Source organism: Panthera uncia, chromosome F1 (genome assembly GCF_023721935.1).
Source record: "Panthera uncia isolate 11264 chromosome F1, Puncia_PCG_1.0, whole genome shotgun sequence".
NCBI lineage: Eukaryota > Metazoa > Chordata > Mammalia > Carnivora > Felidae > Panthera > Panthera uncia.
In genome coordinates, this window is record NC_064813.1 from 18,427,068 (window position 1) to 18,557,977 (window position 130,910).

The following is a 130,910-nucleotide window of genomic DNA, read 5'->3' on the forward strand; positions in this document are numbered from 1 at the left end:
AACAGACAAAATCTCTGCCAGCAAGTTGCTCACCTTCCAGGGGGAAGATAGGGTAAGAATCGTAATAATGATTATTATTAAGATTGCTGATAATAGCTAACAGTTGAATAGCACTTATGTGTCAGGCATTGCTGAAAGCTTGACATACATTAACTCGTTTACTTCACCTAAGGATCCTATAATTCTCATTTTGATAAGTCCTACATTCCCATTTCATAGATGATGACTTGGAGGCCCAGCGAGGTTAAACATTTCGTCCAAGGTCACACAGTTAGTAAAGGGGGTATTTCGTGTTCTAACCCAGTTTCAATTCTGAACCTATATTGTTTCTTACTGTGGTATCCAGAAAAAATAGACATATAAACAAATAAATGAGATCATTTCATGTGTTGGTAATGAAGATTATTAAAATGGAGTATTATAAGAGTGAGTGAGGTGGTGGTCAGGGAGGGTCTCTTCAAGGAGGGAACATTTTTTATTATTTTTTTAATGTTTATTTTTGAGAGAGAGAGAGAGGGAGACAGAGCATGAGTGGGGGAGGGGCAGACAGAGAGGGGGACACAGAATCCCAAGCAGGCTCCGAGCTGTCAGCACAGAGCCCGACATGGGGCTCGAACTCACAAACCACGAGATCATGAACTGAGCCGAAGTCGGATGTTCAACCAACTGAGCCACCCAGAGCCCCAAGGAGGGAACACATTTAAATTGAAACCTGATTGTCAATTGAGGAAGGTAGAAATCCCAGGGTAGGGAAGGATCAGGAGAAAAGAAGTTGTATGCTGTTTGTAATCCAGGCTCTAGCTGCTGTGATGTCCACTGCTGGTGGTAGGCACTCAGTCCTGAGTGGTCTTGGGGAGTGACAAATTGTCCAACTGTTCCCCAAACCTCTGCCATCAGTCCACCTGTCCCTTCTGTTCTTTTGGTTTAAAACATATCTCACAAGGCGTCTGGTTTGCTGCTCCCCAGAAAGGTAGAAGGTGCAGGGACACACGCACACACACGCATCCCCGCTCTGCTGAACCACTTTATTTCACTTCTCTCCTGTGAATGACGTATCACTCAGAACCTTAGTGAAGTGACAGGCACAGGCACAGCGAAAAGGCTGGAGACAACCCAGAGGCATGAGCAAAAGGGGAAAAGAAAATTATTTTTTAACAAGACGAGAAGTGACTTGGACTGGCGGGAGAAAAGGGAATTGGATCAGGGAGGGGCGTGCAGGGTGGGGGGTGCTCTGTTTCCTCACCTGGGTGGTAGTTTGTGTTACAGTTTTTCATATGTGTTTTATGTATATCCACATGTATATGTATACACACATATATACACAAACACACATATATATTTATATACAACACACTACATATATATACATATATATCTTCTCTATGAATATTTCTCATAATAAGGCTAAAAAAAATTGGTGGGACAAGTTCATACCTATTTAATGTACATCCAAAGCCTACTTTATGACAAACATTGTACCAGGCTTGTTTTTACTTATATTGTTGTATTTAATTTTTTAAATTTATTTATTTTGAGAGAGCGAGTGGGGGAAGGGCAGAGAGAGAGGGAGAGAGAGAGAATCCCAAGCAGGCTCCTCACAGTGCAGAGCCTGATGCGGGGCTTGAACTCACAAACCTGAGCAGAAACCAAGAGACGCTTAGCTGACCGAGCCACCCAGGTGTCCCTAATTTTTATTACCGCCTTTATGAAGTAAATATCATTCCTGTTTACAGACTGAAAAATAAGGAGGACAAAGAACAGAGGAGTTGCCATTGAGACCCAGGGCTCTCGCCCCCTGCACCATGCCCTCTACCTTTTGCACAGGAAAACTCCAAGGGTCAGCAAGGTGGGGAGGAAAGGCCCCTGATTTCTGGGTCAGGCAAACTTGGGCTTCAGTGTAATCTTGGCCACTCACTAGCTGTTTGAGCTCAGATACATTTCATAACCCCTCTGAGCTTCAGTATCCCCATCTAGTGCAGTGGAGACAGTAACCCCTTATCTGCACAAGTATCGTGATGATTGAAGAGGATTGAAAAATATCAGCAAAGTGTCTGCTACACAATGGGCACTCAAAAAATGGCAGCTACTGTGTTCGTGTCCTGAAGTATTAAAGCTCATCAGACATTGACTTTCGTGGAGAGCAATGATGGCATTTATAGCTGCGGTCAGTGGGAGTCAGGTAGTATATGCTGTTAGATGCCAGTGAGTCAGGAACTTCCGGGCAATAGTACTGTATGCCAGGCAGCATGCTAAGTGCTTTCCAGGCATTGTCTCATTTAATCATCCTACACCCCTCTGAGAAGAGTTGTTCTCTTCTGTTTGTAGATGAGGACATTAAAGTTCAGAGAGATTAAAGAGCTAATCCAAGGTCACACCACTTGGAAGTGGCAGAGCCTAGTTTTGAACCCAGGTCTGTCAGGTCCCAGAGCTCATGCTCTTCCACATTGGGCTTTGCAAAGTGATCACGGTCTTAGGCCATGTCCGGGGGAAAGGGCACATTTGTGGTCAAGGTAAGGGTATCTGTTCCAAGGTCTGGGCTAAATCAGTCAGGAGTGGACTGGAAGCACTGTTAAACCCTTAGGGGATTTGTGGGGCAAGCCAAGAGAGTTACTACACATTCAAAAATGCTGTCAAGTTTCAAGTGCAATGCCTTACACATCGGGGGTATTTTGTATGTGCGGGCTGAATATTTCAAGTACCTGTGTTTCTGAATACAGGTGTCGTTCCATTTTCAAAAGAGCAGGCAATTTTAAAACAAATAAAATGAATCGAGTCCCTAGGCTTGGAGGAAAAGTTTTCCCTGAATTATGCAAGGACATATTAGCAGTGGTTTTTAACCTTTAAAGAAGGAGACGAGTCTAATCAAATAAACCCTTACCCAGAACCCCAATAGATGAAGCAGATAAGAGTAGAGTTCCCTGATTGGAGCAGGTCTGGGGACCTGGAGCTCCCCCACCTGTCACCTGTCACTTGTCTTTTCTCATCTGCATGTGGTCCTTGAGGAACATCCTTGGGACCTAAAGTCTGTTCATGGTACGCTGCAAACCACTGCACTACAGAATTCCTTTAAAAAGCAAGACTTGGCGATTCATGTAAAATAATGGGTGACATATTGAAATTGATTTTAAAATAGGAAACTCTCACCAGCCCCCAAACACCTGTGAATTGACTAATGACTGTTGTTCATTCTTGTTCTGGATTGAAGGTGCATGAAATTCGACGCATAGAAATAAAATGTCTGCTTTGAGTCAGGCACGGTGCTAGTCACAGTATCACTGGCCGTAAGTTCAGTTTAACAAATCCCTACAAAGTAGATATTATTCCCATTTGGCAGATGAGAAAAAATAAGTACAGAGAGGTTAAGTCAATTATCCAAGATCTCACAGCTAGTGAGTTGTGGAGTGGGGCTTCAAACTCAAGTCATAGGATGGATTAGAAAGCCAGAGTATAGCCACGAACCTGAAGCCTCTGCAAGAATGGATCAGGAGTGATACTGCCTCTCTCTGTCAACGTTTTTTTGGTTTTGTTTTGTTTTGTCGTCGTTATTGTTTGGTTTTTTGGTCTTTTGTTTGTGTTTTACTTTTCCCAATACTCCTCAGTGGTGAGATTTTAAGAAAAACTCTCTCTGGACCCTCTGACCTCCAATGACTCTGCTTTTTAGTGCACTGAGGTCTCCTGGGACCCAGGCCGAGGTCCTCCCTCACAGCCCCTTGCCCTCCTCATCCCTAACCTCGGGGAGGGACTGGCCATCAGGGTCCATCCAGTCTCAGTGGCAAGACCTTGGTGATCAGGAGGCAGAGTGTCCTGGGCACCAGGCTGCTGGGCTAAGGAAGTGTGGGGGATTCCTGCTCAGCTGAGGTCTGGTAGCCTGGAGATGGGGCTTACTGGGAGAGTGTGGGGTGGGGTTGTGGAAGGAAGTCCTTGGAATACCCTTAGAGGTATGGAAATGCTTAGGCACTCAGTAAAGGAATGCGGGGGCGGTTAATTTCTGCCTCCCCCTCACTGGTGTTCAGCCATTTAGCATGTGCTATAAATAAGCCATCAAGCAGGAGCAGGGGAGATGGGTGAGCAGCCTTCCGGCGGGGAATGGGGTCCTGGGGGGCTCCCTGCACGCGCCTCTTTCCCTTTCCGCGATCTTTGTCCTTTGGGATTTGAGCCCTGCGGGATAACGGAGCAAGGGCAACATCCTCCCGAAGCCTCGGGGCACTGGAGACCCCTAGAGGCAAAAGGCTGCATTACAAGCCCCCCGGTTGCAGAGGTGCAGGCAGGGAGCCTTGCCGGGAGCCTGCCGTGGCTAGTACCTTTCCCAAGACCCGTGCGTGGAAGTGCAAGCCCGTAATCTCCCAAGGGACAAGGGCGGGTCGGAGGGCGGTTGTGTGTGGGGTGGGGTGGGGGTGGTAGCAGCAGTACTGGCGACCCTCCCCCTCCCTGCCCCCACCCATTGTCCCTTCCAATGCCAGTGGCTGCTGCTGCCAGCTTCTTAGCCCCTGCAACAGCCCCGTCAGCCCTCCGGGCAACTCCCCACCGCCTCCATCCAAATGATGTCTTTCCCTGAGGGCCTCCACGCCTCTCAGTAACCTGATCAACTAATTTGTCCTGAAGTATTAATGACTAATAATGATGCAATGTGCTGCCCTCTCAATTAACACTCGAGCACTTCTGAAGACAAATTCACATATTTTAACCCAAGTAGGAGACTTGTGTCTTTTCCCTTTTGAGAGGAATTTGTAGGCCCCTCAGAGGGAGCCATACAGACAGCTGCCTGTTCAGGACCTATGCTGCATTACTCCTAATCTTCGCGATGTTGGGGGCGTTATGCCCAAAGAAGGCCTGCTCTCACCCACAGTCCTTAAAAGCAGGGCTTGGTGCTGGTGATGGGCACACACAGGAGACCCTGTCTCTCCTGCCTCCTCTCCCACAGCTAAGTGGGGACTGAGAGAAACCCGAGGCGGCAGAATCCACAATGACGCCCATGTAGCCTTCATTAGGAGAAGTCTGGAATGCAGGAGTTGCCATAGACGGCCTCCCGATGTCAGTATTACGTCTCTGGGAGTCTGATGGGCTTTCACTCACATGTGAGATGATCTAGGCGTCTAGAGATTCTGGCCCCGGGATGATTCACTTGGGTTCACATGTCTGGCAGGCTCTGCTATGTGTTAGCTATGCACTGTGCCAAGGTAACCACACAAGCCTCAGTTCCCACATCTGTAAAATGGATGCAGTAAAACTCGTGTCACAGGATTATTTTGAGTCTGAAATGAAATGATGGAGAATTAGCACTTCCTGTAATGTTCGGTGCATGCAGAGTACTCAGTAAATGACAGCTCTTTTTCCTAACCATCTTGTTTTTGTTTTTACCATTTTTGCCCTATCCCAAACTTTCAGTGCAGGGCAGCATACAAAGGTCCTATTTATTAGTTAAAAGCAGGTGAAGCAGTGCAGCCTCCTAGGTGTGGTCAGTTTGGTAATGAACTAGATTTCTTTCCAGGTGACAGCACTGCATGGAGTTTTTGGGTTTGTCTTGGTCTTTTTTTTTTTTTTTTTTTTTTTTTTGCCTCTGCTTGGTTTCTTTAAATGTATCTCACAAATGCAGTGAGCAAAATGGATTTGGCAGTGACTTAAAAAGACTTAATGCATTTTGAAAAGAAAAAAAAAGGCACAACAAAAACTGGTTTGTTTCTGTGATATATGGTTCATGTGATATGACAAAAATCCATTTTTATGCTTAGGAAAATTGGCTAATTTTAAAACAGTTGACACATGCCGTATGCATATAGAGTAATGATAGATTTTGCTCAGGCAAACAACCAAAGAACACAGGGCCGGTGATATCTCTGTTAGGGCTTTAGTCGGTTAAATCCCTATTTGGTGGCAGACCCGTTCCACACAGGAGAGGAGAGTGAAATGACAAATGGACTCCTTGTGGCCTCAGGTGCTAGAGTCAGATATTTTATCATAAAGATACCAACCACCAAGCTTGGAACACACACTGTGTTTTCATGAAGCGAGCAAGAGCAGACAGACTTAGGAACCTACCTGAAGAGCAAGCTGTATGTGCAAGAAGGTGAACAGTTTTTAAAGATATTGTCTGGACAAAACAGGGAGAATAGTGCAAGGGACACTGAATTGTTCAGCCACCCTGATCTGGTGAAATTTGCCTGGTCATTTCTCCTGCTGGACCCACGGATGCTTTTCAGACTCCTGATGGCAGCCTTTAGCATCCTCTGGTCACACTAAAAGGGGACGCCCACATATTCCCCGTTACTACCATTTAGGACAACGAGATTACATATGAAAATACGATACTACAGAAGTTGCGTGTGAACTAGAGAGTGATCATGAAAAGTTTAAGATGGAGACAAGCTCTCTATTAGCTTGATGTCCCTCCCGTAGATTCCTCCACTTTTGGCTCCTAGTGTAGGTCAGCCAGGGACCCATCTCCATCACAGGCTAATGACATGCTTTCTATTTGACTCAAAAAAAGCCTTTGGCTTTTTGTTTTTATTTTATTTTATTTTATTTTATTTTATTTTATTTTATTTTATTATTTATTTCAAGGCAATATTTAATTAGTGACTGCAGAGGAAAAAAAGCTGAACAGCTTAGAGAAGGTTTATGGTTCAGGTCTGCAACTCTCAGCAATTTGACATTCTAATCCTGTTATTTCTCACCTTAAACTGAACAGAGTCAGCAGGGTTGGGTTTTTTTTTTTTTTTCCTCTTCCCATAATTCATCTAGCTATTAGGTTCCCCTCCCCTACTTCCTACGCTCCTCCTTTGCTTTATCTGACTTCTTTGTCCTGTTTTTTACTGCATTTCTTTCTGGATATCAAAACCAAAACAAACAAAAAACCCAAAACAGTATCTTGGTGGTTGATTGGTGACTGAATCACTTAGAAGAGAAATTAATTCTTCTACTCCCTACTTTGATTCCCAGAATGAGCCCCCTGTATCCCACGTGAACTTGACCACTCAGGTGACTGCAGCTGAGAAACTGAGCAGTGTCCCTGGTTCTCTTCTTAGGTGTAGACTGTAAACATTTTGTAGCCAGGATCTGAGCCTTCTATCTAGCACAGGGAAAAATTTTTAATGTTTATTCAATTAAACAACCTCACCATCTACCCCCACAGCATCCACTTTTCATTAAATAAAATACAGGCTTCTGGGAGGTTAACAAGTATCCTTCCTGTTGCGAAAAATTTCGTATTCAGGATTTCAAATGTATAGAATTCCAAAATCAGGAAAGTGTTTTCTTTAATGCGGTGGTTCTCAAAATTTAATGTGCACCTGGGGAGCTTGTTAAAATGCAGAATCTTCAGTTCCTCCTTCGGAGAGTCTGATTCTATAGGTCTTGTATAAAATTCAGAAGACTGTGTTTTAATAAGCAGATGATCTAAAGACCACCCTTTGAGAAACACCATTTTAAGGCAAACCAAATAAAATGTCACCCAGTTCAGTTTGGCCGAACATTAGTGTCCCTTAAGCAGTTAATGGGTGTCATGAAGGAAATAAGGTCTGTGCTTGGAAGAGGTGGGGTCATGGTTCTCTCCTTCCCACCTGCCCTCTCCTATACCATTGGAGGTTTATAATTCACTTAGCAGGCTAGAGGTTCTGAAATGTTTTGCGATAAAGAAACATACACTTTCACTTTATTTAGACAAATATTTCCAATATGTCTTGACCTTGACATTTTTAATCATTTAACTTTATGGTGAAAAACCTATGCAGTTTGGGCGAATTCCATACGGAAACCATTGTCATGGGGGGATGGGCAGCATCTACTGGACAAGGGAGATACAGCCGCCCGGCTCCACTATTATCAGATTTCCCAAGGAGAGAATGCGTAACATTCGTGTGGCACCGTGTTAGTGGGGGAACCACTGACCGTGGGAAGATCTTATTGTCCGGAGAAGTGTTGGTTATGATAGCCGTCATTGGTTAAGCATTTAATATTCACCAGGTACTGTTCTGCATTTTTGAATATGTATTACCTTATTTACTTCTCAAAATAACCCTATGAGTCAGACACTTCATCCCCATTTCACTGAGGATGAAACTGAGACACTGAGAGGCTACTATTTGCTTAAGATCACAGAGTTTGAAAATAGTTGACTAGGATCTGAACCCAGGCAGTGAGCCTCAAGAGCCTGTCCTGTTATCTGCTCTATCAGACAGCCTCTCCTGCAGTATCGAAGGTTCTGGGAATTTCTGCCAGGGAGGAATGACAGCTCCAGCTACCTCTCAGTGCCTCAGGATTCTCTTCCTGCGTGAGGGCCTGGGATCATTGCCCCTTATTCATCAGAGAATTTATTATAATGACCGCTTGAACCTCTGAAAGATTTTGCTGTACTTAAACACAAAATATGCTTAGCAAAACAACCTGACAAGGATGATTCATGGAGAGCAATTAGGTGCAGAATCCTGTGCCTACCAAATAACGGACTGGGCTGAAGATCTGGCCATCCTGCTGACACCTTCATACGAAATGCAATCGCCTGGTCCTTGTCAGGATAACCTGGTCTCAACCCCTTCATGTACCTGACCATTGAAGGAGTCCCTGAAGGGGCAAGCTGGGCTGGGTGACACAGTTCCAATTTACTTCACCTCTTTGGCCCTCGGCTTTCTAGTCTTAATTCAAAAAGAGGGGGGAGACTAATGAGACCTGCATTGTGGCAAGGCATAAATCGGTATGTAAGTACATATATGTGTACGTATGTAGGACGAGTAGAGCTTTCCTGTCAGTTCCTTCAAAGGTGTTAATGAGGAGATAACAGGAGGTCAAAGTCATGGTCCTGGGGAGTGAGAGGGAATTGAGAAAGAAACATCTTGGCTCCCAGATCCTGGATCTCTTCCAAAATGCAGGTGGGATGTGGGTCACTGGAACTTACAATCCAGCCAGGAGTTTTTGGTTACTTTAATTTCCTTCTTTGTAAAAATGTGAATAATACTAGTTATAGACATATCCCACTGGGGAACTTGGATTCTCCTTTATTAATGAAAGCTGGAGAAGTGTCACAGGATAACGGCGGAGAATTTCCCAACCCGATTTCCAAAGAACTAACACTTGCCAAGCATCCTTTTAGACATTCTACAAATTGTAGACTATTCAGTTGCCCCCTTTAAGATCAGGAAGCCGAAATTCAGGCAGGTTTGTTATCAAGAGTCACATACTCAACCGACTGAGCCACCCAGGCTTTTTGTGCATCCAGGCTGCTGACCTGCCATCAGGCACCAGCCCCAGGAGCCCATCAAAAGAGCTGGTCTTCCAAGGTCTCTCCTTCTGAACTTATTCCTATGGATCCTGAAGCCCCTTGGCAGTTAATGAGCTTAGTGGAAAATCCCTCCCTCCCAAACTGAGCACATACACTCACCAAAATAAGTCTTCTCAAAATAATTTTCCTTTGGATCAGGTCTCAGACATGCCGAGCACAGGATCAGGACCAGAGCAGGGACTGAACATTTCAATCCTGCGGGCTTCACGTGAAGCCTGGATAATCAACCGTGAGGAGCAGGAGGAGGAGGAGGACGAGGAGTGTGGGGGTTAGTTTAACTAAAGCAGACCTTGTGAGGGCTTTTCTAAGCACTCCCATGTGGAGAGCCCCACTCTTCTCAGAGGAATACAAATTCTATTCCTTTTATTTGATCATATAGCAAGTGCTTAAGATCACAAACTCTGGGAAGGCTGGCTGCAGATTTATCATTATTGGTTGAAGCTGAGTGGCTGTGGGGGTACAGAGGGGTTCATAACATGATTCTTTCCACTTTCGTATACGTTTGGGAAAGTTCCATAATTAAAAGAATAAGATAAATCATGAATTTGGAGAGAGAGAGAGGGAGGGAGGGAGAGGGAGAGACTTGAACAGAAATTCCACACAAACACTTTCTTGCTGCGTTATCTGGGACCAATGATTTACATTTTCTGAGCCTTTGTTTTCTTACCAATACAATGGAGATAATATCTGTCTAAAAGGATTATTGTTGAAAAATAAATGAAATAGTGGAATAATGAACTTAGCACAGCGACAGTCCCATAAAAATTGCTCGATGAATAACTATCTTTGTGGCTGTATTATTTTTTATCTTTGTTGTTAGTATCATTTTGTGAGTTCCTTACAGCAGCTACTGTACCTTCTTGAGGTTCGTATTCATCCTATCTAGTTCAATTCCAAGCTCATATAACAAGAGCAACGAATATTTATTGAGCTTCTCCAAGGCGCCAGGCATTTTCTAGGAGCCAGAGATAGAGCAGTGAACAAAATAGACAGAAAATAATATCCCAGCCCTTATGGAGCTTATATTTTTGTGGGAGGAGACGAAATAAGCAAGAGTCATTATGAATAAGTGAGTGGTATTTTTTGCTAGAAGATAGTAAGTGCTATGAGAAAAAAAAAATAGAGCAGGGGAGATTGGAACAGTCGAGGAGGGTTGCACAATTACATGGGATAGTTAGGGCAAGACCCAATGACAAGGTAACATTTGCGCAAAGTCCACAAGAAGGTGGGAAAGTGGTTATGTGGTTATCGGGAGAATTTTCCCCACAGTGGGAAATTAATATATTTTGTTTAATAGCTCCTTGAGACCTATTTAACTCTTTTTTGAAAATATTTATTTATTTATGTTTGAGAGAGATTGAGAGAGCACGAATGGGGCAGGAACAGAGAGAGGGGGAGAGAATCCCAAGCAGGCTCTGTGCTATGTCAGCACAGAGCCCAACAGGGGGCTCGAACTCATGAACCATGAGATCATGACCTGAGCCGAAATCAAGAGTCAGATGCTCAACTGACGGAGCCACCCAGGTGCACTGAAACCTATTTAACTGTTATATCACCTCTTAACTTCCACGCTATGCATGCTTTATCCCATGGTAGGCTCCCTAAGAGCTTAGAGAATGTACCATAGTTTACATTTATGCTTAATCCCAGAGCTCTATAGGTTAAGAACTCAGTAATTGTTTATGGAAAATAAACTCACACCTATCTTTGCTGAGAGTTCTTTTTTGTAAAAGCAGAAACTGCAGTGTATACGTTTGCAATAAAACTCACCCTCTTTACACGTACCTTTATAAGACGTCCTCTTCTAAGTTTTATTAATGTGATGCTTTCAATTAAGCTAACTCAGGACACAGCACCAATTAATTATAGGGAAATCTGTAGCTCGGAAGAATTTGGGGGAGGTGAAAAAGGCGGACACAGGACACAGGACAGACACAACTGATGTCTTTAGTGCAGTCCTAGCTGGGACAAAACGTTTTAAGAGTCTTAATGCAAATTAAGAATTGCAGTTATACATTATGTGACCTTAATTGAAAGCAATAGGCCCCAGTTAGATTTGATTCCACAAATCCAAACAAATGACCAAAGGCTGCTATTAAGGAAGCTGAAACAAAGGTACCTGAAAAAAGTAATTTTCTTATGATGTAGTCAGCAAGATTTTCTGCCATGGAGTTCTCTCACAAGGTCCATTTGGTAATCATGTTCTTTAGTAACCACACCTCCCAGAACAGGATCCAAGACTGCTCCGCCTCTGGTCAAGCACCTGTCCACAGTGAATGGTATTGAGAGATGGCAGAATGATTCATTTGGTTGCTCCTGATGTCTTCCAGAGAAGAACCACAGCCAACAATGGTAAATTACCTTCTGGATGGTAAATTACCTGCAGGCTTGTTGAAGATCCAACAGACAAAGACACTGATCTCTCCTCCTTAACACAGACCTGCCCTGTCTGGTGCTGAAGAATCTGGACTTTTTTTCTTCAAGTAACTTTATCAATATAAATGCTTCTCAAATTGGGACCTACACAGCACAGATCATTATTTTCAACAGAGGCCTCTACATTGTGATGTTTTGTCCTCATAGAGCCTGACGGAGTAACAATACATTGTGTAACTGCCAATCTCCAGAGAGACCCTCACAAAAGCAGGTTGTCTGTCTCCTGTCTCCTAAGGCAATCTCATGAATAAACCATCTTAATGTTAAGTCATGTGCATAAATAACTTAAGCCAGGCTTGTGAGAGAAAACAAAAAGAGAGTATGTGGGACACTGATCACTCACCATCAGTGTTCCCTCAGCCAAGATTCGGGAGGGTTCCTTGAAGCTTGGTAACAGGTGGTTTACCCATAAGTTTCAACTGAACAGAAATTCCATTCCATTTTAATGTCCCCTTTCTGGAACTCAGCTGACAATGAATAGGACTGATACAATTCTAAGCTTCCTCAGAATGTTCCCATCTTCTCCTCTGTGAGGCTGACTCCAAGCTAGAATGACTAGGGAAAGTTTCCTTTGGACATGAATATGGATCTTTAACTGCTTGGCAGGTGGGGGAACAAGTCACAGGTCTTTTGAATCCATCCATTGAAAGACTACAGAAACACCATGGAGAGGAGTTTACTTCTCTCATTTCTGATTGTATCTCCTCACTCACTTTTTCTCACTAGACTGGAGTTATGTGGCATTTAAAATAATGTCCTTTTAAGTGTATTTACCCATCTGTCTCCTAGATCAGTCTCTATCCCTCAATCTTCTCTACCACATGTATTTCAAATTCAAGTTTAGCTCTTTCTGCTTATGTCACACTTCTCTCCAATCTTTTTCCCTTGTTCTTTGTCAGCCAGCAAAAATCTCTCTCTTCCCATCTCCAGAACAGCCTACACACCATCTGTCGAGGTTGGCAGGCTCCTGTTCTCTCCTCTTTCTTCCCCTAGTGGGAGTCAGTCAGGAAAAGCATGTGGATCCCCTTTGAAGCAGCTATAGGCAGACCAGACCATCTGATGGTTCCTCCTTCACTAATGAACTACAGTTTCATGGGATAGGAAGTGAGCTTTGGGGGACCAGTCTGTCTGCTTGGATCCAGGGTGTGGTTAGAACAGACTCTAGGGTCAGATGGCTTGGTTTCAGTTCTGGGCTCTACTAGTGATGTGATCATGAGTGAGTCACTTAACAGAGCCAAGCTTCTTCATATAGAAAATGTTGTCGACCACTGTGTCTCTCACAGGGCTGTGGTGAAGATTAAGTGAGGTGATTCAGAGTTTAACACAGTTGCTTGGCCCATGAATGTTATGATATGATATCATCCCAAGCCAATGAGCAAAAGCCCAACGTTTCACTCAGTCCAGAGAAGATCCAACATCTTAATATGGCAGAGGGTCCCGGTGGTGTTGTTATGTGTCCAGAGAGCATTATCCCTTTAGGAGAGTATAATATTTCCATTTGCTTGTTTGCCACAGAGCACTAGTTTACTAATCCAGAGTCTTATCGCTAAAGAGTCCTATCAGAACTTGTGTCCTAATTGAATGAGTAGTAATTTGCACATAGAGCATTTCTGGGCTGAATTTCTTTTTTTTAATTTAAAAAAAATTTTTTTTAACGTTTGTTTATTTTTGAGACAGAGAGAGACAGAGCATGAACAGGGGAGGGTCAGAGAGAGGGAGACACAGAATCTGAAACAGACTCCAGGCTCCGAGCCGTCAGCACAGAGCCCGATGCGGGGCTCGAACTCACAGACTGCGAGATCATGACCTGAGCTGAAGTCGGCCGCCCAACCGACTGAGCCACCCAGGCGCCCCTGGGCTGAATTTCAAAGAGCAGCCAAGGCTTATGTCAGGAAGGCTTTCTAACAGCAACCACTATTACCCCGACCTTTTTCTCCAGGAAATGCGTTGCTTAAGACATTTGAAGTGAAAGTGGATAAAACTCTGGAGAGTATGAGGATGGGAACAAAGTACAGTAGCCCTTGGGGATGTAGGACTTAATGGTCTGGCAGGTCCCTTTCCAAAGCTGGTTCACTTGATTCATGTGTCTTTCACCTATAATGTATACAGAAGAAACCTAGATTAGAAACACAAAACATTTTCAGTTGTCAAGCTGCATATTTTGTAACTAGAAATTTATAGTGAATAGCCCTTGTGAAGATCAGATCTATTTTCTATGTTACATAAAATATGCATTTCTTCTTATATGTTCTTTGATACATAGCTTGCTTTAATCTTACATTAAAAAATAAAAAATGATAATGAAAGACCATATTTCTTTGAAATAGGTTTTAAAGTGTCATCGATCAATTGGAATAATGAAAATAATGGAGAAACAAGTTTAAGTGTGGGATTCGTGATCACTAGTGGAACAATTATTCCAATAATTGCTCTGCTATGAGCAGAGATAATAGGGGTCTCATTTCCTGTCATTACTTCCCATCTTTGATGGAGGTTTCTCACCAATCTCATAAAGTTAAGAGTGTTTTGATTTGAACCTCCTTTAACATGGGAAGGATAAACCTTTAGCACTAAGATCAGAGACCTGAAGTCCTTCATTGACAGCCAACTGTACATGTTATCATGCCTCTGTACGTACTTGTGCATGCCCACTTGGGCTGTGGGTGGATGGGTCTGGTAATTAGCAAAGGATTAGTCTAAGAGGGAAATGAGTTGCAGAAATATAAGTGAGATTACAGAGACCCACTGTGAAAGCCGTCTCGTTCCAAACTCAGTCTTAACTTATTTTTTTCCCCTTGCTACACTGCCTCTGTGTGTGTGTGTGTGTGTGTGTGTGTGTGTGTGTGTGGATTTGTGGAGAGGAAATGAGCCCACCCAAGCTCTATTCTTATTAAGGACATCAGTCATCTCCCTGGTACAACTGATTTCCAAGTTTTATACTACACTGACCATGGGCTGACCCTATGTTCAACTTTGGATTATTTATAGTGGTGGGCTAGTGGAACATGAATAAATGTAATTCAGAGAACACTAAAACTTATTTTACCCAAGCCTTCCTATAAATATCTCATTGGAGCAATGAGCAAGGGCAAAAGAAATCAGGTTTTGCCCTGCGGAGCCAGCATGTAGAAATGAATGAGTAATCAGGTAGTCAAAAACAAGGTACAAAAGCAAAGACCCCGAATAACTTAAAAAAAGACCAGATTTAGGAATATTCAAGATCGAGGAGCCCAAGAATAACAGACTTGACGGTAAGAGACAGCCTACAGGGGCAGCCGGATGGGCCTGTTCCAGTGGAGGTAACTGCCCAGCAAATAGCAAACCACGGCCGATGTGGGCTAAAAGAACCTTGGAAGAGGAAACCCACTTGGGTTGTGAGGCATCAGCTCCTCATGAGACCAGGCCTGTGTTCCCAGGTGGTGTAGCGAGGTCTAGGACAGGCTCTGTGCACTTTTCTCCTTCCTCTCTATGGTTCCAGTGTAGGGATGTCAGTACAAATGTTCATTTCATCCTTTTGGAAGACAAGAGCATGTGGTGGGTGAAGGGAAGGAGCCACATCTCCTCAGTAACACTGTCATGTTTCCAAAGCTGTTTTGATCAGCAATAACAAATGCCTGGATTTGAGCAACTGCAAGTGATTTCCCAGGCTGTGAGGGGGAGGGATTAGGGAGACAATTAGACAAAATCATCTGTGTTATCGTATTGAAAGCAAATATCTGCCTTATGTTAATGGCCTTTATAGGATCCACAGAGGTAATACTAATGGAATTATAGGGGACATGGTCAGGAATGCCCAACAAGAGCCTATGGTAATTCAATTAGCAGAACCTTCAGGAACCATATAATTGCATGAAATTCTTAGTTTTCCCCTTGTTGGGCAACTTTACAAAATCTTTATTTCTGTCTCTCTTCATGGAGAAGGATTAAAAGTGTGTCCTTCTTGAACTTGAGCCTTGCCACTCAAGCATCCCTCAAGTAGGATTTAACTGTGAGAACCTTGCCATGTCCAGCATGTGCCCTCAACAGAGGCAAGGTCTTTTCAGCAGACATTGTTGGGTCCATTTATAGAATTGTGTTGTTCTAGGCTTGTCTTTCCCATCACATGGTGAAACTGTATTTAAAAAGTATTAGCCTGCCAGTGATGGAAGGAGACCCAGTCACCTCACCTGTGGTCATTCCAGTCACCCCATTTTATTCAGGAGGTAACCAAAGCTCAGGGCTAACTTGTTCAAGGTCACAGAGCTAGTTATTGGCGAAAGCCACACCTGTAACTGGGGTCCCATTCTTCCCAGTCCATTCTTCCCGTGGTCCTGGACTTTGGCATGCTCTTGTCACAATAGAAATGCTGGTGTTAGGACCAGACTGAGACCGGCAAGTGAAGAAGAAGCTAATGACACTTAGGAAATATTTCGCTGTGGATCTTATTGTTTGTATCATGTTAAAAGGGGTAACACTGGTGTTATTTATGTCCTGGCAGTATTCAATAGGAGAGGCATGGGCAGTTTTTTTATTTTGTTTTCTCCAATAACATTTTTTAATGTTTATTTATTTTTGAGAAAGAGAGAGACAGAGTGTGAGCAGGGGAGGGGCAGAGAGGGAAACAGAATCTGAAAAAGCACAGAGCCTGACACGGGGCTTGAATTCACAAATCATGAGGTTATATCCTGAGCCCAAATCGGCCACTTAACCCAACTGAGCCACTCAGGTGCCCCTCCTCAATAACATTTTTAAGGTAACTTATAGGAAAACAAATTTTCTGGTCCTCCCAATACCCTAAAAATCTTCCTCTGTAATATGATCTCAGTCTTACCTCTTTTCATTAACAGAATAGCTTGCTTCCCATTATTTTGACACCCACGACTTGAGGAGGATACGTAGTGGGGTTCTTTCCACCAATAATATGCTTCTGAGAAGCCAGGTCTGGACAGAGGTCCTGGACTCCACCTGGACTCCACCTGCCCACGATACCCAATGTGTGAATGGACAGGATCACAAAGATGAGAAATGCCCATTTTCCTGGTATCAGCAACTAGGGATGAGACACATTCTTTTTTTTTTCTTTTTTCTTTCTTTTTTTGGGGGAATGAGACACATTCTTAATTTGCAGGCAAAACCTTGTGTCTAACCATTTAGTGTATCAAATCTCTTTCTATCCCCTTTTGATTTTAATAAGCCTTCATTTCTCCCTCTCTCCTGAACAGCTACCCATGACTAAGAAGATTTAACTTTCTTTCCATACATATAGGGATGCCTTGCACATATTTGCATATGAATAGAAAAGGTAGGACTATAAAGCGGTGTGTGTGTGTGTGTGTGCGCGCGCGCGCGCGCGCACGCGCAGGTGCGTTCACGCCTACACCTGCGAGGGTATGAAGCATGTACGTCAAGACCCGCATTACCCAATAAGAGTTGACCCAGAATTGGCCTATAGTCTCCTTGACAGGCTTAACGCTTTCTCCAATGATGCCCTACTAATCAGAGTATTTTTGGATATTCTTCTTAAAATATTACTTTCTGGGTCTCATAGCAAAATATTTTCCACTCATCAAACGCCTGCTGGTCACTTATCCTACATCAAGCAGTATGGCAGGACCCGAATGTATAAAATAAAAGAAATGCTCCCCATTCTCGAGGAGGCTTACAGCCCAAGGTTTTCCCAACTCATCTTTACAGTCTTTGTTATTCATCATATTTGGTTCTGACTTTTAATCTAAACATAAATTATTCCCTCCAAGGACAAATATTTGCCACTGTTAATTATATTTACAAGAATGTGCTTCGGGTTTTGGAGGTACTTCCAAAAATATTTTTGGGTCGCCGCCACATCCCTGAAATAAAACAATGTACCGGAGGGACATCTTTGATGAGCAAACTACTTTTTTTGGAGATTTAAATTCCAGCCTATTTAGCAGACTATTGTGACTGTTTTATTTTTCTACACCCTTTTTCATGTCTTTAAATATCCCTTTACATCATTAGTTCTCATGCTTTTTTGTGTTGCCACCATATGGAATGAAATTCACTTGCTGACGGCGCCCTCACACGCATGCGAGACTGACTCCAACAGGTTGTAAGGAATAGCACTCACCCTTACAAAGGACGCTGGGCCTCTAATATTCCCCCCGCCCCCCTTTTTTTCACCCTAACAAAACGCAGTAACTCAGTTCATGGCCCGTGAAGGCCCTCTACGTGACACTGTCATTTTATTATTTTTCAAATTATGTGTGTTTGAACACTTCCCGAAACACAATGTAGGAGAACTATGGCATCCATCCCCCAAAGGAGCAATGTTCTGGAACCTCCTGCGGGTACCACATTCCACAACAGCTTTATCATGTGGTTTTATTTATTTTTATGTTTATGTTTTTGCTACTTACTCTGTTTTTACCCTGTTCTTGATTTTGTAGTGGAAAAGGTGTTGCCAGTACACCTTAACGGTTTTTTTCTTTCTGCTTTTCACCCGTCTCTGGACTATATTTACTTCTAGGCTGATGGTATTTTCTTATTTAAGGACTTACCAGCTCTATGAAAATAAGCATTCAGTAAAGTTAGCCTTATTGTGTAATTGTGATTCTTTTATTATGATGGGCATCAGACTAACTTGACTTTTTATTTTTTTACCCTTGGACTCCTTTCACCCATTTTATTTATTTTTTTAAATTTTTTTTAACGTTTTTATTTGAGACAGAGACAGAGCATGAACAGTGGAGGGGCAGAGAGAGAGGGAGACACAGAATCGGAAGCAGGCTCCAGGCTCTGAGCCATCAGCCCAGAGCCCGACATGGGGCTCGAACTCACGGACCGTGAGATCGTGACGTGAGCTGAAGTCGGACGCTTAACTGACTGAGCCACCCAGGCGCCCCTCCTTTCACCCATTTTAAAACAGTAGTGGTACTATTCTGTAGTCTAAGCTTCTGCTCACAAGCTCAGAAGTGGCCCTGGGCAGACTTGTGTTGGGCATAGCACATGCTCAGTGCCTTCTCTTTCCTCGTCGCGCCCTTCTCCCTCTTCCCTGTCCATTCTTACCTTAAAGCATTTAGCCCTCCTAAGTTCTTACTTCATCTGGGTTTGAATCCCAGCTCTGCCATTCTCTGACTGTGTGCATCTAGGCAAGCCACTGAGTTCCTCCGGACTGAAGTTTCCTTAACTATGGTTAAGATTGGGGAAATTGTGGGATGCTCTCAGTGGGCATAGTGGAGTCAAACCAACACCAGTGCCTGCGAGCAAGAGGGAGTCAGTTCTTGGAAAGCAGCTGGCAAAGAGCCGAGCCTACCTAGGGATGCCAAGGGGCAAAGCAGAAGTCATCGACCAGCCATAGAACCCGATATGCCGAAAGCCAAGTGGAGAAAAATGCTTGGAATCCAAGTCCTGGACGATGGTCTGTAGGTAGCATTGTAACAGATAGGCCAAGAGCAAAAAACCAGGCAGATGGCATTTTGCTGATTTGTTGCTTCTTTTAAGAGGGTTTGGTGTATATCCCCCTCCCTGGGCTGTTGCCTCAAAGCATTTGTAAAGAATAATGATACCTTCCTCACTGGGTTATTTTAAGATTTTGATGACGCGCTGAGTACGAAAGTGCTTTGAACACTGTAAAGTGCTCTACAAATGCTAATTTCTCTATTTACCCCTTTTCAAAACTGTTCAAAGCTGGCAATTTATATTGGGATAAGAGAAACAAATGTATGGTCCGGAGCAGAAGACTGCTAATGTTGCAGGAGATGCACATTTTAACAGATTGCATTCTCCTAGCCCAGTTGTTTTCCGCCCTAGATATGCATTAGAATCACCTGATGAACTTGGAAAACTTAGTGCCCAGGCCCTAGACCTGGAGACGCTGCACTGACTGGTCTGGGGAGGGGCCCAGGTGCTTGGTGTAGAAGGTGATCTAATTGAGAACCACTGCCAGAGGAGGAGACGGCATATGTTAGAGTTTAGGTGAGCATCTAGAGGACAATCCGAGTCCGTCCCACCCTGTGTGCACACTCACAGATGCGGGGCACTCTGCACTGGTTTCTTCAATTGGAGCATAGTCATTGGGCAGCTGCTCTCTGTCCCGCAAATCCTGGGAAATCAAAGGGAAATAATACAGAGTTCCCAACCTCAAGCAGTTCAGTCCATGGAAGACATGGGCTTTCGTGTAGGGCACAAGTAGTTACAATTTCATGTGGTAAGTTCTGTAATGGGGTAGGGAAAATAGAGGTGTGAGACTACAGATTCAACCAGGAAATATCAAGGAAGCTTTTCAGCAAATGTGAAATTTAATATGAGTGATGACAAACGTACCTTTTGCCAGGCAAAGGATAATAGTGACCGCAAACATTCATTGGACAATTAGCATAAAGAGGCGCTGCTCTGAACTCTTGGTAACCCATCTAGTCATCCCAATGACAAACTTAGGAGATAGGTGTTAATATTAGCACAAATTCCCTACCAGTTTGTGGTAGGGAAGTGGTTCTCCAAATGCGGTGCCTCCCAGGCAGTGGCGTCATCACTAGGGACCTTGTTAAAAATGCAGGTTCTTCAGGGCGCTTGTGTGGCTCTGTTGGTTTGACTTCAGCTCAGGTTGTGATCTTGCAATTCTTGAGTTCGAGCCTCCCGTCGGGCTACGCGTTGATGGAAGCTTGCATGGGATTCTGTCTCCTTCTCACTGCCCCTCCCTTGCTTGTTCTCTCTCTCTCTCTCTCTCTCTCTCAAACTAAATAAACTTAAAAAAAAAAAAGAAATGCAGGTTCTCAGTCCCCACCCCAGACCTACTGACTGAGAAACAGTTGGGTGGGCTTTGTAGCCTGTGTTTTAATAATCCCTTCAGTTGATTCTGATTCTGCTCTGTCTAAAACACCAATAGGTTAAGTATCCTGCTCAGTGTCACTCAGAGACTAAATGGTAGGAGGAGGATTCAGACCCAGGCAGCCTAGATCAAAGCACCCACTCTTAACTTCTGTGCTGAGAAGAAGGAAAATCTGGGGCATCTGGGTGGCTCAGTCAGTTAAGTGGCCGACTTCAGCTCAGGTCATGATCTCACAGTCCGTGAGTTCGAGCCCCATGTCGGGCTCTGTGCTGACGGCTCAGAGCCTGGAGCCTGCTTCAGCTTCTGTGTCTCCCTCTCTCTCTGCCCCTCCCCTGCTTGCTCTCTCTCTCAAAAATAATAAATATTTTTTAAAAAAATTAAAAAGGAGGAAAATCTTTTCCCAATTCATATGTTGAAGCCCTAAACACAATGTGACTACATCTGAAGATAGGATCCTTAGCAGGTAACTAAGATGAAATGAAGTCATAGGGTGGAGCCCCAATACCATAGAGCTGTGTCCTAAGAAAAGGAAGAGAGAAAAGATCTCCCTCTCCCTCTCCCTCTCCCTCTCCCTCTCCCTCTCCCTCTCCCTCTCCCTCTCCCTCTCCCTCTCCCTGGCACCATGGTCTCGGATTCCCAGCCTCCAGAACTGGGAGAAAATAAGTTTCTGTTGTTTAAGCCACCCAGTCTGTGATATTTTGTTATAACAGGCTTATCTGGCTAATGCATACCCCCACCCAAGAAGAGGGCCTGGCATATGCAAAGGAGCAGAGACAGGAGAAAGCATGGGCTTTGCCCGGGGCAGAGCTGAATAGGATGGGGAATAAGCTGTTGGATGAGGGGCAGTGATGGAGTGTAAGGTGTGACCAAAACAAGAGAGATTGAAGCCAGATCCTAAAGGCCCTTGCATACAAGGGAAAGGCACTCAGACCTTCTCATGTGAGCAGTGAGAAGCCAATGGAAGATGTTAAGCAGACCAGATTGGCATTTAGAACAGTCACTATTAGGGGAGAAAAGGATGGAAAGGAGTATGGTGATTTGGTGCGGGGCGGGGGGGGGGGGGCGTCGATTGATGAGTTGGGAAACTTGCTTGTTTTCAGTTCAAAGCAAACATGAAGTAAGGTCATAGAAAATTGGGTCTAACGTCTAAATCTAAGATGCACTGAAATTAAGATGTCTGTGGAAAATGTATATAGAGATATAGAAATGTGTACATATAGAAACAGACTTACATATAGATTTAGATGAGCATGGATTGGAGGACGTTAAGACCTGCACTAAGCTGTTAACGCTTCTTACTCCGAGCAGTGAAACTGGAGGGGGAAGCAGAATGAATGTTCCTCAGACTCTGTATTGTTTTCCTTGTTGTCGACAGCACGAGGTGCCGATTTCATCTTTTAATGAGCACAGTAATGACCACATCTGTGTGTGTCGTGTGTGCGCGCACACACGTGCAGGTCTGGAGCTCAGGTTTGTAAATGGGGGCCGCGTTGCTGGATGGGCAACAGGGAAAATGTGGGAGCTCGGGAAGCTTGGGAATGAGGAGGAAAGTCTTCCAAGAATGGCAGGGTGGGGCCTACTCGGTTCAAAGGATGGGCAAGAAGGGGCTCTTGGGTGGCTCATCCCGTTGAGCATGGGACTCTTGGCTTCTGCTCAGGTCATGATCTCACGGTTCATGGGTTCGAGCCCCCGGTAGGGCTCTGTGCTGCCAGCGAGGAACCTGCTTGGGATTCTCTCTCTCCTTCTCTCTCTGCCCCTCCCCTACTTGCACCCCCTCTCTCAAAATAAATAGAATAAACTTAAATAAATAAAGGGCGGTCAAGGAAAGTGTAGGAGCATAGACCAGTCCCAGAATGCTGGAAGAGAGTCCGTGATCCTGAGGAAGCTGTTTCTTCATCCCTCACTGTACCCCCAGTCCCTCCTGACACATACTAGGTGCTCGTGGTCCAACAATTGTGAAACGAAACTATACCTTTTAGCAAGGGGAGTGACCTCGGTGTCATGGGCTCAGGCTAGTCCTGCAAAATGGCAGTTGGGCAATTGGAGATTCTAAGAGTCAAAAGAAAGACGAATTGTATTTTCTTCTCTCTGTCCTCCCTCCTGTTGACATCTCCCGTGCTAATCCTGGAGAAGTGCACTCTTGTAGATACGGAGTCACACGCCATATGTACAAGCTTCACACAGACATGGATGTTGTGTTCTGTTTTCATCCCTGAGGTAATACTTTAGGGAAAAAAAAACAAACCACCCGTAGATATTTTGCTCATCGCAAGATGGGGGTGGAGGTGGGGTAAGCGAATGTAAAGGTCCCCCACCCTTATACCTTATTGCCCTTGTAGGGTCAACGTAACAAACTTTTAAACTTGGCAGCATGATAATTCTCTGACAGACAGCAGTTGTAGGCCAAACTTGAGGAAGATCAATGAATGATCTATTTGCAGCCGGGTGGTGGTTTGCATTTCCAACTCTGGCCACATGTACTGGAGCAGCTTTTGTTTGACTTTTTAAGGGCAACTTTGCACAGCATGAGCCCAGCTTGCTCTGGAGAAGAAGGAGGATTAGCTGATAATTTTGATCACCAGCTCCTTCTGAGGCCCACATCACAGAGAGGAGAGGACACTGGGGAACCGCCCAGCCCTCCCCCAGATGTCCCAGGCAGATCGGAATTGAGGGCTCTTTTAAGGACTCCTTCTCATTTTTCCTTACTGTTAGCTTCTGATCTGGATTTCCCTTGTCTCCATGTGGCCTCCGTCATGTTCCAGCTGAAGTGCTTTCTCTCATCTTTCCTCAGTGGAGATGCAAAAAAAAAAAAAAAAAAAAAAAAGACAGCATTTTCAGGGTAAAAAGGGCTTCTTAGCATTCTAACTCTGAAAATTGTATTTAGGCTGAGCAATTTGGGATTCAGGCATATCCCAAGATGACTCTGTTGATGATGACGTATGAAAGAAGGGCAGGAAAGAGATCGAAGGGTGTCTTCTTTAAAAATAAAATGTGCTGGGGCTCCTGGGTGGCTCAGTGGGTTAAGTGTCTGACTTCGGCTCAGGTCATGATTTTGCAGATCATGAGTTCAAGCCCCGTGTCGGGCTCTGTGCTGACAGCTCAGAGCCTGGAGCCTGCTTTGGATTCTGTGTCTCCCTCTCTCTCTGCCCCTCCCCTGCTCGTGCTCTCTCTGTCTCTCTCAAAAACAAATAAACATTAAAAAAAGTACTGAATTCTAGAGCATGGCCAACTCCTTTTTCCCTTATGCTCCCAGCCAAGGCCTCGGTAGACATTGACAGCTCCACCTATGATCTATGGTGAGATTTTGACGCTCGTTCACCATCTCCACAGTGACCTCCCTAGTCCAAGGCGGTGTCATCTTTTACTCAGTCCACTTTCTGACCTCTGACCTCTGACCTCATCTTTCCTCCACCCTTGGCATTCTAGATAGATTCTCTTCTCAACAGAGCAGCCTTAGCAAACCTACTCCAGCATAACGTTGTACTCAGGTCAAGCTCACGCCTTGTGGTTCTTACAGAATCTGGTTGTCCTCTATCTATCTGACCTCATGCTCTCCTGCACCCTCACTCCCTTGTGGCCGTGCTGCCACACCAGCCTCTATGCTGTTTCTCTCGCTGGCAAAGCAGGCTCATGCCTGCCCGCTCTTCTCCCTCAGCCTGATGTGCTTTATTGCTCCAAATGCCCTCTTGATCTCACTTGCATTGAGTCTTTGCTCAAATATACCTATTACTTGAGTACTTGATATAAAATAACAACCCCCCCCCCACACACACACTGTTGCTCTCTATCCTCTTGCCTTGCTGCACTCTTCTTCATGGAACTATTCCCACCTGATATGTTATATATTTAATTATTGATATGTTTGCCATCTGTACTCTATCCCACTAGAATGTAAATGTAAGAAGTAGTTGACTAGTGCTCAGCGTGTAGAAATTCGTCAATATTTTGTGGAATAAGTCTAAGATATAAAAATAGTATTTATCGTGACTCATAGTTTATAAAACAGGTGCTGAATAGAACCTGGACATTCAAGAGTTCTAGAAGCTTAAACTTAGGAGGGCACATCTGTGCAGATCATCCGTTTTCTCCTACCTTGCCTCTCGTTTGATTAGGATGAGCTTGAACGGGAGTCTTCTGGCAATTTTAACTTCACCAACTGTATCATAAAGGACTGTTTCTTGAATAAAAGAGAAGGTTTCTTAAGTTTTCTCTCGAGACCCTAAAATGGGTCCTTGCTTATTATAAGAAGCCAGAGATTTTGCCTTGTACTTCTTGGAAGCCCACATACACTTAACACATAGCCTTACATATAGTTGCTTGCCAACTTTTGTTGAAGAATTAACAATTGTTGGGTATTTTTCTGGTTGTAGTTTTTTTCCTCCTGAATCCTAGGCTTATAAACTTTCATCTAACCTGGATCCATTGAGGTGAGGTGAGATCCAGTGCTCTAATATGAATGCACGGGGATGAAGTGGGGTACAAAAGCCATATCCAATTCACTTTTCCTCCATCCATCCATCCATCCATCCATCCATCCATCCAAGGAACACTTTAAATGTTAGGTAATGTGTTAGATACTGGGGTTAAAATGACAAGCCAAAGCAAGTGATAATGCAGCCTTCATGGAACTCACAGACTAGCGAGGGAGACACGCTTTGATCAAATAATGATCCAAACAAATATGTAAAATTATATTGGCAAGTTTTATGAGTAAAAGAGAGACAATGTTAACAGGTGCTTGTAGTCAGGAATTTGACCCTGACAGGGACATTCAAAGAAGGCTTCCTTAAAGAAGTGGGTTGAGTGAAAAATAGATGAACAGAGCCCTCAAGAGCATTTGCTCATGCAGAGGCAATGTGAGGAGCAAATGCCCTGTGGTTGAAGGCTATTAGACTCATCCCAAGCCTTTAAAGAAGGTCTACATGGCTAGTGCACAGAGCAAGGTAGAACATATGGGTTTGGAGAGGTGGGAGGAGCCAGATCATTCATATTAAGAGTGATGGGAAGCTGTTGAATGATTGCTGTGTTTTGGGGTTGAGAATGAGCAGGTCTATTAGTTTTCTTTTCCCTTTATTTCTTTTGTTTGTTTGTTTTTAGAGACAGAACAGGTAGGGGAGAGGGGCTGAGGGAGAGAGAGAATCTTAAGCAGGCTCCACACTCATCACAGAGCCCAACGCAGGGCTCAATCCCACAACCCTGGGATCATGACCTGAGCTGAAATCAAGAGTTGGTAGCTCAACCCACTGAGCCACTCAGACACCCCAAAGGTCTATTTCCTATAGCTGCATAGCAGTTTAGCACAAATCTAGTGCTTTAAACCAACTCACATTAGTGATCTCCCAGTTCCCATGAGTCAGGAACGTGTGCATGGCTTAGCTAGATCCTTTCCTCAGGGCTTCATGTGGCAACATGTGTTGGCCAGGCTATATTGTCCCTGGAAGCTCAGCTAAGGAAAATCCACTTTTACGACCTTGCCGCTTGTTGGCAGAATTTACTTCCTTACAGTTTTAGGTCCGAGGGCCTCAGCTTCATACTGGCTGTCAGCTGGAGACTAACCTCAGGTCCTAGAGGCTATCCACAGGCCACTGCCACATGGCCGTCTGCATAGGCAGTTCACAGCCTGGCTGTTTGCTTCTTCAAGGCCAGCAGTAGAATCTCTGTCTCCAGTCTGCTAAAATGGGGTCTTCCCTAATATAATGTAATAGTGAGAGTGACATCCCATCACTGTTGCTGCATTCTGTTGATTAGAAGCAAGCTACAGGCCCTTCCTGTACTCAAGAGGAGGGAATTATACAAGGATCTGACTCACTGGGGGCCACGACAGGAAGTAAAAAGAGATGATATGTTTAGATCTGATGCATTATGCAAAAAGCATTGGAAGTCCAGATGAGAGAAGATCGTTTAGATTAAGGTGGTGGCAGTGAGAACAAAGACTTAGGGTTAACTTTGAGCAACATTTTAGAAGTCAAATTGGTAGGATTTAGGGATAGGTTATACTTAAGGGACAAGAAAGAGGAAGATACCAAAATTACTGTGAGGTTTCTATTGAATAAGTATATCAATGGCACTCAACACTGTCCATTCATTAAAATCCTTTGAGGGGGCTTTAAAAAATACTCGCTGCAGGGCGTGACCCCACACTTTTTAATCAGACCGTTAGGGGTTCAGGCATTGGTATTTTTAAAAAGGCTTTCCTGGTGATTCCAAAGTGCAACCAGGATTGAGAACCCCAAGAACATATTATTCTGCCCTTCACTTTGCTAAGATCATGAGCCACTTAAGATCATGAGGCTGATTTTGCACTTACTGACTTGAGAAAGTTTTGAGATGTCAGTTAAAGTACTCAGGTTGTACACAAATCCTATGAGCTCAGGAGGGAGGCCTGGGCTTGAGGCATGAATTTCTTATAATCTATGGGTAACTGCTTTCTGTGGCCACAAATGTGGGTTGACGCCTCCCAGGGTAGAGCATATAGGGAGAAGAGGGAAAGGCCTGGAACTGTACTTTGAGAAACTCTAATGTTTAATGACTTGGTCTAGGAGTATGGGCCTGTTAGAAAGCAGAAAGAAAACAAAGTATGGGGTCAAGGAAACCAAGAGGAGGGCGTGTTCATGAAAGAGGCATTAGTCAGTGGTGTCAAATGAACTTATGGAGGTGATGTGGGAGTCACTCTAATGCCTGACTCTCTCTCCAATAAAGGATGTCAGAAACCTCTAGTTACTTTTTTTTTTATTTAAAAAAAATTTTTTTAACGTTTTATTTATTTTTGAGACAGAGAGAGACAGAGCATGAACGGGGGAGGGGCAGAGAGAGAGGGAGACACAGAATCGGAAGCAGGCTCCAGGCTCTGAGCCATCAGCCCAGAGCCTGACGTGGGGCTTGAACTCACGGACCGCGAGATCGTGACCTGAGCTGAAGTCGGCCGCCCAACCGACTGAGCCACCCAGGCGCCCCATAGTTACTTTTAATTGAACCCCTGAACTATAGCATCTGCAAACTTTCTCTCTTTTTTTCCTCACTACAGAGGTAATGAATGTAAAATGTAGGCAATTTAGGAAAAACAAAAGGAAGGAAATTTTAACTACCCATAAGCCTACCAACCAATGATAACTACAGTTGGTATTTGGTATATATACACATATACATACATACATACATACCATGGCTCCAAAATGGTATCTGTGTGGTGTTCTTTTTTAAGCATATGTACATTATTTTTAATAGAGCAATAACTTGCATACCTGTATTCTTCACTTAATATATCTTAAGCAATTTTCTGTGTCACTAAATCTTCTTATATAGCATACTTTTAAATGATTGTATTATACTGAATTATATGGATATGCCATAATTTGCTCAATCTATTGTACAACATTTAGGTGTCTTGAATTTTCCACTATCATAAGGACCACATTTTAAAATATAAAACATAATCAGGAGTGTGAAGGGTCAATAAAAAGCACTTGGAACTTGGGAATCCATGGAAGAATAAGACACAGGTAGAGACGAGCTTCATTGCTGGAAGAGAGAAGTACAGAATGTGACCTAGATCTGGAACTAAATCAGGCTTAGATACACAAGCCCTCCCATCGCCACCCCTCCGAGCTGACTGCCGTGCCACAGAAGCAGAGCTCCTGCGCTTTTGTTGGATGACAGGGAGCAGGCAGCATGCACATCCACTGCATGCAGACAGCTGGCAAAGACAAAGAAGTCTAGAACTAACGGGCCCAGACCAGCTTCAATGTTCTCTCAAACTCACAGAATGAAGAATTCTTGGTGAGGAGAGAGACCGGGGCTGCTGCTCCTGGTTAAGTAGTCCCCATATGTGGTAGCCAGCCTTCAAGATGGCCTTCAACGAGTGTCCGTTCCTGGTATCTACACCCTTGGGTAGTCCCCTCCCCCAGAGTACCCGGTTAGATCTACATGAGCGGTACCTGCAGCAGACATTGTGGTGCGCAACTTGCATGGCTAGGTTGTAAACATCGTGGTGGCTTCTGCCTTGCTCTCTTGTGGAGCACCCACTCCGGAGAAAGCCAGCTTCCGTGTTGCGAGGATACTTGAGTTGTCCTTCGGAGAGGTCTGTGTGAATGAAGAGTAATGGAGAGCTCCTACCAAGAGCCAGCGCCAACCCGCTGGCCTTGAGAATGAACCAACTTAGACTTGGGTCTTCTACCCCCAAATATTCAGATGCCTGTAGCCCTAGGCAACATCATGAATGCAACCTGGTAAGAGACCCAGAGCCAGCCCGACTTCCTGACCCACAGAAATTGTGTGAGATAGTAAACATTTTTTTTTTAAATTTTCAGCTGCTAAGTTTTGTGTTCATGGCTACACAGTAATAGGTAAATAATATACTTCAGAAACATAAGTAGCTCAGTTTCTCTCTCTCCGCTGTTGTCAAGCAATAAACCATCCTTGTAGCTGAATCTCCGTGTGCATCTTCAGAACAATCGTCCAGAGATAGACTTGCTAGATCAAAGGAAATGCAGAATTGCAGTGTTATAGGGTCAAATCTTAAGTGTGTTGTTTCAGACACCATGACATTGGCCTTCACGTGTGTGCCCGTGCCATCACTTCTCTTGTCCCATTCATACCCATGCAGATCCATGACTGTTTTCTGCCCGTAGGCAGTGAGGCTGGAACAGGAGTAGGGGCAGAACAATGACAGGAGTCCTCAAAGATTGGTCCCATGGTACGTGCTGACCTTTGGAGGGTCATCTTTGTGAACATAGAGAGGTTGGTGCTTAAGATGCTTGACGTGGCTTCATTGACGAGACTGCCCTGGTGGAAGTGTTTGCTGCTTTGGACGGGAACACACTGATATGTGGAAATGCAAAGATTCCTAGAAAGAAGAAAAAGGACACGTGTGGAGACCAGGAGAGAGATGAATGGAGAGAAGGGGAAGGAGGCAGGAGTAAAACAAAGAGGTCTAAAGCAATAGACTGCACATATGGCATTAGAGTTAGAGGAAGCCATACCCACCACAGGAGAGGGAGGTTTCGGCTAATGATCCCACCCATGGCAAGCTGCTCCTGTTTATGGGCAGGAAGCTATCAAGTTCCAACAGCTGCAGCATCATGCTTTTCAAAGGCCTAATTTTAGAATGCTCCTGATAATGCCCCAGGAGTTGCTAGGTCTGAATTAAAAACTCCAGGTCCTTTCCCCCCCCCTTTTCTAAATAAAACGTTATTGATTTACTAATGGCCTTTGCATCCTGCTGAAAACAACCCTATAGAAGAAGAAAGATGTTAGTAGAGCCAGAGGGCTAACAGCTTGGAAAAACCCAGATCGCAGGTGGGCAGGTAGACAGAAGAGAAAGGGAGGGTGGAAATTCAGGGTACAAAGAGGCTTTGAAGGGGAAGAGTGGGCTGCGGAAAATAAATGTTGCCCTGGGATCGGGATCTGGATCCGTAAGCGTGGAAGTCCTGTGTGGATAATAGGCCCCTCGGGTCTTTGTTAAGACCATAGTTTTGTTGGAAGAGTGGGCTCCAGTGAAAGGTCTCTGGGTGGCAAACACCTACCTAGATTCTAATGCCCGCCCATTATTAACTGGCCACATAGACCTAAACCTTGTAATCACAGTCTGGACTCTGGTTCTTCCTCTATGAAACATGGGGCCCTTCTACAAGTCTAGAATTCCAGATGTCAATTGCCAATGTGGTCGCCATCTTGCTGGGAGTTTTCTCTATCATTATTACAGTTTTTTTCCTGGTTGCTTCCTTTCCCCGACCTGCAGGGCAGGAGAGGACAGAGCTGTGCTAATGGATAGAGGATGATATGAGTGAGCAGGAACCTGCTTTCGGAGCGGGGGGAGGCAGGCAAAGCAAGAGAAGTCGGAGATCAACAGAAGCAAAGGGAGAGAGAAGCCAGGTGGGAGAGGCCGGCAGTGCCTAAAGCTGCAAAGAAGCCAGGGTGATGAGGGAGAATTGGACTGAGGAGGGTAGAACCCAGTGGTTACAAGCCGGCTCTGGACCAGACAACCCGTCCCGGCCATAAAACGCCGGCACCTTGACAAATTACTCAATCTCTTTAGCTCTTCATTTCCTCGTCCATAAAGGTAAAATAACAGTAGAACGCAAGGCTGTTTATTGTTCTGCGGATCTAGTGAGACAGTGTATGTAAAGCAGAGAGAACATCGCCTAGCACCCAGTTACTACTCAGTGAGTAGGAGCTACAGGTACTGCAAGTACTAAAAGGTCCTGGTTTGGAGAGTGGAAAGTTGCTGTGGGTTTTGCCGAAGTCAAGCTCAGTGGTGTTTGTGGAACGAGGGGCGGCCGTGTGTGGGTCGGTTCAAGAACAATGTTGAGAGGCATTTTGTAGTTGGGGGCGGGGATAGCTTTGTGTCTGTGAATACACCAAAAACGAAAATGGGAATTTAAGTGTTTGAAGAAGTACGCTTACCATTCCCTCCATGCCCATGGTGGTGGCAGTTGTGACCCCCTAACTGCTGATAACTGCCCTTGAGAGAAATAGCTCCCAGCTGCTACATCTGTAAACCGTGCACATTACTCCCCCGGCGTCTCCTCCCCCGCATTCCCTGTTTGTGTCACTGCCTCGAATGTTTGAACCCTTTCAAGCCACGTCAGGGGACTCTACTCTGGGGGCGTGTGGATGGTATCCAGAGGTGTCCTACGTGGTCCGACAACTCTACCTTTGTTGTCCTTTGCCTTTTGGGTCTTTGCTTGCACGCGCTCTCTCTATCCCTTTACAGTCGTGGTGCATCAGCAGCGTGGTGGCTTAACTGTCATTCCGGAGGCGAAGAGAAAATGCAGGATGCGGCAGGCCCTCGGATACGACTGCACGGGATACAACTGTGTTTTGCTCAACAACACAGGGAACCATTTGCTTAGACTATGGAGTGAATGGTGTCTCTTGGCGTTTGCAACGACAGTCTGAACGCGGGTATTCAGTGGCCCTATAGGGGAGGGGAGTGTTCTAAGTCAGGATGAGAAAAACAAGACAGAAGAACTGAGAGCATCTTTAATTGAAACTTCAGGGGACAGTGAGCCCAGAAAGCATATGGGTAATTGCTCCCCGGGTCCTCCACACCAGCTGCGATGTCAGGAGGGCACTTTCAGCCTTTGGGCCGCTCATTAGGGCACAGAGCGAGGATGGATGGAGTGAGACAGAAAGCCCCATCCTGCTGAATCACCAGTGCCAGTTCCAGGATCTGCCCGGGCCATCCCCATGGGCAGCCTGGCCAAGGACTGAATAAGCACAAGGCTGTATGTAGATCTGGCAGGATATCAAGGATGGTGGGGCGGCAGGAGGGCTGAAGGAGCCGGAAGCAGCGACATTTGTGAATGAGTGTGATGAATTGTTTCTGTTTGTTTCCACTAAACCCCAGCTCCGCCTCGCACGAGGGGAACAACCAAGTGTGAGCGGCTGAGATGGTTGAAAATGGCAGGATTAGCTGACCGGCTGTTCGCATCAGTAGCTGAAGCTCTCTAGCCAGGGCAGCTGGCTCAGGTCTTGCTCAGTCATAGAGATGATGGGACAAATAGAGCAGCACTCCTAATATCTTACATTACTTTTTTTTTTAATTTTTTAATGTTTATTTTATTTTTGAGACAGAGAGAGACAGAGCGAGAGTGGGGGAGCGTCAGAGAGAGAGGGAGACACAGAATCTGAAGCAGGCTCCAGGCTCTGAGCTGTCAGCACAGAGCCCGATGTGGGGCTCGAACTCACAGACCGTGAGATCATGACCTGAGCCGAAGTCAGAAGCTCAATTGACTGAGCCACCCAGGCGCCCCTACATTACTTTTTTAATTAGAAAAAGGTTTTTTTTTTTCTGATTACAAAAATAACGCATTGTTTTGTAGAAAATTTGGACGTACCTAAAATCTAACAAAGGGAGTGGAGGGTATCCATGATTGCAGCACTTGGCAACAACTACCAGTATAAATTGACTTGTAACACTTTTCTCTGGGGAGAGCACAGCTTTGCAATATTTGCTCCTTTCATTCGGTACTGGAGGTGTGTGACGGTTGGTCTGAAGAGGGTAGAGCGTCTTCTTTATTGTTACCATGGAGAAGCCAAAATAGCAAATGTAGGGACTTGCTCAAAATCTTTGTGATGGCAACGTCCGCCACTTTTGGCCTCTAATAATAAAAATAAACTGAACTATCAATGCCTGTGCTTTTCATCGTAAAGAACTTGCCTCTGTGGTACCATTCTGCCATGGATTTCCCCTATTTATTTACCCAAGTGCTAGTCCGGAGGCAGCCATGATTTAAGGGCGATTAATTTAGTAGGCGGAGGCAGAAAACGAGGAGCCAGGACCTCTGGTCCCTTCACGTCTATGGAACCGTGCTTCACTCAAAGTCTTTATGCTTAAGGGCAACAGGATGGAAAGAGTATCCTGCTCCGGATGGTATAAAGTTACAGAGTCTCTGTGTAGGGGAATGGTGTGAGCAATGTATCCCTAATGTACAGGGATACATAGGAGCAGATGAATTGTGGACCTATCCCACCCCGTGTTGTCCGATATGGTACCTATGAGCCATATGGGGCTGTTGAGCACTTGATGTATGGCTCGTGTGACGAAGAAACTAAGTTTTGAAATTTTACCTCATTTTCATTAATTTAAATTTCAAAACTTCTGCTCAATTCAGTTATCAGAAAAAATTTAAGTGTGCTTGGAATACGTTGGGTATGTGATTTCTTTTTTCAACTGTAAATTATTTCAAATCTAAACAAAGAATCAAGTATTCTTTTTTAAAAAATTAAAAATAATGTTTTTAATGTTTGTTTATTTTTGAGAGAGAGAGGCACAGAGTGCGGGCAGGGGAGGGGCAGAGAGAGAGAGGGAGAGGGAGACACAGAATCTGAAGCAGGCTCCAGGCTCTGAGCTGACAGCATAGAACCCGACATGGGGCTTGACCTCACGAACCGTGAGATCATGACCTGAGCTGAAGTCGGACGCTTAACCAACTGAACCACCAGGCACCCCTTAAATTGTTTTTTTGATGTTTATTATTTATTTTTGAGAGAGAGAGAGAGACAGACAGACAGAGTGCAAGCAGGGGAGGGGCAGAGGGAGAGGCAGACACAGAATCTGAAACAGGCTTCAGGCTCTGAGCTATCAGCACAGAACCCGATGCAGGCCTCGAACTCACAAACCGCAAGATCATGACCTGAGCGGAAGTTGGCCGCTTAACTAACTGAGCCACCCAGGCGCCCCAAGAATTAAGTATTTCTGATGAAAACTTAGCATCTCCACTGACATGAGCTGTAAGTGTAAAATACACCCTAGATTTCAGACTCAGTGTGAAAAAATACAAAATATATTGGTAATAATTTTCTCATATTACATATTCAAATGACAAAAATTTGTGTTTTTATTTTTCTAATTGAGATATAGGTGACATACAACATTAAATTAGTTTCAGGTGTATCATGTAATGATTTGACAATTACACTCATTATGAAAAGCTCACCATGATAAGATTAGTTACTATCTGTCACCATACAGAGTTATTTCAAATGACAATATATTGGATTCACTAGGTTAAATAAAATATATCACTAAAATTGATTGCATCTGCTTTTTAATGTAGCTGATAATAAATTTAAGATATCTGTGTAGTTTGCATTATATTTTTATTGGACAATGCTGGATACAGCCACGTGTATCAAGTCTCTAGCTGTATCTCCTAAGATGTAAATAATGAGGGTCTGTCTGTCCTAAATAAGAAAGATCCGTCTGTATCTTAGATATCCCTCTACAATTCAATAGACAAACATATTTTTGAATTATGGATCGGTAATTCGCCCACGTGTCAGAGTTAGAACAACTATGGTTTCAGTGTTGGTTGCATGAGCTCTGTAATCATGTATGAATTTCTTTTTTTTCCTTTTTCCTTTGTACAAGGAAATAATTTCAATCTCATAAAAAAAGTCATACGGGAGTACAAAGAACTCGCCAGATGCCCTTTATCCAGAGACCCTATTGAAGTTTTGCAACTGACCCAATAATGTCTTTTATAACAAAGAAGCCAACCCAGGACTGTACATTTCTTGTAGTTGGCGTGTCTTTTTTAAAGTGCCCTTCGATCTGGAACAATTAGTTCCTCGGTCATTCTCTGATCTTCGTGACCTTAACATTTTTGAAGATTATGGGCTTGCTATTTTATAGGATATCTCTCAATTTAGGTTGTGTAATGTTTCTTCATGCTGAATTCAAGTTGGGATTTTTTGCCTGGACTGTGCTAGAAGCGATGTGATCTCACTGGATCCTGTCAGGTGGCACATGATTTCTCTTTGTCTAAATTCTAGTGATGTTAGGGGCACCCGGGTGGCTCAGTCAGTTAAGCATCAGACTCCGTTTTGGTTCAGGTCATGATCTCATGGTTCATGAGTTCAAGCCCCACATTGGCTCTGCACAAGACAGTACGGAGTCTGCTTGGGATTCTCTCCTTGCTCTCTGCCCCTCTCCCATTCTCTCTCTCTCTCTCTCTCTCTCTCTCTCTCTCTCTCTCTCTAAATGAATAAATAAACTTTAAAAAGAAGTTTAAAAGGTTATAAATCCTGGTGATGTTAACTTGGATCACTAGAGTAAGATGGCAGCTATCAGTTTGTCCACTGTAAAGTTTTTTTTTCTTTGTATAACTAGTACGTATTTTGAGGAAGATCTTCTGAGACTGTGAAATATTCTTTGATGAAGAATGGGGGTATTGCACAGTTTAGCACTGATTTATGTTTCTCTTCTGAATGGGTTATCACCGTGAGAATTCCTAAATGATGGTTTTCTAATTCTATCCTTTTTTTTTTACATTTACTAGTTGTCATTCTTTTATAAGAATTATAAGAAAGCTCCCCCCTCCCTGGGTATTGCTGTATGTGTGTGTAAATAATGTGGCCTCATAGATTCTTATTTTGCTCAAAGGAATATAATCCATTACTATCAATATTTATTTTGATGTTCAAATTGTCCCAGAATTCATGACGGGAACCTTTTCAAGCTGGCTCTGTGTCCTTTTGACATGTATCCATCCTTCTTTAGAGATACATATACACATATGAACCCAGTAGTTTGCTAGAGCTTACAATGGCTTATGGGAGCCCACTGCAAAATTTTCAGGAAACGTGTGAGTCATTAACATTAAGTGGGTAGCTTGGAATCAGGCATGTTGGGAAGTATTTGCACCACGGAAACTGGCAAATGCTACGATCAGAACTTTTTCCTCCAGAGAGCTGGATGTTAAAAATTTGCCAGGACACCGATGTTTCTGTCATAAAAAGATGTTCCAAGTTCATGTTACACCTTAACTGCCACAGGCCTGTAATCATTCATTTCTCCAACAATCCCTGATTCCTTTTGGTGGAAAGAATAGGACTTAGAAACCAAGATCTTAAAGTGAGGTGAGTCCTACTGGACATACTTGGGGTGGACAGAATTGGGAGAGATAGCTTGTATGTGTGTGTATGTGTATGTATCGCATATAAATATGTATACATTATTGTGTAGACATATATACACATATGTACTTTATTGCATATACATACATATGTACATTTAATACATATATAATTTAATACAATAATATGTTATTGTATATATATGCATATATACACTTTAATTTTAAATAAACATTTTACTTTGGAATAATTTTATATTTACAGAAGAGTTTGAAAGAGCACAGAGGTCTTGTGTGTCCTTCATCCAGCTTCTCCTTTCATATCTTGTAACCGTGGTCCATTTGTCAAAAATAAGAAATTAACATAGGTGCAATACTATTAAGTAAACTATAAAATTTATTTAGATTACATCCATTTTCTACTAATATCCTTTTTTCTATTCCAGAATCAACCCAGAATATCATATTATATTTAATGTGCAAACACACGCACACACACGCACACACTTCTGTCTATCTATCTGACATCTATTTATCTCCCCATCTGTTCATCTGTCAACCTCTCTCTCTCTCTATCCTTCTATTTCTCTATCTAGATTTAGAAATATGAATTCATACTTCTAATCAGGCCAAACCAGAGTGTTTATTCTAGCTTTTTTTCTTTCCATATTTCCAACTCCTCTCTTTGACCATAAGAAATTTAGCTCCTGTTATCCTTAATATACTTACTTATTGGCTAACCACCCCCCCGCCCCGTATGAAACCAATTTCCTGACTTCACTGGGCTACTGCTCCACTCAACTACCTGTGTTACATGGATCCAGATCCTTGCTAGTTCCCCTGCCCCCCCCTCCCCACCGCTGCACAGGCCTGCCTATTGGCTTTCTGACTGAACGGGAAGGAAGGAAAAAAGGAAGGAAAAAAGGAAGGAAGGGAAAGAGGTGCACAAGTTTCTAAGTCTCTTAGAATCTCATTTTCCTTATATTAACTGCTTGTGGATTAGTACTATCTACTTTGTTGATAGTAAAGTGCTTAGCACAGTGCCCAGTAGAAAATAATAACTCAATAAATAGGTCTTTTAACTGTTGTTGTTGTTATCAAGGACCAATTAAACAGGAAACAGGAAGCCTAGAAGGAGGGATTGTGGGGATGAGAAGTTTTGGTCTTCACCGCTATGACATATGTTGGCAAACTAGGTGTGCATGAAAAACTTTTCTAAAAACTTGGCCTTCCAGTATTCAGAAATACTGTATGAGTCTGAGATCATTAGAATTTGTTGGCCTAAGCCAGAGCTGAGCACTACTGACATTTGGAGTCAGGGAATTATTAGAACTGTCCTGTGGATTATAGGATGCTTAACAGCTACCTGGCCTTACCCACGAGAAATAGCACCCCTCTCCAGGTTGTTGCAACCAAATATTTCTCTGGAAATTGATAAAGGTCTCATGGGGCAAATCTCTCTCTCTCTCTCTCTCTCTCTCTCTCTCTCTCTCACACACACACACACACACACACACACACACACACACACACTGGAGACCCATCAGAATAAATACTTGGATCTGTCTTAACTGTATTCTCTGTTACCAAGTTTGAGGAATGGGATATTTGATTTAATTTTCCAAGTTCTTAGGAGTTACTCTCTACTGTTTTTCCAAAGATTTGGACTGAAAATCAATGATACAATTCAAAATTAGGCTGAGAATGATCTTCGCTTTGAATCAGAAGCTGCAGAGTCAAGCCTCAGTTGTCACTCAGTTGTGGACATCTGTAAATCCCGGTCAGCACAGTCATTCTAGTGTGGCTTTGGCTAATCAGGCTTGCCGCGAGAGAATTATTGTAAGGATTTGCCCTCACCTTTCTTTGAAAGAAATCCCAGCGTTACCTTCCAGCCTCCCTTCCACTGTCCCCTTCGTGCATTTTACATTCTAGCTAAATGTTTGTTGTCCGATAAACATTAGTCGGATGAACGAATAGCTATTTATTAGCTTTCCTAAAAGGAAGGAAGTGGGGAAACTTATCGCCACATCTTCCAAAGGGTTTAATTGATCAGAAGCAGTCTGGGTAGTCTGTGGCAGGGTGAGCCAGAAGGAAGCCTGCATTAAGGTTTGTAGAGAATTACTCTAGCTCTTCTACCGGAAACTCGGAAACCTTTTTGCACAAGGACCCAGACGGTGCTGGAGCTGCCGCGGTCTACCTAGGTCTGCGGCTCCCCTTTGTAGCGGAGAGAGAACTTGGTGCTAAAGAGCCAGAGAGGAACACGCACGGACAAATGCATTCAATGGGCAACAGCGTGGCAGTTGCATACGTTCAAAATGATCCGCACAAGTCAAACCTGAACTCCTCAGGGCCACACTGCCGTCGCCCCGAATTCAGAGCGCCTTTCACTTTGCTCCACCTCCTGGAGTGGGGTTTTGGCAGTCCGGGCAGAGCAGCGTGGGCTCTGCGTAACGCCCAGGATCGCAAGGCAACAAGGCTTCTCGGCCGAAGGCTGAATGAGAGCGCTCAGAAACCTCCTTCGGGATGCCGATTTTAGTGTGTGAACGCCAGCTTCGGGTAACCTGCCGTTATTCACTTAAGAGGCTGCTAATATACAAGCAGCCAGTAGAAATCAGTGCGAGGGAAGGGGAGGCATTCGGCTCAAGAACGGGAGAGAGGACTGGCCGTGATGGATCAGCTTGCTTTCCATCATGTCTCTCGAACCCGCCAGTGCGCTTCAGACCGTACTTCTAAAAATGGTTTCTCAAAGCCAGCAATCCCGAAAGGTTGACTGTGATTGCCTGGTCCATCCGGGAACCTCAGATGGGCTGGCCCTGGCCACCACCCCATACACACCACACCCAGCGCAGCAACCTTCCCGATCGTGCCCACTCGGTCACTGCATGCCACCCTCCCCCGGCTGCCCACCGGGACCAGTCAAAAGCCTGGTGGGGGGGGGGGGAGGGGGGAAATGTTGCCTTCCTCAAAAAGCAAGCAAACAAACAGAAAAACCCACTTAGGGATGGGTTCCTTGGACTGTGCTGCAGAAAAGGGATAATGATTCTTTCTCCGTGTACTTATTGACATTCATTGAGCAGCATATAGTTTATTTTAGCTAGACTTTGTGATGTAGCATCTATATTTAATTCCACAAGCTGTCGGGCAGCTCATATATTTACAAACACCATCCCGGAAACAATGTGTTTGCTGGTCACAGCTGCATCTGTAACATCTCGGGAGCTCTGTGCTGTTTGGCACAGCTCAGGGAATTATCATTTTACATTCTGGTCTGTGCCAAGGCCCAAATAGGGCAGAGCTTGGGCTAAAAGTTCAGATTCAGTGACAGGCATGGCGGGAAGCCAAGAGCAAGAGTAGCATTGAGGGCCGAGGGTCAGGATGGAGAGTTGCTCATCAGCCCCACCTCGGTGGGGCTGCCCGCAAGGTGGTGAGCAATTTCTACGTGATTGGCTTAGGTTTATTTTGGCTTCTCAGGCCTGAAAGAAATACTTAAATTGTCCTGTGTGTATATAGAAGCTGGCTCTGCTGGGAAGCGAGCTGGGGCTTGAGCAGCGGAAGCCGGGCTGGTGGGAAGGAGGCAGGGATGGAGAAGGTTTCCTCTCTGGAGGATGGAACCAGCAGTCTGCTAGGGGTTGGAGCGAATGACTCAGTAGCTGGACCCAGGGAGGGGCACATCCAGAGGCAGGCGGCAATTGGCATGATCTTGGTCGCAGGAGGACCAGCTTTGGCCAGCACGCATCAAGAGGAACACAAAAAGAGCTTGGGGGGAAGTTCAGAATTAGGCAAAAGGGTAGGCAATTCTTGGAGGTCTGTCTCCTACAACAGCAAGTAGGGGAGCTGAGGGCAGCGGGTTCAGGAGTCAAGAAGGATGCGAACCCCTTACCTGAGATGCACACGCTAAGATTGGGTAGAAAGGAGGGGATGGGGACCTTGGGCACAGGCCCAGTTGGTTGGAGGGTCTGAGGAAAGAGCACAGTAACTCAGGGGTTGTGCAGGAAACCAGCACCTATGGGTCGTCCACCCAGGCCCAGGTTGGGGGAACATGCCTGACCTTATGAATTTTAAGATAGTGCAGGTGATATGTAACTGCCTTCTCCTAAGGCCATGCTGACAGGCCATCTAAACAGGAGCCACACAGCTTCCCCAAAAGCAGAAGGCTTAAATGTCTTTATCCACATCAGGAAAATGATTTTGGGCGAGACCTACTTTTAAACTCTAAGATTTTAGACTTTTCATCACTCCGTAGCAATTTCTTAAATGAGAGTGAGTAACCTAGAGGCATCCAGGATAACCTCTGTGACTACAGCTTCCTTAACAGAATAAAGTCTGTGGATCTTAGGTTTTAGGTCATTTTGACCATACTAAGGACTCTCTTGGAAGAACATTACTGGCTTCTCTGTTCTTGAGCATTCCCCAGTGTAACACAGGCATAACAACAACATCCACCTCCTAAGGTTCTGTGAAAATTAAATGAGTCAATGAATGGAAAGTTTTAAAGACCAGTGTTTGGCACATAGTAATTGATGCCTGTGCAATAATTGGTGATGATGACGATGGGGGCTCTGGAACTCATGGGTTCCCACTTCTGGAAATGTCAATTTCTCACGGACACGTGTGAAATAGAATAAGCTCTAGGCATAGCATTGGAGGCCAGGTTCACGTCCTGATTTGCCCCCAGGTCAGCGACGTGACTGTGAATAACTCACCGCACCTCTGTGGCCCTACGTTTTCTCATCTCTTGTCCATTGTGAAGGGGATTCCATCACTGGCTCGCACTGGACAGTTGCATCAAAAGTTCCTTGAGGGATTTGCAAAATATTTCAAAACATAGAAATATACCCCAACCTAGGACATCAGTTATTTCTCCCTTTCCCTCCCTCTCTGTCTCTGTACCAACCCCCACCCCCATCATCACTCTCACCAACACACATATACCACACACACTCCAGGCTGCTGAGAACCACTGGATGATTTCCAGCTAATTTCCAGGATCTCACCCTGTTCCCCCCAGTTCTATGACATGATCAGATGGAAATTAATCAGGGACCCAAAGAAGGCAAAGTTACCAAGTAATGAACACAGAGCCAAGCTTTGAGAAGTTTGTTGGAGAAAATGAGTCTAAAAGATGTCACAGGCAGACACAGACTCACGGAGAGGAGGGGGAGGCAGAAATGAACACAGTGTTAGGGCCCACAGGCAGATAACAAAGGGTCAGGTGACAGAGACCACAGAGAAAGGCAGATGGACTGCCCACTTCTGAGTCATTAACTATGGAGGGTCTGGGGAGGAAGACCGGTGAGGCCACTCAGAGTGACCTGTAGAGATCCCCAAAGGCTAACGGGGACATATCTCTTTAACAGAGATTTTACCTTCTTAGGCTCCAGTGTTCTTACCTGTAAACAGCAACAAGCAAACAAAACCCCATAGTGGATGAGGCGGTGCCTGTGGACTCTTTCTGGCTCTGATACTTACGTTGAAGCGTTGGAAGAAATAACAGCGAACACATACACAGCACTCACCACAGGCCAGGCACTTTTTAGAGGCTTTGTAAATGTTAGCTCGCTTAATCCCCACAACCCTATGAGGAGGCATGAGTATTGTTACCCTTTTTTAATATACATCACAGAGGAGGAAACTGAGGCCAGGGAGCTGGAGCCAGCGTGAGAAGCAGGGCAGCTCGACTTGCTGGCCTATGCTTGTGGCGCTTCTCCATGGACCCGCTGGCGGGGGTCTCGGTGTGTGGCAGAGGAGGGCAGATGTAGCTCAGGGCCACAAGGAACTGCTGTTCTTTCCTAAAGGAGTATAATGGAAGTGGTTTCGAGGAAGGTTGATCTGCATGGAGACCAGGTTTTAAAGGCTTTGAAATAGACAACCTTTCGCTTAGAGGTTCTGTTTGATCAGCACTGCCTTCTTTCCCTTTTCTGGAGGCCTCCGTGACCTCAAGAGAAGCTCTGGGGCATAGGGGCCTCCCTGGTCAGACACCGCGACCCGGGCTTTACTGTGTGAGGCAAAGCCTGTCAGGTTGCTTGTCTCTCCAAGGAAAGTGCCAAGGACATCCCCCAGGCGCGTACGAAGCCTCTACGACTGACAGATGAGTCCGCCCTTGACAAGTGAAGGGCTGGTTATCACACAGCAGAAACCTATAAATTTGGAGCCCTGAGGGGGTGGAGCCTACAAAGTCTAATTGTCACTAAAGCTGTGTGTGTGCGCGCATGGGCATATGCGTGTGTGTCGTTCTTTTAAACTCCTAGGACCTCCAAGTCCTATACTTTCTTCCTGTTCCGTGAGGGCAAGTTCTGGGTCTGTGCATCAGATTTAGTGCCATCACCTAGGACATTCCTTGTGCATAGGAATTGCTTAACAACTGGCTGTTTGAAGGACAGAAGTGGGTGAGGATGAGGACAGCTGCGGTATAGGTCTTGGAGTCCGAATGTGTGAGTGTCCCTTCTGCTTCTCTGTGGAGTGACCTCGGCGAGGCCCTTCCCCTCTTCCACCCTCTCCTCTCAGAGGTCTCAGATGAATGTAAGAACATTTAGGAAACAGTCATTATAATTAGCTCCTACCTTTGCACACATAATCATTAATCTTGCTCCCCTGATCTTACGCAGGGAGGATATCCATATGCCTCACCTATTTTAAGTTGTTTCCTGACCAGCGGTCGGGAAATGCAGCAAATGTAAATGTAGCTTGATGGTTCCGGGCCGGTTCTGGGGGGAGAAACCGAAGGTTGTGTCACGGAGCCTAGAGCAGACATGGCCGTCGGGGTGTGACATCTGCCTGGGCTCACGCGGGGAACGACGGCCAGGACGGAAGCTCTCGGAAGGGCAACCAGGAGCCTATGACCAGGGCAAACGCGCCGTGGTTAGTCTCTGTGGAGGCTGGAGCTCATCCCGACGAGAGGGGAGACTGAAAGTCACTGAGGTGAACTAACAGCCCTCCACATCTACCTGCCCTTTAGGAATCTCCACCCCAGAACGCCCTGTCATTTCTCTTGTCTGTCCGCCCTTTCTAGACAAAGGGGAGGCCGAATTCACACCAACATGTGGTGGAGGACAAGAACAAATCACGCTTTCTGTGCGTGTCTACCAAAGACACCCTCAGATTTATTCAAGAAAACATCTCAATAGAGTTGGCCAATTAACCACTCAAATGGCTTGAAAACTTATTTAATGTCACTGCCTAATCATTTTATGAAATGTCACTGCTCCAACGGGCAAGGATTTTGGCTTTATACCTCACTTTTTATATGCTTCACTCCCTTCCTGAAACAGAGTTTCCTCCCAAATAGGACTGAAATCTTAATGCCTTTCCCCATATATTTGCGCCCCTTGTGTTTGCATAGAATAATGGAATTTCGGCACCGGGCAGGATCCTAGGGATCATCTTACCTCTGAAATCAATTCACTGATGACCAGAGGACGCTCCCAGAGGGAAGTGACTTGCTCCCAAGGGAACCTGTAAGTGGCAAAGCCTACGTAGTTTTATCGATGTGAATCACGTTAAGTGATACTGGAGGATCTGAAGAGGGTAGACCTGGGGGCGGCCGGGTGGCTCAGTTGGTTGAGCGTCCAACTTCAGCTCAGGTCATAATCTCATGGTTTGTGGGTTTGAGCCCCACGTTGGGCTCCGTGCTGACAGTGCAGAGCCTGGAGCTGGCTTCAGATCCTGTGTCTCCCACTCTCTCCACCCCTCCCCCGCTTATTCTCTCTCTCTCTCTCAAAAATAAATCACCATTAAAAAATGTTTTAAAGCAGGTAGATATTGATCGACCGCTGAAACACCTGATTCCCTCTTGCAGCTCACATCCATTCCTGGCCTCAGCATTTTCATCTGTTAAAAGGGGATAAAATCTGGAAGATGAAGTTCAAGTGTAATTTTATCACCTGTGCTTCGTAAGCAGTAACTACCACACAAATATTAAGTGATTTATGCTGGCATTTATTAATGACAATTGTTGACAGAATGAATGATTTTGTTAATTATAATGACACTTTCTATTTCTCCTTCTCTTCTGGACTCTAACAGCAGCTTAGCTTGGCCGTGCCCTCAACTCCTCTGATAAGTGACCTTCCCTCTAGAATAGTTTTCAGAGAGGAAACTCTACTTCTTTAAAAATTTTTCTTTTAATTAGGCTTCACGCCCAGGGTGGAGTGCATTAAGGGGGTTGAACTCACAACGCTGAGATCGAGACTAGAGCTGAGATCAAGAGTAGGACGCTTAACCAACCGAGCCACCCAGGAGTCCTGAGGAGACTCTATTCCTATCTCATTTGCCAAGATTTAGCACGTGAGCAGCGGACGCCCCAGATCCTAACTGCTCTGCATATCGACAGGTCCGGGCATAAATGGAGATTGAGATCACCAGGAGAACATGACACTGTCCCCCCCCCCCCCCCAGGTCCTCAGCTGGTTGACAGAGTGGTGGAGATACGATTCTCTCCATTTCAAAGGCCGCTCTGCCTGCTTCTCACGTGACTTGGTCTGTACTTGATTTTCTCTATTGGCAAAACCGTAATCCCTTTTATTCACGGCTCGATGAACTTATTTCACTTGTGCCTTTGGTCCAAGGCTAATTTATTATTTGTGTAGGTGTAAAACTCTGTCGTAGGTGTAGTGTAAGTAAATGGAATTATTTGGCTCTCACAAGTACATTTGTATTTTGTTCCTCAAGGAGCTAGCTCAGCCATGACTTTAACAATACTCACGCGGAACATAGAGGTTTACTTACACAGTCAGCTTTAGCATAAAACGACCCTTGGAAGCATTGTGGGGAAGGTGCTAATTGTTTCAACCTGCTGAATATTAGCAATCCCACCAGAAGTCAGGAGAATTGAGATGGTTATAATTTGCTGGACGTTTGCTGTTACAAAATCCCTAGTGATATTATTTGTGGAGCGTAAACAGGAAATGGCCCCAGAGCCCTTCCCCTGAAAGAGCCTAATTCTCGCACAACTGTCAGTGCAGCCGTTACTTTGTCTTTTTTTTTTTTTAAAGGTGAGGGAACACAGTCTAGAGATGTTTTAAGAGAAAGTTTTGAAACCGGTTTAAAACTTCTCCCTCTTGAAAAGAGATCTTTTCGTCGGGATGTCTTCAGATGCCGAGGAAAAGCGACGAAGCGGAAGCCGTAGGATTCCAAGGCCAAATGTTTCCCGGGAGCAGTCAGCGCTGCATTCAGGCGATCCTGCTGCACTCAGCAGACTTGGCCCGGCAATCAAAACCATTTGATTCCAAAGCTGATACTCCTAGAAGCAGGCAGGTTCCAGCACATTGTGAGCTCTGAAAAAGCCTAATTACAAAGAATGGCAAGAAGCACACATTGACGGAACGTATCTCCTTTCTTTCAAAGAGCACACGGCCTTTCACACCTGTCCTCAGAAAACTCTTGATTGGCAGGCGAGGTGGCGGCCACCACTGCCCCCCCCCCCCCCCCCCCCCCCCCCCGCCCCGTGTTAGAGCACAGGGCCCAAGAAGTTCAGGAGCTGAGCCAATGCCACGTGTTGTCCCTGGCTCACCGTGATCCGTCTATAAAACGCACGGAATTGAGTCGTCACATAAATTTGAGGACGAACTATGTGTGAGGGCTGGAATTATAAAAGCAAAGACCTGAACTCTGACCTTGAGGGGTCTGTAATCTAGACAGCGGGGGGGATGGAGGTGAGCAGCATCACTCTGCTCAGGAAACTGCCACGCTAGCTTTCTCGCGTGCCAAGAACAACAGATGGTTTTTCCTCAGGGAGCACGGAAACCCCTCACCAGACCAGGCTTTGCACAGGACGGGAGAGGAGTATTGCCATCTTTTATGTTGTCTGAATTATTTTTTCTATTGCCGTGGAATGAATTACCACCAACTTTGTGGCATCGAGCAGTACAAATTTACCATCTTGCAGTTTCTGGGGGTCAGGAATCCGGGTATGGGTTAGCTGGGTCCTCTTGCTCCAGGTCTCACCTGACTGAAATCAAGGTGTCAGTCAGGGAAGCGGTGCTTCCCTGGGGCCCCGGGTTTTCTTCCAGGCTCATGTGGCTGTTGGCAGAATTATTTTCTTGGGCTATGACTGTCATTCTCTTTTTTTTTTTTTTTTTTTTTTTTTTTTTTACTAGCTGTTGACAGGGAATTGCTCTCAGTTCCTAGAGGCGACCCACAGTCCCTTGCTGCATGCCCCCCAATAGGCCATTCACAGTATGGCTGTTTGCCTTCTTCACATCACCAGGAGCTTGTCTCTCTGACACTTCACTTTCTTTTAAGGGTTCTCATTCTCCTGATTAGGTCAGGCCCACCAAGGATACTTTCCCCTTTGAACAACTCAAAATTAAGTGATTAGTAACTGATTAGTAGTATCTGACCATATTCATAGGTCCTGCCTGCACTCAAAGGGAGCAGATTATGCAAGGCGTGCACAGAAGGACATGGAGATTATGTGGGGGAGTGCACAGAAGGACACGGGGCCATTTTAGAATCCTGTCTTCCACAGTGTTCTCCCACCGGTCAGTGTGTTTCCACTTCATAGTGTTTGCTGCCTTGGCCTGCAGAGTCAAGTAGCCCCAGTCTCCAAAATGACCCTTCTCCCTTCCCCTCTGTCAACATGCCTTTAAAAACAGAACAGTATTTTATAAGAGGAATTAATCACCAATAGAGTTTCAGATAATGGAGCGAGCCCTTGCTTTTGTATAATCAATGCTTAGCATAGTGTCTTAGGAGTTCCCAATTTATGCTTCTCAAGAAATGAATGTGTGAATGATCAAATGAGAAATATTTTGGGCATCCTCATTGGATTACATCCTGTAAAAACAGGTCCTACCCCCCCCCCACCATGTGCAAGGCGGACTCCTTTCAGTTTATATCACTTTTCCCCTGATTCAAGAGTAATGCATGCTTATTATAAAACACTCAGGGATTTTTCTTCCTTCTATGATTTTATTTTTTATATTTAACTTTTTAATCCATCTGGAACTAATTTCCCAATGCGATGTTTAAAATATTCCATCCCCTACCCAATTAGTCTGTAATGTTTTCATATGTATATGTGTATGCTTAGCTCGTGTTGATAATGAGCTCTATTTTTGAGCTGTCTGTTCTATATCATTGATCTGCCCATCCAGTTTGTGTGCCAGCATCACCTATTTTAATGATCAGAATTCTGTGCTATGTTCTGAGACCCAGTAAGGCCAGTGTCACTTCTGTATTCTTCTTTTGGCCTCTGTCTCGACCAGTGCACGAAATGAGGATCTGTCTTGTGGTGGCACCAGCTCTTTAGGTAGGCACAGCCTTCTTGGCAAGGTCTGGACATGGAGCCAGATCTAAGCTCATATTCTGTCTCTGCATCTTCCTAGCGCAACTCCACCGAGTCCTGGTGAGAGGCAAACCTGTAATAATAACGCCATTGTAACAAACTTACTGTGAGAATCAACTGGGGCAGCTTCTAAGAATCACCCAGCACAGGGGTGCCTGGGTGGCTCAGTTGTTAAGCGTCTGACTTTGGCTCAGTTGTTAAGCGTCTGACTTGGCTAAGACTTTGGCTGATCTTGCAGTTTGTGGGTTCGAGCCCCATGTCGGGCTCTGTGCTGACAGCTCAGAGCCAGCCTGGAGCCTGCTTCAGATTCTGTCTCCCTCTCTCTGCCCCTCCCCTGCTTGCGCTTTGTCTGTCTGTCTCTCTCTCTCTCTCTCTCTCTCTCTCTCAAAAATAAACATTAAAAAAAATTTTTTTTAAAGAATTACCCAGGAGCACATAGTAGGTGGTCAGTACCTCCTAGCTGGGGTGGAGGAGTGAGTCTGAAGGTGCATATTCTCATGCATCTTTCCAAGAGGAGGCCACAACCCTCCTGAAAGCATCCTGTACAAATGCTGAGGCTCGGGTCTCTCACACTCGGGCCAGCCTTTAGGCTCTGTGTATCCAGGATTCATGCTTGGCCCCGCCTCCCGGAAGCCTCTTCAGGGCTCACACCGGTCCAAGGGAAGTCTGGTGGTTTTGTTGAACTGGAGCCATTGCAGACGACACTGGGGACTCTGGAAGGGGGCGTGAATCAGATGCTGAAGGCTACTTTGTCTGCCCTTACAGGGCTCTGGAAGTACCAGAGAATTAACATCCTTGTTTCATCCCCAAGGAAGGAGCCTGTCTCCTTGGTTTTGGCAGCCAGAGAAAGTCCTCAAGGCCACAGATTACAGGTCCTGGGGGGTGGGGGTTAGAAGGCATCCTAGCACATTCTAGCACTGAAGTGCTCTTGGCGAGGGGAGACGGCATGTGCTGTTCAAGATCTGAGGGACAAATGCAATCGTAAGGACCTCCATAGGATCGAATCAGTCCTCTGTGTCTGCCCAAAGGTTTGTAAAGATGACTGTTTATTCTTAGACAAGGTGCAGGCACTGGAGATCGAAGGCCATATGAAATATGAGGAGTCACAGGCAGTCAGGAGTTTTGAAAGCCAGAATCTTCTTGCCTGGCCCCTTCCCTTCTACTCAGAGAAGGCCGGGCATATGCTCATTCACTCCTTCAAGGAGGGTCTCTAAACACCAGCTGTCTGCTCTCGGGACCTGGGACAGAAGAATACACAGCCCTGCCATCAGGGAGCTCCCATGCCCTGTGGAGACAGAACTACAGGCCTCGTGTGTACTCAGATCTGCTCTCTGATGGTAGGCGATCCGATTTCCCGCTCTAACACCATTCCTGCGCGGCCTTCAGTAAGAGGGATCGGATCCTGAAGGCTGGAAGGAGTCTTAGATATTATCTCATCAAGCCCCCTTATTTTCTGTAGGAGAAAACTACAGCCAGAGAAGGGGAGTGATTTGTTCAAGTTCACCCAGCTTCCCAGCAACGACGGGACCTCCCTACTTCTGTGCCACACGCTTGGCTGCCCGAGAAGTGGGGTCTCCGTTCACCTGGCCTCAAGCTTTTCGAGGCAGTGGAGACGCTGTGGGCCTGCGACGGACCCCCAGCGAACATTCTGAGGGAGGGAGACAGAAGCAGAGGGCGTTGAGTCAACACAGGAAGGGAAGCAACTTCCTGGAACGGCTGGGCAGACCTCCAGGGTTCACAAATGTGGTTTCTTCCTTCCCTCTTTATCTCCCTAACCCTCACCCTCACATGTGTGAAAATGAGGACGGCGGTCTTCCCCCTAGGATTGTTTTAAGGATCGAAGGGAACACGTGCCTTGAGCACTTTGCCCAGTGCCTGCGATGAAGAGGTGTCGTTAGCATAAGGGGGTTCCTGACGTGCGAGGCGCACAGGCCCGTGCGGGCTGAGACCAGGGTGTCCAACTGACATCGCCGTGTCGGACTTTTCTAGTTCCAGGAGCCCTGGAGGAGCGGCACAGAGCGGGGGAGCGTGGCGAGAGAATGAAGAAACCAACCGCCCGGGAGAAGCATGAGGCGGCAGTGCGGCACTCGGCTTAGAGGGCTCGGGCGGGCGGCGGCCCCATGGGCAACCCTGCTGGCGCTGGGCCTCCCGGGCTGGGTGCTGGCGGTCTCGGCCACGGCCGCCGCCGCCGCGCTCCCCGAGCAGCATGCCCCCTCCGCCGGCCAGCCGCCCCTGGACTGGCTCCTCACCGACCGCGGCCCCTTCCACCGCGCCCAGGAGTATGCCGACTTCATGGAGCGCTACCGCCAGGGTTTCACCACCAGGTACAGGATCTACAGGTGAGTGGGGCCCGGCGGGTCAGGACCCGAGCCAGGCAGCACCCCCGCGCCCCCCCCCCGCCCACCGTCCGGAGCTGCAGGTGCTGTGCCAGCTCCCCGTGCCCCCAGACTGAACTGGGGGAGAGGGCGGGGGAGCAGCCGGCAGGGAAAATAAGCCTCCCATGTTGGTTTTTAAAAAAAGAAAGAAGAAAACACATACAAGCTGGAAAACCTGCTGATGCCTCCTGGGGAACTGAGCAAAAGGGTTTCTATTTATAGGCTGTGCTGCTTATAAATTGAGGACAAACCAGGCAGCATGGAGTCAGCGTGTGGCCCCTGCTGCCGCAGGAGGTCAGAGTCAAACGCTGGGGCCGGGTTTTAACTAATGGGTTAGATACTTTCATGAGTTGTAATTACCTAGACATGCAAATGAAGGAAGGGCAGCTCCAGCTCCTGCCTTCGAGGTCGGGGGAGATCTTCCAGGTCAGGGGGCAAGTCTGCCCTCATCCTTGTCCCCACCACAGCCGCGGCTGGCCTTGTGCGTGGACAAGGGCTATGTCTTCTTGGCCCTTTAGGCCCATCCTGGGGAGCGTCGGAGCTGAAAGTCAGCCATGAGGCTGGCCGGGCTCATCTGATGAGGGATGAGCCTGGCTGCTGGACCAAGCACGTCAAAAATAGAAGGGTTCTCAAAATCCTCACCTTGGGTGACCCAGCCAGCCTCAGGGCTCCCACGAGTGCATCTCTGAATAAAAACTTCCCCTTCATCCCTCTGCCCACTCACCCTGTTGTCACCGCTCTTTTGTCCTCTTCACCTTGCCCGTGGCCTTCAGACAGCCCTGGGAGCTTTGCTGAAAGTTTTTTCTTTTATCAAAGACATCTATTTTTCCAATTACAAATTAGTTTCTAATGCAACAGAAAGAGAGAAAATAGGAAAAAGCACAAAAAGAAATAAAACCAGAACGTCCCTTGTTCCTTTAGCAACTAGAGGTTGCTATTGTTAACCGTTTGGCACATGCATTTCTAGTCATATGAACATACTGAAATTTTTGGCCCCCTTGCTAGATCTTGCACTTTTCATGGCTTATGCACACGAGTTCATTCAATCCTTACAACAGTCCTATATTGGAAGGACAGTTATTATCCGCTTTTTACAAATGAGGTCATTGAGGTCCAGAGAAGTTAAGGAACTTGAGGAAGGGCACACAGCTAGTAAGGGTGGAGCCAGGATTAGCTTCCTTGTAGCCAGACTCCAGAATCTGGGTTCTTACAATATATTTAGAGACATTTTTCTGTTTCTGGGAGTTTTTTAAAGTTTCTGCGATAACTATGCAGTCTGTGGAGGCTAGTATAAGGTCTCAGAAATAAGGTTTCAGGGTATTCATCCCTGGAAGGTTCCCAAATGGTAAGAGCAGCCATTTATAGAAGCTGTTCTCCTGGGTTCCCACACGTGGATGCAGAGGAAGGGACAAGATCAGGCATTTGAGGGGCTGGTACAGAGAGAGAAAGTCCGCTCTCAGGAGCAACCCACCCAGCTCTCCTTTCAGACCCTTTCTCTTTCTTCCATTGTGCTTGGATCCGGTCTGGTCTTGGACGGGATTGCAGTTCACACTCTGCTTCAGTGGCTCTGGTCCGCGCCATCCTCTAAAGACTACGGAAAAAATTTGCTGGGGCCACTGAGGCAGAATGCCGCCAACTCAGGCTGGGAGAGGCAGAGTTAACGCCGGCTCAGGTGAAGGTAAATGGGCAGAAGAGTTTGACTTGATGTTCAGCAAATGTACAAGAAACTGAACATATGCACCCCCCCACAAATTTTCTATAAAGTAAATTCAGAATAATGATTCTCTTTATTAAAGAATTTTTTTTTCCCATCCTCAGAGACTGGGAGAGAGAGAGAGAGAGAGAGGGAGGGAGAAAATTCACCCTAGAATGTATTTAAGCAGCAAATCCCTCCAGTCCAGGAAAACAAGATTTAATTTACCTTAGACTTTTCAGTTCATCCCAATCTTTTAGAAGCACTTTTTTTTTTTAAGTATATTGGAACTGAAATGTTAGGCTGGGAATCCCAACACCACCATCCACTTCAAAGGGCTATAGAAACTGGAGTGAATAAACTATCACTTCTCCCTGAGTAGATTTTTCTTCTCATTGAGTCCCAGCCCCAAGCCTGGCAGCCGCTGGATGCTTGGGCGGGAGCTCCGAGCTGGCCCGTGGGGAGTGTCTGTAATCACTTCTGCACCATCAACCGTTCTATCAGCTGGCAATGGTTTTCTGATCACTTAATGTGACAAGCTCTTACACTGTGCCATTCTGTTTCTCTGGGGTCAGTTATTGCACATGAACCTGTACTTGGGGAAACAGTAACCAGTCATTCTGACAGGAATGCGGCATTCTGATGGGTGACCCTTTGGTGGGGCGAAGAGAGAATGGTCACACACGGCTGCTCCAGGAGCATTCTGGGAGTTTTGCCTTTAGTTATTAAGCAAAATGGTGGATCCATGGATACTGTTGTAGGGATCTACATTACTCCTGTGGGAATTCATTTTGAGCCCTTCCTCTTTTGTCTCCAGTGGAAATTCTCTCTGGCAAATTCAAGATGTTGCTTACTTTGACTAAAGTGGTCGCAGAAAACTGGTAAAATATACATTGAGGGTCGTCCCCAGTGACCTGAAGGGCATTTTGTCTAGAAGGGCAGAGAGAGAAAATGCTTACAGAAAACATCAGTTCTGTGGTGAAATCCTGGGTTTCAAATGGCATTAGTGTTTTATTTGTTTCTTGAAGAAAGTTTTCAGGAGGTAGAAATCAGATGGTATCCACATGTGCCTTCCGTAGAAGAAAGGAGATGAACTGTGGTGTGGGAAGAAGAAGATCTCCCAATGTGGCTAGAATGTTTGGTGCAGAAGCCATGAAGCTCTCTCACACAATGAGAGAGAGGCCCTCCTTCTCTTGTGTGTAAACAGATCATAACTGGCAAAAAGCAAGTTTCTAATATTAAGCTCTGAATCCCATCTATTCTTACGTGGATATCAGAGTGTGCTCTCCCTTTGAGAAGATGCCTGGTTGTTCTAGAATAGCTTTGGCCTCTAACCGTGGGCCCCTGGAGATTGTTGCCCTGTCTGTTTCAAGTTTGTATTCATGTAGGCATAGATGCTTCAGAGTGAAAGTTCTGGAGCCAGATGACCCAGGTTCTAATCCTGGAGCTGCAGCTTACTAGCTGTCTATTGTTGGGGAAACTGTATAATTGCTTTGTTTCCCAATGTCCTTATTTATAAAACCAGGACAATAATAGTTGTCTACCTAAAAGATTGATGTGAAAATTAAGTTAGTTAATTCATGTTAAGCACCTAGAACAGTATTTAATGAATATTCCCTATTATTAGATTGTCCTCAACAAATATTAGCCAATGAAAGAATGGTAATGAGGTAAGAGCCATGGGTGCTTTGTGATAATGTCTGCTGAAGTCTGTCCACATTCAACAGACTATATGACGAGGAGGGGGGAAAAAGCATATTAACCTCTATCCTTCAATCTCTCTCTCTTTGGGAGAGGAAACCAACCAAAGGATGAATGAATCATCTCTGGGGCACACGCTCACTGGTCCCCACAGGTAAAAATCTTTCTCCTACAGTCAGGGCTTGTTAACTGAGCAGGCCTTCCTCAGGACATCCTACAGAAGCCAGTCACTGCCAACTTCTTGTCCCCAGGGACAAAACGAGCAATCTCGGCATGGCACGGTTATGAGAAGAAAGACAATAGGCACTCTTGTCAAGCCTTCCTAAATGGAAAGGCTTTTTTCTCTAACAGGCTCCAGCCCTGTTAGATCAAGATCTGAGCAATCATCCCATTTCTCAGACTCTGTCCCTTAACAGGCTAGTCGTAAGAGCTAGAGGAGCAGAGCTCTTGTCTCCAATTCCATCTGTGACCTCCGTGCCCCCTCCCTTGCTTGACTCCATAGCCCCCACTAGAAATACACATAAGTGCCCCACCTCTCACAGCAGCCCTGTGAGGCAGATGGGGGCTGTTAGGGTCCAAAGCAGTGAGATGGACTTGTTCAAGGTCACAGCCAGAAATAGCACCCAGGGCTCCTGACTTCAGGTCTCCTGCCCATTACTCTAGCCCATGCCACTTCCCTCTGACTGGTAAGTGCATCTTCATTATACCACGCAACCTAATCAGGCACCTAAATTGAGCTGATGCAAATGTAAATATGGTTTCTCGAAACACTCTAGCAGTAATGTTCCATTCTCCCCTTGCTACAAATCAAAGTAATGAGCAGTCTGGTTTTTTTTTTTTTTATTTCTTTTTGTATTAAAGCTTTAATAGAGAGATAATCATGGGATTGGAAAAAATCCAAGCCACTATGATGAAACGCTTGAAACTCGGAAAGAATAAATTAAAATTAAGAGAGAAAAGTTAGAAATCATACAGAACAATGAGCATAATATGGTGGTTGGGAGGAAAGCAAAACTAGGTATAATTCCAAATTATTGATCTTAGTTAGTCATTATTGCCTCCATTTCTATCTGCTGCTTGTTTAGGAAGGAAGGGTCTGGGGCTACATTAGAAGCCTTTGGGGAGGAAAATGAACAAACAAACAAAAAAGAAAGAAATTAGGTGTCATCATTGACAAAAAGGATATTATACTTTCATCGTATTCTGGGCAAATTTTGCAGATTTTGAGAACCAAAGTAGAACAAAGCTGGAAAACGAGAGAGGGGAGTGGTACCCAAAGGTAGGTAGCATTGAGGCAGGAATGCATTTTTAGCAGGTGCATCTGGAAACATCCAACGGGGCAAGCAGGGACAGAACCGGATGATGTGGTGAGTTAGGGCAGTGAAGGCAAAGAACTTTTCAGTAGACACCAGAGCAACAACCCTAAGAAAAGACAATCTTTGTGCAATTCATCAGGATGAAAAATAAGATTTGGCAATAGCTCACATGTGAGGGAAGTGAGAAACAGGAACAATCAAATGTTTGATCCGTGCTGCTCCAAGCGTGCCTGGTGCACCTGCAGCATCTGTGATAACGTGAGAGCTTGTAAACAGTACGGGATCCCGGGCCTCACCCCAGACCTACAGAATCAGAATATGCATTTTAACAAGAGCCCCAGACGAACAGTATGACATGAAAGCTTGAGAAGTACCATATCTGATTGCGCTAAGAGCTTGGGAGGTAGAGAGAAGAGCAGGATTGAGCAGGGTGGAGAAGGACAGAAGCCTCCGTGGTGAGGCAGCATCCCCCACGATGCATTAATATTTACTGGAGATGTTACAAATGAAACAGAATAGTAGTCAAGGGAGGTTAAGTTCAGGAATTATTAGTGCCAAGGCCCATGAACGTGTAAGAATAGATCCAGCAGCTGGGAGAAAAGTTTAAAAGCAGAAAAGGCTGGAGGGCCTAGAAGCAGCCTGTGGGTGCCTCCCGGGAGATGGAGAGGTGAAGAATCGGAAAGCAGCTGTGGAAGCAATCACACAGGAGGAGCTCCAGAGCTGATTTATCATCCGGACCACGTCTCACGGACTAACAAATACTGATTTGGATAAACAGCGAACCCTGGGAGAGGCACCATCTCCAATTAAGAGATCACAATCCACATAAATAAACGGCAACCAAAGGCAACCTCAGGCTGCCTGGGTAAATCCCAGTGATTTCCGAGGCGTTCATTACAGCAACTGAGGTAGAGACGGGCTGTGTTATCATGCAGCTTCAGGGCACCACGAGGGAGGCCGTGCTTCTCAGGTGGATGGGACAGGCAGGAAGAAGGGGAGCTCTTCTGGAGAGAGGACCTCACCCAAGTGAACTGGTTGATCTCTCAACTTCTCACTGGATCTATATTTTGACAAGGGAGCTGGGATGGAAGGAGAGAAATGAATGGTCTACAAACTAGAAAAAGACACACAAATCAGAGCAAAATTAGAGGCAAGGTGGCAACGATGAGCCTCTAGATCTGGTAACAGGTGCTATTTTTCTGTTCACAGGTGAGGCGTCAGGAAAGGGACAGAACAAAACAGAGTTTACTTTAACCAAGAGTTTGGTGCTAGCTAAAGGTACAGCACCTCTGACATATAGGATCTAATCTGGGCTGTGGACCCAGATTAAGGAATGAGCCTTTTCCTCACCCAAGGAATTTCCTTCCCGAAATGTCTGGAAGGCCCCCGAATTGGGTGTTGCGTAGCCTCATCCTCAGACGGCAGGGTCCTGTCTCCGACTGTGACGTGGAAACATACTACACAATGCCACAGACATATACGAAGCTTCCACTGTGTAGAAATAACTGAATGAGAAAGTGTTCTGCTCTCTTGGAGCAAGAAGAAACAGCACATAAATAATTGCAATTTAAGAGCATTACACAGAGCAAAATTCATTCAATCAGTATTTTTGAGGGCCGACTCTGTGCTCGTGCTTCTACAAGATTGTGATCGTACACCATGACAAGGAAGGACACCGTTCTTGATCTGATGAAACTTACAGATAAGTACGTTTGGAGAACTCTGCACAGAAAGGTCAAGGAAAGCTGGAATCAAAGGGAAAGTATAGACCAAACTCTGATGAATGAGAGGAAACTGTCCAGGTGGAGAGCTGGGGGAATGGCGTGGTGGGCACGGGAGCAGTGTAGCCAACGTCCTGGGAGCACAAATTGTGGTTTAGAAACTAGGCAGCCAGGCGCAGGTATTTAATGTAGATGTCAAGAAGCATGTGACTGTGTCTCTCCTTCACCTGCTCTGTGACACTATGTTATTTCTGCCGTGACTTGTCCCTCCGAAATGCCAAAAGGGCCTCTTAGGCACTGGCTTCTTCCAGGGTTCAATTTCAAAACACTCGCACCTGGAGGGGCACGGATTACTCATGTATTAGAGACGAGTAAAAATGAACTAGAGTAATTGTATATCCAGAGAAGGTAGAGCCAAATGCAATTCCTTCCATTTCTACCTTGGAAAAAAGGGATGTGAATGTTCCCCTGGTGAAAAAGTGGTAAGCAGTGCTTTAAGGCCCAGTAAAGCTGCTGGTTCATCTGAAAATCCTGCATCATTTATGCTTAAAAAAATCAAATTCAGGTTAAGTTTACCACACTGCATATTTGCTCACTCGGTCCTCTTACAAGTATTTATGGAGAGTCTCCTTTGGGCAAAACATGATTCTGGGTATGATGGCAGGCTACAAAAGAGAGAAACCAGGGTTCTGCTGATTTCTAGGAGTTCAGCGGTCCAGTTTGAATGACAGTCCACACACTGGAGAACATGTTGGAAGGTTGCATCTCATGCTGGGGAGAAGATGACATTTAGTACATTCTCGATGATTGATGGACAGATTTGGCCCACGGATGCTGTGTCAGAGTGAATTCTCGGGATGCCAGTTCCAGTTTCCCCAAGGGCAAAACGACTCTCGTCCCAAATGTTTTTATGTCTTTGAGGGCTATACCCAGGTTGTCCACCCTGGCTTGAAACAAGATTACAAAGATGGTCTGTGAAGAGAAAATGTAAAAATAAATATGTGCAAGAAATGAAGGGAAAAATCCAGGATGGCCAAGGGGAGAAAAGCAAGATCAGTTTTGTTTTCAGAGGAGATTTAGTAGTGAGATCTTGAGTCAGTCGGGCAGAGAAAAAGAGGATTAATTTTTGCTTCGAGAAATAATTAATTTTATTCATGAATGAATTGCTGCTTAGAGCCGTGTGTGTGAGTGAGGTAGGCTTCATCTAGAAACCATCACGACACAGATGCTGGCAGACAGGGACACTGGCTCGTCATGTGGTCTTTTCCTTTTCTTTTTCTTTTTTTATTTTTTCTCCTCAAGAGAAGAGCTTTTTCTGGGTCAGGGATTCTCATTTTTTTTTCTTTATTCCGCTTCTGCCACATTTATCCTACCTCAGGGCTTCCCACATCTCCCACAAGAAAATTATTTCAGTCCCGTGTTGCTTAGAACAGTGAATGGCACGTGGCAGGGCATTTATTCATTCAGCACATATTTCCTGAGCATGTGAGTATTCTGGCCACTCCACAAGTGCTGGGGACACAGCCATGAAAGAGACGTGGCCCAGGCCTCAGGGGGCTCTGCCCTCGAGGAAGATTCACCGGAGCAGGTGGCTGGAGGTGGGGAGGTCTCTGAAGCGGCACAGGGTGCTGCGTGTGGGGAGTGTGGTTCCCACACCAATCCTCCACCTCTTCCAGGATTAGAAGCAGGTGAGTGTACTCACAAGGTGCTGAGGGCAAGTAGAACACATTTATTACCATCAAGCTGGGTGAGAGATGAAGGTCTGGACCTGAGTCAGAGGCAGGATTCCTATCCCCACCATCCATCCCTGACTCAAAGTAGAGCCAACTGGAGCCCGCTGGTGACCTTGGCTGGACTGATCTGCCCAATCCTAAGCAAAGCCACTGGAGGAGGCATCGCTGGATACTGTGGATGGGCCAGCTCTGGTGGAGCTCCGCAAGAGCTGACGGTGAGAAGGGGGAAGCTCTCAGAGGGACTGTCAACTGGAGGGCATAGGTGACGGAGGGACAAGAACTGTTTGTGAGCAGAGATCTCAGGGCATCGACCACACAGTGATGAGTGTGAGCCATAGGATAGCTGGCTCGTACCAACCTCCCCGATTTCCCCATGGGATTAGGTGGGTAGGGGGCAAAGAAAAGAGGTTGTTCTGAGAGTGCAGACATTGGGCAAAATTTCTATTTAATTTTGGAAAGAAAGCAAGATATTCTATTATTAAATATTAATGTTAATAAATAATAACTATAGAATTATATATATAACTATATATATAGTACAGTTATCCTAATGAGAAACCTACAAGGGAGATGCTGTCTGTATACATATATTACAGATGAAGACACTACGTTTTACAGGATGTCATGCATCTGGTAAGAGGAAGAGCCAGAACTCAAGCCACACAATAGAAGATCTAACTGTTAAATATTATTGAATCAAATGCATAATTTTAGCCTGGGATTCTTTTTTTTAAACAGTTACTTATTTATTTATTATTTTTTAATATTTATTTTAGATAGAGAATCAGAGCATGAGCAGGGGAGGGGCAGAGAGAGAAGGAGACAGGCTCCGAAGCAGGCTCCAGGCTCTCAGCTGTCAGCACAGAGCCCAACGCAGGGCTTGAACTCACGAACCATGAGATCATGACCTTATCTGAAGCCAGATGCTTAACCAACTGAGCCACTCAGTGGCGCCTATTATTATTACTTTTTAATATAATTTATTGTCAAATTAGCTAACATACAGTGTATACAGTATGCTCTTGGCTTTAGGAGTAGATTCCCATGATTCATTGCTTACATACAACACCCAGTGCTCATCCCAACAAGTGCCCTCCTCAGTGCCCATCACCCATTTTCCCCTTTCTCCTACCCTCACCACCCCCCCACCATCAACCCTTAGTTTGTTCTCTGTATTTAAGAATCTATTATGGTTTGCCTCCCTCTCTGTTTAAAACTGTTTTCCTCTTCCCTTACCCCATGGTATTCTGTTAACTTTCTCAAATTCCACATATGAGTGAAAACACAGGATATCTCTTTCTCTGACTGATTTATTTCACTTAGCATAATACCCTCCATTTCCATCCACATTGTTGCAAATGGCAAGGTTTCATTCTTTTTCACCTCCGATTAGTATTCCATTGTGTATATACACCACATCTTCTTTATCAGTTCATCAGTTGGTGGACATTTGGCTCTTTCCATAATTTGGCTATTGTTGATAGTGGTGCTATAAACACTGGGGTGCATGTGCCCTTCTGAATCAGCTCTCCTTTATCCTTTGGATAAATTCCTACTAGTGCTATTGCTGGGTCATAGGGTAGTTCTATTTTAAATTTTTTGTAGAACCTCAACACTGTTCCAGAGTGGCTGCACCAGTTTGCATTTCCACCAACAGTGCAAGAGGGTTCCCATTTCTCCACATCCTCGCCAACATCTGTTGTTTCCTGAGTTGTTAATGTTAGCCATTCTGACTGGTGTGATGTGGTATCTCAGTGTGGTTTTGAATTGTGTTTCCATGATGATAAATAATGTTGAGCATCTTTTCATGTGTCTGTTGGCCATCTGGATGTCTTCTTTGGGAAAGTGTCTATTCATGTCTTTTGCCCATGTCTTCACTGGGTTATTTGTTTTTTGGGTGTTGAGTTTGGTAAGTTCATTATAGATTTTGGACACTAACCTTTATACCATATGTCATTTGCAAATATCTTCTCCCATTCCATCAGTAGCCTTTTAGTTTTGTTGATTGTTTCCTTTGCAGTGCAGAAGCTTTTTATCTTGATGAGGTCCCAATAGTTCATTTTTGCTTTTATTTCCCTTGCCTTCAGAGATGTATCAAGTAAGAAGTTGCTGCAGCTGAGTCAAAGAGGTTGTTGCCTGTTTTCTCCTCTAGGGTTGTGATGTTTTTCTGTCTCACATTTAGGTCTTTTATCTATTTTGAGTTTTTTTTTTGTGTATATGGTATAAGAAAGTGGTCCAGTTTCATTCTTCTGCATGTTGCTGTCCAGTTCTCCCAGCACCATTTGCTGAAAAGACTGTCTTTATTCCATTGCATACTCTTTCCTGCTTTGTCAAAGAGTAGTTGGTCATACATTTGTGGGTCCAATTCTGGGTTCTCTATTCTTTTCCTTTGGTCTTTGTGTCTGTTTTTGTGACAATACCATACTGTCTTCATGATTACAGCTTTGTTGTAGAGGATGAAGTCTGCGATTGTGATGCCTCCTGCTTTGATTTTCTTTTTCTACATTACTTTGACAATTTGGGATATTTTGTGGTTCCATACAAATTTTAGGTTTGTTTGTTCTAGCTCTGCGAAGAATGCTGGTGCAATTTTGATTGGGATTGCATTGAATGTGTAGAATGCTTTGGGTGGTATTGACATTTTAACAGTATTTGTTCTTCCAATCTATGAGCATGGAATGTTTTTCCATTTCTTTGTGTCTTCTTCAATTTCTTTCATAAGTTTTCCATACTTTTCAGCATACAGATCTTTTCCATCTTCGGTTAGGTTTATTCCTAGGTATTTTATGGTTCTTGGTGCAATTGTAAATGGGATCGATTTCTTGATTTCTCTTCCTGTTGCTTCATTGTTGGTGTATAGAAATGCAACTGATTTCCGTAATTGATTTTGTATCCTGCAACTTTGCTAAATGCATGTGTCCATTCTAGCAGCTTTTTGGTGGAGTCTTTCAGGTTTTCCATATAGAGTGTCATGTCATCTGTGAAAAGTGAATGTTTGACTTCTTCTTTGCCCCACTTTGGATGCCTTTGATTTCCTTTTGTTGTCTGATTGCTGAGGCTAGGTCTTCCAACGCTATGTTAAACAACAGTGGTGAGAGTGGATATCCCTGTCATGTTCCTGATCTCAGGGGGAAAGTTCTGTTTTTCCCCATTGAAGATGATATTAACTGGGCTTTTCATATATGACCTTTTTGATGTTAAGGTATGTTCCTTCTATCCTGACATCTTGAGGTATTTTATTAAGAAAGGATGCTGCATTTTGTCAAATGCTTTTTCTGCATCTATTGACAGGATCATATGGTTCTTATCCTTTCTTTTATTAATGTGATGAATCACATTGATTGATTTATGAATATTGAACCAGCCCTGTAGCCCAGGAATGAATCCCACCTGATCATGGTGAGTAACTCTTTTAATATACTGCTGAGTTTGATTTGCTAGTACCTTGTTGAGAATTTTTTTTTATTTTTTTAAATTTACATCCAAATTAGTTAGCATATAGTGCAACAATGATTTCAGGAGTAGATTCCTTAATTCCCCTTACCCATTTAGTCCATCCCCTCTCCCACCCTCTCCAGTAACCCTCTGTTTGTTCTCCATATTTAAGAGTCTCTTATGTTTTGTCCCCCTCCCTGTTTTTATATTATTTTTGCTTCCCTTCCCTTATGTTCATGTGTTTTGTATCCTAAAGTCCTCATATGAGTGAAGTCATATGATATTTGTCTTTCTCTGACTGACTGATTTCGCTTAGCATAATACCCTCTAGTTCCATCCACATAGGTGCAAATGGCAAGATTTCATTCTTTTCAATTGCCGAGTAATACTCCATTGTATGTATGTATGTGTGTAGTATACATTTCCATACTTTTCAGTATGGAATACTGAATATACACACATACATACATACACACACCACATCTTCTTTATCCATTCATACATCAATGGACATTTGGGCTCTTTCCATACTTTGGCTATTGTTGATAGCGCTGCTATAAACATTGGGGTGCATGTGCCCCTTAAAAACAGCATACCTGTATCCTTTGGATAAATACCTAGCAGTGAAGTTGCTGGGTTGTAAGATAGTTCTAATTTTAATTTTTTGAGGAACCTCCATACTGTTTTCCAGAGTGGCTGCACCAGTTTGCATTCCCACCAGCAGCGCAAAAGAGATCCTCTTTCTCCACATCCTCTCCAACATCTGTTGTTGCCTGACTTGTTAATGTTAGCCATTCTGACAAATGTGAGGTGGTATCTCATTGTGGTTTTGATTTGTATTTCCCAGATGATGAGTGAAGTTGAGCATTTTTTCATGTGTCAGTTGGCCATCTGGATGTCTTCTTTGGAGAAGTGTCTATTCATGTCTTTTGCCCTTTTCTTCACTGGATTATTTGTTTTTTGGGTGTTGAGTTTGATCAGTTCTTTATAAATTTTGGATAATAACCCTTTATCTGATATGTCGTTTGTAAATATCTTCTTCCATCCCATCAGCTGACTTTTAGTTTTGCTGATTGTTTCCTTCACTGTGCAGGATGAGGTCCCAATAATTCATTTTTGCTTTTGTTTCCCTTGCCTCCGGAGACATGTTGAGTAAGAAGTTGTTGTGGCCACGATCAAAGAGGTTTTTGCCTGCTTTCTCCTTGAGGATTTTGATGGCTTCCTGTCTTACCTTTAGGTCTTTCATCCACTTTGAGTTTATTTTTGTGTATGGTGTAAGAAAGTGGTCCAGGTTCATTCTTCTGCATGTCACTGTCCAATTTTCCCAGCACCACTTGCCGAAGAGACTCTTTATTCCATTGGATATTCTTTCCTGTTTTGTCAGAGATTAGTTGGCCATACGTTTGTGGGTCTATTTATGGGTTCTCTATTCTGTTCCATTGATCTGAGCATCTGTTTTTGTGCCAGTACCATACTGTCTTGATGATTACAGCTTTGTAGTATAGCTTGAAGTCCAGGATTGTGATGCCTCCTGCTTTGGTTTTCTTTTTCAAGATTGCTTTGGCTATTTGGGGTCTTTTCTGGTTCCATACAAATTTTAGGATTATTTTTTCTAGCTCTGTGAAGAATGATGGTGTTGTTTTGATAGGGATTGCATTGAATATGTAGATTGATTTGGGTAGTATTGACATCTTAACAATATTTGTTCTTCCTATCCAGGAGCATGGGATATTTTTCCATTTTTTTGTGTCTTCTTCAATTTCTTTCATAAGCTTTCTATAGTTTACAGTGTATAGATTTTTCACATCTTTGGTTAGATTTATTCCTAGGTATTTTATGGTTTTTGGTTCAATTGTAAATGGGATTGATTCCTTGATTTCTCTTTTTGTTGCTTCATTGTTGGTGTATAAGAATGCAGCTGATTTCTGTGCATTGATTTTATATCCTGCAACTTTGCTGAAATCATGAATCACTTCTAGCATGTTTTTGGTGGAATCTTTTGGGTTTTCCATATAGAGTATCATGTCATCTGCGAAGAGTGAAAGTTTGACCTCCTCCTGGCCAATTTGGATGCCTTTTATTTCTTTGTGTTGTCTGATTGCAAAGGCAATCCAATACTATGTTGAATAACAGAGGCAAAAGTGGATATCCCTCTTTTTCCTGACCTTAGGGGGAAAGCTCTTAGTTTTTCCCAATGAGGATGATATTAGTGTTGGGTCTTTCATATATGGCTTTTATGATCTTGGGGTATGATCCTTCTATCCCTACTTTCTTGAGGGTTTTTATCAAGAAAGGATGCTGTATTTTGTCAAATGCTTTTTCTGCATCTATTGAGAGGATTGTATGGTTCTTGTCCTCTCTTTTATTGATATGATGAATCACATTGATTGTTTTGTGGGTATTAAACCAGCCCTGCATCCCAGGTGCAAATCCCACCTGGTTGTGGTGAATCATTTTTTTAATGTATTGTTGGATCCGGTTGGCTAATATCTTGTTGAGGATTTTTGCATCCATGTTCAGCAGGGAAATTGGTCTATAGTTCTCCTTTTAGTGGGATCTCTGTCTGGTTTTGGAATGAAGGTAATGCTGGCTTCATAAAAAGAGACTGGAAGTTTTCCTTCCATTTCTATTTTTTGAAACAGCTTCAAGAGAATAGGTTTAACTCTTCCTTAAATGTTTGGTAGAATTCCCCTGGGAAGCCATCTGGCCCTGGACTCTTGTTCCTGGGACATTTTTGATTACTAATTCAATTTCTTTACTGGTTATGGGTCTATTCACATTTTCTGTTTCTTCCTGTTTCAGTTTTGGTAGTTTATGTTTCCAGGAATTTGTCCATTTCTTCCAGATTGCCCATCTTATTGGTGTATAATTGCTCATAATATTCTCTTATTATTGTTTTTATTTCTGTTGTGTTGATTGTGATCTCTCCTCTTTCATTCTTGATTTTATTTATTTGGGTCCTTTCCTTTTTCTTTTTGATCAAAGTGGCTAGTGGTTTATCAATTTTGTTAATTCTTTCAAAGAACCAGCTTCTGGTTTCATTGGTCTGTTCTACTGGTTTTTTGTTTGTTTGTTTGTTTGTTTGTTTCAGTAGCATTAATATCTGCTCTGATCTTTATTATTTCCTGTCTTCTACTGGTTTTGGGTTGCATTTGCTGTTCTTTTTCCAGCTCTTTAAGGTGTAAAGTTACGTTGTGTATCTGAGATCTTTCTTCCTTCTTTAGGAAGTCCTGGATTTCTATATACTTTCCTCTTAAGACTCCCTTTCCTGCATCCCAGAAGTTTTGGGTTGTGGTGTTATCATTTTCATTGGCTTCCATGAACTTTTTAATTTCCTTTTTAACTTCTTGGTTAGCCCATTACTTCTTTAATAGGATGTTCTTTAGTCTCCAAGTATTTGTTACCTTTCCAAATTTTTTTCTTGTGGTGGATTTCAAATTCCATAGTGTTGTGGTCTGAAAATATGCGTGGTATGATCTTGATCTTTTTGTACTTGTTGAGAGCTGATTTGTGCCCCAGTAGGTGGTCTATTCTGGAGAACGTTCCATGTGCACTGAAGAATGTATATTCCACTGCTTTAGGATAAAATGTTCTGAATATATCTGTTAAGTCCATCTGGTCCAGTGGGTCATTGAAAGCCATTGTTTCCTTGTTGATTTTTTTATTAGATGATCTGTCCATTGTTGTAAGTAGGGTATTGAAGTCCCCTACTATTATGATATTATTATCAGTGGGTTTCTTTATGTTTGTGATTAATTGATTTATATATTTGGGTTCTTCCACATTTGGCGCATAAATGTTTACAATTGTTAGGTCTTCTTGATGGATAGACCCCTTATTTATGATATAATGTCCTTCTTCATCTATTTATACAGTCTTTATTTTATAGTCTAGATTGTCTGATATAAGAATGGCTACTCCAGGGGTGCCTGGGTGGCTCAGTTGGTTAAGCACCACCTTCAGCTCAGGTCATGATCTCACAGTTCGTGAGTTTGAGCCCCACTTTGGGCTCTGTGCTGACAGCTCAGACCCTGGAGCCTGCTTCAGATTCTGTGTCTTCCTTTCTCTTTGCTCCTTCCCCACTCGTGCTCGATCTCTCTCTGTCTCTCAAAAATAAACATTAAAATAATAATAATAATAAAAAAAGAATGGCTACTCCAGCTTTCTTTTGTTGACCATTAGCATGATAGATGGTTCTCCATCCCCTTACTTTCAATCTGAAGGTGTCTTTAGGTCTAAAATTGGTCTCTTGTAAACAGCATATAGATGGGTCTCGTTTTCTTATCCATTCTGTTACCCTATGTCTTTTGATTGGAGCATTGAGTCCATTGACATTTAGAGTGAGTACTGAAAGATATGAATTTACTGCCATTATGTTGCTTGTAGAGTTGGGAGTTTCTGGTCCTTTATAGTCTTTGTTGCTTTTGGTCTTTATTTATTTTTTGTTTTTGCTTTTTCATCTTTTCTACCCTCAGAGAGTCCCCCTTAAAATTTCTTGCAGGGCTGGTTTAGTGGTCACTATCTCCTTTAATTTTTGTTTGTCTGGGAAACTTTTTCTCTCTCCTTCTATTTTGAATGACAGCCTTGCTGGATAAAGAATTCTTGGATGCATATTTTTCTGATTCAGCACATTGAATATATCCTGCCACTCCTTTCTGGTCTGCCAAGTTTCTGTGGATAGGTCTGCTGCAAACCTGATCTGTCTTCTCTTGTAGGTTAAGGACTTTTTTTCCCCTTGCTGCTTTCATGATTCTTTTCTTTCCTGAGTATTTTGTGAATTTGACTATGATATGCCTTGTTGATGGTCTGTTTTTGTTGAATCTAATGGGAGTCCTCTGTGCTTCCTGGATTTTGATGTCTGTGTGTTTTCCCAGGTTAGGAAAATTTTCCACTGTGATTTGCTCACTTAACCCTTCTACCCCTATTTCTCTCTCTTCCTCTTCTGGGACCCCTATGATTCTGATGTTGTTCCTTTTTAATGAGTCACTGATTTCTCTAATTCTTAAATTGTGCTCTTTTGCCTTAGTCTCTCTCTTTTTTTCTGCTTCATTGTTCTCTATAAGTTTGTCCTCTATATCGCTGATTCTCTGTTCTGCCTCATCCTTCCTTGCTGCCGTGGCATCCATTTGAGATTAAGGCTCAGTTATAATGTTTTTTATTTCATCCTGACTAGCTTTTACTTCTTTTATCTCCACAGAAAGGGATTCTAATCTATTTTCAACTCCAGCTAGTATTATTATCTATGTTGGTTATCTATCTATTATTATCTATTATCTATGTTGGTTAAATCCCTGGCTGTCATTACTTCCTGCTCTTTCTTTTGGGGCATCATTTTGAAGGAAGTAAAGGAATTAATGAGGTAAAAAAATTAAAATTAAAAATATTAAAATCAAAAAATTAAAAGCAAACACACACATAAAAAAATCGAATAAATTATGCTAGATCCTAGGTGTGTTTTGGTCTGGGTGTTGAAAGAGGCTTGATAGATTAGAGAAAAAAGGGAAAAGAAAAAAAGGGAATCGTTTGAAAATTTGAAAAAATGAATACACTGAAGTAGAATAAAATGAACTGATGGAAGTAAAAGAGAATTTGAAAAAAAAAATTTACACAGAAGTAAAAAAATTAAAGAAAAATACTTTTAATAAAAATTGAAAATAAAACATGATTTTTTCTCATTCTGTATTTAAGAAAAAGAAACGAAAAAAGAAAAAAAAAACAAAATTGAATAGATGCACCGGCAAACAGACTGAAATATGACAGAAATTCTTTCGTTTTCCCCTAGAAGTCAAACTATGAAGCGCTTTATAGTCCATATACTAAGCAGGTGGAGAGAGTTGTGTTCCTGAAGAGCGAGGTTGACTCAGTTGGGCAGGACCTAGTGTAATGGCTCCATTCTCCACTAGATGGCGCTGCTTAGCTTACTGGGGTGGGTTGTTGTGGCTCTTGTAGGTGTTTATGCGCATGTGTGGGAGCTGTGAAAATGGTGTCCCCAGCTACCCAGTCTCTAGTATTGGAACTCTGTTCTCCCCGATCAGCAATCGTGCACCTGTCCCTTGTCTTCAGCTTCCGTCCACTGTTTGCTTTTACACTGTCCATGACCAAGCCCCAGGCAGCACCTCCCTCCTGAGTTTTATCTCAGATGTGGCTGTGTTTCCCAACCCCTTATTTCTGAGGGACTGCGACTTTGACCCATTCTGCTCCTCTGCAGGAGGGTCTCACTGATCGATGGCCAGGTTCCGGCTGCATCCAGGAACGTTTGTGGGACCGTGCTGCTGCCAAGGCCCAGAGACTGAGGCTGGGTGCCAGCCCGCCCCAAGGGAAGTTCACGAGATAGTGTAGCAGCAGCATTTCAGGGATTATGGCAAATCACAACACACATCTGTCACCAGCCTTCACCCCCAGCGACCTTGTTCCAGCACCAGTGAATGTGGTTGTTCTCCTGGGTCCACTGGCGCCTTTGTCTTTGGGGAAGTCACACAGCCTCTACCAGATGTCCTCTCGGCAGGGGAACTGGCTCTTCCCTTGTGGCCTGAAGACCCTGGACTCCACTCTGCTCCTAGGGATTCACCCTTCTCACCAGAGCTCCGCCAGGTATGGAGCTGCAAGAGTTTCAACCTCTGTACTACCCTGTTTATAGTCTTAATGGAATTTAAACCCTTTCCTTCCTCCTTTCTCGCTTTTTAGTTCAGTCCCTGCGACTATTACCACTTTCACTTTCTCTCCAGCTGCTTTTTTGGGGGGAGTGCTTTTCCCGTATTCTCTGTCCCTCCACCCCCACCCCCCATCTCTGTCCTCTGTCTGCACACAGAAGTGGCTCCCTGCCCTCCGCAGTTCTCTCTCCCCCAGTTCATCTCTGCGCCATGTACCTGCTGAATTCTGTGGTTCAGGTTGTGCAGATTGTTATGTTAATCCTGAGATCTGTTTCCTAAGTGTGCAGGATGGTTTAGTGTTGGTCTGGCTGTATTTCATGGACCTCAGACACAAAAAAATTTCCATGCTGTTCCGCCATCTTGGCTCCTCCCCTTGTTGAGAATTTTTGCATTCGTGTTCATCAGGGGTATTGGCCTGTAATTCTCCTTTTTAGTAGGGTCTCTGTCTGGTTTTGGAATAAAGGTAATGGTGTCTTTATAGAATGAGTCTGGAAGCTTTCTTTCTGTGTCTATTTTTTTGGAACAGCTTGAGAAGGATAGGTATTAACTCTGCTTTAAATGTCTGGTAGAATTCCCCAGGGAAGCCATCTGGCACAGGACTGTTATTTGTTGTGAGATTTTTGATAACTGATTCAATTTCTTCACTGGTTATGGGTTTGTTCAAATTTTCTATTCTCGTTTGAGTTTTGGTAGTGTGTGGTGTCTAGGAATTTTCCCATTTCTTCCAGGTTGTCCAGTTGGTTGGCATAGAATTTTTCATAGTATTCTCTAATAATTGTTTGTATTTCTGTGGTTTTGGTTGGGATCTTTTCATTCGTGATTTTATCTATTTGGGTTATCTCTCTTTTCTTTTTAAGAATTGTGGCTTGGGGTTTATCAATTTTGTTTATTTTTTCAAAAAACCAGCTCTTAGATTCATTGATCTGTTCTGGTGTTTCTTTTTTTTTTAATTCCAATTGTTTATTTCTGATTTAATATTTATTATTTCTCTTCTTCTGCTGGCTTTGGGGTTTCTTTGCTGTTCTGCTTCCAGTTCCTTTAGGTGTATGGTTAGGTTTTGTATAGGGGATTTTTCTTGTTTCTTGAGATAGGCCTGGATTGCAATGTATTTTCCCCTTAGGACTGCCTTTGCTGCATCCCAAAGGGTTTGGAATGTCATGTTTTCATTTTAATTTACTTCCATATATTTTTTAATTTCTTCTTTAATTGCCTGGTTGGTGCATTCATTCTTTGGTAGGATGTTCTTTAACCTCCATGCATTTGGAGGCTTTCCAGATTTTTCCTTCTGATTTATGTCATTGTGATCTGAAAATATGCATGGTATGATCTCAATTATTTTATATTTATTGAGGACTGTTTTGTGACCCAGTATGTGATCTATCTTGGAGAATGTTCCATGTGCGCTCAAGAAGAATGTGTATTCTGCTGCTTTTGGATGAAAAGTTCCGAATATATCTGTCAAGTCCATCTGGTCCAGTTTCTTTATTGATTTTCTGCCATTGTTGTAAGGGGAGTATTAAAGTCCCCTGCAATTACCATATTCTTATTAACAAGACTGCTTATATTTGTGATTGATTTATATATTTGGTTCCTCAAGTTGGGGGCATAGGGGGCATAAACATTCACAATTGTTAGCTGTTCTTGATAGATAGACCCCATGATTATGATATAATGCCCTTCTTCATCTCTTGTTACAGCCTTTAGTTTAAAATCTCATTTGTCTTATATAAGTATGGCTACTCCAGCTTTCTTTTGACTTGTAGTAGAATGATAGCTGGTTCTCCATCCCCTTACTTTCAACGTGAAGGTGTCCTCAGGTGTAGAATGAGAATCTTGTAGACAGCATATAGATGGATCTTGCTTTTTTATCCATTCTGTTACCCTGTGTCTTTTATTTATTTATTTTTTTATTTTTTTTTTTAAATTTTTTTTCAACGTTTTTAATTTATTTTTGGGACAGAGAGAGACAGAGCATGGACGGGGGAGGGGCAGAGAGAGAGGGAGACACAGAATCGGAAACAGGCTCCAGGCTCCGAGCCATCAGCCCAGAGCCTGACGCGGGGCTCGAACTCACGGACCGCGAGATCGTGACCTGGCTGAAGTCGGACGCTTAACCGACTGCGCCACCCAGGCGCCCCTATCCTGTGTCTTTTAATTGGGGTATTTAGTCCATTTACTTTCAGAGTTATTACTGAAATATATGTATTTAATGTCATTGTGTATCTGCAGGTTTCATGCTTCTGGTGATGTCTCTGGTCCTTTGTAGTCTTTGCAGCATTCCACTCACAGAGTCCTCCTTAGGATCTCTTGCAGGTCTGGTTTAGTGGTGATGGACTTCTTCAGTTTTTGTTTTTCTGGGAAAGTCTTTATCTCTCCTTCTATTCTAAATGACAGCCTTGCTGGATAAAGGATTCTTGGCTGCATATTTTTAATATTCAGCACACTGAATATTTCCTGCCACTCCCTTTTAGCCTGCCAAGTTTCAGTGGACAGGCCTGCTACTAGATGCTTTCAGAATTCTCTCTTTATCTTTGTATTTTGCTAATTTCACTATGATATGTTGTAGAGAAGACGTATTCTTATTGAATCTGAAGGTAGTTGTCTGTGTCTCTTGGATTGGATGTCTTCTTCCTTCCCCAGATTAGGAAGTTCTCAGCTATAATTTGTTCAAGTAAACCTTCTGCCTTTTTTTCCCCCTTATTCTGGAACTCCTGTGATACAGATATTATTACGTTTCATTGAATCAGTTCTCTAATTTTCCCCTTATGGCCCAGTATTTTCTTATCTCTTTTTTTCTTGGCTTCACCATTTTCCATAATTTTATCTTCTATTTCACTTATTCTCCACTCTGCTTCCTCCATCCTTGCTGTCACTGCATCTAGTTTATTTTGCACCTCATTTACAACATTTCTTAATTCATTGTGGCTATTTCTTAGTTCCTTGATCTCTTGTAGCAATAGATTCTCTGCTGTCTTCTATGCTTTTTTCAAGCCCAGCTATTAATCTTATGACTATTACTCTCAATTCTTTATCACATATATTGTTTATATCTGTTTTTAGCAATTTTCTAGCTATCATTTCTTCCTGGAATTTCTTTTGAGAATTCTTCTATTTCATCATTTTGGCTAGTTTTCTGTCCTTTATGTGTTTTAATAGCTTGTTATATATCCTGCATGTTTAGCACTACTATCCTAAAAAGGGGTCATACCCTATCCAGGGTCTGGCCCTTCAGGAGGTGTTTTTGGAGTGTGTTGCATGCTCTCTGTTGTTGTGACTCTGGTTGTTTTATCTCCCTACTCATAGTGGTGGTTTGGACTTTCCACCAGGTGTGCTTTGATTTGTTCATTAAAGCAACCCTGGAAAAAATTGTAAAAGGGAGGTGGTGGAAGAAGCCTTATTACATACAAAGACAGAAATGACAGGGGTAGGGAAAAAGAAAAGAGAGAAAAAAATTGACCAGGCAGAGAATCAGAGAAATTATATGGATTAATCGAGAGAGAGAGAGAGAGAGAGAGAGAGGAAAATAAAGAAGGAGGTACAAAAGACGTGTAGAAAGAATAGATTAAAAATGTCTGCTTAAACAAACCAACAACTAGAAAAGAGTAGGGAAAAATAAGAGGTAGCAAAGGAAGGAAAAGAAAATGTGTGTGTGTGTGTGTGTGTGTGTATACATGTGTGTGTGTATATATATGTATGTATATGTATACATATATATACATCATATATATATATATACACATCATATATATATATATATAATAAGAATTGAGCAAGAATCAAATCAGAAAATGCAAAACCACTGGATGGGTATCTGATGGTCCCTTGGAACCAGTGGCTATGCTGGTCTGGAGGAGGGACTGTCTGGTTGGTCAGTGTCAATCTTGCTCCAGTAGATATGCAGTTACCAGGCATGGAGGAGGGGCGTGGTTTGGTGTAGGCAGATCCCGCTTCCACTATGGGCCTGTTGTTGGTTCCCTGAAGCACCACCTTGTTGGTGATGGGGAGAAAAATGGCAACACCCCAGTCTCTCCTCCCCAGACTGAGTGTCCCAGATCACTCTGTTCAGGCCATCCTCACAGTGCTATGCAGGCACAAGCAGGCTGGTTTTTCCAGCTCCACAGTCTCCAGTGCTTCCCAGGCAGTAGGCTGGGATTCAAACCCCGCCACTCCTGCTCAGCTCCCCCTCCCCCCCTCCCCGTTTCCAGTGAAGTGCCACTCTGCCCAGCAAGCTGACAAAGGGCCTCTGGCTGGCAGACTCCTGCACGGTCTTTTGTCCTTGAAGGCTATCTGTCTTCTTCCCACGACACTCAAGGGAGGAGATTGCTCTTTCTCACTGCATTTCTGAGCTTGCTGCTGAGCCTGGGTTGGCTCCCCTCCTTCCCAGGCATGGAAACAGGGTGGCCCCAGTACAGAGAAAGCCTTGCAACCCTGGAACAAGTTAGAAATTGGTTCTTTGTTTTTTTCCATTCCCTGGTCCAAATACAATCCCTACACTTGTCCAAATACAATCCCTACACTTCCACAGCCTCTTTCTTTTCTTTTTGTCTCCCCACAGAAGAGGATCCCTCCCTTCCATGCCTTCACCACCTGTTTTATCTCTCCCAGTTATCAATCATGCATCTATGGCCCGCCAAGTTGTTCCTGTGGATGCCTGGAGATGTTTCTGTCACTCTGTAGTCCAGATTCCTGGACTTCCAAGTCTTCTGGCCTCAACACTGCTGTGTTTGGGGGACGAGGGAACTTCGGGTACCCTACTTCTCCACCATGTTGACTCTTCCCCTGAGCCTGGGATTCTTAACGCTCCCAGAGAAATGGTACCCCCAGTTGTAGCCACCTGTGCTCTCTGCCCCTCCTGCCATTTCATGTGGCATTCTGGCAGATCTTTGGGACTCAGAAGATGGGCCTCAGGGGACTCAGTGGGGCCATCTCACTCAGAGATCCTGTAGTCCTGTTTCCACCAGAGTTCTCCATCTGCGCCTGGGCTCTGGGGAACCCTCAGTGAGAGGAAGCTACAGATGAATCTTCCTGAAACAGTTCACCCACAGCAAATTCTGTATGTGTAGGCTCTACACTGCTGGCATATTTCTATAAGGTTGCAGTGTAAGTTAAATTTCTGTAAATCTAATCCTCTACTGGAGGGACACTTAATGCCATTCCAAAATGCAGTGTCTTATGTTTTTTTTTGCCTGGCAATGGCTTATAAAAATCCAGTGTTAAGTAAATCTATAGCTCCTGACTTGAGGACCAGGTAGCTACCGATTTGTAAACACACGTATCCACTAGGAAATGTCTTACGTTTCAAGGAATATTTTCATAAAGCCAGAAAAAAACTCTGGTGATGCAAATAACCTCTGCTTATTAGGATGCTTTGTAAATTTGGAGTTCCTTACAATGACACTAGTGGCATATCCTTTGGTGTGCATCCACAGTACACCAAAGATGGAGAAGAAAGAGACCTGCAGGCTGGGGCTCCCAAGGCAGTTTTGGGATTTACAGGGGTAGCTGTGGGCAGATGAGGGCTGTTCCACATGGGGCCTGGTTCAAGGAAGATGGAAGGGTCTGGCACAGCTCCCTCTGCCTGCTGTTTTTCCACCTCTGCACCTGTTTAATGCTCCCTGGTTCTGCCACTGTAACAGGATCCTCCCTGAGCCTAGAAATGTGCCTCTTTCTCCCTCTTGCTGCAAAGAATGAACAAGCTCTGGATGTCACAGTGAGCCAGAGTGAACAAAAAGTCTCAGTGGCCAGGCAGGAGGCCCTGGTAGGAGAAAAATGAGGTAGCCAGGACCAGCGGTGTACCACCCTTCATTATCAGCCCCTGTGCCTGGGAGAATTCTCATTGTCCTGGTGTGCCAGGAGAGACTGTGCTTTACCTGGGGACCTGCTAGTGACGGAGGAGGGACAGGAAGGAAGACTCTTTGGGGAGTGAGTTCTCCTGGATCCACAGAAGCATGTAAACACCCTCATGTAATGATCCCTCAACATGGGCTGCATAGTTGGTTTACTAGTAACGGGGTAAACTGTAGCACAGTAAGCCAGCCTTTGCCTGGCTGGTTCTGTATATGTTCTAAGCTGTGCGTCTGGTAAAGATGGAGAGGAGGGGGGACTGTGCTAGTCCATGAATGTCAGCCTCTGTCATCTGGAAAGTCATGCTCAAATCAATAGAAGAAACGTGGCTATCGAGGCTGATAGTACATGTTTTGCCTTCTGTTACCACTAAGTAGGGCAGTGTCCATGTTGATGTCTGTGGGTCAGGAGACTAAATTTAGGAACCACAGATTTAGTGGCTGGTCTGGGACACAAGGCCCAAGCTGAAAAGGCAGTGTCTGAAAGAGGCCTGAGGGCATGGGGTGGCAGACTGGTACCCAGTGATGTTTGAATATGTGACTTAGAAGGAAATGTTAAGATCACTTGTTTCCTGGGGTTCCTGAGGGGCTTTGTCAGTTAAGTGTCTGACTTTGGCTCAGGTCATGATCTCACGGTCCGTGAGTTCAAGCCCCGCATCGGGCTCTGTGCTGACAGCTCAGAGCCTAGAGCCTGCTTTGGATTCTGTGTCTCCCTCTCTCTCTGCCCCTCCCCAACTTGTGCTCTCTGTCTCTCTCTCTCAAAAATAAATAGATATTAAAAAATGAAAAAAAGAGACCACATGTTTCCTGACCAGTGCAGACAACCACTCTACAAATCCCCATGAAGGTTGTCGGCCAGCCTTGGCTTGAGCACACCCAGTCCTGCGTGTTTACTGAAGCCAATTTCCATTCATTATCCCTAAATTCTAGAAAGACCTTTCTGGAACTGAATCAGTCTTTCTCTGCACAATTCCACATATTGGTCCTGACTCTGCTTTCTTATTTCTTGACAATAAGTCTAAATGCCTCTTCTTCACAACAGGTCTCTAGATATTTGGAGATGATTATTCTCCTGATTCTTAGACTTGTCGGCACCGTGTAACTTCCCTCCAGAAGTTCTCTTTCTCCTTCCCCTTCTCGATGTTATTTCTCTCAAACCATCCTTGTTTCTTTTGCCCAAGTCCACCTTTCCATCTTTCTGCATAAGGAAAAGATCAGAAATTTACTTTGACATAAGATTTTCTTCCACTTCTGGCTCCCAGAGAGCTTGCTTGCTTGCTCATCTTTCAAAGCACTCAAGGCTTTTGTCATGGACCACTATGAGTTCACCATGCTGGAATTTCTCAGATCAGGCATTTCTTCCCTACAGACTTCTTTAACTTCTTGCTTTCTAGGCAGTTTTCGAAGGTTACTGATGGGGGTTCTAGGGTGCAGGCACGCCTCAGAAGATGTGGTGACTTTTCTCTGGAACTGAAGCATCATTACTTCAAGAAAAGTTGGAAATATGTGCTGGGCTTATGGTCGGAGAATACAGATTTTTTCATCCAAGTTACATGTAGAGGGAAAAAAATCCTAACTTTTTCCTCAGCTTTTCAAGGAACTGCAGCTACCTCCCATTTGATCTGATTTTGTGCACCTAGATTTGGTTTGTGGTAAAATTGTAGCCAGAACTGCACTCATCATGTTTCCTATGACACTTATGTCTCCTGTATTCCTTGCTGTGCTTCCTGGTATGGCAGCTGGAATGTCACAGCCACCGGGCACTGTAACTCCCACCTCTTTCTCATCCCCTCCCTGCATTTGAGTTGTGTGACTTCCATCTCAGAGCTGTCTTTCAAAGCCAGCTTCCTCTTTCTTCTCCTGGCTTCACTGTTTCCCGCTTGTAGTTTTCTGTCTTCTCTAGTCCAATCTGCCTGAGGTCCTCTGCTGGTCTTTCTGTGCCCAAAGGATAAAACCCAAATACATTTTCTTGGCATGAGAGTCCCTTCCAAATCCACACATTCCCTCTTGTGACAAATATCCAATGAACACTGACCCTGGGCTGCTGACTGTGCTGCACAACTTTCTTCCCACTGTCCTTTGTTCCAGTCGCACTGAACAGGTCCAGATTTTCCCAGATACAGAAGACTCCTTCAGATGCCATGTGTCTTTCCATGTCTCATTCCCACTTCCCGCAAAGCTCCTTCCATCTTTCTCTTCCTACTCACCTCTCAAGCCCACTTAAATGTCAACTCCCTATGAAGTCTTCTTTGGTTCCTGCAAGAGAGTTAGTTGGTCATTCCTACTTACGATTCCCCATTGATGTGTTCATATTTCTGCTGTATAACTTATCTTGTGTATTTATTTACTTATATGTCTTTACTTGCTCTTCTCTTGGCTCTGCCCTCCTTCAGGCAAAGAATATGTTTTATTTCATCCTTTTATCTCTGGTTCCTGGTACCATGTCTGCCACATGTTAAGGATATAATAAGAGAATGAAACCCCTCAGTATGAGTAGCATGTTCTGGGACTGAATTAGATGGAAGGAGAAAACAAGTGGTTGAGGCTCCCAGCTCTAGAATCATACTGTATAGGTTTAAATTGTAGTCCTGCTACTTCTAGTGTGAACTTGTACAAGTTGTCTTTAATCGAGCTTAATTTTTTCTCATCAGTAGAATGGGTAGAATAATAGGATTTTCTTTATCAGGACTATTTGGTGATAACTAAAAGCACAGTCTGGTTTATTTCAAGGTAAGTGCATTATTCTTTGTGAGGGGTCTCCTGAGAGTAAATATAGAAAACAATAGAATGGGGAATCTTGAGAAGAGGGAAAAAGAGAAAATGCAGAGAGTTTGAGAAAGAGGAAAGAAAGGAGGGGCAGTCTTTATCAAATTCTGTTTACTGGAGTTTCCATACATTAATCAAATTTATCACTTAAAACCCACATTTTTTTTCTCCATAACTATAGCCTGAATTAATCTATTCATTGATTTTATAGTTATAGATAGTTCAAAGTAAATCTTTCACAGTGACAGGTACTTTTCCCTTAGAGCAGGACTCACACACTATGATCCTACAGCATAAAAGTCAAGGGCTCAGAACTAACACCATTTCCATATAGACTTAGAAAACAAGAAAAAGAGAGATCCATATGGGAATGTTACTGAGCTGAGGAGAAATGGAAGCATGGATGGTTGACCACATAGACAATAAAATCAGGTAATTGAAAGAGACCCTTATCAAGATTGGCAATAAAATCAAGAGTGAAGATTCTTTTGCCAGGCTGGAATAGGGGATCAGCATGATCAAGGTATTAGAGTGGGTTAACTGCTGGAATAAACAGTCCCCAAATCTCAGTGAGTTAGTACAGATTTATTTAATTATTTATTCATTGCTCAAGTCCAGTGCAATTTATGAGATGGTTAAAAGGAGAGTGCTTCATGAAATCATTAAAGATTAAGACTCTGTCCATGTAGTCACTCTGTCATCATCTAGGGTCTCAGTGTCCTCCTTTGGGTCCTGGTAAACAAGGAAAGAGAGAAAGGTCTAATGAGTTGGGCCTGGGTTCACATTCCACTGGCCCGAACCCATTCACATGACTACATTTAAATGCAGAGGAAGCTGGGGAAATTTGTGTATCTGTGAACCCAAGGAGAAAGTAGAAATAGCTTAGAGAACACTTTCCAGTCTGCCATGAGGGATGGAATGCAATAAGGTGGTGAAGTGCAAAGCCCAAGATTTAAGTTCAGAATGTCAAGTTCACAAATGTAAGATAATAGGTGGCTTGGCTCAGCAGTTACAGAAACAAAAACAAATTGGGTTGGAAAAAACGTGGGGTTCTGGTTGACCATAAGATTACTGTTTAGCCAAGAATACTTTCTTCTTCAAAAAAAGGAATGCGGGACACCTGATTGGCTCAGTCAGTTAAGCGTCCGACTTTGGCTCAGGTCATGATCTCATGGTTTGTGAGTTCAAGCCCTGTGTCAGGCTCTGTGCTGACAGCTCAGAGCCTGGAGCCTTCTTTGGATTCTGTGTCTCCCTCTCTTTCTGCCCCTCCATGCTCATGCTGTCTCTCAAAAATAGATAAATATTTAAAAAAAATTTTTAAAGGAATGCAAATGTGCCAACTATATTTCAATAAAAAAATAACAAAAATTTAAATGAATTTAGTATACAACTACTAAAACAAAAAAGGAATGAAATATTCAGGTGTGTTAACAAAGGAAATATATTTCCTTTACATACACACACACACACACACACACACACACACACACACACATGAAAGATCATAGACTATCTTCACTCTTTTGGTTAGCTGTGTGTCCTTGACTAGGATACTTAAATTATCTAAGCCTCAGCTAGCTCAGCTATAAAATAGGACTAAAGTTGTGGTGTAAATCAGTGTATCAGTTAACTACTGCCATAATTATGGACTTAAACATAACCCCCATATTCAGCTTCAAACAATATCACTTTTCTCGCTCATGTATCTGGAGGTTGACTGAATTAGTATGCTTCAGGCTACAGGTCTGCAAGGGGGCCATGTGGTGTTTTCTCCAATGATGTTTATCATGGGTCTCAGGCTGAAAGAGAAGCACCTGCCACTAAGTGGGGGAAGCAGTGCTCATGGCCAGGGCAGGCAGGCCAGAAAAAAATATGCAATGCCTTTTTAGGTCTTGGCCCAGTGTTGGCGCCTGGTCACTTCTGTCCATATCTGTTTGTCCAGAGTGAAGCCACATAGCCAAGTCCAATGTCAATGGGGAAGGGAAATGAGGTCCATCTGTATGAGTGATGGGTACTGTGAAGTCACCTATCAAAGGGCATTCTACTATAGGTGAGAATGAAGATTCAATCTGCCACACTGATATTTATAAGGTTGTGGTGATGATTTTAAAAGTATGTAAAGCATCCACTACCATGACTGGTAACATAAGAGTTCAGTAGATAGACACAATGATGATGGTTATAATGATGATAATGATGTATTCAGAAACTGTATCCTATACTCTCCATGGCTCAGAACACAGCTACTGAATTGTGTTTAATTTTGGTTGCCATCTTTAAAAAGAAACACATTAACAAGCTAGATTGCATGCAGAGAAGTTTTAGCATAAGAGCCTAGGAATCTAGAAGCTATTGAAGGAACAAAAAATACTTAGTCCAAAGATCAGTTCACATAAAAAGTAAATCACCCAAATTCCAGAAGGGCTATCTCATTGCAAAAGGAATAAACTTGTAGAACAGTGGAAGGAGCTGCCAGTCTCGGGGAATTCTCTTAGAGTTAAGTAGATAATGGGAAGCCCATGGACCTTTGCTGGGGAGAAGCATGGCACGGGCTGTTAGCTTGCTGAGCAAAGACACGCACGACGGGAGGCAAAGAGTGGTGAGCAGAGCCATTTTATCCACAGTCGAACAGATGAGCTGTGGGGAGCAGGTTGGGAGGTCAGAACAGAGCTGAGGTTTCTGAGTGGGAAAACACAGATCTTAGCTCCCCTTTCAGTTCATTCTGGTCTCACAGATTCACTGGCCCTTCATTCCAATGAGTGTGTTGTATTTCACATTGATTCTACAAACACACTGCCCTCAGTGCCCTCTTCAGTCCCCCAAGTCCCAAATGGACAGTGTGAGATTCGCCAAGCAGTGACCCAGTCCTCCTCCTCTAAGCTTGAGTCTCCCCTCCCCATTTTTCCCAATCAGCCTTAATTAAACTGTTTGAAAGCTACAGCTTGATTTTAATTAGAGCAAAATTGGGAAGATTAGAATGAAATTGGCCAATCATTGTTTACGGGCCGTTGTTTGAGAACACAGCAGGCTGCTAAATTACCTACATGCTAGGCTTCTTGAATTCTACTAGATAGTGGGAAGGACAGGGGCATTGGGGGAGGGCTGGCCCCATCTCTGCTCTGGTGCCTCCTAGGGTTGCATGGACTGAGGTATTATTTAACCAGCGGGCTCCTGGACTGAAGCCTTCCTGTCTTGGAATTTCTCCCTGGTTAACAAGGCCAAAGGATTTCCTGGGAAGTATGATAGAGGCGTACCGGGATTCCTGAACTTGAGCACAGGTCATAGCCAAAGGCAGAAAATCATTCATGAGGTGGTCTGGGTTCTTGTCAAACTCTACCACTGATAAAAGGAGACTTGGGTCACTTTTTTTCAGTTTCTTTGTCTCTTCATTTTTAACCTATAAAAGGTTAATAGTTGAGTAATGATATTTCTGCTTCCTTTTCCCCGAGGTTCTTGTATAGATAAAATAGTTGAGCTTGTGTGAAAATTGTGTACAAACATTTTTAAAAATGAAAGGAAAGCTTACACCAATGTAAGAGATTATGGTTCTTATTATAATTTCTTTTTATAGCTCAGATTAATCATGTCTTATTCATTATAGCAGTAAAGGCTCTAATAGCTAAGTACATTACAGTAATCTGTTGTTGAGATAGAAATCTCCTGATGATGTGATGTGTCTAGAAATACTGCCTCTGTACAGGAGCCAAAACATGATATATCCCTCAGTCCCTAAAATTGTCCAGCTAAAGAATGTGAAACCATCTAGGTATCTCACTGAGGTAAGTAACTCAATGGTGGCCTGAGTCCTGTGGTGGGAGCAATAGCCCTGGATGTGAGGTATATTGTCAGAAGGATGAAAAAAAAAAAGGCTTCTTTGTGATCTGGGACTCTTCAGGAAAATAAGCAGTGCAGTCCTCTGTGGTGTTTATTGAAATTCCTGTGTCAAATTGGCAAGTCTCAAGCTAGCTGGGGAAAGGCAACTCTCCAAGAGAAAGGTGAGCTCTGAGAACAAAGACGTTTGCATTTATCCAGAACTGGTTGGTATGTGAGAAATTTTCCCATGGCCATTGGTTGACAGTTCACATAGACAAAGTAAAGTCACAGGAAAAATGGCAAGAAAACTATTTGTGTCTTTAGCTAAGGCCAATTCATCTTTTTTTTGCTCCAAATTTCTTAAATATTTAATTCAATGACCTGTCCTGTGTCTCCCTTCATTTTTCAAGGAAAACCAGTCATATTTGTTTTTCTTCCAAGTATGGTTCCTACCAAAAACAACCTTTTGGAGAATGATAACTCAGTCCCTTCAGCATTTGGCAGTCCCTTTGAACACTGAAGGTTGGAGGAGGGTGGCCCCCCAAAAGAGGTTATTGGAAATAGATCAGGAAGGCCAAAGAAGAAAGAAGGACAGTATTTCCTATCATGACAGCCTACTCTTTCTGCCATTGTTTTAAAAGTGGTGCTTGGAGGTGGGCATCCTGGGCTCCACAGCTGCCATAAGACTTCTCCCCAACCTCTCTGGGAGTCCCAGCGCCTATTCTGAGAACTGCCGCCTGAGTGAGCAGGTGACAATTGGTTAGCTCTGCTGGAAACGGCATTGATTGTCTCCCCAGTAAACACAACCTGGGGTCTAACTCAGGAGGAACAAATGGGCTCCTAATACTCAAGGACATACTGATGCTGGGACGGGGTTGTGCCAAGCCTGCAAGGGGGCCACCCCAGAGGGGGTGGGTAGAGCTGCATATTCAGGGTACAGGAAATGAGACTTTCCAAATGACAGCCATAGTGGTGGCCTTGGAAAGGTGCCTGAACATGCTTTCCACACAGAAATGGAAAGATAGGTCTATTGGAAAACTGCTAACTATTAATTCACTATTAGCCCAAGGTCTCGGCACAAGTACCCGTGTGGTAGGTTGCAGTGTTCATGATTACTAGATTTCAGCCTCATTGAGGTATAGTTGTGTTTTTATTTTTAGACTGTGGATTTCCTTGTAAAATACTCTCTCCTTGAAGGCTTCATAAGGAAGGGAGGTTTCTTAGGTAATGTCTCTTCACGGGGGCTGGATCAGTATTCTCAGTTTACAAGCCAGAAAGGTGGTGCTTCCGCACTGAGCTGCTGGAAACAGCACCGGGATGGAAGATCCCCAGCTGTGCTCTTTCCAAGTCTTTCAGAGCCAGGAGCCTGGGGCCCTGCAGGGGGGCACACGTGCAGCCAGAGTTCTCGTTGACCTTGTATTACTTGGAGGAACGCAGTGCCATGGCGTGGTGGGTGACATTAGACTTAAAGGCTGTGACTTGGAGACATTCTTTACTTACAACTTTCAAATTAGGAACACCTTGTAGCCAGTTAGTATTCTCATCAGAGCCCCTTTTGCTTCAAACCCAGAGCTGGTCCAGTCTCAAAGTCCTGCAGAAGCTCCTGTTGCCCGAGCTTGGCATGGCTGAGATTCTGCTTTCTTATTACAGGCCCTTTAGGTTCTGGGAAAATCCCTAAGTTCATGGACAACTAGAAACGTCATTTGTGGGCGATCTGGACCATTAGGGTTGAGCAGTGTGGGACACAGAAAGCTACAATTGTTTCAGAATATATAGAGAGATTTTGGATTTTGCCTACCATATTCTCTGTGTTGGTGTGTACAAATGCTGTAACACACTGGGTTTTAGCCTCCGGTCTGGATTATACCTTTCCTAAATTCTGTTTTGGTTGTTATTAATAACTTTATGGGCATGTTAACCCTTTGACAAAAATGTATGTTGTTCACTCTGGGCTAATCTAAAATATGGTGGAAAATGGAATCAACTTCTTATAGCAGCCTATCGGGGCACCCTTTCCATGTACCACTTGAACAGCTTTGCAGGTGGAGTCCACGTTGGAGCGTTCTGGTCACCCTTTGCTTTAACCTGGGAGCCCTTTAGTGGTCTCTGCTGTTCTAAAGGCACTTTCCACAGGGGCTTCACCACTGTTGGAGACGTTTGCTCTCTCAGACTGTTTACTGCCTGACAAACACAGTGGGGGAAGATTTTAAGAGAAATGGCTAAATTGAAATGGAGATTTACTTGATGTCTTAATTGAAACAAAGATGATGGCTTAATTGAAGTAGTGTGTTAATATAATTGATATATAGAAAACATCCTTTTCCTAGGGAAAAAAAAGAGCCTTGATTATTTTATTACTGGAAAAAAACTGCTAAACGAGAAATCGGAAATGAACATTTATTCTCTGAATAGCTCAGGCTGCCTTCCAGTATTGCCTTCTGAGGTTTTCAGATGCTGGAAAGAACCAGGTTAATAAGTTCTGTAAGTACATTTTTACCACTTTCTGGCTCAAACTTCTTTCACAAATGTTTCCCCCATTATTTTGATTCAATGAAGGGCCCCCAAAGGGCAGGGAAGAAACTTAGCGAAGTAGAAGAGAAAACCACCAGGCACCCTCCGAGCCTGAACTTTCTTGCCAGCAGCTGAGGCCTATGCCTAATTCTGGGCTGACACCCGCACAAAATCGTGGTTGTTCTTTTGGGTCTCACAGGGTTGGTAGACTAGCATGGTGCTAAAAACTGTGGACTACAAAGCCAGACATCTTCTATTTAAACCCTGACTCTGCCACCTACTGGGTGTTCCCCAGTGGGCAAATTAACTTATTTGTGCCTCAATTTCCTCACCCATAAAATGAGGATAATGATATTTTCCCCCTTGTAGGGGTGTTTTGAATATTGTATTGGTTAATGCTTGTAAGATGCTTGGAATGCTTGGCACATACTAAGAATTCATTAAATGTTAACCATTATTTTTTATTATTTGCTCATAAAATGCTTCCTAAGACAGTATCATTCACTTTTTCTAAGTCATTTGTTATTCTGTGTTATGATTTCCTGAGAAGCCATAGGAGTTGGAATCAGGCCTTTATCTTTGATTTCTCCCATGGTACTCTGTATATGGACTTGATTTTAACTAGGTCTCAATTTCTCCTTCTGCAAATGGGTGTGCTGAAGCCACCTTCATCCAAAAAGGTTTTGCTTTGCTGTATGTATTTTGGATGTACAGTCAATTCATGTTTACATAGAGAACCAAAGGAATGAAATGTTCCAGGTGATGAAATATTTTCATTGAAAGGTAATAAACATTTAAAAGTAATTAGAATACCATAAAATACACTTAGTCTACACAGGGAAAATAGCGTTACAGAAACAGCAGTGAGGTATTGACCTGGGTTTTAATCTCAGCCACTTTCTAATTCTGTAACTTCATGCAAATGATTTTCTCAACCTCTCCGGGTCTCGCTGTTGCTGTTGTCACTACCATCATGGTTGTTAAAAGCACTGTGGTGGGGTCAGGATACTAGCTTTTTGTTCTGGTTCTGGTACAAATTGGTTATATTGCTTTAAGCAAACTGCTTCCCTCTCTTGTTTTGTGGTTTTCAATCATAACGTAAGAGGAGAGGAATAGACCTTCTCAACGGCTATGCTTGCTGGCACCTGGTGGTACTGCAAATGGATATGGATAGGTATGGGCATGGCCATAGGTTGACCCTTCTGCTCTTGGGGCAACTGGGAAAAATCTGGGCAGCATATGTTGCTTATCTCCTCTTGTCTGATCCCAGTGCATCCCATGGAGAATTTTCAATGTACACAATAATATGAAAAAGATTGGCAAATAGGACTAAAATATTCCTTTTAATTCTAATAGCCCAAGTTTCCCTCTTGATAGTTGTGTGACATCAGGCAAATTAGCTTTCTGAGCTTCCACAGCTTGGTTCATTTAAGTAAGATGTGCTCAAAACTCTTTCTGGTTTGGGTAAAATATATATTGTCCCAAGTCTGATGTTGGACAAAAGAAGATGAAGACTAAGGAAAAGTGCCTAACTCTAAGATTGTTGCTTCTTTTGGTGACCTTGAACCTTAGGAGTGTGGCAGAAATTGTTATACCCATTGTAGGGGGGTGGGGCTGCTGATCATTAACATTAGATATAAACCACAGCCAGAGTCTGGATGGGGGCTCCATACTCACTGGACTTCAGAGTGTTGACCATGGGTTCAGAATGTACCTCAGGGTTTGGAAGTTGTCCATGTCCACTGGAAGAGGGCCCAGACTCAGTTTACCAAAGCATAGGAAAATACCATCAGTGCCTTGACTTACATATTAAAAATGCACAAAATCATCCATGCAAATTATATTTCTATAAATCAAATCTAATTTTCCCATTGATATGCAGACACATTTAGGATGCTTTACTTTCATTTCAGATCAATCATGAATTGGTAGTTGCTCCTATGTATCTTATAGCTTTTTTTATCTAGTTGTCAATAATTTGCAAACAATTAAAGGATTAGTAGAGCTATGACAGTAAATAATTGACTATTTTGAATAAGTAAAATAAATGAGAGAATCTCCCAATCATTCAACAAAGATATACTGAACATCCATTATTGTGTTGTTAGAAGTACTAGCATTGTTCTATTGCTGTTGAATAAGACCAAAAGAATCAATATGAAGAATCTTGCCTTCATAGAGTTTGTTTTACTGCAAGAGAAAGAAAATTTAAAAATATATTATGACAGTGATGAGTGCTAAAAAAGATACATAAAGCAGAGCATGGGACAGAGTCTGGGAGAGAGAGGGTGCTCTTTGAGATGGGATGGTCAGGGGAGGCTTTTTCTAGGAGGTACTCTTTGGCAGTCTTGAATAAAGAGACTAAGCAAGCAATGTGACCACCAATTTTTATTTATTAAATTTAATTAAAGTGGGAGCTACCTCTATGGTAAGGTGATCTTTCCTTTTGGTGAAGGTTTAGACCATTGTAAAAAATTATGAAAAATGGAAGAATGCCTGCTTTTTATTTCTCCTAGTAATTTAATTGATAGGATAGAAATTCTTTATTAGTTGATGAAGCCTATGTGTGGCCTACCACAAAGCAGGGAAGCTGGGTTTGGTATCAGCTTAAAAATACCATCACCATGATCCAAGTCAAGGAGCTTACTGCCTGTGCTTTCTTCTGAGTTTTAGGTTTCAGGGCTTAAGTTCAAGTCTTTAATTCATTTTGAGTTCATCTTTGTGTATGGTGGAAGATAGGGGTCAAGTTTAATTCTTTTGTATGTGGTTACTCAGTTTTCCCATTACCATTTACTGAAGAGACTGTCCTTTCCCAATTGTATATTTTTGGCTCTTTAGATACAAATTAATTGGCCATATATGTGTGAGTTTTGTTTCTGGGTTTCCTGTTCTGTTCCACTATCAATGCGTCTGTTTTTAGGCTAGGCCCATAATATTTTGATACTATAGCTTTGTAATGTAGTTTGAAATTAGGAAGTGCGATGCCTCCAGCTTTGTTCTTTTTCTCAAGATTCTTTGGCTATTTGGGGTCTTTTGTGATTCCATACAAATTTTAGGATTGCTTTTTTTCTATTTTATGGAAAATGCCATTGGAAATTTTACAAGGATTGCAATGACTCTGTAGATTGCTTTGAATAGAATGGACATTTTAACAATATGGATTCTTCCAATCCATGAACTATCTTTCCATTTATTTGTGTCGTCTTCAATTTCTTTCATCAATGTATTATACAACTTTCAGTGTATAGACAGACCTCTTGCACTCTTCATTAAATTTATTCCTAGGTATTTCATTCTTTTTGGTGCAACTGTAAATGGGATTATTTCCGTAATTTCTCTTTCTGATATTTTGTCATTAGTTTGTAGAAATGTAACTTATTTTTATATATTGATTTTGTGTCTTGCAACTTTGCTAAATTTGTTTATTCTAAGTTTTTTTTGGTGGAGTCTTTAGGGTTTTCTATATATGATATGTCATCTGTAAACAGAGTTTTACTTCTACCTTTCCGATTTGGAGGCTTTTTAATTCTTTTTCTTGCCTAATTGCACTGGCTAGGACTGCCAGTATTATGTTGAATAAAAGTGACAGAAGTGGGCAACTTTGTCTTGTTCTGATCTTAGAGAAAAAGCTTTCAGCTTGTCACCATTGAGTCTAGTGTTAGCCGTGGGTTTGTCATATATGGTCTTTATTATGTTGAAGTATGTTCCCTCTACACATTTTTTGTTCAGGGTTTTTTTCGTAAATGGATGTTGAATTTTCTCAAATGCTTTTTTTTTTTGCATCTACTGAGATAATCATATGATTTTTATACTTAGTTTTATTAGTGTGATGTATCATATTGATTGACTTGCGAATGTTGAACCATCCTTTCATTCCTGGAATAAATCCCTCTTGATTATGGTGTATGATTGTTTCCATGTACTGTTGAATTCAGTTTGTTAATAGTTTTTTTGGAGATTTTTGCATATATGTGTATCAGGGATACTGGCCTATAACTTTCTTTTCTTGTAGTGTCCTTGTCTGTTTTTGGTATCAGGGTGATGCTGGCCTCATAAATTGAGTTTGGAAGTTTTCCCTCCTCTTCCATTTTTGGAAGAGTTTAGGAAACACTGGTAGGAATTTTTCTTTAAATGTTTGGTAGAATTCACCAGGGAAGCCATCTGATCCTGGACTTTTGTTTGTTGGGAGTTTTTTTTATTACTGATTCAATCTTCTTTCTAGTAGTTGGTCTGTTCAGATTTTTCTATTTATTCATGATTCAGTCTTGGTAGGTTATATGTTTCTAGGAATTAATCTATTTCTCATAGATTGTCCAATTTATTAGTATATAATTGTTCATTATAGTCTCTTGTGATCCTTTGTATTTGGGTGGTATCATTTGTAATGTCTCCTCTTTCAATTCCAATTTTATTTATTTGAGTCTTCTTTTTTTTCTTGGTTAGTCTAGCTAATGATTTGTCTATTTTTCAAAATCTTTTCTGAAAAGCAGATTTTATTTTCATTGATCTCTGCTATTGTCTTTTTAGTCTCTATGCCATTCCTTTCCAGTCTAATCTTTGTTATTCTTTCTACTAACTTTGGGTTTAATATGTTCTTCTTTTCTAGTTCCTTGGAGTGTGAATTTGGTTATTATTTAAGATCTTTATTTTTTCTTAGTGTAGGCATTTATCACTATAAACATCCCACTTAGAACTACTTTTGCTGCATCACATACATTTTGGTATTTGTGTTTCCATTTTCATTTGCCTCAAGATACTTTTTTTATTTCTCCTTTGACATGTTGGTTATTCAAAAGCATGTTGTTTAATCTCCATGTATTTGTGAATTTTACACCTCTTGTACTTTCTAGTTTCATTCAATTGTGGTTGAAAATGGTGCATGATATAATTTCAGTCTTCTTAAATCCATTAAAATTTGTTTTGTGACCTAACACATGATCTACTCTGAAGAATGTTCCATGTGCACTTGAGAATAATGTGTTTTATCCTGCTATTGAATGGAATGTTCTGCATATATCTGTTATGTCCATCTGGTCTAATATGTAGTTTTAAGGCTGATGTTCCCTTGTTGATGTTCTATCTGGATGGTCTATCCATGGTTGAAAGTGAGGTATTGAAGTCCCCTCCTATCGTTGGAACTGCTATTTCTCCTTTCAGATCTGTTAGTGTTTGCTTGATATGTGTAGTTGTTCCCATGGTGGGTGCATAACTATTTACAAAGGTTGTATTTTGATGAGTTGATCCCTTTGTCATTATATAATGCCCTTCTATGTCTCTTGTTATAATCTGGCTTAAGGTCTACTCTATCTGATATAAATATAACTACCCCAGGCTTCTTCTGGGTTTCCATTTGCGTATCTTTTTCCATCCCTTCACTTTCAGTATAAGTGTCCTTAATGCTGAAGTGAGTCTCTTGTAGGCAGCATATAGTTGTTGCTGTTGTTTTTTTAACCTATTAAGTCACTCTGTCTTGATTGGCCATTTGGCCAGTTAGACATGAGATCAAGTGATTGCTCATCATGTTGCAGTGGGTTTTGGTATAGAAAACACTTTGACAAATATCCCGTACTTTAATTAAAGTTTAGCATTTCCTGTACAAAGGAAATAAATGATAATGTATTATTATAAACTTGCCTTCTTAGATAAATAAAGCCACACAATGGGAATTTTAAAAGACTTTGCTGGAACCTTGAATTATTAGTTGTCTCTTTTCTTTTGTTTCCCTGGTAATATTTGGCACATGCCCCTCCTCTCTGTCTCAGTCTCTATAGTTAGGTGGGAGAATTCTATAGGTTTAAATTGGGCATGGATTTTTATTATTTTGGAGCTCTTTTTTATTTTTCTGCAGCCCTGTCATTTGTAGTCCATGGATTTGGGGAGAAAGTTAGACCAAACTTCAGCACTGTCATAAAGAGCAGAGTGGGGATAGGTGAGAAGGTTGAGAAGACCTTGAATTTTGTTGTTCCCTAAGGCAATGGAGCTGGTCCTTATGAGTATAATTTGAAAGGCTATGGAAAAGTACTTTCTCACTAATGGATGTGATCCTTTCAATTTCATCCCAGGACAGATTCCCCTTGGAAATGTGTCCCTTTCCCCTTGGAAATGTGTCTTTAATATGAAGATTAAAGATCTAGATGGGAGTAGAAAGGAATTTGGAATTTTGCCATCTTATAGAATAGGGCTTCTCAAAAGATGGGTTCTCTTAGGTCTTTTCAGGATGTCCATATTGACATCTGCACTGATGGCACAAAAAACAGTGGTGAATAAAACTACTGGCATTTGTGTTTGAATAAAGGCAGTCTCACCAAATCACACCAGTCATCTCCATCATTACATACTTGCACCTAAGCACACACACACACACACACACACACACATACATGCTTGTTTTTATGCTAGATTCACATAAGAACATCCTTGAAGCAGTTAAACTTACTAATTTTATTAGATATTGACCCTTAAGTATACACCTTTTTTTAAAATAGGCTCCATGCCCAATGTGAGCCTTGAACTCATGACCTAGAGATCAAGAGTTGCATGCTCTACCAACTGAGCCAGTCAGGCACCCCTACACATCTTTTTAGTATTTTGTATGATGAAATGTAAAATAAACATAAAACGAGTCTAAGGCTACTGAAGAATGATGATTGTCTCAGGGAAAGATGCTTTTGTGATTGAATTGTAAGCTGAACTAGTCGCGTTTTCATTGGAACTGAATTTTTCTTCAAAGAACAGCCAACAGATAAACTGTGGTTATTTAGACACTTTAGTGTCTGGCAAACATTTTCTCAAAAAATAAAGGGGCGGGGGATAAAGTAAGCCTACCTCTTCAAGGAAAACAGCTAACAGTATCTGTTGCCAATGATAAAATTTAAGCTTTCAAATGAAAATTAGAATTTTGGAAAACTTATATTTGTCATTATGAGCTTAGTAGCAGTTCCAGTACTTAGCAACTTTATGCATGGGATTTGTGATATTAACAAATACGGTGTTTGACATTATATAATGAAGTATCACAATGTGGAAGACCTGAATAATTCAGTGATCCCATACTTTTTGGATGACCAATGCGTGATGTTTCAAAAGCACGAAGGGTAAAAAGATCCATTCAAAATACAATATAGAACACTGGATTTTAATGTAATAGAGTATAAAAAGTGCGTTGATGTGGTTTCAGATTCCACTCTGTAACCTTTAAGGAACGACATTTGCTGCATTTAGTGAATATCCACAAAGACTACGTAAGAATACATGCAGAAGCAAATATGAGAAAGTAGCCTTCTTCTGGTAAGCCAAATATTAAAGAGACTTGCAAAAATGGAAAGTAATACCACTCTTCTTGCTAAATTGGCTTTGTTTCAGAACATATGGTTATGGTAATAAAAATATGTCATTTATGTTATATGTAATAGATTTACTGCTGTTATCTTTAAGTGAACTAATAAATTAAAATTTTCTGTTTTAATTTTTAAAGTGGTAATTATCAATAGAGATAAGCCGCATAAATATGGGGGACTCCGTCATGTGTTAAGAGTGTGAATGGGTCAAAAGTTTGAGAACCACTGTTGTAGACCACACTCCTTACTTTCAAATGGGTAACTGAGGCCATGATAGGTGATGTGACTCATCCATTGAGTGGCAACTGTGACTAAATCATATCTCTGCAATCCATTGTTCTCATGTTTTCACTGTTTGCATAATTGTTTTCCCGTACTACACTACTACATGACTACCTGCATATGAGTAAGCAAATCAGAGACTCCAGTGAGAAAGCAGATGGGAATAGGTTCTGATGGAAGTCAGTTGACAGCCTGGGAATGGGAAGCTGGGTGGAAGGCCAAACGGCCTCTTGCAGGCAGTGGGTGCCTCCATGTGGAGGGATGTGTGCTGAGGGGAGTGAGGAGGGTACAAGTGGAGGAAGAACATGACCTCTTTCAGATTTTATGTTTCTTGTTCTTAAATACATTGAGCTTTTCTTCATCCCTTGACTTTTCCTCCAGGGAGTTTGCCCGTTGGAAAGTAAACAACTTGGCTCTGGAAAGGAGGGACTTCTTCAGTTTGCCATTGCCTCTTGCCCCAGAATTTATCCGGAACATCCGCCTCCTCGGAAGGAGACCCAACTTACAACAGGTTACTGAAAACCTGATAAAAAAGTACGGCACTCATTTCTTACTTTCTGCCACCCTTGGAGGTAAGCAACATCATGATCTTACACTAATTGGCTGTCAGATCATTGAAAATAGCTTTAAGACCCAAGGAGTATAGCTTGAGTCTTCCTGGGTCTTTGTTCTTCCTTGCCTGGTATTGCCTGAGAAATATTTTTCTTTCTGGTGCCTTTGAGAGTGGTATAATCTCTTGACATCCAAATTTACCTAGAACATTGCTATTTGCTTATAAGCATCCTCCTGAGGAGGGGGTGCGGGGTAAGGAGGTTGGGGGACTGACAGGCTCCTACTAAGCACTTGCCAGCAGGGGGCGCTCCTAGTTTTCTTTTGACAGAGGCTTCTCACCTAGAGGCTTTTCCACATCCTAATATTTGCTGTGGCTCTAGTTGTCAGACCCATGGGCAAAAAAGCAAATGTCCATTGAGTCCCTGACCCCTGCTTACCTCCCTAAAGATTGGTAACTGGACAAACCAATTCTAGTGATTCTGGGCTGGATAGGGACAAGGTTGGGAGTGGGGATGGTGTACCTGTGGCCAAATCAAAAGCTCTGAAGAGGCAGGGTTCTCTCTGCCCTGGGAAGAAGAAAGCAAGATTTATTATAACATTTAGCTCACTGTCTGATGGACAAAAAGGATCTCTCCAAGGGTTCAGGCCAGCTGCCGGCATGTGGTAGGTGTTGAGTGTTTGATGGGGAAGAGGGTGGGTGAGCTTCAAGGCTTTTGCCCTTTCTGAGGGAGCAGAAATATCCATGGTGACTTCTCATAAACAACTTGAGAGAGAAAATTTTATCTCCCCCATGGAGGTAGATTGCCTGAGACTGAGATCAATAAAGGATGTTAAATGGATAAGCTGGAGGGGAGGGGATGAGCTATGGGATAGTTAAAGAATGAAGGAAAAGGAGGAGGGCCTCTCAGGCAGTGATGCCGGTCACCTTGGGCACTGTGTGATGAGACTGTTCTGAAGACAGTGATGAGGAAGAGGTCGTCAGCAGGGGCAATGGGCTCCCTCTGAGCTCTGACTGTTCTGGCCAAGGGTTTCATGTTCTAATTGGCAGGGGATTCAGAAGGCCTCACCAATGGACCCATGTTGTTTGCTTTAGGAGAAGAGTCCCTAACCATTTTTGTGGACAAGCGGAAACTGAGCCGCAAGACAGAGACAGCAGGAAGTGCACCTGTAGTTGGGGGCAGTGGGAACAGCTCTGCCGTGTCCCTGGAGACCCTGCACCAGCTCGCAGCCTCCTACTTCATCGACAGAGAGAGCACACTGAGGCGGCTGCACCATATCCAGATAGCCACGGGGGCCATCAAGGTAACAGCCTGTGGCGTACTGGGAGAGGGAGGGCAGACAGCAGAGAGAAAGCTAGGGGGAGGCTAGGGTCTTAGCCAGCTCCAAATCAGTCAGACCCGACTGATGGACGTGGGGAAGAAGCTTTCTGAGACGAGGCACAACTGTCTCTAAAAGGTGGCCCAGGTCTTCACTTGCACAGCAGATAGTCATGTAGCTTCTACTGGGAGGCAGTCTCCAGCCAACGGACTGTTGGTAGAAAGGCAGACAAGGTCCTTATTCTGCACCTCTTACGTTCTAGTGAGGGATGGGAATTTTACACAGGTAAAAGCAAAGTAATTTTAGATAAAGATAGAAAAGCAGAGTCATAAGGTACGGATTTCCTGGGGTGGGAAAGGAGCAGCTAATATTAGCCAGATTGGTCTGGGGAGGGAACTTTGGGTTTAAACTTTGAGGCTGAGTCTGAATGACCCGAGGGAAGAGTATTCAGACAGCAAGAACAGTAAGTGCTAAGGCCCTGAGGCAGCAACCGGCTTGGTGCCTTGGAACACAGAGAAGACTGTTGTGACTATAGTAAGGTGAACAAGAAGACACTGGTACAATATGACGGTCAGAAGTAGACTGGAATCAGATTACGTGGCCATGAAAAGGAATTTTAATATGTCAAAGTGCAATGGAAAACATCCAGAGAGTTTTAAGCAGAGGAGTGATATGATGCCATGCATGTTGGAAAATGATCCAGCAGTTACTATAACATTAATTATCATAACCTCCATCCTATCTTCTCTACTTATATCTAGGAGAATTCTAGGAAAACTCATATTGTAATAGGGAAGAGAAGACCAATGACGATACTTGAGAATGCTGGATTATTTTATTCTAAATGTAAAATTAAGGTGGCAAGGAATGGTCAGTCTTATCTTATATTCTGCTTTTATCACACCCAAAATTTAGATGGTTTTGTTCATTTGTTTATTGGTTCAGTAGATATTTACTGAACACCTATTACGTGTCAGGTACTGCTCTAGGTACTGAGAATCCCAGAGTGAAGAATACATATAAAGTCCCTGCCCTCATGAAGCTTAAATTCTAGTGATGGAGATGTAATATAATGTCAGGTGGGATTAATGGTATGAAGAAGTGGAGCCAGGCAAGAGGAGGACAGGGACAGGGACACCACACTTTAGGGAAGACCTGTGTGAAAAAATGCCATTTAAGCAGACATCTGAATGAAGGGAGGGAGCAAGCCACATGGGAGTGAGAGCAGGTGCAATTGCCCTGAAGCAGGAGTGTGCATGTTACGATCCAGAAACACTGCATAATGTAGCAGGAGTGCAGTTACAAGAGGGGTGAAGTAGGAGATGAGGCTGCAGAGAAAATTTTATCTCCCCCTGACGGTAGACTGCCTGAGACGGAGATCAATAAAGGATGTGAAGATCATGAGGGCATTACTGATCAGGGAAGAGAGGAGAAAGAGGGATCCTGGAGACTGATGCAGTGACTACTGCAATGGTCAAGGGAAGAAATAATGGCTCGCTCAGACAAAGCTGGCTGTATAGAGGTAGTGAAAATTTGGCAGATGCCAAGATATATTTTGATGGTAGAGCCCTACAGGTTTAGCTAATAAATTAGAAGAAAGGACTCAAGATTAACTGCAAGATTTTTGGCATGAGCAGCAAGATGAACAGTGATTGCATTTACTGAGAAGGACAACAGTGGGGGAGACGCCAATCTGAAAGAAGCAAATCAAGAGCTTGGTTTTAGACACAGTGAATTTGACATTCCTATTAGACATCCAAGTAGAGGTATCTAACAGGAAGGTGAATATAAACACTAGGCTTCAGAGAGAAAGGTCATGACTGAAGATGTGATTTTGGCATACAAATATATACACACATGTAGGTGGTATTTAATATCATGAGAAAGGATGAGATGAGATCACTTGAGGAGTGAATGTAGCTGGTAGAGCAGCCCTAAGGCTGCCCAGCCCTAAGGCTGAGTTGTGCAGCACATCAATATTCAGAAATGGGGACTGGGAGAAGGATCCAACAGAGAAGGCTGACACCAGGCAGAAAGGTATGAAGAGAATCAAAGCCATATCACAAGACGATATGAAGCAAGTGTTTCATAGAAGAAGGAGCAGACAACTGCGTTAGATGCTGTTAAACAGATAGAGAACGGACCTTCAATTTGGCAACATGGAGGTAACTAGCAACCTAGATAAGAGTGATTTCAGTGTCATGACAGGTACAAAAGGCTGAGTGCAGAAGGTTCAAGAGAGAAAACAAAGTGAGGAACCAGAGGAGTAGAGACAATTCTTTAAGGGTTTTGCTGTAAAGGCAAACAGAAAAAATGGGCGATAGCTAGAGAGTGGTATAAGGTCAAGAGAGGTGGAATTTTTGTTTTTAAGATGAGAGATACTCAAGAATGTTGGCATGTTGATTGAAATGATTCAGGAGAGGGGGAGAAAATAATTCAGAAGTGATAGGAGACAACTGCAAGAGCAACTGGGCAGGCGGGAGGGGTGGTTCTTACATAGCATAAACGTCTCATCCTTTGTAGCAGGAGGCATTCAAATGCGCAGGACACATGCCGTAGGATGTAGCCGTTGGGGGTCGGGATGTGGATGTCCCCTTCTGATTGATCCTATTTCCTTGATTACACAAGAAGCAGAGTCCTTGCCTAAAAGGAAGGAGAAGGGATTACTGAGAGAAGAATGCAGGGGATGGTTTCAGAAGAATAGGAGTTAGGTATTTTAATGGACTAGATAAATGTTGTGGGTTGTTGGGCAGCACTGAGAGCCCATTTGAGACCCATGGTCGTAATTACATGGGAACAGTCAGCATAGCTGTGAGCTTTATCAGCTACATTTGGCACTTCAAGTACAGGCAGGCATGGAGGAGGTGGAGAGTTGATTGAACAGAAATGTGTGTGTGTGTGCGTGTGTGTACGTGAAGATGAAACAAACAAAACGGGAGTTGAGAATATACACAAAGCAGTGATTATAGTGATGGACCAAGGGATTTGGGACTGTTAAGGGACGGCAGGAAGTGAAAAGTTGGTTAGGTCAAAAGATTGGAAGTCTAAGTAGGTTTGATACTTGTTAGAGGGAAGTGACCAGGGGAAGTGCAAGTGTGTGATGATTTATGTTGAGATTGGAGAGAAAGTGCAATTAGCAAAACAAATCAGGTTCTGAACATGGCCATGAGTGTGGGTGGCTAAGACGGGGCTGGAGGACAAGATGAACGGAGAGGGGAGAAGGCTAGGGACCTGGGAGGCCAGGGTATTAAAGGGTTTTCTACATGGATGCTGAGGTCAACAGGAAAGATACAAACCTTTTGGTGATAACAGACAGTGGTAAGCAAGCTTAATACTGGAAATCCTTAACAACTGAATGGGACTAACAAGAGAAATAGACAGCAACAAGGAGGGGTCATGGGTGATAAAGTCCTGATGGTTCTGGCTTCAGAGGAGCCAGAGATGGCTAGAGAGGAGGGGGAACAGTGTCCAGGACAGTGGCAACGCACCTCACTCCTCTGCCCAGCAATGTGAGGTGTGGGAACACAGCCAGCCACTGCTAGGCAAGACTGAAAGGGAACCCCTGTTTTCAGCATCTTCTGGACTGTGCTTAATGCAAAAAGATGAAGCAGACTCTTGAGAGGAGATCAAGGTTATGGAGGACCTTGCTGAAGACTGATCATGAGACCGAGAGAGCACGATGGAAGTTACCTGAAGAGGTCAGATTAAGAGAGGTGCAGTGTCTGGAGTGAGAGCCTGAGACAGGACAGTGGCTGAAGTTAACAGGGATTTAGGGTGCCTTTGGGATTCTGGTCTCTGAGCAGCTTAAAATGATGAAAGAAGACTATTAGTAACATGGAGTGGGTTTTACCAAGAAGACAGAACTCTGGGGAAGCCCCTTTCCCCCTTCAGTCCTGTAGTGAGTCGGCTGTGTCAAAGTGGGAGAAGAATTGGTCTTATCTGGAAATAAAAGGTAGGTCTGGGCCAACAACTCAAAGGTCCCATTAATGTGCCTTCCTGCCCTTTGACCTGACCAGCTTTTTCACTTTCTTCCCCCCTTCATGGCCTCGTTTGCCTCACTATTTGCCTAACTTAGACTCCATGGTCCACCACTATAATCACGGCATTGGATATATCTTCAACTTGCCCCTCACTGCCTTCTCACGTCCATGCCATCCCCTTAATTCAGGACCTCATCAACTCTTGCCCAGTTTTCTTGCATTATCTTTTTAACTAGTCTTCCCGTCTCCATTCTCAGCTCCTCTCTCTTATCCGCCCTCTCTGCTGCCTGCATGAGTGCAAAGCCTCATGTACCATACCCCCTGGCCCCGTTTAAACCACTGCGCCCCAGCCACGGTGGCACTGTGACAATGCAGAGAACATAGGGTTGAACCCAAAAGTCTTTGCTGTGCCACTGCTCATGTGGGCTGCGAGCAAGTTACCAAACTACTCTGAACCTCACTTTTCTTATCCTTAAAACTGTTCAATAATTAAAATATTTTTTACCTTGAAGGATTTCTGTAAGGATCAAATAAAAAACAGAGAGGGTGCATGAGCCACAGCACAAATGGAGCTTGAAAAAGAATAATTCCTCATCTTAACAAAACCATAAAGCCATTGAAGATTATCCCTAATGGTCTCTTTTGTCTCTTCTCAACCCGTTTCCCCCACCAACCCTTCACTTACAATTTCTATCATGTAGGCCCGTCCTGTTAGTCTGTTTAAAAAAATTTTATTATTTTGAGCGAGAGAAGGCTGGGGGGGGCAGGGGGAGAGAATGAATGGGGGATGGGCAGAGAGAGAGAGAGAGAGAAAAGAACCCAAGCAGGTTCCACACTGTCAGTGCAGAGCCAGATGTGGGGCTTGACCCCAGGAACTGTGAGATCACAGTTCAAAATCAAGAGTTGGACTCTCAACCAACTGAGCAGCCCAGGCATCCCACTAACTATTAGTCTTTATCCAAAGCCCCTGCTGTTTGCTTTGCTTGTCTGTTTACGTAAGTGTCTCTCCCTCACTCTTCTTTGCTCAAGTCAAAAAGGTAACTCTTTGGGGAAGCCTTTTCTGACTCCCAAGGTAGTTAAATGCTCTCTTTGGTGTATCAAGCAGATGCCTCTTTTATAGGGCTTATCATTTGAACTGTATTTGCTAGCTAACATGAAGTCCTTGAGGGAGGGACTGGCTCTTATTCATCTTTGGTTCCCAGTAGAAGTACAGAGCATATTCCATTATGGGTAATGAATGAGTATAAAGGTTTGTTGACTGACAGAATAAAAGAATGAATGAATGAGTCACTGTTTTCCACATAGGTTATGCTCTTTTCAGTGTATGTACAAGGGCATATAAACATGTTTAGTTGAAAGAAACAAAGCTACTCCAAGTCACTTGAGCATAAACATGGTTTATAAAGAGGACTATGGTGAAGACTATCACATATCTCCAAGGACAAGGTCCAGACACATGGGTCTTATAAAAGGGCAGTAAGGCTCCCAGGTTACCCCATTTCTTGTTGGAACACATGTCATCTGTTTTTTTTCATCTGCTTCACCTTCTAGCTTCTTTTCCAAGTTCTTTCCTTTGTTTTTTTTTCTAGACCTTTCTGTACGCCAGTGACTTCAGCTTACATTTAGCTCTGCCTTGCTCTGGAGCTGACGCTGACTCTGGCCCGGACTGAATACTATTTTTCTGTTTTATCTCTCAGCTGGTGCCATTGGGGCAGGAACCACTCTTGTTCACTGCTGTATTCTCAGTTCCTGGCACTTGGTAATGCTTGATGATTATTTATTCTGAATTTTAAGGCTGTCCACCATCACCCTTTAAATTGTTTCTCTCAGTGTCACAGTTCTGACTTCTCTGGAGAGAAGTTTTGTTCAGAGTTCACTTTAGTCCACTATAAAGAGTTCAATACATAGTCTGAAATATGGCTTACCGGACTCATCTCTTTGGCAAAGTCTGCAGGTGGCACAGTGAGAGGCAGGAAGGTACCCAAAGCCACATCTATCGTAGTGCCTGGGGATACACTTTCCAGAACTGGAGCCACTGCCCATCTCCCCAGAAGTGGGGCCGCCATCCTTGGAAGGTTCTTTTTGGAACTCCTCCAATCACACATGGAATGTGGGATGATAATTCATCTTCCACTGAGCTGATTAACCTGGAGTTTTCTCTGTTGAGGGGTGCAATGTACTCCTTCCATGGGATGCAATTCAGAAAAACAGGAGAAAACAGGATTATTTTCTCCTACCTCCACTCCTCCTCGTCCTCATGCTCACATAACTTAGCTCTAGAGAACCAGGTGACCTGTCCAAGAACACCCTGCTAGACTGAGGAGCAACGGGAGGTCTCGGCTCCCTATCCCACCACCGTGCTCACCTGATAGGGTTGACCTGCCCATTTTATCCTACTGTCAAATGTTCCACCAGAGACCATTCCTTTGCTTGATCATGCTTTTACAGATCCGCATAGCAAGGGCCAGTAGGCTGGATGCATCCCGCAGCGTATCCCTGCTAGCTGATACTCCTTTACTGGGGCTGTAGCCCCTGCCACCTGCTTCCCTCTACTGAACATGCCTTTGCAGGAGTAGAGCTGGCTTCCACTGAGGCCATTACTCTGCATCAAGGTGGGTGGCATGAAGGGTTCTGCTCACCTGCTCAGCCTTGGGGAAGGGAAAACCCTCCAGCCTCTCTGCCTGTCTCTTATGTCTGTAAGCAGGTGTACTCTTACTTTTCCCCCCTTGTTAGCCACCTCTAGTTTACTAACATGCCCCTTTTGTTTATCTGACACATTCCTCTGAGACCCTACTGAACATCTCACTCTGTTGCAAGGTTTACCCTGCTCAGTGCACACCTCTCTTACAGGATTTGTCATACTATATTCCAGCTGTGTGCATCCCCACTGCCACGTCCCCACACCCACAGGCATGGTAGGAGGGCTTGGAGCAGTTGGGACTCCATAGCTTGCACACCATTTCTTCACTGTGGCTGGCACGCAGTGAGGCACTAAATAGAATCCTTGGTAGGTGAAGGCTGGCTGCCTGGTTTAGTGGGAAACAAACTTGATCAAGGGAGAAAGCTTGGGATCAAGTTTCAGTCTTGATGCTCACCACTTCTATGACCTTGAGAAGTCAGTGAGTTACCAGCTATTTGACTCACCTGTACCCAGGGCTTAGCTTCAGCTGACAGGGCTACACCAGCTATTAGAATATTAAACCACTTCCATATCAGCTGGTAAACAGTCTGCACCCAATCACCTGGGTGCCATCGTAACCACTGTTCTCTCTCCCTTGGAGCCCCCAGGTCTCCCGTTGAATGGACCTTGGGAGGTCTCCAGAATGCTGCTGGTACCACCCCTGGCACCTCTTCTGATTAGCCCACCCACTCCTGTCTTACCTGCTGATTAATATTGTGAATCCCACCCCTGTCTCTGCCATGGGGTTGGGGTGACACCCAATGACACAGTTCACATGGAAACACTTGGAAAACTATAAAGGGCTGAATATATACACTGTACCTCCTGTCCGTGATGCCTGGGAAGGGATCAGAGCCATTAAGCAGAGGACCCTGTTCTCATTCGCAGCTCACCCTCTACTTAATCGAAGTGTGGGGAAGGACTTGGTTTGATATGTTCCAGGGCTTACTGAAAAGAGCCCACACAAAAGTTCAGATGGGTCCCAGGATGGCAAAATGGAGTGGTTCTCACAAAGCATCCTTAAAAAGACTTGTCTGAATTCCTCAGCGCACAGCCTGGGATTCAATTTGCAGTTCTCTTAAGCACACACACCATCAGCTATGCTCACCCTGCCCGGCCCTATTGCTCACAATTAGAAGCCCATTTCTGTCCCTTTTAGCTTTGTAGGTGTCCCCCTAGGTAGGACAAGAGCAGCGGGGGAGGCAAAGGGCAGGGGGAGGAGAGCAGACTCACTGGAGTGAGTGTTCGCACAACCTAGTATTTATGGAAAATTGGATGTGCTAATGAACCTGAGATCCATCAGGGCTTTCTGAAGGCAGGACAGTCTCTGTCAACAGACTAATTAGCACACAATTATTTTCCCTTTCTGAAAGCTTATCTGAGATGCTCTTTGAATGTGTGTGCCTGAGTGAACTGCACTTTCCATTACCTCTATGGGCCTCTTCTATAATCTGCCAAAGCTGTCTGCCTCCGCTACAGAGAAAGCCCAGGGTTCTCTGGACTAACCCTCCAGAGACTCTGGTATTTTCATCACTTGGGGGAAGGGGCCTTCGGGCATTCTTTTACCAAGTCAGTGCCCAGGCAATATCTGCAAGAGGACCCTCTCCAGCTCCCTTTCTTCTTCCCATCTCCTTATATCTCTAGGGAGGACAGAGGTGGTTCAAAGCAGAATAGCAGTGGAAGGAGCAAGGACGTTGGGATCTAATGTAATCTGAGTGCCTTCCTCACTCTTGGAGATCTGGTGTGCCTCCTTATAAGGAAATGAGCTTGAGGATCACAGCCTTTGTCTCTTCTTCATGCCAGTCCTCGTGGCGCAATTAACAAAGGGAAGCTACCCACATCCTTTCAATGCCTTTATCGATTTGATTGTCCGCTTGTGGAACTAACCTTTGGGAGTAGCCAAGTAAAGGTCAAAAAACCACATCAGAGCCAGGCCCAGAATACTGCACAAGATGGCGGTGGTGGTGGTGGGGAAGCAGATGGGTTGGCAGTACGTAGGTAGGGATTGTGCTGAGATAAAGGAGAGGAGAGTGGCTGTTCTCTGTTATCCTCCTTGAGGGGTCATCCTACTCCTATGTAAGGCATGTAGCTCCCTCCCTACCTGGACTTGATGCTGGTGAGCAACCAGCTCAGGGGTGGGTGGATGGAAAAGCCAGTGCAAAACTCAATGACAGTGTGAACAGCTTAGATGGAGGCGGGGACAGGCAAGTGTCCTAAAGACCAGACCCACCCGCCATCTCACCCATCATCCTACCCTGCCGTTCAGTCCACCACATTCCAGAAGACCTGGGCTAGTCCTCGGCCAGGGCTCCTCTTACAGGGACTTTAACACCATAGAGATAAAGACGACCTTACCTTGAAAGAAGCCTGGCTCTGCCTCCCCGCTGTAGTTTGACAGCTAGCCAATCACCCACTCACTCTATACAGAGACATTATTCAGCACCTGGTGCCCACCTGTGGAGGGAGGCAAGTGCATGTGTAACAGCCTGAACACTGGGATTAGAGAAACATGTTTCTACTTGTCTGGAAACTCCTTATGGAAGTGACTGTGCCTCACTCACTCAGTGTGAGTTCTGGATGCTCCTTGCATATTTCTTAAATGAATAAATGAATGAATGAGTGTATGAATGAGCTGAATGAATCCTAGCCCTGTAGGCAACTAGCCATATGACCTTGATTGAATCATTTAACTCATCTGGCCAAGGTCTTCCCATCTGTAATATTAGGATACTGTGATCTCAAGTCTATACCATTTGTTTTGCCCTGTGTTCACATTCTCAACAGAGGGCAGATCACTAAGCTATTTTGGATGAACTGCGCCGTTTACACTTGTTTTTAAAAGTGATGTCATCCAAAGGGCTTTAACTCCCTTTATTTTCCTGAAGTCCTCTGATGTGCCCTCAGAGGAGACAGGAGGGACACTGACTGGGTGCTAGGATTCAAACGATAAGATCCCGTTCCAGCTGCGCATAGCTCTGTGGCCTGGACACCGTAACTCTTGGAACCTTGCTTTCCTTCTTTGGAGAGTGCTAGTAGTGCGACTTGTTTCAGAGTTTCTGTAAGGGTTAAATGGGATGATCCTGGAGGATGAACTTGGCAGTTGTAGAGAGGTCGTTCCTGCCCATGTCATGGGCTCGGTCCCATTCTTTATTCAGCCTGGGTTTTTCTGCTCTTCATGCACCGTGTCTAAGGCTGCCCCTTCTTCTTGGTCTGTAATTACCCCCCTTTTCTCCTAAATCTCTCTGCCTTCCCCATTCATCCTTCATGGCTCATCTCTTCCATGAAGCCTAGTCAGACTACTTTACATCACAAGGATTTCTCCCGTCTCTCTCCCTACTGTATTTCCAGTCAGTATCAAATCATCTCTCATTGAATTACTCTGTTCCATGAGTATTTTTTAAAACTAAATATACTAAACTCTCTTTGAAAAGTTCATTTACACTCTGCTCTTCACCTGCTTACTTCACCTTGTAGCTTGTAGGGCGCTAGTCACGTACACTATACTTTTGAGCCCCCGCGGTGCCCCTTCCCCTTTCTCTCAGAGTGCCTGCCTTCCCTTCTTTCGCTGTCCACTTGTACTTATCTTTATTACTATTAATTTTATTTTATATTAATTCCAGTATAGCTAACATACAGTACCATGTTAGTTCCAGGTGTACGATACAGTGATTCAACAAGACTTCTACTTATCTTTAAGGACCAGCTCAGTTGAGTCTCCTCTGCCCTTCTTCCCTCGTGTTCCCTTTGTTTAGAGCTGTGTTTTCCTCAGCGCTCACTGACACATAGCTTCCGCTCCACTTGGATGCATCTCGGCCCGTTGCATATGCACCTGCCTTCCCCACAGGTTGTAATTCCCTAGAGGACACAGCATATAACTTGTGCATTTCTGTGCTCATTTCTCACCCCCCAAAGCCTGGAACGTATTACACATTCTCTAATGTATTAAATACCCGGTGTGCCAGGCACTGTGTTAATCGCGGCTGACAACATGGTGAACAAAATAAACATGGGCTTACCCCTGTGGAGCATTTGGTGTGTGGAGGACCCAGACTTTCACCCCACGTTCTCAGTAAAGGATGGAAAACTGCAACGCGTGTGCCTGCTGCAGGGCAGCCAGGACAGAAGGCCAGGGGTATCAGGGCTGACTCCTTGAAGAACTCCAGGAAAGGCGTTCTGTGAATGTTTGATGAATTGTATAGAATTCAACAGTGGCTACTCAATAAATACTCGTTGATTGGTTGATTGATTGTTGGCAGAGCTTTCGCAGATCCTGAGAAGAAAGGGCCGCAGGTCCCCATCATTCTTATTATGGAATTATTTCAGTGCATTTAAAGCTCCCCATTTTTCATCTTATACTTTAAAAACATCAGGGAAAAACTGATAGGCCAACTTTATAATATTTTAAAATGATTCTGTGGTGTTTTGGAATATTACATGGCTATAAGAGTTTATGTATATTTAATATACTTATTAAAATATGCAGTAAGCCCATGGCTGATTTTCTCTAAGGACGTCTCAGCGCCGAGGTGGGACTTAAATGTTTAATACTAATAATAATACTCATAACTCATATTTCTCTAGTGCTTTTCATCTTCGGGATCCCTAAAGCCTGTGAGCACCACGCCGAGTGGATGCAGCTGGGCTCGCCAGCCGGCTGACAGCCTCCACATCTGGCCTCCTGTCTCCCTCTGGGGGAGGGAGAGGGGGGGACTCCAGCTCAGAGGTCCAGCTTCCTCAGCCTACGTTGAATCTTCTCTTCCCGGACGCAAATTCCCTTCGGCCCCCTCTGAAAGCCTCCCACTGTGTGCACCTGCCGCTGCCAGCCCTCTGCCGCTGAGAGTGTGTTAGAACAGGGAAGAAAAGTGGCTTTCTGCTCCCGGGGTAGGGAAACACATGCTGTCCTCCGGCTGGTCAAGGACAGGACACAGAGCCTGAGATCGGATGGCCGGAGAGGGAAGCGCATAGGGATGGTCTGCGCATAGGGATGGTCTCCCCGTAGGGATGGTCTCTAAATCCACACTGTGCCCTCCTTCTCTAGGTCACGGAGACCAGGACGGGCCCTCTGGGCTGCAGCAACTACGACAATCTGGACTCAGTCAGCTCTGTCCTGGTACAGAGTCCGGAGAACAAAGTGCAGTTACTGGGTAAGCTGTACCGTGATGGGTGTCACACTGGGTGAAAAACTCAGACCACCAAGGAGCAGGAAAAAGCCCTCTGTGCCTCATTTGGCTAAACCCTTCTCTCACTCTCTTTTTTTTAGTGTTTATTTGAGAGAGACAGAGAGAGAGAGGTGCAGTGTGAGCAAGCAGGGGAGGGGCAGAGAGAGAGAGGGAGACACAGAATCTGAAGCAGGCTCCAGGCTCCGAGCTGTCAGCACAGAGCCTGGCACGGGGCTCAAACTCATGAACCACGAGATCATGACCTGAGCTGAAGTCGGACGCTTAATCACCTGAGCCACCCAGGCACCCCTGGCTAAACCCTATTTAAGACAAGAGCTACCAGGACTTCTGGGATGTGTATTTAACAACTTTCCCTCATTCTTTTGAGAAAACTTCTGAAATGGTTTACCCTGCATCCAAGACCATTGTTAGCACCACTCAACACCCAAACCCTCGGAATTCATAGTCCTCCCCAACCCCCAGTCACTATCCTGCAGGAGTATCACATTCACCCTTATACGCTTTGGTCTAGTTTGATGATCTCCTTTGTTGCCCAAAGAACCCTCGGCTTTGTCCTAAGGACATATTGGGGTACGGTTAGTCTTTGCAGATGGTTATGGGGCCACCGTAGAGCTTTACAAACCGTGGGACTATTGGCTACCCTGAGAGTGGTCCCTACTTTCTGTGATTGGTCTGTAATCCTCCACGGGGGATCAAGGCCAGGAGAACAGTCTGAGACGAATGGGAGCCTCCGCTGGAGACAGAACTAGCTAAAACACACTTGCCAACAGGAAGGCGATGGGACAGGTAAGGGGAGGTAGGGGAGGTGCTTAGTTCCTGCTGTCTGCCCGGCAGGCATCCTGGGGGCAGGGCGATGCAAACGGATTCAGACAGGGCTGTTTGGCAGTCGGAAAAGTTCCTTTTTCTTGAGGCCTAACTGAATTGGACTCTGTTTAAGATATTATTGTCTTGGTATTATAAAATCAATAGCCCTCACCCAGGATCTACGATTACAAATTCCAGGCAACCTGAGCCAGATGCAACCCATCAGTTCTTTTGGAATCAAGGAATATATAATAAAAAGGAGTAAAAGACTGCTTTATTTAGAGCCACCTAATGCAATTAGCATCCCTCTTCTCCTCTGTCCTTAGATGGGCTGGGTTTGTGTCTGGAAATTAGCGATGAGTGAAGTTCGGAATGTCTGGTGGTTCATTTGGAATAGTTTATGCCATTTAATTTTATAGCCCATCACTCATGCAGACACTGCTCGGGGCACTTATTTTATAGCAATGGGAAGTGTTATAGTGAGGAGGAGGGAGGTAGTGGGGGAGGTGAAGAGAAAGGACTTGGATGGGTGTGTGTGGAAAGGCAGCATGTGGACGGGATATGTGGGGAGGGCCGCTCCAGTGCCACTGCAGGCACAGCATCGAGAGAGGAAACTTGAGGAGCAGTTCAGATAGGAGGTGGATCTCAAAACAGGACTTCTGCTGGTGCTGCCGTGCTAAGTTACGTTTTCAGGTCCACGGAGACTAGGATGCATACTCTGGGCTCTCTGATTTCCTGCCAAGGACACGGTCAAGGGTGTGACGATAAAGAGCTGGCAGATATTTGAGGAAAGGGGAGCTCAGCGTATCCGAAGTTCTCACGTCCCCCACTCTCCTGGCACCGTCTCTCGCGATGTCCCTACTGGGGCAGCCTCTTGCAGGTCTGCCCTCGAACCTGGCCCAGGCGGCATCCAAAGGCACGCGTGTCCTTCACTCATCCCTTGATGTGCTTCCGACAGCCACTGTGTGTGGCTTGAAGCCAAAGAGGGGTGTATTCTGCTCCTGGTAAACTAAAACCCACCACCACGGATGGATAGGAAGACTGAAACCTAGAGAAATTTAGTGGATTATATCCCAAGATCAGAGGAGCTAATTAGCAGAGAGAGCGGAGAGCCATTCCTACCTACCCAGGCTTGACTGAACTTCCAAATCTCGGTGCGAGTTAAGCACACTGAGGCAGGGCAGCCAGTCCCAGACGTGCAGTACAAGCTGATGGTACGACGGCAGAGTGCGACACCAAGCCAACTTTACTAGTCCTGCAACGTGGGCAGGTCACCGTGGCCATCGGCCCTGGATTCTCAGGGTGCCCAGGGAGTCACTTGCGATCGTTATCTGGGAAGCACCTGGTGTGGTGCCTGGCCACTGCGTACCAACAACGCCTGTCCCTGCCTCCTGACCAGAGCAGTCTCCTTGGTCGTCAAGGGTGGGGTGGGACATCCCAGAACGTCTGTGACTTAGCAAAGCCAGAAACAGGATGGCTAGCTGAAGCAGAGCAAAAAGCCCATCAAGCCTTGATTCCTCCTTCATGAGATTGTAAGGTCTTCTTTTATCTGAAATACCTTCCCATTTCCATCTTAGAGATGCTGATGTGCAGCCAATAAGGCCATTCAAATGATATGCACGCTCTCAATTTGGCTGATGTGAGGGGTTCTCCGAACCCTTGGGCTTCGATGCTCCTCATCTGCATTTTCTGACCCTCTCCCACCCGTCACTGGGGCAGCGGTAAGCCCCTCACCCCATCAGCTCCATAGAGTTAGGCCCTGGGGTGACCGTTCTTGGGCCCAGAATGCCCAAGTCAGCAGAACCCCAGCTGGCGATCCTGCAGCCTTAAGTGTGGGAAACCAGGTCCCCACTGGTCCTTGCCCCACAATTCCCTGATGCGTCCTTTCCCTAGGCCTACAGGTGCTGCTGCCCGAGTACCTGCGTGAGCGCTTTGTGGTGGCGGCACTCAGCTATATCACATGCAGCTCTGAGGGGGAGCTCGTCTGCAAGGAGAATGACTGTTGGTGCAAGTGCAGCCCCACCTTCCCAGAATGCAACTGTCCGGATGCTGACATCCAGGCCATGGAGGACAGCCTGCTGCAGATCCAGGACTCTTGGGTGACTCACAACCGGCAGTTTGAGGAGTCAGGTGAGCAGTTGGCGGGCCCACACTTCCCTGTCAATGGGACATGCTCTGAGGTGCGGGACTAGAAGGTGGGGAACTCACCTTGGATCCCGCCTCATCCGCTTACCTGTGTCCTTGGCCCCTACCAGGTTATCTCACAACCTCAAGTCTCAGGTGGTTGTCTTCTTGTTATCTGTGCAAACGGACGTGATCCCCACCAAAGACATGCGTCACGAGGACTTAATGAGCTAATGTGGATATATCTGAGGGCATTAGGACTTGCCTGGTTTGTTTGATACACGTTTGCTACAGATTGCCTGTGCACAGGTGCACAAGGAATGTTTGCTGGATGAATGAAGTACGTAGAATAGTTCTAGGAGGCACCCAGCACATACTAGTCCTTGCTTGTTACACGTATAGCTAATAGCAAGGTTACCTTGAGATGCAGATTTAGGGCTTGGTTTTGAATCCTTGTTCTGGGTTCTGGTTTGAATGTTTGCGTCCCGCCCCTCCCCCCCCCAAATTCATACGTTGAAAATATAATGCCCAGGGAGATGGGGGCCTTTGGGAGGTGATTAGGGATTAGTGCTCTTATAACAGAGGCCCCAGAGAGATCCTTCTCACCTTCGGCCATGTGAAGACACAGTGAGAAGTGAGCCACACATGACCCAGAGAGGGCCTTCCCCAGAACCTGACCGTGGTGGCATTCTGATCTTGGACTTCCAGCTTCTTGAACCGTGAGCAATAAACTTCTGTTGTTTATAAGCCACTCGGTCTGTGGTATTTTCTGAGAGCAGCCCCCAAAGACTGAGACACTCTGTTACTGACCAGCTTTGTGACCTTATGTGAGCCATGCAGCTTCAGAATACCGCCATTCCTCATCTGTAAGAGAGGGAAAGTGATAATAATAGGTGGATGGAAGGCTCATATGGGATAATGTAGATAAAATTAATGTATAACTGTCTCTACCTGATACACTCATACATTTCAACACTAAATGAGTGATAGTTATGTGGATAGATATATCTCAGAAATATGTTGGGTTAAACAAAGTGAAAATGAAAAATGTTTTATATACATATTATGTGAATAATACTATGATACAATATTATTAAATATAACACATATTTAATACTATTTATATGATGCTTAAAAACATACTGGCCAATACTTAATGTTTTTACAGATAAACATATGCAGAAAACATTAAGAAATATAATGATAAAGAAAACACCCAAGAGAGTGGTTACATCAAGATGGGAGATAGAAGGGAAGTTTAGGGCCTTTGACTGTATATTTTCTTTGCAGAATTTCTCTAAAACAAAACAAAAGACTGAAGTCAATGTGGCAAAGTGGCTAAATCTAGTTGGTGGGCACATGGGAGTTTATTCTGTTACTCCCTGTGCTCTTTTGTAAGCTTACGTGTTTTATAAAAAAACCTACGTACATGCTAGTTGTTAATGCCATCACTAGGTATGATTCTCCAACCACTGGGAAGGGGAAGAGGGGTATGAAGAACCAGGTGCTTGAGAAACCAGAATGAGCTGAGGCCCCAGGCATTGACATTTCAAGTCCTAGACAGGTAGTTAGTTGCTAAGGAGAACATTCCAGTCCCCCCAACACCAGCTGCACAGGAGTTGTGATGGTGGGATGTGTTCAATGATGCTTAATGTGGGGCATGACTTCGGGTGCTCACCACTGTGAGTCACTTACTGCTGAGTAAATGAGGGCTATCTGGGCCCCCATCAGGAGACAGTGGCTGCAGGTCCCAAGTAAAAGCAGATCTGGGCATAAATTCAGCCAATGTGTTGTGCCCAGGAAGCTCTGGGAAGAGCACAGACTTGGGAGTAGGCAGCAAGGACCAGAAAGCATCTTGCTTCTGGATTAGCTACAGGAAAGAATGGGTGTCTGGCCCAGAGGTGAAGCTTGAAAGAGACAAAGGGTATTCCAGAGTCAGAGAGAAGGATGTGGACAGGAGCAGCTGGTCTCAGGGACTGGAAATTTTCTAAGAAGCTTTCTGAGCTGGGTGCTCAGTCTCCCTGGGTCCACATTTGCCGGCTGTGCCTGCCTTCCACCTTCCACAGGATGTTGTGGTGTCACTGAAGAATACCAGCCTGTGACAGTGTTGTGAATGACTTACAGGAAGTTATAAAGGGAGAAAGTGGTACATCCCAAGGTCATTGGCAAAAGCGTGACCTCTGGCCTGCTTGGGTTGTGATGGAAATCTGTTTTGAAATTCAGAAGCATATAAGGGACAGGAAAGATGGAAAAGAATCCTGAAGCTCTGTTTTATGGCATGTTATTTATTTTCCAAATAAAGCAGTTTAAAAAGAAATCTATACAAGGGCCTGGGAGAATGGCTATGGAGCCTCTTTCCTCAGGCAATGAGTCCGGAGGGCCGGCGGGGTCTGGGGAGCGCCCTGCCGTCCCAGAGTCTGCGTGACTCCCCCCTCAGCTCAGCTCTGCGTCCTTGCCCACAGAGGAATTCCAGGCCCTGCTGAAAAGGCTGCCCGGAGACAGGTTCCTGAACTCCACAGCCATCTCCCAGTTCTGGGCCATGGACAGCAGCCTTCAGCACCGCTACCAGCAGCTGGGAGCCAGCTTGAAATTGCTGTTCAAGAAGACCCACCGGATTGTCCGCAGGCTCTTCAACCTCTGCAAGCGCTGCCACCGGCAGCCTCGCTTCCGCCTGCCCAAGGAGAGGTGAGCACCCCAGCTACCCGGGCCCAAGCCTGGCACCTTCCCCTGAGGCTGCTGAGGCCGGGGGGCCCTCTGTCCAGCATGGCAGATCTGGCGGCAGTGACCCATATGAGGCCTTTTAGATCCTCTGCTCTCTTCACCTACTTGTGACTTGTGTCTGACATCAGAGAGAGCAAACAGAGGCTGATTTTACTTTTTATAAATTATAGTATATTCAAATGTTATTCTAGTCATGCTCTAATTCTCACTCATTTCTATTTTAAGAAGTTTTTTCAGGAAACAGAGGGGTGGAGTTGAAGCTCACACACCAATTACATACAGTGAGAATATACACACATTGGGTTGCTTCAAACAAGGGATTAGTTCTGAGTCACAAAAGGAAAGAAAGCTGAGCCCCACCCCAACCCCGCCCTCAGGAGCAGAGGCAGGCTGTATCATCATAGGCACTCACTGCACATCCACTCACACGCTCGTTTACTCAACAAGTGCACACTGCGTATCCTAATATTAGGCAGTGTGTGTGTGTGGGGGGGTCCTCGGGAAGACATAATAAATATATAGAAACACAAAAACTATAAAATGATACCTATGTGGCAGCCAGTTAAATCCACATTCGTGGAACATAAATCAGAGGCACGGTCTAGTAAAAGCAAAAGCCCGAGAGAAGAGCTACCTTCGAGAAGGAAGTCTCGGCCAGCTTGTGTGGGAGAAGATAGAAATGGTACACGGAGACGGGGCCTTGCAGGGCGTGGAGGCTGCCTCGCAACCCGGAGATGCGGCTCTGACAGAGGCACCTGTAAGAAGGGAAGCGTCAGTGGAGAGCCTAGACTAGCAGAGGCTTTTGAGAGCGGTTCACTTTTTTTTTTTTTTTTTTTCAAGAAATCACTATTAAATGCTTACCAAGCGCCAGGAACAATCCTGGTTTCTGAGAACATGTTGGTGAAGAATAATGCAGTGTTCCTGCTCTCGTGGCATTTTCAGAGAAGCCATCTGTGAACAGGGAAACAATAAACAATAATTTCCAATCCTGATCCTTGCTGTGGATTATATAAAAACAGGCTGATGTGATAGAGAGCGAGCGACTGGGTGGTTCTTTCAAAAAGGGTGTCACAGAAGACCTCTTTGAGGAGGTATCACAGGAGCGGAAATCTAAGTCTAAAGAGGGAGCCAGCCATAGAAAATTCCTCTTCGTGGTGAAAGAGTGACAGAAGCAGTGGGAACAGGAAGGACAGGGATGGTAAGTGGGAAAGCAATGGATGGGAGTTGGGAAGTTTGGAGAACTAGGGATCGGACGGTCTTATTTAAAAAGCTGAAAACTACGTTAGATGTTTTGGTACAGAGGGTGTGGGAGATCTTCTATAGGCTTTTGAATAAGCGAAGGAAGTGGTACTTGGGAGGGATGAGCCCGGCTGCTGCCAGTACAAGTCTGATGTCAAGTATTTCTGGTGCTGATCCATCAGACAGACGCTGAGCTCTAGGCCTTACTCGATCATTCCAGAGTGGTGCAGTAGGGTTTCCATCATTCAGAGAACTCGGGGCTTTTATCTTTCTCATTACCTTCCCTGCCTATTAGTCAGTCTCCTCCTACCCTCAGGAGAGACGCCAAAGTGTGTCTCTGTGTGATTCTTTATTCATTCTTACCTCCCTTCCCAAAGGTCCTTGCCCTATTGGTGGAATCGCATCCAGTCCCTCCTCTACTGTGGAGAAAGCACCTTCCCCGGCACCTTCCTGGAACAGAGCCACAGCTGCACCTGCCCCTATGACCAGTCTTCCTGCCAGGGCCCCATCCCCTGTGCCTTGGGCGAAGGGCCCGCATGTGCCCACTGTGCTCCGGACAACAGCACGCGCTGTGGGGGCTGTAACCCAGGCTACGTGCTGGCCCAGGGGTTGTGCCGGCCAGAGGTAGCTGAGTCCCTGGAGAACTTTCTGGGGCTGGAGACAGACCTGCAGGACCTGGAGCTGAAGTACCTGTTGCAGAAGCGGGACAGCCGCATCGAGGTGCACTCCATCTTCATCAGCAACGACATGCGTCTGGGCAGCTGGTTTGACCCTTCCTGGAGGAAGCGCATGCTGCTCACGCTGAAGAGTAACAAGTACAAGCCGGGGCTGGTGCACGTGATGCTGGCCTTGTCCCTGCAGATCTGCCTCACCAAGAACAGCACCCTGGAGCCTGTCATGGCCATCTACGTCAACCCGTTTGGGGGCAGCCACTCTGAGAGCTGGTTCATGCCCGTGAATGAGGGCAGCTTCCCCGACTGGGAAAGGACTAACGTGGACGCAGCTGCCCAGTGCCAAAACTGGACTATCACCTTGGGGAACAGGTGGAAGACCTTCTTTGAGACAGTCCATGTTTACCTACGGAGCCGAATCAAGTCCCTGGATGACAGCTCCAATGAGACAATCTACTACGAGCCCCTGGAGATGACCGATCCCTCCAAGAACTTGGGCTACATGAAAATCAACACCTTGCAGGTCTTTGGCTACAGCCTCCCCTTTGACCCGGATGCTATCCGGGACTTAATTCTCCAGTTAGACTACCCGTACACTCAAGGTTCCCAGGACTCTGCCCTCTTGCAGCTTATAGAGCTTAGGGACCGGGTAAACCAGCTCTCTCCCCCTGGCAAAGTCCGGCTTGACCTTTTCTCCTGCTTGCTCCGGCATCGGCTCAAGCTGGCCAACAACGAGGTGGGCAGGATCCAGTCCTCCCTGAGGGCTTTCAATTCCAAGCTGCCAAACCCTGTGGAGTATGAGACAGGCAAACTGTGTAGCTAATGGGGGCCCCACTCCAGTGCTGGGCAGGGAGGTGATCCATGAATCCAGGGTGCAAAGATCATCCAAGCCCTCACCTTAGTGCCAACAGGGTTCTCCCTTGAGACTTTCCGCACCCAGCCGATGGGACCTCAGGGCTTGGACTAAAGCAGGCAGGAGAGAAAGAGACCATCACCACACATGTGTACACGCTCACCATTTGCGTGCACACACGCGCGCGCATACACATACACTCTCTCACACAGGGAGGCTACGACTCAGCAGCCTCGAATCTGTGAAGTCGGTGCTTTCAAATGCATGCAGTTGAAGGAGAGGAGCCAAGGGAGAGATTAAGAAAAAGAACCAGCCAAACCATGAAAACAAAATCCTTAAAAAGTGATTCTTATCATTCAAGAAAGCAAGAGGGGGCATGGGGGTAGGAACAGGAGCAGTTCCCCCTCCCCCACCGAGTCACTTTTGTATTCTTTTTAACCAGGTTTCTTAAAATGGCGTTGTTTCGTGATCCCCCCAGCGTTGGTTCTTACTTTTTGTATGCTGCCTCCTCTGTGCCCTCCCAGACACTGACTGCTTCTCAAGCCGGCTCCCCTGAGACACTCAAGGTGACACCAACAGAGGACCGTAAGGGCAGACAGGCAGGCTTGCTCTGCTCTCCACTCCTCCCTCCCTCCAGCCCCCTTGCTTCCTCAGCCCCCCTACTTTGTTCCACATTCCCCTCGTGGTCCAGCCAGAACTCCTCTTCCAATGGCACCTGTCCTGTCCAAGAAAGCAGCTCTGTCAAGTTAGAAAGAGACAATGTATAGGGAAATGTTCTTTTTTAAAAACAAAACAAAAATATTTATTTTGTGATTGTTTTCTTTGTCAATCTGCTCCAGCCACATGAACGTATGAGTAAAAGTTTACCTGGTTTAATATATTTTCTTAAAAGGCCTTTTTTAAGGGAAAACAGAAAAGAGAAAACAAAAGAAGATTATGGTTCCCTGGGCTGCCTGGATTTTTTTTTTTTTAATTGCTCTGTGTGTGATACATGGACATCCATGGATGGTGGATAGGCCGTGGGGGAGGCTGGTTGATTAGTGTGTTTTCAAAAGAGAATGCATGTCTGGCTTGACTGGGGTGTGTGTGGCGGGGGTTGTTACATGAAGAATGGAGTGAGGCAGAACTCCGGGTCCCGGAGTTATCTGGCTACCCTGCCCCCTCTTCCTAGACAGGAGAACTAACACAAGTCCTACAGCCAGGACTCCTCGCTATCAGAGGAGTGATGTGAAGGTCCCTGCTCACAGGGGAGCTGCAGCCTCTGCGTTGGGCAAATGTGTACTGAGGCGGGCTGGGGGTAGGGGGGAGGGCTCCTCTTTGCCAACACTGCTGCAGGCATCAGGAGAGTTTCCCATACTCAGCATCTTCTAGTCTGTGATCGCCTTTTGAAGAAACTGGGAAGGACGCAGACGCATTGGTTTTCTCTATTCTGGTTACCACTTTCCCAGCCTAAAAAGCAGGCTGGATGTATGCCACACAGAATGAGGCATCATTCTCCCCAGAGTGCCTCCCCCAGGTGGTCCGAGAAGCATTTCACAGCAGATCTCTTGGAGAACCACTTCCTCTCTACTCTCCACAGGTTCCAATTTCTTCAGGCGAAAGTCACCACATAAATACTAAGTACTCCATTCCCTACGTGGGCTATATCTCAGTTGGTACAAAACGAACTGGGAGACAGAAAGGATGGTTGTGTCTATGCACCCAAGAGTCTTCGACGTTTATTGCTGCATAGAGAAGAATTCAGCATCATATTTAATCATTGTACCCTATCTCAATCCACAACGACCTGAAATCCTTGGTAGACAAGCAGCCTCCAGCATTTCTTTCTTCAAAGTTCCCCTGGAGGCTTCTAGGGCAGAAATCCAGAGTGATGGGATAACCTAGGGGGTAACGCACATATTGGCTATTTCTACTGGGCCACTGCTTGCTTTCACGAATTTGTACCAAGCAACTCATCTGTGGAAGATGGAACCAGCAGATGTCCTCTTCATCAATGGGGTACTGATGTGCCAGAGGAGTATGCTTTGGTTGGGAAGGGGGTTGCAAGCGGTAGGAAGGCATTGATACTTTCCACTGACAGGGTTTGAGAGGTGCAAGAGAGATCCCAGAGTCTGATTTTAGCACTGACTGTGCATGTCTCCACGCTGCAGGACTGGGTGGGCACATGCTTTCACCCATGAATTAATGGCAAACCATGTACAGCAATATTCAGAGTGAGGAGGAAAGCAGTTGAGAATGTGCCGTGCACAAAGTTAGCAGTGAGCACCTTCAGTAGCATGAAGGTAATTGCTCCGGTGAGAAGAGAGTCAGTACGTGGGGGCTCACGTCTTACCTGGGCCGGTCCCACAGTTGAGGGGTAGGAAACCTTAGCTATCAGTCTCTGAATCAGACCAGACTGGGGGAAAAGCATACCTATAGAGTTATTAGAAGGATGTTGTGTCTCCTTATTTTAGGAAGGCTCTGGAAAGATGATGGTGTGACATACTCAGGTTTTAGAAACAGATGCACCCAATCACAAAGATTTCCACTTCTTGCCTGCTAGAAGGCTTAAACCATGAAGCTGAGTTTATCAACTCCACTTAAAAGTACTATTACACATTGGTAAATATTTAGGAGTGCCCTTCTAAACCCAGATGTAAGTACCATATTGATAGAAGGCCTAAAATACATTATTAATTAATCACAGTAGAAGGAATGTTTATATTTGACCTACTCATCTGTTCTCTGTGATGGATGCCTGACTCTTGTGAGACAGTGATGGGTGTCTGGTGTACCAGAGCTTGGATCAAAGCAACAGACCAAAGATTTTGCTTCTAGAAAGCAGGTGGAAGACAGTGGGGGTGGCGGGGGTGGTAAAGTATGGACAAGATTCCTTAAGAGATTTTTAAAGGCTTGAGACCACACATTCAGCACAGAGGTTCTCAGAAAGCTAGGCTAAGAATGCCATAATACAAAAAGGCTGTCCCAGTCAAAATTGTCACCTTGAAAGTCTACAATAATCAGAAGATGTGAACAACCTATTCTTATACACAGTTGAAAATAAAGAATTGTCATTAATTAATTAGTCCTGGGCTGTCTGTCAATGTTGGTGAACTGAATGGGGAAGTAAGAGACAAATGGATATAACAATCAGGAATCCAGGCCTTAATTGTAACCCCAAAGAATGAATACATCAAAAGCTAATCTGCCCTAATGCTCGAGACTAATACCTCTAATACTAAATAACATATTTAATCCCCCGTGCTAATAATAATAATGCTAAGCTCTGTAAGCATATTCATGCATTGACAGCCAAACATAAATGAAGATCTCTTCAAATACAGGGCATCACAAATAGTTCAGATTCCATTCTTGGCTTCTTTTCACAAATATGAAAATAGTGGTCATGATGGGGAGAGCTGCCTTATGAGTAGATGGAATATATTGCCTACAGAATGTCCTGCCCCCAAATATCACCTTCAAAGCCTGTAATTTCATCATGCAAGTCTGCTCTCTTGTATATAAGAGAGAGATTTCTTTGCCATTGTATTTTGTATGAAAATTAAAATGCCCTTAGGAAGAAATAAGTCTTAGAAGCTAACCCACTGGCAAAATAGAGGATTAGATTTTTGGAGCTAGAAGATTTTTTGAGGTCATCCAGTCCTACCCATTTCTGACATGAGGGGGAAGAGGTTACAGCACTTGCCTGAGGTTGTATCTATCAGAAGGGGAGAAGTTCAGTCTTTCATCTCTACCTCTCTCTTCCAGTAAATGACATTTGGGTCCTAGGGGGTGACAGAGACCCAGTTTCAGGGCTTGGGAGTATGAGGGTGGGGAAAGGAAGACACATTTCTGGGAAGGAGAGGAGAACTTCCGAGAGGTGGGAGAATCCTCACATCTTTTCCTGGGAGTGATTCTAACAAAAGTAATCAGCTGCTGTAGCAATTGAAAGGAAAAGACTTAAGTCTCTCCCCTGAGAAGATTTAAGCATGGGGTAGACATATTTCCATCCAAGGCTGGAGATGCAGGGATCAATTTGCTGGTTTCCTGATAACTCTATCAGCTCAGTGATTTTTAATTACAGCATCCTGCCTCCAATTTCTTGCTGTTTTCTCTACCATCAGTTTGAGTTTGAATACCATTACAAATCTGATAACTTCTGCAAAGCATCTTTATTGTGAAGGGTAGAGATGTCTGGGTAACAACAACATGCAAAGGCTCTAGGCTGTGCAGTCACTGTGGTAAACATATGACCTAGGTCTAGGGCCACGGCAGAGAACAGTAATGAGGCAATACACTCTGCTGTGCACTAAGAGTGCTTGTTCTGTCTAGCAGTAGAGCAAGAATACAGACCAAAGGAGCCACTGAGACACAACAGGCCTATGCTCCTGGCCTGGCAGGATAAGTTGAGAAATTCAGGTTCTGTGACTGGCTATAGACACATTCCCTTTTTAGATTCTTGTTCGGCTTCTGCCACCAGCCAGCTCTATAACTGTCAGCAGGTCACTTGACTTTCTTACACAGATACTAGGGGTCCTTCTGGTGCTATCCTTTCATGCCGTTGAAGGCAGTATGGCCCAGGAGACAGTGCAGGCCATTAAGTCAGACCTGAATTGACATGTTGGCTCTGCACTTATATTTAAGTGATCTTAATTCTTGACTTATCCCCTTATGTGTAACCCAAACACTTCACCCCCTAAGATTTCCCTAAGGCTTTTCTTTCCGTTCTCTTTCTGGATGCTCACCTCTCTGCATACTTTTGCCGAGTCCTCTCCAGCTTGCAGAATACATATATACCTTCAATTCCCTAAAACTAAATCCCATTTCCTTCCTCTTTCCCTTCATCCTTCCCTCTTTCTTTCCCTCCCTTCCTTCCTCCCTCCCTATGGTAAGTGCTAGGCTCTAGGATAGGTGCAGAATAGTCAATACCTCTATGTGTTTCTGGGCCACGGAGAATTGTAAAATATAATGTAGGGGATGGAGATGCAGACACAATCCAGAGTGGCGCATTCTCTAGTAGAGATGTACAAAGTATTGATGATATACAGAGAGGGAGAAAATTACTCCCTGGGAGTCACTAATGACATTTGTTGCGAACCCTCTAATCACTATGGAAGCAATACCCCAGGTCTCCATATGTTTTACATGTCAGTGGAGGGAAAGACCTAACGTGCAATGTGTGTGCCCCCTCTCAGAGAGCAGAAAGGAGCAATGGCAGCAGCAGAGCCCCTCCCCCCGCCCCCGAAGGTACACACTACATCTGGTCGGTGCCGTTATTTGGGACTCCCGAGCACCACATCAGCACCTTATTATTCCGTCCAAGGCACACTCAAAAGACAGCCAGGTCTGTTTGGTAGAGCAGCTGCCTCCACGCCTTGAGGGTGCAGTGTTCTGAAACCACTGCTTCTGCAACTTGAACGTGCATATGATTCACTTGCAGATTCTGATTCAGCGGGCCTGAGTAAGGCCCCAGATTCTGCACATCTAACAGCTCCCAGGTGATGCTAATGCAGCTGGTCCAAAGACCACACTTAGAGGAGACAGTTCCTAGAGAGCATGCCTGTCGTCTTCCTCAGCCCTCGGGATTCTAAAATGGGGGTCTACCAGAAACCGTAGGGGCTAAGAAGCCAAAAGGTCAATAATGTCTGGCGAGGAGGTGAGGTCCTCACTTATAAGAATCTTGGTGCTCTACTGGCATCCAATTTCTCAACCACACAGGAGCCAGGTATCTGACCTGTATATACTAGTGAGGTAAGAAAAGAGAGGAGAGAGGAAAGAAGGGAAACTTAAGTAAATCAAAATTCTGCACGCTGAGAGCTCGCTTGCTTATGAATGTGTTTACAGATAAGCAGCCCCACAGACCAGCTGAATCATGCTGGCTGAGTAAAGGTCTTTCCCCCAAGCCTATCAGACAGAGTAAATCTGTTCAGAAGTGGGACAGGGAGTGCCTGTCACTCTGTGAAAACACACATCAGATAAGATGATTAAATCCCCACCAGCAATGTGCAAGCACCCAGAGGCCCAGACTTTAGACTGCCAAGGTGCCATGCAATTTCTAGGCACTTCATCTAAGAAATAAAATGAATTATTTCTGTTTTCAGTTCTGTCCTCCTCTCCTCCAGCCTGTGCGATTACTACCCTTGCATCATTAATAAAAACAGCCACCAGAATTTATAGGGGGTCATTCTTCCAAGGATCTCAGCACTTGGAGAAATAAATCAATCAATGTTATTTATTGAGCATATTCAGCTAGGAGATGTGGGGAATAAAGCAAACATGTATTTAGTATGTACACTCTCTTAATTCAAAAACTTTTGGGATGGCTTAGAAAATATACCTTGTGGGGAGGCTATACAGCAAGGTGACAGCAGAAGCTGGATTTGGCGTGCTTTCTGGAGTCTGGCTGCCTTGGTTCAAATCCCATCTCTGCCACTTCCCAGCTGTGAGGGGTCGGGAATGCCATTTACTCTCTTTTAGCATCAGTGTGCACATCTGTGAAAGAGGGGCAATTATCAGGCTGCTCTGATGGTCAAAGATGGGAAAGGACGCAGGCTCGCAGTACATAATGCTCAAGTGTGGGTTGTTTTTATGGCATTAGATGGTTCCTATGTTTAAGGAAAGGGAAGAAAAGCAAAGCAAAGGAAAAGGAAATACCCACGTGACTCACCTGCAGAAGCACACTCTTTCCTGGAAACAAGGAGAAACTTATCATCCGGGCCCTTGCATAAGGGTCATTGGGTAATACAGTGGAAAAGTCTTCAATTACAGTTTTACGGCAGACGTAGATAAGCCATTCAAGTGGGTATTTCTTATACAGACCCTGTATAAAAGCAGAGAATATAATAACATCACTCATTGCCAGAATGCCTGTGCCTGGCTGGATCACGTGGCCCAGGTACCTTGTTTCTAATGATGTAACTCATTACAGTGATAGAGCTTAGAGGTACCTAAGAGAATAGCTGGTTAACGTGCCCATTAGACTGTCTTTTTCAAATAGCACATCTTAAGTGCACTTTTAGCAAGTATGGTTTGCAGTCAATTCCTAGTTGAATTCTTTGATGGGGAACCAGGGTGTAGGACTGCCATAAGGTTTTTAGAGACAGATATGAGGAAGGCAGAGTTTATATTCCAGTTATATCCAAAGTATAAGATGTGGATGGGCAGAAAGAAAGGTAGAGAGAATGTTCTAAGAAGTGGGAGCAACACGTGTCTAGGCACATACTCATAGACACAATGATGAGCCAGCCTGATGTGCATGTTCCACATCCAGTCTCCTGGTCCAATGCCCTTTGTTTGTTTCTTCTTTTAAAAACAACAGCTCTATTGAGATACGATTCAGATATTGTAAGGTCATAAGATTCACCCCCTCTAAAGTGCACAATTCAGTAGTTTTTATTCAAAAAGCTCTGCATCGATCACCACTACCTAATTGCAGAATATTTACATCACCCAAGAAAGAATCCTGTACCTATTGGCAGTCCCTTTCCATTCTTCTCCAAGCCTCCACCCTTGGCAAACACTCATCTATTTCCTATCTCTGTGTATTTACCTATTCCCCCGATTTTTGTACAAATGAAATCATATAATATGTATGACATACAAACATCATATGATTTAAAAATACAATATTTTCTACCATTATGTGGATTTTCTTTTCACTTTCTTGATAGTGTCCTCGAAGTACAAAAGTTTAGAATTTTGATGAAGTTCAATTGATCTACTTTTTCTTTTGCCGCTTATGTCTTGGATGCCGTATTTAAAAAGCCATACACTTATACCTAAGTTTTCTTGTAATAATCTTAGCAGTTTTAGCTCTTACCTTTAGGTTTCTGATCCATTTTGAGTTAATTTTTGGACATGGTATGACACAGGGGTCCAACTTCATTCTTTCACATATGAGTGTCCAGTTGTCTTAGGACCACTTATTCAAAGACCTTTCTTCCTCTAAGAAGTTGTATTGGCACAGGTGTCAAAAATTGATTGACCATAAAAATATGACTTGATCTGGACTCTTAACTCTATTCAATTGATCTGTATGTCTAACCCTATGTGAATACCACAGTGTATTTATTATTGTAGATTTGTAGTAAATTTTGAAATTAAGAAATGTGAGTCCTCTAAGTTCTTTTTCTTTGCCAAGATGTTATGGCTATTCTTAGTCTCTTTATTTTCCATATGATTTTTGAGGTTCAGCTTGTCATTTTCTGTGAAAGCACAAAAAAAAAGAGAGCTGGGATTTGATAGGAATTATGTTAACTATATGGATAAGTTTGGGGAGTATCATCATCTTAACAGTATTAGTTATTCTGATCCATAAATAGGGAATGTCTATTTAAATCTTTCATTTCTTTCGATGATGTTTTGTGGGTTTTGGTCTTAAAAGTCTCACATTTATTTTGGTAAGTTTATTCCTAAGTATCTTATTCTTTTTTGATGCTATTATAAATGGAATTGTTTTCTTAATTTCATTTTTGCATTGTTCATTATTTGTGTATAGAAATACAATCGATTTTCCTATATTGATCTTGCATCCTGCCACCTTGCTGAACTTGTTATTAGTTCTAGTGCTTTTTTTTCTGTGTGTGGCTTCCTTAGAATTTTCTATATACTAGAGCATATCATCTTCAAATGTAGTTTTCTTATATTCTTTATTCTTAGTGACTCTTCTTCAACCAATGCATTCTTGTTCCTGCTGCCTCCTGTGGGAGGAGGAGAACTTCTTTATGCTCTTACTGGAAGTATCTGAGAAATTTATTGCAGAGACAGATTGGCCTTCGGAAATATGGATCACCCTTAGCACTGTCTGTGGGCAAACAAAGGCATTCAAAAAGTAACATGGTAAGAAGGTGAGAATAATCAATAATCTGTGGTGTTTGTTCAAAGTTCTTAGCCTATCTCCCAAGTTCTCGGCTGTCTCCATTCAATGGTAACAGTAATTGGATCGGCATTAATGAATGAGAACTCATGCATAGCCTCCATACTCGCCCCCATAGCTATTCAGTTCACGCTTCCATAGTGCCAGGACTAGGACTGCCAATGAAAGAGATTAGCTTTTAGCAGTTGACCAAGTCATTCTGTCTGGTTGTTTAGTCCCTCACCCATAGTAGATGTTCTCTGCTGGTTGTTCACATGTAGTTCGAAAACCTTTAGGCTTCCTGTCCACTTCCAGAGATCCACCCACCTGCCTTTTTCACAGACATTCCTTGTCTCTGATAGTCTAATCTTTCTCCTTCCAGGCCCTTAACCAACTAACCAACCATGTCATTCCACATTGCCCACGAGTTCATCTATATTTTTACCTTAAGTCAGTTCTTCCTCTACACAAAGTTGATGACTAATTGCACTTAACATCAAAGCTCTGCCCATGGGGAGGATTTCCCCCTCATCACTGTCCATCACAGCTCACCTATGAATGAAGCTGGACCTTTCTACTTATCTGTTATCTCATCATAAAGGCCGTCTGTTAAGCCACAGATGTGAACTATAGGAGATACACGAGTGCAAACTGATTGATGGCATGGGGCTCTGGGCTACCTGCTTGATTAGCTTATAGTGTGCTCTCCAGCTCTGCTTGTTTCCAATCTTGGATGTACCATATCCATCTTAGAATGCACTGCCACAGAACTGGCCCCACCTTGCGACTTGTGGGCTTTGCATGAACCCAGTTCATGATGGATGGCTCTGGTCATAGGATCCCTTGTATCTCAGGGTCAGAAGCTCTGTATTTCCCAAGGGCAAGTAGCACATCAGTAAATGCTTATTGATGGTGATCATCCTCTGTTTTAGGTGGCAGGGACTTTCTCCAGAACCCCAGAAGTCTACATTGTGATTTATTGACTGGAGCTTCCCATCAACTCTGAACACTATTTTCTCCCACCATAGATGGCTCTGGTACCATAGGGTCTCCTAGGTTATATGGCTCATGTGTCAGACCATTTTCTCAAACCTGGTCCTTCTGCTGAGCTCTTTCTTGCTCTGGATACTACTCAAAGTTCACAGCCTTTTAATGTTATACAGCAAATGGGTGAAGGTGGTATTTCCAGGCATAGAATATGCTGCCTCCAGAACCTGAAGAGGCCATTAAGACTTATGCTACTTTCTCAGTAGTTGGAGGCGTAAAATACAATTCTTTGTTGTTTCATTTGGAAGGGATGTTCTGGCATTCTCCAGAACCTGTAGATCCCTAAGAAGTTCACTAATATGCTGGGGTCCTGAAGCTTTAATCTCCACTTTCTGAAGCACATGTATTTTGCCAAGGCTTCCACATAGTAGCCACTTCTTTTTCATCTGGTCTTATTATCATGGCATTGTCAATATAATGGGCCAGTGTGATGTTCTGTGGACTATCAGACATTTCATCTCCTTGATAGTCTTATTACAACAGAGGGCCAAATCATTAACAAAACCTAAGACAAGACCATAATTATATACTCTTGTCCATCTCACATGAATATGAACTGCTTTGGGTCCTCTTTTCTTGTAGGGATGGAAAAGAATGCATTCACCAGATCACGGTCATTTAATATGCATTGGAGGCTATATTCATCTGCTTTAGTAAAATCACATCTGGCTCTGCAGCTACAACTGGGGACAGTACTTGATTAAATTTACAGTAGTTATTCACTCAGTCATGATTCATTCCATTTTTATAGGGGCTATTCTGGTGAATTAAATAAGGATTTATCATAGATCATCACCCTTGTATTCTCTGAAGGTAGCACTAATGTCTACCATTCTCACCAGGTTGCAATATTATCTTTTTATTTACTATGTTGACTTGGGGTGAAGGCACAGTTGCACCGGTTTTCATTTGGCTTTCTCTACTAAATTTCCTACTGTACAGGTTAAGGAATCAATACCGACTCCAAGGGTTTATGCCAAACTCCAAAAAGTATGTCTATTCCAATTATACCAGCAAATGATCATCAGGTGGGCCTGTGATTCCAGGAATCTGTGAAGCCAGACCTAAGGATTCCAGGATTCAATTACTTCCCTGGCCCCATACAGCCCTTCTGTATGGCAATACTCCCCCCACATTGATCTTTAAGATTCGACTGTAACAGGAGGGTTATTATGGCATATTGAGTCCCATATTGGATATCAATGCTAATTCTGACTCCATGTCCCACAGTCCTTGAAGAGTTTGGGTATTGCTTTTTCCCAAATGGGCTGTTGCTTGAGTAAATGGCTATAGTCCATTGGCAAAAGGACTAGAACATTTCCAACTGAATACAATTGCTATGGAGTTGCAGGATTCCTTTTCATAGAAATCCAGCATCTCTTTCTGCCCCTGGTGTTCTGGGTCTGAGAACTGACTGAAGTTTGGAAACTTGACAAAGTACCATGGATTTTAATTTGAGAGATTTCCCTCAGCCTTCTTATCATCCATTCTTGATATCCTTTGCCTGTGTAAATTAAGAAATATCCCCTTTGCTCATCTAACATGCCTCTGGAAATACCAAGTTCCATGAATATCACCATAGCTCTTTGAAGGTTAGATTCTCCCTCTAGCCAAAGCCAGATACCGCTTAAATATTGCCACATATTGTGATATCAGGGCCACCTTGCTTCATTACAATAGTTGCAATTGCCTTGTTTCTGAGGGTTGAGTGCCATCACCTGGACCTTTATTGTTGGAGGATCTAATCGGGCTACTAGAAAGCCTAGTTCTGTATTAGCCTGTCCTATCTTCAGCCTTGGCCTATAGAGAACAGCTATCACTGAGCTGACCCACGTTCACCAGGTATTCCTTGGAGTGTCCTTTAGGCCCTCCCATGGAACATACTCCACTGGCACGTTTATGGCCTGATACAGTATATGCACTCTGTGTGCCAACTTCTTTGAGCTGTTTGATCTCTTGATTCACCATCCACCATGGCAGTTCTGGCATTTCTACTTCACATAGTGTGGGTCTTTGCTTTTTCCAGATCCTAACAGCCCTTCTAGTAACAATCATCTCCAGGGCCTTTGCTAAGGCATCAAATCATATAAAATGGAGACTATTTCAATATTGATAAACTCTCGATTATCCAACCTTATGTTCCACACCTCCTGATCAGGTACTCCAGGATTCAGTCCCATGCATATGCTAGTAGCCTCTACAGGGACATGTTAGCTATGCCATAACAACTTTGGTGTATACACTCCTTCCATAAAATTCTCAGTGCATCTCTAGTCTGATTGTACCGGAATTTGATTTTCCTTATTGGATTGTTTGCCAGGGGAAGGGGTAGGGGATATTTCCTTAAGCAGGCAAGCAGTGTCTTGTAATGTGAATGTCTTAACCGAGGTCTCTGCATCATCTTCAAGGAAGGGGAGAGCTATGATCTATCAAGGCCGAGGGGAGGAAGGGACTTCTGAAGGTCCAGCAAGTCAAGGTACTAAGGTCTACTCAAATTGCCCTATTCCAAGTCTCAGCATCCTACTACTTTCCCATTAGGGACCTGCACTTGGCATAGGAGACTTACTGAATCTGAGAATTCAATCCTATCTGAAGCTCTACTACTTTAATGATTAAGTCCTGAGCCTAGTTTTCTATTCTCCTGGTACTCTGGCTGTAAGAGATTAGGGTTTCCCTAAATGCTACTAAGGCCTTCTAGCTTTCATATTTTGTCTGGAAATGATGATTAATCATCTGAGCCTGTCATTATTTATCTTTCAAAAATCAATGGTGCTCAGCAAATCACCCAGTTCCATGGTCCTTATAATTACCATCTCCCTTGTCCCTCTCAATCACAAGAAACACTGCGCCACACCATGTACCCCCTTCTATGGATATCCCACATCAGTCTACTGCTGATGAAAGTTAACAGTCACACAGAAATTACCCTTCTTTCAACAGCTGCACTGCTACAATACCTCACAGGCTAGTTCTACCCCAGCTACAACCAGTGATGGGGTTTGCACCGCCAGAGAGCCAATGACTGACCCATCTCTAAAGTCCCATTTTGAAAGTCAACTTCCTAAAACTGCTTTTTGTATCAAAGAATTCTTAGGCGAGAATTGGCTGCAGAAGGTTTCCTGGGGAGAGTTCTTGAGGTATACATATGTGAGGAAGCGAAGAAGGCAAGTTTGGGCAGGAAGAGAAACGCACTCGTATTGAAGTTGTAACTGAGACCGAAGCAGATTCTATGGGGAGTTCTAGAGCCTGAATGGCCCTTCAGAACTCTCCTAAAGTGAGGCAAGAGGGTTAGGCTTTTAAATCTCCAAGCAGGCAGTCACTGGCCATGGGCTACCCGGGAGATGTGCAAGAGGGAAGGCTTAAGTTTGGGCAAGGCAGTTCCTACTGACAAACATAGCTGTAAACTGTGAGTGGTCAGTAGATATTCTAAGAAGCTAGGCCATTTGTGTATCAATCCTGAAGAGGGGACGCTGTTGTCTACCACAACATCTGTCACAATGACCATCGCTATTATCACCCCACCAGGACCACTGCCTGTCTTTGACATTTTTACCAGACTGGAATTTCCACACCTTTGCAGACAATATTGCTTATTCTAGATTTGGGATTGCTTTTTAGAGCAAAAAGAAAACACCCTCCTGCTACAGTTCCACCACACATGATCCACTAAGCTTGGCTGGCAAGTGGAGGCCACGGGTGACAACCTGATGCCAATTAGCAATGGGAAAGCTAGCCTAGCCCTCTGCTCTGTTGGCACTGCGGTTGCACAACGTTCCCTTTCTTTGGCTCACAATCTGACAAAATAGGTCTGGAATACGAGAGAGAAAAAATTTAGTTTGGCATTACCACGTCTTGACCATGACACTGTCCCGATTAATAATCACCTTGAAACTCCAGGTCATCACCCTCTAATTAATGTTGCCCCTCTCCTGTAGTATCCTGACTCTCAAGCCTCCGGGGTCAAGTGAGAACCCCAGTCTATCTTAGTCCCATCAGAGACAGAGAGTAAGAGAGAAAGTGACTGTGGCAAGGACTGACTACATGTTCAATAAGCCTTTTCCCTATTTCTCCTTGACACACTAGTCTGTATTTGCCGGCCTCTTGAAGTTCAGTAGAGCAATGTGCCTGAACTCTGGACAAAGGAAGCAGACAGAGATCATGTACCCACTCCCAGACCTGGCCCATGGATGCTTCCACATGCAATTCTCCTCTTTCTTTCCTCTCTTGTGAGAAGCCAGGAAAGGTAAGAGGAGTGAAGACTGGAGGCTTAAAGTGTAAAGCACAAGTATCCTCGGATGTCTGCTGGGAAGAAAAGCTGTCCAGAGGAGCTATTCTTCCAAATCAGACTGTTATACAAAGAATCATTTGTTGTTATCCCAGTGGCATTTGGGTTTGTTTGTTACAGCAGTTGGCTTACTCTAATACAGGGATAGCAAATGAATGTGAGCAGAGGGAACCCAAGGGAACCTGAGTTGTGTTTCTCACCAGCTCCAGGCACTGATTACTTGGTTACTTTTTTTAGATTCTCAGCACCCACCCAGTGACTTCAGCTAACCAAAATCATCATTTTGAAAATAAATGAATATTCATTTGAATATCACCTTGGTGGAAATAAGAAGAGTCAGAACCTCCCTATGATCAGAAGGGTCTTAATGAATCTAAGATGTGTAGCCTGTTACTCTTTGGACACCATGCATGGAGTTCTCATTAGGTAGAGAATGACCTATCTTTTCCCTGCCCTGCCCCAAGCTTCTCTCCACAGCATGAGCAACTCTGTCTAGAGGGCTGTATCCTGCATCTATTCAGAAATGCATTTCCTTTTTCTTCCAAGCAATACAGAAACTGATGGTCTGTGCACAGGGGTTTGGCCAGGGGCATTCCCCAAGACAGCATGGGCACATCAACCTAAGGCAAGAAATGTGGGCTCTGGGGAAACATTTTTGCACTTAACCATGCCAGCCTGGCACTCCACAATGTTCGCACTCCTCCAATTAAGCTGTTCAGTTCTCAATCATCTGGAGCTGCTGCCAACTGCTGGCTGCTGATAGTCAGAGTGGCTGCTGCCCGGAATGTCAGCAGTTCTGCTTTTCTGCCTCTCCTGGACTGGCTCTACTACACCCTTCTTCCCAGCCTCCCCATGACAGCAAGCCGCTAACTTCCCTTCACCCGGGTGCTATTAAGAGAGACACCTGGGAAGGTGCAGTGGGGCTACTAGGCTGCGATTTCTTTTGGTGCTTGTAGTCTACACCTGGTACTATACCATTCCAGCACTTTGAACACCACCTCATGCAAGTGAGGGGTCAATTCTTGTTCCTGGAGATATTGAACAGCTTGGGTCGTGGACAGAATGCCTGCTGAACATACATTCCCTGCTAGCCTGAGCTGGTGCTCTACATATATGAATCTTTACATCACCCAGGAAGATAAATACTATATATCGATTTTACAAACAAAGCTGTTAGGAAAAGCTAAGTCTCCTGACAATCTATCACTTTCTTTTTTCTCTCTTCTCATTACCAACACCCTGCATTAGAAATATGTCATCTTAAAAAAGAAAAGAAATGCATCATCTTCCCTTGACCTTGTAAAATCCAGCCTCTGGTTTTTGGCATCTAGATTCCTTCCTCTAGACATGTGTTGTTCAATATTATACCCATTAGCCACATGTGGCTACTGAGCACTTGAAATGTGGCTAGACAGAATCAAGATGTACTAGAAGTGCAAATTACACACCAGACATTGAAGACTTAGTACAATAATAAAGAATATAAAATATCTTAATACTGTTTAATACTGATTACATGTTGAAATGATTATGCTTATATTTGGCTATAAGTCACATAAAATACACTATCCAAATCAGGTTTTCTTTTCCTTTTCAATTTTTTAAAATTTTATTTACTTATTTTAATATGATTTATTGTCAAGTTGGCTAACATACAGTATATACAGTGTGCTCTTGGTTTTGGGGGTAGATTCCCGTGATTCATCACTTACAGCTTTTTCCTTTTTTAATGTGGCTACTAGAAACTTCAGAGCTACACGTGCGGCTTGCCTTTGTACCTCACAATATCTATGACTTGGATAGTGAAGTGTCTAGAGATTGACCAGAATGTTCTGTTACAGGCACAAACTGACCATGACACCTGCTGCTTCCCATAACCAGTAGGACAAATCCCGTGGTCCTTAATATGGCTGACAAGTCCTTCCATGTTACGTCCCTCATCTCCCCTTATTTCCTGAGCCTCCACATTTCATTTTACATTCCTGCTAACCTCTGCATGGGGGTGCTTCCTCACCACCACCACTATGTTTCTAGCACCTCTACTTTGTTCATGCTCTTCCCTCTGCCTGGAATGTCTTTCTCCCCAGGAGTCCCCTGGAAAACTCCTTCCTGTTGGTCTTCTCAGACTTGATGACTGCTTCCAGAAACCTTCTCTAACCCTGCCCCTTGGCCCAGGGCCAGGATAGGGTAAGACAGGCAGGGCCCCTATGGTACAAAGTTTAAGGAGGTGCTTCTATAAACCCTAGAGTAGCACCTCTTTACATTTGGGGTCCCAGGTGCCTCTTCCTGTGAAGTCCCTGTGGAAGTCTGTGGCTGTGCTTCAGCAATGTCTTAAAATTATCTTGTGTGCTTTATTCACTGGTGAAACTCTGGCAGTGTGTTTTCTACCAAAATATTGATCGTGACACTCAAGAAAGAAAACTTTGTCCTGAGGGAGCACTCTGTTTATCAGGCACTGTGCTATGTGTTGGGAATTCAACAATGACATAGTCTATGATCTTAAAAATCATCACAAAACCTTGTTATGTGCCCTCTGCTTTCCTACTTCAAGTAGAAACTTCCAAGTTTTGAAATACTGACTACCTGTGCAGCCAGCTGAAGTACAGATTCTCAGGCCCCATCCCAGAGTGTCTGATTCTGTAGCTCTGCAATGGGGTCCAGATGTTCTATGATCAAATTTAGAGAAACATTCCTCTACTACATTCATTTAGCTTTCATTTGACTATTATTGAGTGCCTACTCTGTGTAAGTCTTTGTGCTAGGGGCTGTCAAGGAAACAAAGATAAATCAGGAAAGAATAATGTCTTATAGACTCCTAGAGTTTATGGAACGTCTCCATATGCGCAATTTTGTTTGATCAGTGGATTAAAGATTATCTCCCTTTTAGAGATAAGACCTATTTGCTCAAAATCACACATAAGTAGGTAGTGGGGACTAGGATCAAGGTCACAGTGAGAAAGCAGTGGGGAATGGAATCAAGGTCACATAGCTAAGAAGGTAGTGGGGATGACGGGAATTGAGGTCACATGGTAAGTAGTGGGGATTGGAATGGAGCCCAGCCATGCCTTCCCACTTGACACAGGAGTTTGTCCTGCAAAGGTGATCTTGAGATGCACTGGAATTTCATACCTAGGGACATGAGCCCACCAGAAAGAAAGGGAGGAGGAGAAAGGAAGAGGATTCTGGAAGCCAGCTCATGGAGAGAAGAGGGGAAGGCCAGCTAGTCTCTGGCTGCTACTCAATCCCAGTGTGATAGGGGCAAAGGTGGGTTCTCCTGCACCTGTGGGCCTGAAGTGAGTTCTGGAATCCTCTTAAATTCTCCTCCTTTCACCCTTCCCTAGCCCCAGGAACCCATCCTATCCCAGCAAAGGTAGGAGGTCCTGAGACAGCCTGACTTCTCTATAACACAGGTGTCTTTTTACCCCATTTCCCCTTCTTCCCCAGGATGGCTCGGAGAACAGAGAACATACTTCCCTAGTCCCTGCGCCCCTCCCCCAAGCTTGCTGAGTAGCCCAGGGCCCCACCCCTGACAGGCCTAGGCAGGGTGGGCATGGGGGTAGGTAGTGCAGGGCAGCGGGCAACAACCCCTCAGCACTCCACCCCAGGCCAGCCCTCCCCTCTCCTGAGGCTGGGCTCCCAGGGCTCTGGAGACCAGGTTGTCAGTTAAAGCAGACCTGACAGCTGACAGCTTTCCAGAACAGCAGGAGCACGGTTAGCTTTCCTTCAGGTTTTTTTTTTCCCTCCTCTTTCTTTCCCCTGTTGTTGCAAGACTGGAAGCCTGACTGGAATTTAAAGCAAGGCGCTGGGATAAAAATGTATGATAGCACCAAGCCCTGCTCTCTTGGCTTCCTCCTCCGATTGGCAGCTGTCCGCTTTCTGGGGTCTGAGAACAGAACACCTGCAAATTGTCAGAAGAGGGGTCTGAGGCAGGAAGGGAGGTGACCCCGTACTCTGAGGCCTGAGCAAGCCTTCTTCGCTGGGGCGCTGATCATGTTTTCACTTGGGGCACAGAAGGAGCAGGCGGCCCTCCTGGGAAGCACCTGTTATCTGTCCCCAGGTCCCCAAGCCCTTCCCTCTCCCGAAGTCTGGAATGCCCAGGAGGCTCCTGTGCCTGCCGCTAATCCATCCCACTCATGGAATCTGTCTGTTCCCCTATCAGTTCCTGCTTATGGCAGATAGATAAATAGATGGATAGATAGGAAGGAGAGACTCTAAGCAGCTTAGATAAACTATCCTATTTACATCTCTGGGTCCAATCTATCAATCCATCGGTCTGCCCATTGTGTTTGTGTTCTCTCTCAATCTGCCAC

General features: G+C 44.2%; 1 protein-coding gene and 1 long non-coding RNA gene across 3 annotated transcripts; one reads left to right on the forward strand and one right to left on the reverse strand.

Annotated features, from left to right (window-relative positions):
- Window positions 1-4,657: 4,657 nt before the first annotated feature.
- LOC125925970 (uncharacterized) lies at window positions 4,658-12,159 on the reverse strand. 2 transcript variants are annotated; one of them, XR_007458960.1, is made up of 3 exons: window positions 12,051-12,159; window positions 11,391-11,534; window positions 4,658-5,252 (listed from the first exon to the last, which is right to left on the reverse strand). It is a non-coding gene; the product is annotated as an uncharacterized LOC125925970 (long non-coding RNA). The 2 variants fall into 2 exon arrangements; XR_007458961.1 differs by lacking the exon at window positions 12,051-12,159 and adding an exon at window positions 11,652-12,042.
- Window positions 12,160-49,099: 36,940 nt separating this feature from the next.
- On the forward strand, window positions 49,100-113,269 carry BRINP2 (BMP/retinoic acid inducible neural specific 2). Its single transcript, XM_049634012.1, has 7 exons — window positions 49,100-49,477; window positions 90,696-90,886; window positions 91,960-92,168; window positions 103,882-103,987; window positions 106,721-106,957; window positions 109,414-109,636; window positions 111,289-113,269. Exons 1-7 carry the CDS (start codon window positions 49,206-49,208, stop codon window positions 112,403-112,405), a joined length of 2,355 nt encoding a protein of 784 aa, XP_049489969.1. The 5' UTR covers window positions 49,100-49,205; the 3' UTR covers window positions 112,406-113,269.
- The last annotated feature ends 17,641 nt before the right edge of the window (window positions 113,270-130,910 follow it).

Coding starts and splice junctions, on each gene's coding strand:
- BRINP2 (XM_049634012.1), top strand. CDS start 49,206: ATGAGGCGGCAGTGCGGCACTCGGCTTAGAGGGCTCGGGCGGGCGGCG. Junction 106,958..109,413: donor CCGGCAGTTTGAGGAGTCAG/GTGAGCAGTTGG, acceptor CCTTGCCCACAG/AGGAATTCCAGGCCCTGCTG. Junction 109,637..111,288: donor TTCCGCCTGCCCAAGGAGAG/GTGAGCACCCCA, acceptor CCCTTCCCAAAG/GTCCTTGCCCTATTGGTGGA.